General features: G+C 43.3%; 1 protein-coding gene across 1 annotated transcript; it reads right to left on the bottom strand.

Moving 5' to 3' along the window:
* Positions 1 to 16,586: 16,586 nt before the first annotated feature.
* Positions 16,587 to 131,871, bottom strand: LOC138674530 (leucine-rich repeat-containing protein 40-like). Its single transcript, XM_069762355.1, has 8 exons — positions 131,802 to 131,871; positions 129,559 to 130,063; positions 96,742 to 96,852; positions 86,720 to 86,909; positions 43,247 to 43,447; positions 42,036 to 42,310; positions 25,505 to 25,570; positions 16,587 to 16,770 (listed from the first exon to the last, which is right to left on the bottom strand). The coding sequence occupies exons 1-8, from the start codon at positions 131,869 to 131,871 to the stop codon at positions 16,587 to 16,589; spliced, it is 1,602 nt and encodes a 533-aa protein (XP_069618456.1).
* Positions 131,872 to 132,083: the final 212 nt, after the last annotated feature.

Here is a 132,083-nt window from a genome sequence, read left to right as displayed (position 1 = left end):
TTAGTTATTCTTATTGTAGGTACATTCAACTGTGAGAGACAGAATCTAAAATTCAAAAACAGAAAATTACATTGTATGATTTTTGCATAATTAAATAGCATTTTATTGCATGGAATAAGTATTTGATCACCTACCAACCAGCAAGAATTTTGGCTCTCACAGACATGTTAGTTTTTCTGTAAGAAGCCCTTTTACTCTGCACTCATTACCTGTATTAATTACACCTGTTTGAACTTGTTACCTGTATATAAGACACCTGTCCATACACTCAATCACTCTCCAAACTCTCCAACAACCTCCTTCCCTCAGTAACAGCATTGAAAATGGGTGATGGCGGGTCTTCCAGCATGACAATAACCCGAAACACAGGCAGAGAAGAGTGGCTCTGTAAGAAGCATTTCAAGGTCCTGGAGTGGCCTAGCCAGTCTCCAGACCTAAATCCAATAGAAAATCTTTGGAGGGAGCTAAAATTTAATGCTGCCCAGCGACAGCCCCGAAACCTGAATGATCTGGAGAAGATCTGTACCAAAATCCCTGCTGTAGTGTACAAACTTGGTCAAAAAATGCAGGAAACATCTGACCTCTGTAATTGCAAACAAAGGATTCTGCACCAAATATTAAGTTATATTTTCTATTGTATCAAATACTTATTTCATGTAATAAAATGCAAATTAATTATGTAAAAATCATACGACGTGATTTTCTGCATTTTTTTAATACATTCTGTCTTTCACAGTTAAACTGTACCTACGATAAAAATTACAGACCTCTTCCTTCTGTGACGCTAGTCACTTCTCACGGCCAAGCCGTGAGTCAGAATGGTCAAGGAGTTCAAGGTCAGAAACCAGGAGGGTACATCATAAACAGAAGGAAGAAACAAAACCGTGGTCAGGTAACGATCCGAGGTCAGAGTACCTTGAGGATAACGGATCAGAGCTGAAGAGGTTAAACAGGAGGCTGGTCAGAGCAAAGTCCAAGGTAAAGCTACAGATCAAGCATACAGAACTCAAGGCACAGGAAAGTACAAACTTAACAACCTGAATGTACGTCTGGCAGATTTCTGGGAGATACAGCTCAGTTAAGAAGCATGGCAATTACCTGGAATAATGAAAACCTGGAGACAGCCGACACCTCACAGTCTCAAATTGGATAGTTGAGCTGCCAATCAACATACTGACAGCTCAGCATGCCCCAGTACCATATTGGATGGCCAAACTATCAATCAAAGTACTGACAGCTTCAGCACACCTCTCTATCAGATTGGACGGCCAAGCTGTCAGTAACTGCATCCCAGACACACTGAGGGGTGGAACTGTGACACATTCTTTGTAGCTGGTAAAGCTAGCAAGGCCGAAAAAGACATTTGTCCATCCAGTTCAGCCTATATTCCATCAGAATAAATCCCCAGATCTACGTCCTTCTAAAGAACCTAATAACTGTAAGATACAATATTGCTATGCTCTAGGAAAACATCTAGGAACCCCCTCGACTAAGTTCAGCATCACCACCTCCTCAGGCAAGGAATTCCAGATTCTCACTGCCCTAACAGTTACAAATCCTGTATACCCTGATGAAGAAGGACTGCGTTCCTTCGAAACGCGTCAGTTGTCTGCTTGGTCCCATTGTTGCTCCACACTGTTTGTGACGTCACACAGTGAGTGCTTCCGTCAGCCATTTTTTTTTCTCTTTTCCTTCACTGTCTCCAGGGACGCCACCGGCCGGGGGTTCCTGGTTTCCACGCCGGCTCACCGCCTTCCTGTTTGGCTGCTGCCACCTGGCGCTGGCTTCCTCGCCCAGCACCTGTTCCTCAGGATCAGCGTCTCATGTGCTGGACTCACTTTCCAGGCGCTCGGATCCTTGGTCCCTCTGGCACTACGTCTATCATCAGACCTCGGTGAGTCAGACTCGTATTGGTTAGTGCCAACACCTCTGGTACCAAGTTGTGCTCAGCATAGTATTTATCACAGTGCACTTATCCTTCCACTTTTTCCCATCACATGTAGCAGGGACTCAGCGGGGAGTTTATTAATAGGGGCAACATTTGTATACGCCACCTATTGGTATATAGATTCCTCAGCACAGACATTTCCCTTTAGCGCGGTATCATCCTGTTTTACTAATATTAATTACAAATCCTCTTCTATGTCTATGACGCAGAGAATGCCCCCTTGTGACCGTCACCTTCCTTGGTCTAAACAGATCCTCGGAGAGATATTTGTATTGTCCCCTTATATACCTATACGTGGTTATTAGATCGCCCCTCAGTCGTCTTTTTTCTAGACTAAATAATCCTAATTTTGCTAATCTCACTGGGTATTGCAGTTCCCCCATCCCCTTTATTAATTTTGTTGCCCTCCTTTGTACTCATTCTAGTTTCATTATATCCTTCCTGAGCACCAGTGCCCAAAACTGTACACAGTACTCCATGTGCGGTCTAACCAGGGATTTGTACAGAGGCAGTATAATGCTCTCATCATGTGTATCCAGACCTCTTTTAATGCACCCCATGATCTTGTTTGCCTTGGCAGCTGCTGCCTGGCACTGGCTGCCCCAGGTAAGTTTATCATTAACTAGGATCCCCAAGTCCTTCTCCATGTCAGATTTACCCAGTGGTTTCCTGTTCAGTGTGTAATGGTGATATTGATTCCTTCTTCCCATGTGTATAACCTTATATTTATCATTGTTAAACCGCATCTTGCCACCTTTCGGCCCAAGTTTCCAAGTTATCCAGATCCAGCTGTAGCAGAATACTATCTTCTCTTGTATTGACTGCTTTACATAGTTTTGTATCATCTGCAAATATCGATATTTTACTGTGCAAACCTTCTACCAGATCATTAATAAATATGTTGAAGAGAATAGGTCCCAACACTGACCCTTGCGGTACCCCACTGGTCACAGCGACCCAGTTAGAGAATATACCATTTATAACCACTCTCTGCTTTCTATCACTAAGCCAGTTACTTACCCATTTACACACATTTCCCCCCAGACCCTGCATTCTCATTTTGTGTACCAACCTCTTTTGTGGTACGGTATCAAACACTTTAAAAAAAATCAAGATATAACTGTCACGCCGTTTATGGCGATAAAGGGGCAGGACGGCATACTGGGACCCGCACCTGTCCCTGCCACTATAAAAGGGCCCTGGCTTTCCCTTATCTCAGGGGTACCTATAATGGTTAGGAGACCTGAGCCGCCAGCGTATCCCTGTCTCCTGTGCAGGCCCTATCAGTGGCCCCCTCTCCCCCCCAGGGAGGAGGACTGCACCAGTGTTTAAATATGACAAGTAAACAGGGTATGCAGACAAGGTAACTAAAATCTCAAACTCACCAAATGCTCACACTGCCACAGAGGAAACACAGAGAAGGGAAGAGGGGGGGGAAACTAGGAAGGAAAACAGGTTTAACATGCAACCAAAACAGCAGACAACAATCTCTGTAGATATTCCTCCAAGCTCCAACACCACGCTCCTAACCACTTCAAGCCAGGCAGCAGAACTGATCACTGACAGCAGTTGTAGTCAAAGCTGAGTTTATATAGGAGAGGAGATTACAAAAACCAATTCAGCTGAGAGACCAAGCTCTCAGCAACTTCAGCAACTAGGTTTAACTCCTGCCCTGCTGGCACAAGACAGCCAGGTCAGAATTCAGGATAAGAGCTTCTGTTCATCGTGTGTGAATGAGGCCCAGAGCGCTGCAGTTCTCTGGAACCTCTCTGTCGCGGTAGCCCCATGACAGTATCCCCCCTTCTACGAGGGACCTCTGGAACCTCAGGACCAGGTTTCTCAGGATGAGCTGTATGAAATGCCCATTAACCGCATGGACATCGGCTGCAGGTACCCACATCCTCTCCTCAGGACCGTACCCTTTCGAATGTACTAGATACTGTGGAGACCGGCGAACAAATCTAGAATCCATGACCCTGGCTATCTGGAACTCAAGATTTCCATCAACCAGGACCGGAGAGGGAGGTTAAGGTGATGGATTAGGTGACGCCACAAACCTCTTGAGTAATGAGCGATGAAAAACATTATGGATTCTAAACGACTGAGGTAAAGCCAGCCGAAATGCAACAGGATTGACGACGGCCACAATCCTATAAGGGCCAATAAACCTAGGGCCCAATTTCCATGAGGGAACTCTCAGTTTAATATTCTTTGAGGACAACCAAACCCAATCACCTACACATAGGTCTGGACCTTTCATACATCTCCGATCAGCCGCATTCTTATATCTGGAACTAATCCTCTTTAAATTATCAAGAACCCCTTGCCATACGGACATGATGGACGAAGAAAACCTCTCCTCTTCAGGCACCCCTGAGGAATCCTTCCTATTAAACGAACTGAATTGATGATGAAAACCATATGCCATGAGAAACGGGGACTTACCAGCAGACTCATGAGTACGGTTGTTTATTGCAAACTCTGCCAACGGTATGTACTTAACCCAGTCCTCCTGATTTTCTGAAATGAAACACCTGAGATAAGTCTCCAGATTTTGATTTACACGTTCTGTCTGACCATTGGATTGAGGATGAAAAGCTGAAAAAAACGACAAATGAATCCCCAGCCGGCTGCAAAAAGCCCTCCAAAACTAAGAAATAAACTGCACCCCACGGTCTGACACAATATCTGAAGGAACACCATGCAATCTCACAACCTCCTTGATAAAGATCTGTGCCAGAGTCTTGGCATTAGGTAAAGCGGGAAGAGCAATAAAATGCGACATCTTGCTAAATCTGTCAACTACGGCTAAAATAACTATTACCCTCAGAAACCGGTACGTCGGTGATGAAGTCTATTGACAAATGGGTCCAAGGTCTATTTGGAATCTCCAGAGGTTGGAGAGACCCAGACGGGCGAGTACAAGGGGTCTTGGAACGCGCACACACACTGCATGCAGCGACATATTCCTGTACATCATGATTTACCCCAGACCACCAAAAACGCCAAGTGAAAAGGTCCGTGGCAACTTTACTTCCAGGGTGTCCGCCAAAACCAAATCTTGTTGTTCATTGATGACCCTAAGACGAAGATTAGCAGGAACATAAAGTTTACCTAAAGGACAGGCTGCTGGGGCGTCCCCCTGCACCTCTAAAACCTATCTCTCAAGATCCAAATTAATTGCGGCGACAATTACACCCTTCTGCAGTATAGGACCTGGCTCACAATTATCCCCACCCCCTGGAAAATAATGGGATAACGCATCAGCCTTGACATTCTTGCTTCCTAGCCTATACGTAATGTAGAAATTGAACCTGGCGAAGAACAGAGACCACCTACCTTGCCTAGGAGTGAGACGCTTCACAGATTCTAAATACAACAGATTTTTGTGATCTGTGATTACCATGACAGGGTGAAGTGCTCCCTCCAAAAAATGGCGCCATTCTTCAAATGCCCATTTAATTGCCAACAGCTCCCTGTTACCAATAGGAGATAATTTTTTCGAGAAAAATGCACATGGACGCCACTTACTCGGAGAAATTCCCTGTGACAATACAGCTCCCACCCCCACCTCAGAGGCATCCACCTCTACCACAAATGGCTGCGTGATGTCAGGCTGTATTAGTATGGGTGCAGTGGAAAAACACTTCTTCAAAGTTCGAAAGCCTGGCAGGCCGCACTGGACCAGACAGAGAAGTCCGTGCCTCTTTTGGTCATGTCTGTTAAAGGTTTGGCTACTACTGAAAAGTCTTTAAGAAATTTGCAACAGTAGTTTGCAAAACCTAAAAACCTCTGTAAGACCTTAAGGTCCTCAGGACGCTCCCACTCCAAGACCACCTTGACCTTAGCCGGATCCATACGAAATCCTGTGGAGGATAAGAAATAACCCAAAAACAGAATCTCTTTGAAAGCGAACATGCATTTCTCAAGTTTGGCAAATAGTTTATTGTCCCGGAGTACCTGAAGGACCTGCCTTACATGAGCCTGATGAGACTCGAGGTCAGGAGAATAAATTAAGATGTCATCGAGATATACCACCACAAACCTACCAATCAGGTGACTAAGTATATCATTGACAAAGTGTTGAAACACAGCAGGAGCATTACATAACCCAAAAGGCATAACCATGTTCTCGTAATGTCCCTCTGGAGTATTGAACGCCGTCTTCCATTCATCCCCCTCCTTCATCCGAATGAGATTATATGTCCCCCTGAGGTCTAATTTGGAGAACCACTTAGCCCCCACAATTTGATTAAAGAGGTCTGGAATAAGAGGGAGCAGGAAAGAATCCCGGACCGTAATCTAATTTAATTCAATTCTAATTTTATGCACCAGTGTATAAATATGACAAGTAAACAGGGTATGCAGACAAGGTAACTAAAATCTCAAACTCACCAAATGCTGACACTGCCACAGAGGAAACACAGAGAAGGGAAGAGGGGGGAAAAACTAGGAAGGAAAACAGGTTTAACATGCAACCAAAACAGCAATCTCTGTAGATAAACCTCCAAGCTCCAACACCACACTCCTTCCCACTTCAAGCCAGGCAGCAGAACTGATCACTGACAACAGTTGTAGTCAAAGCTGAGTCTATATAGGAGAGGAGATTACAAAAACCAATTCAGCTGATAGACCAAGCTCTTAGCAACTTCAGCAACTAGGTTTAACTCCTGCCCTGCTGGCACAAGACAGGTCAGAATTCAGGAGAAGAGCTTCTGTTCATCGTGTGTGAATGAGGCCCAGAGCGCTGCGGTTTTCTGGAACCTCTCTGTCGCGGTAGCCCCGTGACAATACCACTTCCAGTGACTCACCTTGGTCTAGTCTATAGTTTATCTCTTCATAAAAACTAATTAGACTGTTTTGACAGGAGCAATTCCTCATAAACCCATGCTGATATAGAGTTAAACAGTTATTCTCATTGAGATAATCCAGAATAACATCCCACAGAAACCCTTCAAATATCTTATCAACAATAGAGGTTAGATTTACTGGCCTATAATTTCCAGGTTCACTTTTAGAGCCCTTTTTGAATATTGGTACCACATTTGCTATGCGCCAGTCCTGTGGAACAGACCCCATCACTATAGAGTTCCTAAATATAAGAAATTAGCTGAAGAGCCCGGCGGTGCCCGGGCACAGTAACGAACTGTGGTTAGTTATGACAAATTATAATGATTATACTCCATCCCATAGTCATGTGCCCATATACTCATCATATATATCCTTCATCCAGGGCCGGCTCCAGGTTTTTTAGGACCCCGGGCAAAAGAGTCTCAGTGGGCCCCCCTTTAACACATACCACGATTCATTATCGCATATAACACAGCCCACGTAGTATATAGCACAGTCCATGTAGCATATAACAGCCCATATAGTATATAGCACAGCCACATATTATATAACACAGCCCACGTAGTATATAGAACAGCCATGCGGTATATAGCACAGCCCACGTAGCATATAACAGCCCATATAGTATATAGCACAACCACATAGTATATAGCACGGCCCACGTAGTATATAGAACAGCCATGTAATATCTAGCACAGCCCATATAGCACATAACAGCCCACGTAGTATATAACACGGCCCACGTAGTATATAGCACAGCCATGTATTATATAGAACAGCCATGTATTATATAGAACAGCCGTGTAGTATATAGCACAGACATGTAGTATACAGCACAGGCCCCCTCCCCCCAAGAATGGCCCCATAGTCCAGTACTCACTTATAGTTAAAAAAAAAAAACTCCTCACCTCTCAACGTTCCCGCACTGCACTGCTCCCTCCCAGCTCCGGTCTCGGCGGCTGCCGCTGCACTGCCTGACACACAGCGAGTGCGTGATGATGTCATCGGGCACCGCCAACGGTAGTGTCAGAGGCAGAGTGGAGAATGATGGGAGAGGGAGCGTCAGGTGACGCTCTCTACTCCATCATTTGCTTTGAACTTTACCGGCAGACGGCGGTAATGTTCAAAGTGGCGGCGGGGGATTTGGTGCTTGCGACAGGCGGACCCCCCTTCCTCACAGGGGCCCCATAGCAGCTGCGTGATGTGCCGCTAGCTGAGGGCCCCTGGGGGAGCGGGGCCTTAGGCACTGGCAGCTGCCTGCCCCTAACGCCGACCCTGAATGGGCCCCCCTGTCTCGCCAGGGCCCCGGCACTTGCCCGGGTATGCCGGGTGCTGACGCCGGCCCTGGCTTCATCTCATAGTCCCGTGCCCATATACCCATCACACAAATCCTCCATCCCATAGTCCTGTTCCCATATACCATCACACATCCTCCATCCCATAGTCCAGTGCCCATATTCTCATCATACAAATCCTCCATCCCATAGTCCTGTTCCCATATACCCATCATACATATCTTTCATCCCATAGTCCCGTGCCCATATACCATCACACATCCTCCATCCCATAGTCCAGTGCCCATATTCTCATCATACAAATCCTCCATCCCATAGTCCTGTTCCCATATACCCATCATACATATCTTTCATCCCATAGTCCCGTGCCCATATACCATCACACATCCTCCATCCCATAGTCCCGTGCCAATATACCCATCATACCCTTCAGTTTTTGAATTTCCACAAAAATTTAAAATAACCAATAAATTTCATTCAACTTCACAATTGTGTTCCACTTGTTGTTGATTCTTCACCAAAAATTTACATTTGGTATATTTATGTTTGAAGCATGATATGTGGGAAAAGGTTGAAAAGTTCCAGGGAGCCGAATACATTCGCAAGGCACTGTATAGGGTTTTCTTTGTCTCTCGGCATTTCACCTAGCATTTTATTTGCCACGTTCCTAAATCACTCATCACTTCCACACCAGAGGCACCATGGTGAGTAGTCACACCACCCAAGTGTGTGATAGCTCCGCCCGCAGAATGGACAGACCGGAGTATCAGTCTGGAAACCGTAGGAGGACGATTGCATCCATGGCAGGTATTCCTAACAATATAATGATGATAATGGGTAACTTATCTATACATAATGCGCTAATAACATGCTTTGTCAGTGAGAGGTGCCACGGAGGGCTGTTGAATCCCACTTGCCCAGCCAGGATTTCTCAACCCAGAAGTTCAGACCCAACTTTTGCTAGAAAGTCATGGTAACCAATCGGTCCTCCATTATCGCATTGTGAGGGATTAGCGAGAGCACACAGTGATTGACAGAGGCATTTTAATTAGTAAATTGCTAGTGCCATTGCTGCTGTTATGGGCAGATGCCAGCTATGTATTACAGTCAGCATCTACTCTGCAAGCTTCTGACCATGATGCACATGTAGGGTGCACAAAGGGGTTAAAAAGCAGAGCTACTGATACAGTCAAACTATATCATATTATTTGAACAATAAAACGGAGTTACTTACCATAGGAAACCAGTAGATAAAAATATCATTACTTTTATTAATTATTTTTCGGAAATAAAATTACTTTACCTAAACATATTTTTAAACAAGGTATTATAGTAAGAGATGATTCCCATCAAACCGTGACTGTAAATATTTCCTATACATATTTGTCTTAAATGTAAAAGTAGCCCCTGAATGTGCTCCCTGTAAGAATTTATCTTCTGCATTCTCTTTGATCTTCCATGTGGCTCTAGACGTACAGTATATATGGTGCTCTTTGTTCCTGGAAAGGTATGGTTCAGATTTCCAGCAGCTGAGTATTCTTGCGTCAGATATTAACCCATTATCATAAACAAGTTCAGTAAGCAACACAATAAAAGATCAAGGATTGAATCCACAAAGTTTATACCTATGTCATTTTTTCGGCTACAAGAATACAGTATATAGCAATCCAGCTGAACTGCAGCAATAAGGCAGAGGCGTGCAGGCAGTGGGCTATGCTCATAAGTAGCTCAAAGAGGGAAAGTCCAGCAACCATAAGTAAAAATTAATTTGAAACTGTGTTTCAATCTTTTAAAATCCAAGAAGAAAAGCAGCACAGGAAACTTTGCTTATGTATTTCAAGCAGTGGTTGTTCCCTTGATCATTGCATGCATGCAGCCTTAACAGAGAAAAAAACACAAAAATTGAGCTTAACTTGAGTTGGTACACATGCAAACTCCTGATGTAACTAAGTAAAAAAGCAAAAGTGCATTTAAATAACACAGAGTTCCTACCCAACCAGTGAAGCACCAGACTGGGGTGTGGCCTCCCTGTTTCTGAGCTAGAGACTATATACTGTATAAGGCTTCCCCAGTCTGGTGTTTCACTGGTTGGGCCCAGTCCTTTTGTCTGCCCTTATCCACACTGAGGTCAACATTGACACATGGAAAGGTTTTAATATTAGACAGTGTAGGACTGTCCCTATCATAGTTACCTTGACGCGGTGGGATGGCTTTTGTGCTATTTTTTTTTATCAAAAAACAGTGTTGCTAGGATCTCTGTGTTATATAAATGCACTGAAAGCTGAAAGTCTGAACTTCAACTGCATCTGAATTGTTTTGTTTAAAATTCATTGTGGTAATGTCTATAACCAAAATTAGAAAAATGTTGTCTCTGTCCAAATATATATGGACCTAACTGTAACTGAACATGAGGTTCTTAGTTTTACCTTCTGATCAGCCTGTATGAAGCCCACTGCCTCTTCACAGCGAACCTCTTAGTGGGTCCCTATAGCCTTAACAGAGCAGAGCCATGCCCCGACCACCGCCACAGCAACAATGCACCTCATGACTCCCATGCTGCATGACGGAGTTCACATGACTCCACCATCCCACCAGCGCAAAACAACAGCAACAATGGCCACCACACAGCATCCACACCAAATGAAGGGAGCATTGAACTCACCTTCCTCAAGCTCTCCAGTGAGAGCAAAAATAGGCTTTTTTTTGGTGTATAGCATGTTCTTTCCCTTTTCTTGGACCAACACTCCTCCCATTTGCACAGGTGATTTTAATTAGCACAAGACTGCAAAGAAAAGGGTCTAGCCTATTTTTGTATTACTGGTATATATCCCAAAAATGTTACTAATAAAAACTCTAATTTATCCAGCACAGGACTCAGGTCCGTGATCTGTCACAGTAACTATAGGGGGTTCCCACATTACCAGTAGAACAAAGACTCTGGGAAAGCAATATGGCTCCTGCCTGCCAAATAAAATCCAGTGGATTCTGTGCTCCCAAGCCCAAATGCCCCCCCCCCCATCTCCACTGTGCCTAAATGGCCACATTATTTGGCATTGTTGTAGTGGGGCGACAGCAATTAACAATTTACGTGTGTGTCTCCAGAAGCACAAGCTGGACACAATGTATAGAGGCTCTACACTGTATGGGGGCACAATGTATGGGCACTAAACTGACATATTTACAATTCTCCAATAAAAAAGCATGGCATGGATGTTAGAAAATAGTCACTGCAGCCGTAGATGATTTCATTGATGTGCATTTTCTACAATGGGGTCACTTTTGGAGGTTTTCTGCTGTTCTGGCACCTTATGGGCTCCGCAAATGTCGCCAGAGAACTACTATAGCAAAATCAGACATGGCAGAGGAGTGGGTTTCCTTCTTTCCAAAAACTGCTCCTTAAGCCCTATCCAATCCCTACCCTCCCTTATCCTCCCTTCTTTTGAGGTTCACTCTGTCCGTATCTACTCTCCCTCTAATCTCCAAATGGTTGTCATATACCGACCACCAGGCTCAGCCAATGCCTTCATTGACCAATTCTCCTACTGGCTTCTTCATTTTCTCTCTTCTGACATCCCCACCATCATCATGGGCAACTTTATTATCCCTACTGGCACCTGCCAGCCAGCAGCCTTCAAACTCCTGTCCCTTATGTCATCCTTTGGACTTACTCAGTGGTCCTCCACAGCCACCCACAGAGACAGACATCCACTAGACCTCATCTTCACCTGCCTGTGTTCCATATCTAATCTCACAACCTCTCCCTTCCCCCTATCTGACCACCATCTACTCACCTTCTCATCCTTGTCCTCCTCACCCGCCCCCCATGTCCAGTCACTAGCACATCCTCGCAGAAACCTTGCACACCTAGACATTCACAGATTCTCACTCACTTCTACCTCTGTCCTTCATATCTTCACTCCACAACATGGACAGCACCACCGCTTTCTATAATGCTACCCTCACATCAGCCAGAGACTGAGTCGCCGCTCTCATGCAGAGCAAAGTGCACCAAATCAATAGGCAACCCTGGCATAACAATCTCACCAAAAAACTTCAACAAGCATCCACGCCTGCCAGATGACTTCACTGCCTTCAAACAAGCTACACTTGTTTTCAAGTTAGCCCTCACCTCTGCTAAACAGACCTATTTCACAAAACTTGTATCTTCATTATCCTACAACCCAAAACAACTGTTCAGCACATTCAACTCTCTCCTCTGCCCACCACTGCCACCTCCAACTCCCATCATCACTGCCGAGGACTTTGCCACCTAAAATCAAAAATAAGATTGACCAAACAAGGCAAACCTTTACTGTTCCATACCACAACCAATTCATATACCAGACTTCTGCCCTTCCCTAATAACCTCCCTCTCACACATCACTAAAGGAGAGCTTACTCATCTCCTTTCCAAATCACACCTCACCACCTGTGAACTCGACCCCATCCCTTCCCACCTGCTCTCCAAACTCACTAACCCACTCTTTCCAGCCCTAACCCATCTCTTCAACATATTGCTATCTTCTGTTACCTTCCCCTCTGCCTTCAAACATGCCACCATCACACCCATCCTCAAAAAACCTAACCTTGACCCAACTGCTATTCCCAGCTATCGCCCCATATCACTGCTCCCATTTGCTTCCAAACTCCTTGAGCAGCATGTACATGCTGAACTTTCCTCCCACCTCTCATCTAACTCTCTCCTTGAAAACCTCCAATCTGGCTTCCGCCCCCACCACTCCACCAAAACTGCCTTGACCAAAATTACTAATGACTTACTCACAGCCAAAGCTAACAGACAGTTCTCCATCCTCCTCCTTCTCGACCTCTCCTCTGCCTTCGACACAGTCGACCACTACGTACTGCTGCATATTCTTTCTTCTCTTGGCATCAAAGACCTTGCCCTGTCCTGGATTGCGTCATACCTTTCCAACCGCACATTTAGCATTTCCCACTCCCACACTATCTCCTCATCCCGCCCTCTCTCTGTTGGAGTCCCTCAAGGCTCTGTCCTGGGGACCCTACTTTTTTCCATCTATACCCTTGGCGTAGGACAACTCAAAGTTCCATGGTTTCCAGTACCACTTGTATGCAGACGACAAGCAGATCTACATCTCTGGCCCAGATGTCACCTCTCTGCTGTCCAGAATCCCAGAGTGTCTATCAGCCATATCCTCCTTCTTCACCTCTCGCTTCCTAAAACTTAATGTAGACAAAACCGAACTCATCATCTTTCCTCCATCTCACGTACCTCCCCCACCTGACCTATCTATTATGGTACACGGCATCACGCTCTCTCCTTCACCTGAAATCCGCTGCCTCAGAGTAACTCTCGATTCTGCCCTGTCCTTCAAAACGCACATCCAAACTCTTGCCACCTCCTGTTTCCTCCAACTCAAAAATATTTCCAGAATCCATCCCATCCTTAGCCCTCAATCTACTAAAACTCTTGTGCATGCCCTCATTATCTCCCGCCTCGATTACTGCAACACCCTCCTCTGTGGCCTCCCCGCTACCTTTCTTGCACCACTCCAGTCTGTCCTCAACTCTGCTGCCCGACTAATCCAGTCTCTCCTTGCTACTCCCCTGTTTCTCTCCACTGCAAATCCCTCCACTGGCTCCCTATTCCCCAACAGATCCAGTTCAAACTACTAACGCTGACCTACAAAGCCATCCACAACCTGTTACCTCCCTATATCTCTGAACTAATCTCCCAATATCTTCCCTCACGTAATCTTTGATCCTCACAAGACCTCCTACTCTCCTCCACATTTATTGGCTCCTCACACAACCGTCTCCAAGTTTTCTCCTGAATATTCCCCATCCTCTGGAATTCCACGCCTCAACACGTCCGATTATCCACCACCCTCGGATCATTTAGACGGAACCTGAAAACCCATCTCTTCAGGAAAGCTTACAGTCTACAATAACCATTCAGCCTCCTCACCACCACCCGAGCAGCCTCCTCACCACCACTGAAGCTGCTGCACCCCCGATCTTCTGTCTCTTCCCCATTATCCCGTAGAGTATAAGTCCGCAAGGACAGGGTCCTCTACTCTCTGTACCAGTCTGTCATGGTAAATTTGTTTACTGTAAATGATATCTACAACGTTGTATGTAACCCCTTCTCATGTACAGCACCATGAAATTAATGGTGCTATATTAATAAATAACAATAAATAATAAATAAATCTGTGCTCCAAAAGCCAAATAGTGCTCCTTCCTTCTCAACCCTGACAGTAATTTCTGATGACATGTGGGGCAGCACCAGGTTCAAGAGAAATTGCACAATACATTACGGGGTCCAGTTTCACCTATTAACCCTTGTGTACCTGACACATTTGCAGCAAATTAAAAAAATTATCTTTACCAATAAAATGTAATATTTCCACATCTCAAGGTTATAAAATTCTGTGAGGCACCTATGGGTTCAAAATACTCACTACACCCCTAGATGAATTCCTTAGGCAGTGACATTTACAATATGAGGTCACTTGAGAGGGTCTGCTGATCTGGCACCTCAGTGGCTCAACTAATGAAGTCCAAAATCTATTCAAATGAAATCTGCATTTTAAAAGCCAAGTAGCGCTCCTTCCTATCCAATCCTTACCGTGTGCTCAAACAATAGTGTACAACTACATATGGGGTACTGCCACATTTGGGAGAAATTGCATAACAAATGATTTGGTCCAATTTCTCCCATTACCTCTTGTATAAATTATAAATATGGTGTTGAAACAGTATTTTAGTGGAAAAAAATACATTTTTCCCACATTTAAATGTTATAAAGTTGAGTGAATCACCTGTAGGTTTAAAATGCTCAGTACACCCCTAGATGAATTCCTTGAGAGGTCTAATTTCCTAAATGGGTTCATTTGTGGGTTTCTGCAGTATTCACATGTCAGGTAGTTATTGACCACATATGGGCTACCATCGCAGTAGAAATGGAAAAAATTGAAAATTTTCAATATGACGACTTAATGTTATAAAATGCTGCATAGTACCTGTGGCTTCAAAATGCCCACTATACCCCTGGATAAAATCATTGAGAGGTGCAATTTTCAAAATGCAGTAACTTGTGGGGGGTTTACGCTGTTTAGGAACAACAGGAGCTCTCCAAACCTGACACAATGCCCTCAGACAATTACATCAAAGTTTGCCTTCCAAAACGTCCCTTCTTTTCCGAGCCCTGACATGCGCTCAAACAGTAGTTTTCCTCCACATGGGGTATCAGCGTATTCAGAAGAAATTGCACAACAAATTTTGGGGTCCATTTTCTCCTATTACTCTTGTTAAAATAAAAACTTTGGGACTAAAATTACATCTTTTGGAGAAGAATATGATTTTTTATTTTCACAGCTCCACATTATAAACTTCTTTGAAGCACCTGGGGGTTTGGGGTGGTCATCACACATCAAGGTACATTCTTTGAGAGGTGTAGTTTCCAAAATGAGGTCACTTGTGGGGGGTTCACTGTTTAGGCACATCAGTGGCTCTCCAAATACAGCATGTCATCCACTCTCAATTCCAGCCATTTTTGCGTTAAAAAAGTCAAAAATTGCTCCTTCCCTTCCGATCCTGCCGTGAGCCCGAACAGTAGTTTTTCCCCACATATGCGGTACCTGCCTATTGAGGAGATATTGCACAACAAATTTTGGGGTTCTTTTTCCTGTTACGCTTGAGAAATAAAAAAAATGGGGGCTAAAGTAAAACTTTGGTGAAAAAAAGGAAAATGTTCATGTTGTCCTTCCACATTGCTTTAGCTCCTGTTAAGCACCTGAAGTATTAATAAACTTCTTGTATGTGGTTTTGATAACTTTGAGGGGTGTAGTTTCAGAATGGTGTCACTTTTGGGTATTTTCTGTCATTTAGACCCCAAATTCAGTTCAAATGTGATTTGGTCTCTAAAAAAATTGTTTAGTACATTTTGTTAGAAAAATGAGAAATTGCTGATCAACTTCTAACCCTTCTAACTTCCTAACAAAAAAAAGATGTTTAAAAAATTCTGCAGATGTAAAGTAAGCATATGGGAAATATTATTTATTAACTATTTTCTGAATTTTTTCATAATTCAGACGTGTAATTACCCTTAAGATGAATTCAGATAACCGTGAAACTATGAAGTATGGATCACCAGTAGGTCTCCTGTTCTGAACTCAACAGGCTCCTATATGCCTTGGAGGCTGTTGAATTCAAGCCAGGAGATCCGCAGACAGTCCCGACATCATGGTCTATGCTAAAACCGGATCTCACAGATGATTAAATTTGGCCTAATGGTATATAATTACCCGCAACACATTTTTTGTTCAAAATTTTAACTAAAAATCAAAACCATGAGTTTATGCAAGTTACTTCAACAAATCTGCAGCTTTTGATTAGACCTTAAGCTCTCATTTATCTGCAGCTTGACTACATATTCAGATGTAAATTAGTCATTATATTTATATATCTCTGGTGTTAATATATCACCAATTTAAAAACACATTGTTATGCTAAGTATTACAGAATCCTACCTCCTCTGGTTTTTTTAGATACTTGAATGACACATTTCCAGGCTCTCTCTTCCAATTTTCCGACTTCTCCCAAAACTTGGTAAATAAATAATGTTCAGATGCCTTCTGAAGCTTGTATGGATCTAAACTGAGGAAATCGTCCTGTGGAATGGCATCAATATATCTACAGTATATTGAAGTCCAACAGCATAAAGAATTCAGTTATTTTCGACTCTTAAACTGAACTTGCATTAATTACACAGATATTTCCATCTCAGACATTTATAGCATATCCAGAGACATGTCATAAATATGTGATAGATATCGGTTCGATATATGGGACCCATACCTATCTCAATTCGCAGTGAATAGAGAGGTGACCCCATTTGCTTGGCTTCTTTGGAACTCTCAAGATAAGTGTGGATCCAAGCCATTAATTTGTCATCTATGTGATAATAACCTATATATAAACCATAAATATCTCAGATGGGAATACTCCCTAGAAATGTATAACTGCAACATGTTTAAGCAGGTAAGTAATAGCTTTTTTATGCACTCAGTCAGAACTTTTTAGGGGACCTATAAACTTTTGGTCTTGTGTGGCTGTTAGTAAAAAATCCTGAATCTCCTCTTGAAAGAAATGAACTCATTCCAAAGGCCTCATACACATGGCAGAGCCTCCGTTTTGTTTCATGGGCCTTATAGGTGTGTTCACCTCTAAACATCTGAATGGAAAAGCCCAAACTTCTCCTCCGGCCATTTATATTAATGGCCACAGACTCTGAAAGTCAGAACAAGTATCTCTGAAAATATTGGTGTGACCTCTTAGTTTTTTATTAATCAAAGTAATCACTACAAGGCCAAGTTATGTAACTATGGAAGTAAGGTACTGTACATGATCATAAAGGGGAGAGGGAAGTTAACTCTTTGTGTATACACGTAAAAAATATATAGATAAATTATCACCTGCGCTATAAAACTCTTGCACTATAAAAGTACGTTGGCGGATGGCAAAGAAAAGTGGCCACAGGAAGAAATAATGCCCACACTGGGAGGAAGGGAGAGGTATGTAATTCCAGTGATCAGGGAGCGATATAGTATCATTTATCGCAGTGAGATCCTTTGTTATGCTTTAGACAGAAGAACAGTTTGAAAACCAAACAAAAAACAAGGATCCCTAAAATATAACTTTTAATCAAATAGTTTAAAAAGACTCTATTTTTTAATATAGTAAAAAAGTACGTAATGTACCTAAAGAACACTATATTGGACTACCATGAATCCTGCCTGTCAGTGGAGGTTAGCAGAGAAAATTACCGCACACTCAATACTGGTATCGTGCTGAAAAAGGTATATGCCAATTTTATTTTAGAAAAAAATAATAATACAAAAAATGATAGTAGCCACATAAATTGAGGTAGACAATGAACCCGAACCCGACGTTTCGACCCTCCCGGGTCTTATTCATGGGGTTACTGGAAAGGCAAAGAAACCGTATAAATAACAGTGTCATATATACAAAGAGAACGGCATAACTGTACACATAGAATATATATATATATATATATATATATATATATACACAAAATAACCAACCAAAGGGAAAGGAGGGAGAGAAAAGGGGATATGTACACAGCAAATCACAAAATAAAATAGAGCGGTCATACAAAAAGAACGATGGCACCACAATGTCATATGGAAAGAAGATCATGGTTATTTGACCATAGAAGGTTTACCTCAAGTCCTTTGATATAAGAGCATATAGGTGGCAGTAGTGTGGGAAGAGCAAGTGATCCCTTTTGTTTAGGGCATAACCTGTCACAGTGACAAGATTACAATGTTATAATACACACTTGAACTAAGTGTACAGCTAAAAGCTCCATAAAAGGAAAGTAAGTACCAGACACGTGTGTGTTAGATAGTGTAGTTTCAGAGTCAAAATCGGTGATATAGGGTCATTACCGGCATAGTAATATGGAATAATAATAATAATATAAACAGGATATATATACCTCTCGGTGAAACCAGTGGGGGCTGCTGTCCCAGGTAGTAGAGAATTTAATACAGGAAGGGCCGTAACATGTCCAATGGGCCTGTAGGTTTACCAGAGTAGCTAGAATAGTCTCAGATCCGGATATACTTCCTACACGCTTAGAAGATATGTCCCAAAAATTCAGAGAGAGGAGGTACCCACAAGGTCTACTTGACCGAGAGAAAACACGAGCTTTACAACCACCACCTGTGTCACCTAGCAACACCAATGAAAACAGGGTCCCATTTGTCCACACGTTTCACCCGTTTATGCCCAAGGTTGAGAGAGTGATCAGTAAACATTGGCCCCTCCTAAGGAAGGCCTACCCTAACATCATGAGCTTTTCTGCACCACCTCTCATGTGCAACAGGAGAGCCCCCAACATCAGGGACAAATTGGTCCGGGCGGATGTAGGCAGTCTACGCCCCATTACAACTCAGACTACACTGACCCACATCGCTCAGGGACATTTCCATGCCTCAACTGCGCCTCTTGTTCGAATGTGATCAAGTTGGACAGTGTAACACATCCTAGGACAGGTAAAACCTACCCGATTCGTGGCTACTACACATGCAATTCAAATTTTGTTGTCTACGTTATAAAGTGCCCGTGCGGCCTTCTGTACGTAGGGGAGACAACTCAGCATGTGAAGGATCGCATAGCTAGCCACAAATCGACCATTCGTTGCAGTAAAACATGGCTACCAATCCCCGAGCATTTCATCAAATACAGACACACGGTGGCACAACTTAAATATCAGGTGATTGAACAGGTCCCCAGACCCAGAAGAGGAGGCAACCATATTAGACAACTCACAATGCGCGAGACGTATTGGATCCACAAGTTAGAGACCCTCAGCCCCAAGGGTCTCAACAGGGACATTGATTGGTTACTATAATGCTTTACTAATCTTCTAAATTCTTTACTTTCCAGACACGTTGAGTCTACTTCCCATTAGGTGAGTCTTCCGGCCCAATCACCATTTTTTATTTATATTTTTTATTTTTATTTTTTGATTTCTTTATTTATTTTCTCACTTGTATTATCTTTTTATTTTTTTTTCATTTTGTTTCATTTTTTTCACTATTTCTATTTCTTCTCATTTTCTTCATTTTTTCATGTTTTCATTTTTTTCATTATAATTTTTTTAATTTTTTTCATCTTTTTTTCATCTTTTTTTCATTTTTTTAATTTTTTTCATTTTTTTATTTTCTTTATTTTTTACATTTAATTTTCATATATTTTCATTTTCTCAGCTCTTTGGTCCCAATTCTACTATTTTATTATTTTTTGTTTTGTTTTCATTATTTCATTCTTAGATATATTGCTTTCCAAACATGTTCTATTATCTTTTACTCACTCCTCCTGCTGTCTTACTAGTTCTCCAGCAGTTCCCATTTTCCCATAGTCCTCCGTCATTTATTCCCATACACCCTCCATTTCTTATTAACAGGAGCCTCACTACATTACCCACTAGGCTGGCTCTGACTGGCCGTACACATAGGGGTTAACATCCTCCCTCCTGTGTCCCATTCATCGCTACTATCAGCGCTTGTTCACTCTCACTCCTGGGCAGTATCTTGCCCACACTAGCGTTAGGAGCTCATTGCGCATGCGCGGGTCTGTACCGCGTCACTTCCGGTCCGGGACTTCCGGTCCGGCGCTATTTTAGGGCGATACTTCCTCCCATGTTCACTCCTCCAGCCTCCCTGCGGGACGTTACAGCAAGGCGCGGGATGCGCCGCTGACCACACACAGGACCCCACACAGGCATAGTTGCGGCGATACCGTCTCCCCTCTCTGCCAGCCAGTTTTTTACCAGTAACCTCTGGGCACTCACCCTCTTTTACCTAAACCTACAGGCCCATTGGACATGTTACGGCCCTTCCTGTATTAAATTCTCTACTACCTGGGTCAGCAGCCCCCACTGGTTTCACCGAGAGGTATATATATCCTGTTTATTTGTACACTCATACAGGCTTTCTTATCATATTGGACTGAGTGGACAGACTCATTAGGAACCCCCATCTCAGCACCATATATGGTACCCGGGCCCTTATATATCCTGTTCGCATCCACTCATGTGAACACCGTATCATTCACCATTCCATATTACTATGCCGGTAATGACCCTATATCACCGATTTTGACTCCGAAACTACACTATCTAACACACACGTGTCTGGTACTTACTTTCCTTTTATGGAGCTTTAGCTGTACACTTAGTTCAAGTGTGTATTATAACATTGTAATCTTGTCACTGTGACAGGTTATGCCCTAAACAAAAGGGATCGCTTGCTCTTCCCACACTACTGCCACCTATATGCTCTTATATCAAAGGACTTGAGGTAAACCTTCTATGGTCAAATAACCATGATCTTCTTTCCATATGACATTGTGGTGCCGTCGTTCTTTTTTGTATGACCGCTCTATTTTATTTTGTGATTTGCTGTGTACATATCCCCTTTTCTCCCCCTCCTTTCCCTTTGGTTGGTTATTTTGTGTATATATATTCTATGTGTACAGTTATGCCTTTCTCTTTGTATATATGACACTGTTATTTATACGGTTTCTTAGCCTTTCCAGTAACCCCATGAATAAGACCCGGGAGGGTCGAAACGTCGGGTTCGGGTTCATTGTCTACCTCAATTTATGTGGCTACTATCATTTTTTGTATTATTATTTTTTCTAAAATAAAATTGGCATATACCTTTTTCAGCACGATACCAGTATTGAGTGTGCGGTAATTTTCTCTGCTATTGATTGGACCACATGGTCAGTTTACCAGCACCTCATTTGTCCTTGACCTGAGTGCACACCATTTTCTCTATTTATTTGTCAGTGGAGGTTGGCAACCTAATTTACCGCGGTAGGTGCCCCCACTCCTCGACGGCTCACCCTTTAAATCCCTAACTGAACCTGCAATGCAGGAAAACTAGTGAGCCCTAAAGTACAATCCTATACTGTTAACTGCCTGACAGTGGAGGTAGACACCCTAATTTACTGCGGTAGGCGCCCCCACTCCTCGGCGGCTGACCCTAGGGTCCCTTACAATCCCTACAGTAAGGATAAACAACAGATAATGTCCCAAATACACCTCCGATACCCGTGAAAAAAACAGATAAAAATGAAAAAATAAATATAAAAAATCAATAGAAAGAAAAAAATGATTATGAGTGCAGCTCTATATAGCGATACAGAGTGCAATGTAGTCTACCTCCACTGTCAGGCAGTTAACAGTATAGGATTGTACTTTAGGGCTCACTAGTTTTCCTGTATTGCAGGTTCAGTTAGGGATTTAAAGGGTGAGCCGTCGAGGAGTGGTGGCGCCTACCGCGGTAAATTAGGGTGCCAACCTCCACTGACAGGCATGATTCATGGTAGTCCAATATAGGGTTCTTTAGGTACATTACGTACTTTTTTACTATATTAAAAAATAGAGTCTTTTTAAACTGTTTGATTAAAAGTTATATTTTAGGGATCCTTGTTTTTTGTTTGGTTTTCTATCATTCTAGGGTTCCGATCTATTTATGTCGTCTTTGGTTTTCCCAGAAGAACAGTTTGCTCTCATGCACTTACTAAGTTAATCTGTAGTGGTGTAGTGGTGAAGCACCACTACAGATTAAATTAGTAAGTGCATGAGAGCAAACTGTTCTTCTGTCTAAAGCATAACGAAGGATCTCACTGCGATAAACGATACTATATCGCTCCCTGATCACTGGAATTACATACCTTCCTCCCAGTGCGGGCACTATTTCTTCCTGTGGCCACTTTTGTTCTCCATCCACAAACGTACTTTTATAGCGCAGGTGATATTTATCTATATATTTTTTACGTTTTACTATAAACAGGGCTTTACACAGACCCTGGTACATCACCAGCAGCTTTGTTTTTAGAGAAAACCTCCCCTCCCCTCTCTTTTATCTACTAGTGTAGCGCCAGTGTGCATCATTTTATACATTTCTTTGTGTATACAGTTGGGTAGCCAAGCAACTAATGAAAGGTCTCTGTAGCTTCCAAAATGGGTTACTGTGACTACTACAGGGGCATAAACTACTGCAGTAACAAATTATACAAGGGAGAAGAAACATTCAAGAGCACATGCTAAAATACATAAGGCCCAAGCTGTACTTTGTTGTATATGTAGTGTAGAAACTCCATGGAGTAATAGCCATTATTAAAAATGTTCAAAAACCGGACGTAAAAGTCATTCAAAAATTGCAAAATTTACTTACAAATACAAAGACAATTTAGATTTAACACCAGAGATGATCTAATCAATTCAATACAAAAAGAATTTGAGTTGCATTTTATGAAATTCGCTAGACTCAGAAAATTCAAACAGCTTGCTTGTGTGAAACAGTAAAAAGAAAGTCAATTTGTGTGAAACAGTAAAAGAATGCCTGCAGGGTTGTTTTTACATATTGTAGGATATGGCATCAGTCACAGAAGGCTGACATGACCTCTTGCACGACTGCACAAGCTTCCCCGTAATGCGTTGCAGTTATCATTTCACATGGTATAGTGTTGGCAATCAGGAAGGACTATCATAGCCTGTATAAAAGCCTAGATAGGGAATGCAGAAGCCAATTTATAGTGACTCTATTGTTGAGCTGTGGACTCTGACAAACTCTCACTATCCTAAAGACAGGAAGAGAAAGTAACAAATACGCTGGAAAGTAATATGTTAAACAACTGCAGCAATCAAGAAGATTAGAGCAGTAGTCTGAAAATAATAAAGATATTCAATTGATAAGGGGAGACAGAGATAGAAGTGGTGCCAGTAGCCATGTCAGTATGATTAATCATGATATAGTGCAGCTGGTGTCTTTCCTGCTGCATTTAAGTTACAATTACACACTTTTAGAATTTCTAATGCACTAGAAAAAAGCAGCAAAAAAGCACAATAGTTTTTTCAGAAAAAATCTTAAATCCATGTCAGACAGTGTCCTTGCTTGTCATATGTGACTATACTGGGTATTTGCATTTTTTGTGCAATAATTTGTGTGAAAGGGGGAAGGATAATTGCTTTTTAAAAATACAAACAACGATTCTCTAAAATTCAGACATATAAAGGAGTTGCCCGGTCCAAATCAATAAGTCTGTAGTCACTCTGTATGACTGCAGACTTATGAATACCCCAGGGCACGCACTGTGCACTGCGGGAATTCGCCGGTTTATGACCTGGGACAGGAAGGGTATGTATGCGTTATACATACTCTGGGTCACTTGTATTGAGGAAAACCACACCCTCTAGTTGACCATGCCCACCAGACAACCGTATCACTAGATGGGGTGTTGCCTCACTCCATACAAGTGTATGGAGTGGGGCCACGCGCACGAGACAGAACTTGACCGGGAGCATGTATAACGTATACATACCCTCCAGTCCCAGGACAGAAATGGGAGAATCCCCGCAGCCTACAGGTCGTGCGCTGGGGGAAATCTTAAGTCTGGAGTCACCCATTAACTGTGACTGCCTACCTCTCAAAGCGTGCAAGTTGCAAACAAATTTTTATTTTGCAAATCTATGTTACTAGTCATTTACCTAAGTGCCTCTCCAATACAGTGCTTTGTTGCAGTTGCTGTCTTTTTGGTCATGTTTCTACCTAGCATTTTTTTATTGAGCAATTTTTGGAGATAGGGGTTGAATTTTGCTAAAAGCGTTAAAAAATGTTTATATTGAACTGTGCATGTTGGTTTTAGCACACCTGTAGACCAATTCAACAACTATATATGTCATATCACATTTTGCTCATGTCACGTCATGTTTTTAGCCTGGGACGGGGCCAATATCCATGGCCCCTTCCTAGCCTATTAATATCAGCCTGCAGCTGTCTGCCTAGCCTTTTCTGGTTATTAATTATAGGGGGACACTGCGTAATTTTTGGGGGTCCTCCATTTTAATAACCAGTAAAGACTAAGCTTACAGCGGTGAGCTGATATTAATAGAATGGGAAGCTCCATGTGTATTACCCACTTCCCAGGCTATAAACATCTGCCTCCAGCTGTCCGCTTTCCCTCTGCTGGTTAATAAAATTTCAGGGGATAATATATCACAATCACATAATTATATTTATCTACCTATCTATATAATCCATATATAGAGAGAAATAAAGAATTACTCTCATTTTAGTTCATGCTAAAATCGCATTGCATACAGATTGCATTCACATGTCACTCAGATGCTAGGTGATAAAAATCGCATTGTACTCGCAAGACACTCATCTGACTTTTAAAAAATCAGACCGATGTTGTTCCTGAAATGTTGATGGGTATGACTCCTAATACTAATAAACGCAGGTCAGAATTGGCCTCAATTGCCCCAGCAAACATATTAGTGCAGGGTGTTCTGGAATGTATGCCACATCACTCATCTCAGTCACCGAAGAATGATGTTACCTCTAACGGAGACACCTTCAGTTTGAGTCATTGATTTGCACAAAATAGTCAGCCTGATCACAATGACTGAGGGGATAGTTTTTCCACTGTTTTTGTTTTATTTAAAAAACTGGGAAAAATCTATTAATGCACTATGTTATTAAGTGGGCTGTTGCATAACTACTGGTTTAACATCTGTTTTTATGGTGAAGTCACTTCAACATTACTAAGATGCTGTTTGTGGTAAGAAGGTTGAAAGGAATTGGATACAGTTTTCGGAGACCACAGAGTGTTATACACATATTTTTAGGGTAATTGGAATCACAGCGAATAAATTATTTCAATTTCAAAAGATTTGATTATCTCTATTTAATGACGATTCAATGTGAATTAAATTGGGGAAAAATTAAACAATTATTAACTTACAAACAAACTTATAAAATGTGTAGTTTGGAAGTTGCCATTTTTAATGACAGCATGTTTTCCTTTTGGATTGTGCACTTACCTAATACAGTTTTCCATTTCAAATTTCACTGTATCCTCAAATTCAATTAGCTCCTCTTGTAGATCCCTATAATTTATATAAAAAAACAGGTGATCAAAACATTGCATCTATCCCAAAATAATATCAATAAAAACGTCAGCACAGCGGGCAAAAAAAAGCCCTGATCCGGACCCACATCACGAAAAAATGGAGACGCTTGGGTCTCGGAATATGGCACCATTTTTTTTTTCTGGACAAAATTTGGAGTTTGGACTTTTTTTACCACTTAAATAAAAAAGAACCTATACATGTTTGGTATATACGAACTTGTAATTACCTGGAGAATCATAACGGCAAGTCAGTTTAAGCATTTAGTGAACATGGTTTGAAAAAAACAATCGTGGAATAGCACTTTTTTGCAATTTCACCGCACTTTTTTCACAGTTTGTAGTACACTATATGGTAAAATCAATGCGGTCTTCAATGATACAACTCATCCTGAAAAAAACAAACCCTCACATGACCATATTGACGGCAAAATTTAAAAAAGTTATGCCTCAGGTAAGAAGGGGAGCAAAAAATGAAAACGCAAAAATGGAAAACCCCAAGGTGGTAAACGGGGTAGTATTTAGCTATGCTCCTTACTTAATCCTTATTTGATCCCTCCCCCACCCGGGGAAGTGAGGAGCCAAAGTGCATAGGAAACACTAACCAGACAAACAGGGGTAAACAGACAGGGATAAAAGAAAACTACGATCATACACATACACTCATAAAAGAACAGAGTGGGAGACAGGGAAGGTATAGGAAAGACAAACCAAATGTGAGGTAAAAAGGATAAACACGCAAAACAACTCTAAGCAGCAATCTGCAGAAAACCTCTCAACCTCCAACTCCAAACACTGAACTTTCTCCTTCAACACCAAACCAGGAAGTAAAGCTAGCAGTGGCAACTCCCAAGTGCAGTATGGAGAGCTTCAGGAGATCAACTGAATTGATTAAACCTTGCCATGACAGAGTAATGAGAAACCTGAACTGTTTAATAGGATGGTGAAGCAGGAGTTCCTGTAACCATGTGATCTTCTGGCCCCTCTCTGCTGCCATGTCCCTGTGACAGTGTACCCCCTCATAAGAGGGACCACCAGAACCTGAGAACCAAGTTTATCTGGATGTGAAGCATGAAAAGACCAGACCAACCCGATCGCATGAACATCAGATGCTGGTACCAACATTCTCTTCTCAGGACCGTAACCCTTCCAATGAACAAAATATTGAAGAAACCAGCGTACCAAGCAAAAATCGATAATCTTTTTCTGTCTGGTATTCCAGATTCTCATCAACAAACTGGGGAAGGTGGTGGCGGAGATGGTTTAGAGGAAGCAATCAATTTTTTGATATTTGATCGGTGAAATATATTATGAATTTTAAAAGTAGGGGGCAAACCAAGTTGAAATGCTACTGGATAAATGATGGCAACTATCTTATAGGAACCAATGAACATGGGTCCCAGTTTCCAAGAAGGAACCTGTTATGAACTGGTCGTTTAGGAGCAACATGGGATGAGCTCTGAAGGAGGTGGTACCTGTACTGACCGCAGTCCCTAAGCTCAACACAACACTAGAAGTAGCCGTGGGATGCTCCTGTCACTCCCTAGGCACCTCTGTTGTGAATTCTGTGGCAGAGCTCCCTCCTGTGGTCACAAGTGGTACTTCGGCTGATTCTCTCTGTAAGCTTCCGTTGGTGGAGGGAAGTGGTACTGCGGCTTCTGAGTTTCCTCCCTCAGGTGATGTGGTGAGGTCGTTAGGTGCTGCTCTACTTAACTCCACCTAGTGCTTTGATCCTGGCTTCCTGTCAATGTTCCAGTATTGGACTTGTTTTCCTCCTGGATCGTTCCTGTGGCCTGCTGCTCTGCATAGCTAAGTTTTCCTTTGCTATTTTGTTTGCTTTTCTTCTGTCCAGCTTATCTATTTGTTTGCTGGAAGCTCTGGGACGCAGAGGGTGTACCTCTGTGCCGTTAGTTCGGTACGGAGGGTCTTTTTGCCCCCTTTGCGTGGTTTTTAGGGTTTTGTGTTGACCGCAAAGTTACCTTTCCTATCCTCGCTCTGTTCAGTAAGTCGGGCCTCACTTTGCTAAATCTATTTCATCTCTACGTTTGTCTTTTCATCTTACTCACAGTCATTATATGTGGGGGGCTGCCTTTTCCTTTGGGGTATTTCTCTGAGGCAAGGTAGGCTTATTTTCTATCTTCAGGCTAGCTAGTTTTTCAGGCTGTGCCGAGTTGCATAGGTAGCGTTAAGCGCAATCCACGGCTGCCTCTAGTGTTGTTGGATAGGATTAGGGATTGCGGTCAACAGAGTTACCACGTCTCAGAGCTCGTTCTATGTTTTTGGATTATTGTCAGATCACTGTATGTGCTCTGACCTCTATGTTCACTGTGGTACTGAATTGTCTAATCATAACAGTACAGGAAGCCAAAGTACTAATGATTCTCAATAGAGGGAAAAAAGAAGTTCTGAGACCATTTTTTTTTCTCTGCACTGTGTTTTGCCTTTTTTTCCCCCTAGACATTTGGGTGGTTCAGGACACAGGTGTAGCAATGGACATTAGAAGTCTGTCTTCATGTGTGGATCAGCTCTCGGCAAGAGTACAAAAGATTCAAGACACTATTGATCAGAAATCTATGTTAGAACCAAGAATTCCTATTCCTGATTTGGTTTTTGGTGATAGAACTAAGTTTCTGAGTTTCAAAAATAATTGTAAACTATTTCTGGCCTTGAAACCTCGCTCCTCTGGTGATCCAGTTCAACAGGTTCTGATCATTATTTCTTTTTTGCGTGGCGACCCTCAGGACTGGGCATTTTCTCTTGCGCCAGGAGATCCTGCATTAAGTAATATCGATGCGTTTTTCCTGGCGCTCGGATTGCTGTACGATGAGCCTAATTCTGTGGATCAGGCAGAAAAAAATTTGCTGGCTCTTTGTCAGGGTCAGGATGAGATAGAGTTATATTGTCAGAAATTTAGAAAGTGGTCCGTGCTCACTCAATGGAATGAATCTGCGCTGGCAGCTATGTTCAGAAAGGGTCTCTCTGAAGCCCTTAAGGATGTCATGGTGGGATTTCCTATGCCTGCTGGTTTGAATGAGTCTATGTCTTTGGCCATTCAGATTGGTCGATGCTTGCGTGAGCGTAAATCTGTGCACCATTTGGCGGTATTACCTGAGCTTAAACCTGAGCCTATGCAGTGCGATAGGACTTTGACCAGAGTTGAACGGCAAGAACACAGACGTCTGAATGGGCTGTGTTTCTACTGTGGTGATTCCACTTATGCTATCTCTGATTGTCCCAAGCGCACTAAGTGGTTCGCTAGGTCTGCCACCATTGGTACACTACAGTCAAAATTTCTTCTGTCCGTTACCTTGATCTGCTCTTTGTCATCGTATTCTGTCATGGCATTTGTGGATTCAGGCGCTGCCCTGAATTTGATGGACTTGGAGTATGCTAAGCATTGTGGGTTTTTCTTGGAGCCCTTGCAGTGTCCTATTCCATTGAGAGGAATTGATGCTACGCCTTTGGCCAAGAATAAGCCTCAGTACTGGACCCAGCTGACCATGTGCATGGCTCCTGCACATCAGGAGGTTATTCGCTTTCTGGTGTTGCATAATCTGCATGATGTGGTCGTGTTGGGGTTGCCATGGCTACAAGTCCATAATCCAGTATTAGATTGGAAATCCATGTCGGTGTCCAGCTGGGGTTGTCAGGGGGTACATGGTGATGTTCCATTTCTGTCAATTTCGTCATCCACCCCTTCTGAGGTTCCAGAGTTCTTGTCTGATTACCGGGATGTATTTGATGAGCCCAAGTCCGATGCCCTACCTCCGCATAGGGATTGTGATTGTGCTATCAATTTGATTCCTGGTAGTAAGTTCCCAAAAGGCCGATTGTTTAATTTATCTGTGCCTGAGCACGCCGCTATGCGCAGTTATGTGAAGGAGTCCCTGGAGAAGGGGCATATTCGCCCGTCATCGTCGCCATTAGGAGCAGGGTTCTTTTTTGTAGCCAAGAAGGATGGTTCGCTGAGACCTTGTATAGATTACCACCTTCTAAATAAGATCACAGTTAAATTTCAGTACCCCTTGCCGTTGTTATCTGATTTGTTTGCTCGGATTAAGGGGGCTAGTTGGTTCACCAAGATAGATCTTCGTGGTGCGTATAATCTTGTGCGAATTAAGCGAGGCAATGAATGGAAAACTGCATTTAATACGCCCGAGGGTCATTTTGAGTATCTAGTAATGCCATTCGGACTTGCCAATGCTCCATCAGTGTTTCAGTCTTTTATGCATGACATCTTCCGAGAGTACCTGGATAAATTCCTGATTGTGTACTTGGATGACATTTTGATCTTCTCGGATGATTGGGAGTCTCGTGAAGCAGGTCAGAACGGTTTTTCAGGTCCTGCGTGCTAATTCTTTGTTTGTGAAGGGATCAAAGTGTCTCTTTGGTGTTCAGAAGGTTTCATTTTTGGGGTTCATCTTTTCCCCTTCTACTATCGAGATGGATCCTGTTAAGGTCCAAGCCATCCATGATTGGACTCAGCCGACATCTCTGAAGAGTCTGCAAAAGTTCCTGGGCTTTGCTATTTTTTATCGTCGCTTCATCTGCAATTTTTCTAGTATTGCTAAACCATTGACCGATTTGACCAAGAAGGGTGCTGATGTGGTCAATTGGTCTTCTGCTGCTGTGGAAGCTTTTCAAGAGTTGAAGCGTCGTTTTTCTTCTGCCCCTGCGTTGTGTCAACCAGATGTTTTGCTTCCGTTCCAGGTCGAGGTTGATGCTTCTGAGATTGGAGCAGGGGCTGTTTTGTCGCAGAGAGGTTCTGATTGCTCAGTGATGAAACCGTGCGCCTTCTTTTCCAGGAAGTTTTTGCCTGCTGAGCGAAATTATGATGTGGGCAACCGAGAGTTGCTGGCCATGAAGTGGGCATTCGAGGAGTGGCGTCATTGGCTTGAAGGAGCTAAGCATCGCGTGGTGGTCTTGACTGATCATAAGAACTTGACTTATCTCGAGTCCGCCAAGCGGTTGAATCCTAGACAAGCTCGTTGGTCGTTGTTTTTTGCCCGTTTTGACTTTGTGATTTCATACCTTCCGGGCTCTAAAAATGTGAAGGTGGATGCTCTGTCTAGGAGTTTTGTGCCCGACTCTCCGGGTGTATCTGAGCCGGCGGGTGTCCTCAAAGAGGGAGTAATTGTGTCTGCCATCTCCCCTGATTTGCGGCGAGTGCTGCAAAAATTTCAGGCTAATAAACCTGATCATTGTCCAGCGGAGAAACTGTTTGTCCCTGATAGGTGGACGAATAAAGTTATCTCTGAGGTTCATTGTTCGGTCTTGGCTGGTCATCCTGGAATCTTTGGTACCAGAGAGTTAGTGGCTAGATCCTTTTGGTGGCCATCTCTGTCGCGGGATGTGCGTACTTTTGTGCAGTCCTGTGGGATTTGTGCTCGGGCTAAGCCCTGCTGTTCTCGTGCCAGTGGGTTGCTTTTGCCCTTGCCAGTCCCGAAGAGGCCTTGGACACATATCTCTATGGATTTTATTTCAGATCTTCCCGTTTCTCAAAAGATGTCAGTCATTTGGGTGGTCTGTGATCGCTTTTCTAAGATGGTCCATTTGGTACCCTTGTCTAAATTGCCTTCCTCCTCTGATTTGGTGCCATTGTTCTTCCAGCATGTGGTTCGTTTACATGGCATTCCAGAGAATATCGTTTCTGACAGAGGTTCCCAGTTTGTTTCGAGGTTTTGGCGAGCCTTTTGTGGTAGGATGGGCATTGACTTGTCTTTTTCCTCGGCTTTCCATCCTCAGACTAATGGCCAGACCGAACGAACCAATCAGACCTTGGAAACATATCTGAGATGTTTTGTTTCTGCTGATCAGGATGACTGGGTGTCCTTTTTGCCTTTGGCTGAGTTCGCCCTTAATAATCGGGCTAGCTCGGCTACCTTGGTTTCGCCATTTTTCTGCAAGTCTGGGTTCCATCCTCGTTTCTCGTCAGGACAGGTTGAGTCTTCGGACTGTTCTGGTGTGGATACTGTGGTGGACAGGTTGCAGCAGATTTGGACTCAGGTAGTGGACAATTTGACCTTGTCCCAGGAGAAGGCTCAACGTTTTGCTAATCGCAGACGCTGTGTGGGTCCCCGACTTCGTGTTGGGGATCTGGTTTGGTTATCTTCTCGTGATATTCCTATGAAGGTTTCCTCTCCTAAGTTTAAACCTCGTTTCATTTGTCCGTGTAGGATTTCTGATGTTCTTAATCCTGTGTCTTTTCGTCTGACCCTTCCAGATTCTTTTTCCATACATAACGTATTCCATAGGTCATTGTTGCGGAGATACGTGGCACCTATGGTTCCTTCTATTGACCCTCCTGCCCCGGTTTTGGTGGAGGGGGAGTTGGAGTATATTGTGGAGAAGATTTTGGATTCTCGTGTTTCAAGACGGAAACTCCAGTATCTGGTTAAGTGGAAGGGTTATGCTCAGGAAGATAATTCCTGGGTCTTTGCCTCTGATGTCCATGCTCCCGATCTTGTTCATGCCTTTCATGTGGCTCATCCTGGTCGGCCTGGGGGCTCTGGTGAGGGTTCGGTGACCCCTCCTCAAGGGGGGGGTACTGTTGTGAATTCTGTGGCAGAGCTCCCTCCTGTGGTCACAAGTGGTACTTCGGCTGATTCTCTCTGTGAGCTTCCGTTGGTGGAGGGAAGTGGTACTGCGGCTTCTGAGTTTCCTCCCTCAGGTGATGTGGTGAGGTCGTTAGGTGCTGCTCTACTTAACTCCACCTAGTGCTTTGATCCTGGCTTCCTGTCAATGTTCCAGTATTGGACTTGTTTTCCTCCTGGATCGTTCCTGTGGCCTGCTGCTCTGCATAGCTAAGTTTTCCTTTGCTATTTTGTTTGCTTTTCTTCTGTCCAGCTTATCTATTTGTTTGCTGGAAGCTCTGGGACGCAGAGGGTGTACCTCCGTGCCGTTAGTTCGGTACGGAGGGTCTTTTTGCCCCCTTTGCATGGTTTTTAGGGTTTTGTGTTGACCGCAAAGTTACCTTTCCTATCCTCGCTCTGTTCAGTAAGTCGGGCCTCACTTTGCTAAATCTATTTCATCTCTACGTTTGTCTTTTCATCTTACTCACAGTCATTATATGTGGGGGGCTGCCTTTTCCTTTGGGGTATTTCTCTGAGGCAAGGTAGGCTTATTTTCTATCTTCAGGCTAGCTAGTTTCTCAGGCTGTGCCGAGTTGCATAGGTAGCGTTAGGCGCAATCCACGGCTGCCTCTAGTGTTGTTGGATAGGATTAGGGATTGCGGTCAACAGAGTTCCCACGTCTCAGAGCTCGTTCTATGTTTTTGGATTATTGTTAGATCACTGTATGTGCTCTGACCTCTATGTTCACTGTGGTACTGAATTGTCTAATCATAACACACCTCGTCACAGCCTGAGAATTAACTACCCCTAAAGATAGAAACAGGAAAACTATCTTGCCTCAGAGAAAATCCCCAAAGGATAGATAGCCCCCCACAAGTAATGACTGTGAGTGGAGAGGGAAAAGACATACACAGAATGAAACCAGGATGTAGCACAGGAGGCCAGTCTAGCTAGATAGATAGGACAGGATAGAATACTGTGCGGTCAGTATTAAAAACTACAAAAATCCACACAGAGTTTACAAAAATCTCCACACCGGACTAAAGGTGTGGAGGGTAAATCTGCTTCCCAGAGCTTCTAGCTTAAATGAATTAATCCATACTGACAAGCTGGACAAAACATAGAATGCTCAGAACGAATAAGTCCACAACATGTGGACAGAAAAGAGCAAAGCAAGGACTTATCTTTGCTGAACTGGTCAGGATATCAGGGAAATCCAAGAGAGATGTGAATCCAACCAGGAACCATTGACAAGTGGCACTGGCTGAAGGGAAGAGCAGGCATAAATAGCCGAGCAGAAAGACAATCAGTGGAAGCAGCTGCAGACTGCTAAATCCAAGGAGCAGCCATTCCACTTAAAACCACCGGAGGGAGCCCAAGAGCAGAACTCACAAAAGTGCCACTTACAACCACCAGAGGGAGCCCAAGAGCGGAATTCACAACAGGAACCTTCAACTTAATGATCTTCGAGGACAACCACACCAAATCACCAACACACAGATCCGGACCTACCAAGCATCTCAGATCAGCCATACTCATATTTGAACCACATGTTTCTCAAATTATTAACCCCTTCATGACCTTGGGATTTTTCGTTTTTCCGTGTTCGTTTTTCTCTCCCCTCCTTCCCAGAGCCATAACTTTTTTATTTTTCCGTCAATTTGGCCATGTGAGGGCTTATTTTTTGCGGGACGAGTTGTACTTTTGAATGACATAATTGGTTTTAGCATGTCGTGTACTAGAAAACGGTAAAAAAATTCCAAGTGCGGTGAAATTGCAAAAAAAGTGCAATCCCACACTTGTTTTTTGTTTGGCTTTTTTGCTAGGTTCACTAAATGCTAAAACTGACCTGCCATTATGATTCTCCAGGTCAGTACGAGTTCATAGACACCTAACATGACTAGGTTATTTTTTATCTAAGTGGTGAAAAAAAATTCCAAACTTTGCTAAAAAAAAAAAATTTGCGCCATTTTCCGATACTTGTAGCGTCTCCATTTTTCGTGATCTGGGGTCGGTTGAGGGCTTATTTTTTGCGTGCCGAGCTGACGTTTTTAATAATAGCATTTTGGTGCAGATACGTTCTTTTGATCGCCCGTTATTGCATTTTAATGCAATGTCGCAGCGACCTAAAAAACGTAATTCTGGCGTTTCGAATTTTTTTCTCGCTACGCCGTTTAGCGATCAGGTTAATGCTTTTCTTTAATTGATATATCAGGCGATTTTGAGCGTGGCGATACCAAATATGTGTAGATTTGATTTTTTTTTATTGATTTATTTTGATTGGGGCGAAAGGGGGGTGATTTAAACTGTTATATTTTTTTTATTTTTTTCACATTTTTTTAACTTTTTTTTTTTACTTTTGCCATGCTTCAATAGCCTCCATGGGAGGCTAGAAGCAGGCACAGCACGATCGGCTCTGCTACATAGCAGCGATCTGCTGATCGCTGCTATGTAGCAGAAATGGAGGTGTGCTGTGAGCGCCGACCACAGGGTGGCGCTCACAGCCACCGGTCATCAGTAACCATAGATGTCTCTAGGACCTCTATGGTTACCATCCTGATGCATCGCCGACCCCCGATCATGTGACGGGGGTCGGCGATGACGTCATTTCCGGCCGCCCGGCCGGAAGCGGTAGTTAAATGCCGCTGTCTGCGTTTGACAGCGGCATTTAACTAGTTAATAGGTGCGGGCGGATCGCGATTCTGCCCGAGGCTATTACGGGCACATGTCAGCTGTTCAAAACAGCTGACATGTCCCAGCTTTGATGCGGGCTCACCGCGGAGCCCTGCATCAAAGCAGGGGATCTGACCTCGGACGTACTATCCCGTCCGAGGTCAGATAGGGGTTAAGAACAACTTGACGCACTGATGTAATGGATTAAGAAAACCGTTCCTCCTCAGAGACTCCTGGAGATGATTTCTATTAAAGGAGCAGAATTATAGATGAAAACCATATGCCCTGAAGAATGGGGACTTGCCAGTAGATTCAAGACAACGGTTATTTATAGCAAACTCATCAAAAGGTAAATAAGAAACCCAATCCTCCTGATTCTCGGACACAAAGCACCCAAGATATGTTTCAAGATTCTGGTTCACTCGTTCAGTTTGTCCATTAGACTGTGGATGAAAGATGGATGAAAATGAAAGATGAATCCCTAAGCACAAAAATGCACAAAATGTTTACCAAAATTTGGAAATTAATTGAACACCCAATCAGGAGCAAAATCAGATGGAATGCCATGTAACTTCACAATTTATATAATACAAATTTGTGCCAAAGACTTGGCATTCAGTAAAGCAGATAGCGAAATGAAATGAGCCATCTTGCTGAATTTATCCCCCACCACCAATATTACAGTGTCCCTGGCTGATATGGGTAGATCAGTGATGAAATCTACAGACAAATAAGTCCATGGTCTACAGGGAATCGTCAAAGGTTGAAGAGCCCCGGACGAACGAGTATGTGGAGTCTTAGAATGTGCAAAAGTACTGGAGGCAGCTACGCATTTCTAAACATCCTGGTGTACCCTAGACCACCAAAAGTGATGAGTAGAAGATCTGTAGTGGCTTGATTACCAAGAAGTCAAGCCAGGACCAAATCATGATGCTAACTCAAAATTTTAAGACAGAGGTTTACATGAAGGACAGGCAGCAGGGACATCCCCCTGAACCTCTACAACTGTCTTCTCCAGATGAAAACATATAGTAGCAATAACTACACCTTTCTGTAATACAGGAACCGGTTTGCAATTACTTCCTTCCCCTGGAAAACAATGAGTAAAAGCATCCGCCTTAACGTTCTTATCCTGTGGCCTATAAGGCACAAAAAAGTTGAATCTGGTAAAAAAACAATGATCAGCTTTGCCTGTCTAGGTATTAGACTTTTGTCAGATTCCAAATACAAAAGATTTTTATGATCGGTGATTTCCATGATCGGATGAACTGCCCCATAAAAAAGTGATGCTACTCCTCAATGGCCCACTTTATTGCCAAGAGATCCCTATTATCAATTTCATAGTTTCTATCGGCAGACAACAGTTTCTTGGAGAGGTATGCAACCCCAACCTCTGATGCGTCATCCTCTACAATGAATGTCTGAGTGACATCAGGCGGTATAAGAATCAGCACAGAAGCAAAACATCTCTTTAAAGTAGCAAAAGCCTCACTGGCCAGACTGGACCATTTAGAAAAGTCCATCCCTTTCCTGGTCATATCCGTCAGTGATTTGGCTACTACCAAAAAGTTCTTGATGAACTTACGGTAATAATTGGCGAACCCTAAAAACCTTTGTAAAGCTTTTACGTCTCCAATCCAAAAGCGCCCAAACGTTCGCCAAATCCATGCGAAAACTAATGGACGATAAGAAATATCCCAGAAAAGGGATCTTCTGAACTGAAAACATACACTTCTCTGGTTTGACAAATAATTGTCATGGGGAGCCTAGGGAGGCTAAGGCTGGTTACCTGGGCCCCTGTGTTATCCCTCAGACTAGGGGGAACCCTGTCTGTCCCTCTCCCAGAATTTACACTAAAGGTGTGCTTGTCTGAGCCACCAGGCCTGGCCCTGACTCCTGTTTCAGCCCTATGCTGAAACCACCACCCGCCACCCAGTGAAGAGACCACACACCAACCCCCACAGAAAGCACAGACAAGGAAAATTTAAAACGCACCACGCCGCAGACACACAGGAAAACACAATAATGTGCACAGGGCAAAACAAATACAAATATAGTAAGGAGAAATATAACAAAGGATCATACACCACCAGATATGATATTACTTCTCCAAGACCACCACTCCAGACCGGAATCACTAGGCATGAGGGACAAGCTATAATCGGCGACGCCCAAAGTCCAGCACGACTATTTAATGGCCGTGGGTGTGACCCAGCCTCCAACCCGAGTACCAGCTAGATTAACCCCGGGCAACCTGGATCAAGTCTAGCCGGCGCCACTGAGCGTATAGTGGACGTATGTGGAATTACCACTGTCTGTCGGACGCCCTGGTGTGAAATAGCGTCCGACATGACAATAATTTGTTGCCAAAATTTGTAAGACCTGCCTGACATGTGCTGTACCTGATGTGGCAAATAAATCAATATGTTGTCCAGATAGACTGCCAAAAATCTACGTGAACGAGAAAAAATGGCATTCACAAAGTGCTGAAAAACAGCAGAAGCATTAGTGAATCAAAATGGCATAATGAGGTTATAGCAGTTATTGTATAAAAAGCCGTCTTCCACTCATTCCCCCTCCTCCCCCTCCTTTATATGGATGAGACTATATGCGCCCAATGTCCAGTTTAGAAAACCACTTAGCTCCGATGATCTGGTTAAAGATGCCAGGAATGAGAAGGAGAGGATAAGGATCCCAAACCATGATCCGATTTAGTTCACAGAAATCTAGGCAAGGGCATAACCTCCGTCTTTCTTCTTATGAAAGAAAAACCCTGCTGCCTCGGGAGATGAAGAAGGTCTGATATGACCCTTAGCCAGACTTTCTGAGATATAGCCCTTCATGGTCTGCCTAGACACAGGATTGTGTCGGCCTCCTCCACTACGCCACCAACGCTTGCGCCCTGCCTGCACGATAACGGAAACGGACGAGATTCCTTCATCCACTGGCAGCATACCATATTTCCAAGGGGGGTCTCCTCTATGAATACTCGCCAGAACACATTGGGTCCCCTGCATACGTACTTAACATAGCACTATATCTCTATGTGACCTTAAGGACATATCAGAACATACGGGACGAACAGTACCTGATTTTTTTTTTTTTTGCTCACTGTACCCACAGGACAGCCACAAGGTTTGTTCCGGCCGCAAGATACGGCTTTTGTGCATGGGCACACGTTGTCTAGCGTTCCCGCTAGGTATATCTCCATACCATTTTTGTATGACTCAACATAAAGTAAAGGATCCTTCTTTATATGCAACAGAGTTCTAACAGGCGGTTTTGTGAACAAGGCCACGGGTTGGCCGAAACGTCAATTCGCCTAGTATCTCCTCTTCACCAATTTAAATAAACTTTTCAATTAATGAATTTGAAAACCATACGAGTGCAGTGATTTCTTCTGACTTTCTGTCTCACATTGAGTCTGCCAAGCAGTTAACTCCTAGGCAGGCAAGTGGTCAATTTTATTTTTCTCGTTTTCATTTTTCTATCATCTTTCGGCCTGGTTCCAAGAATGTAAAGGCGAATGCCTTATCTCACAGTTTTCATCCGATATCCCTTCCTGAACCACCTTCCTCCACTCTTCAGCACGGGGTGGTTGTTCATGGAGTATCCTCTGAATTGGAGCTTGAAATTCGGTAGGCTCAGTCTCTTGCTCCTCTGTCTTTACTTGACAATAAGCTCTTTGTCCCAGTTCAGTACCGTTTGAGGGTTCTTCGGGAGTTCCACGATTCTGCTCTCAGTGGACACCTGGGGATCTCAGCCACCCGGAAAATCATTGCTAGACTGTTTTGGTGGTCCTCCATGACCTCTGATGTCGCTGTGTTTGTGTCTGCTTGAGATACCTGTACCCGTGCTTAGAGCTCCCATAACCGGCCGACCGGGAATTGGTGCCAGTGCCAATTCTGGATAGACCTTGGACTCATTTGTCCATGGATTTTATCACTGATCTCCCTCCTTCCAATGGAAAAACTGTGATCTGGGTAGTGGTTGACAGATTCAGTAAACAGGCACATTTTGTACCTTTAGCAGGATTGCTTAATGTAGAAACACTATTTTTGTTGTTTTTTGAGCATGTTGTACGGTTGCATGGCATCCCTTTGAGTGTGGTTTCTGATAGAGGGTACAATTTGTTTTCATTTTGGAGAGCATTTTGTAAAAGATTGGGTATTTGCTTGACCTTCTCCTCGGCCTACCATCCCAAGACCAATGGTCAGACAGAGAGGACCAATCAGTCACTTGAACATATTTTGCGGTGTCTTGCTACATCTCAGCAGGGGGATTGGTGTTCTTCTTGCCTGTAGCTGAGTTTGCTTTTAATAATCAGATTAATCAGTTCACTGGCACCTCTCCGTTCTTCTGTAACTACGGTTTTCACCCCCATTTTGGTGACTTTTCCAGGCTGGATTCGGGGTGTCCAGGGGCTGATTTGGTGGTTCAATAGCTGGAGGAGTTGTGGAGGGAGGTTCAGAAGAACATTGGGGTGGCTCAGGGTAAACACAAATATTTTGCTGATAAGCGATGATCTGTGGGACCTAAGTTGCTGGTGGGAGACAAGGTGTAGTTGTCTACCAAGAACATATGTCTGAAAGATATCGCTTGAAGCTGGGTCCCAAGTTTATTGGTCCTTACGAGGTAATTGAGGTTGTCAACCCAGTTCCCTTCCGTTTAAGCTTACCTCCGTCACTTTGGGTCCCTAATATGTTCCATAAGTCCCCTCTTAAGCCACGTGTACCTTCCTCTGCTGGGTCGCCATCCTCTCCCCTCCCTGTCTCGATGAATGGTCAGACTGAGTATGAAGTTGAAAGGATTGTCGATTCTCGGAGTGTTCGCAATTCGCTTCAGTACTTGGTCCATTGGAGGGGTTACGGTCCTGAGGAGCGATCTTGGGTTCCGGTGCATTCCGTCCATGCTGATAGTCTAGTTCGGGCATTTCATGCATGTTATCCTGGTAAACCTGGGGGTCCGATGGCCCCCCTTGAGAGGAGGGTACGGTCATAATCCGCTCCGTGTATTAGTCCTGGCTGCCCTTTTCCGGTGTTGATCATGTCAAGGGTTAACTTTGCTCTGCCTCATTCTGGGTTCAGGTTTGCTATTTAGCTCCATTGCATCCCGCAGCCGGTGTCAGATATAGCTTCTGCCTACGGCGTGAGTAGATTACTCTGGTTATTTCCTGATCTGTCCTGCTGTGATCCCAGACTCTTCCCGTGTCTGTTTATTCCCCTTCTCCCCTTCCGACTCAGTGGTTTCCCTTTGTGTTTGGACTCTCTGGTACTTGACTCAGCTTTTGTCTCTGACCTGACTCTGTCTTTTGCTCCTGGTACTTCTGCTTCTGTCTGGTATTGATCCTCTGGCGCATCTCTGACCCAGAGTTGATTTTCCCCTTTGTACTTTGTTACTCTCCTGTTGCCACCTGGTGGCTGCCTCGCTGCAGCGCTGCAGGTCTGCTCTGGCAAGTATTGCAGTTTTCCCTCCACTCTACTGCCATCTAGTGGAGCGTCCATCTACCTGCATAGCAGCAGCATGACACATATCCCTCAAATGACCTGAGTAAAATAACCCTGGCTCAGGGGTGAAGAATCAATAGCGATTATAGGTATAGATCTTGACAATTTGTGAGGACTGAGACTCTGATCCTGGTTGAACCTGGAGTCAATCAAATTAAATCCCATCCCACTGTCCAGAAAGGCTGAAATAAACACCATACTTGATGGGACTCGGACGGTAAAACAAATTGTGACCTACCCACAGAGGTAATATATCTACACCCGAGTTGCTAACCGCCTCATAACCTGGGCTCCTTAGTTTTCCGGTGGCTGTTTGTTGTTTCATATAGATGGACAAGTACCAACAAAATTACCCTTCTTACCACAGAAAAAATACACTCCCTCTTTGCACAACATTGCAGGAGGACCGGTAAATTGACTTATCCAGCTGACTACATGGGTTCCTCGGTAGACTCAGCACTAGGTTCCATTGTCTCCTGAGCCCCTTGAAAATTGAGGTGTCTCTTTATGTCTCTGACATAGATGGTGGTCCACTCAGATTGCTAGAAACAGTGCCACCTCTAGGGAAACTGTGGTCTCATACAGAGCAAAGGTATTCTTTACCCTCTCAGAAAGTCCCTGACAGAACTGACTACAGAACGTGGGGTAATTCCATCTAGTATCTGTAGAACCCCTACGGAACTTGGAATAATTTTCCTCTGGCCGGTCTCCTTGCTGCTGCTGATGTAGATTGAACTCATCCAGAGAAACACGGTTAGGGTCATCATAGATAAGACACAGAGCCAGAAAAAAATTCTAAAGCAACTGGGAATCAGACAGGAGAGAAAATGCCCAGGCCTGAGGGTCAACCTGGAGAAGAGAGATTACGGTGCCCATGGGATGCTCATTGGTATCTGAGAATTAGGACGTCACGTAATCTAAAATAAAGTTTTCAGGCCTCCCTGAAAACCTCAAACTTATCCTGGCCCCCTGAGAACCTATCCAGCAAAGCGATCTTGGCATCCACCAGGGGATGCCCGGGAGCTGCGGTTCCTAAGCCTGGAGTCAATGGGCACTGTAAAGCCACGGAACACAAGTCTGCCACCTACAGGCAGAATAGTTGTAGCTGCCTTGCCAGAGCAGCCACTGGATCCATAATAGATCCAAAAATGTTGGCCCAGTAATAATTACATAGAAACAGGGGACTGTGGGCACTTTCTCTCTCTGGACTGATCATTCATTCTCAAATTCTCAATTCACAGGTAAAATCTGTATTCAATGAAGACAGAATGTTACATTACTGAGATAGGTGATGGCAGTTATTATTAATCTTATCCGTAGTAACTGCCAACTCCTATCATAGTAATGTCAAATCTGTCTTCACTGAATATAGATTTTACCTGTAAATTGAGAATTTTGAAAATCACTGATCAGTCCTGATAGAGAAAGAAGCAGATTTCTCCCACAAGACATATCACAAAGTGGCTTATTTTGAAGTATACTATTGATAAAAATTAAAGCAATGACTATTCTTTCATTTTTTTTTTCATTACAGAGAATGATGGCTTATTGCTACCAGCTGTTGACCCAGCAGGAATCTGTAGCATGCCCCCATTTACATAGATGGAACAGACCTTTAAACATCAAGACGGGTTGGGATCCAACCTATAGTGATATGCCAAATTGTCAAATATTAAAAATGTTGCATCCTCACCTTATCTTGCTATGGAAGTGATGGATAGTACTTTCTACTGTTTCTTGTTTGCTCCTAATTCTCTCCAGTTGGGATTTCTTAACTATATCCTTCAGTTTTTCTCTTGTGTAATCTCCTACATATAGACTATTCAGTGATTGGCTAAGCATTGATTGGTATGCTGGTAAAGTTTCAATATCAGAAGGGTCTCTCAGAACACAATCATCCAAGATCCGTATAGATGTTTGTCGCTTAAATGATGTTTTGTATCTATTACTTTCAGCCAAAGGATTGCCCTGTGAGAAAACAAAGAGACATTTGTAATAAAATGCATATCATGCTTCCTTGGTTGAAATAAACTAAAACCAATGCAATTAACATAATTTACATCACAAAAATGGCGTAAATGATGAAAGAAATAGTCCCTGACTAAGATTAAGTAAGTTCAAGTGTTTGCTTAAAGATTTGTTAAATTCAGTTAGAGGGACACACCTCTTAATGTATATGGTGCATCTTACTCCATGGAACTTTTCATCAAGAGTGGTGTACAAAACAACAAACTTGATGAATTGAGAACATAGCAAATAATTTATTCAGGTTCATGGTCAATTTCATTACACTGCACCAGAACTTTGAAGCTACTTTATAGTATAAAATAAATCCTTAAAATAGGTTGTCATGAGTACATTACATGATGCCAACATGGATGACAAATCATGGTGTCAGAATGGAAACATTAAAACACAAGGTAAAGATATTATATAATTTGTTATCTTGACGTAGGAAGGTGTTTTCTCTAAAAGAAAAACCCCATTAATAGAGCGTTTTACATTTTTTTTTAATACCTTATTACCTTTGGCTAAAGCTCAGATGATGAAGACTTTAAAGGGAGTCTGTAAGCACAGAATGACTGTTCAAACTAATGAACAGGTGCTCGGTGCACCCTTGGCGTAGACAAAAATTTAAGTGCACTTTCCTACCTACTTGTTTTCCATCTAGCTCTGCCATTCTCTGGTTCTATAAAGCCAGAGCTGTCAATTAAGGAAGAGAGTGGTGTGAAAATACAGGGAAAACAAGTGTTTGGTCAAGCCAAGGGGGCAGCGGGCACATGTACTTGGTTTGAATAGTCAATCTTTGCTGAAAGGCTGAAAACATAAAACAATAGCATATTGTGACAATCTATCGCAGTGTTGAACATTTGTCTATACAATAAAATATTGAAAAACACTTACTTTCAATTTCAATTCACTGAGACGCTTGAGTCCACCCAATATTTGCACATTTTCTAATAAGGAACTGATATTGTTATAAGAGGCATCAAGAACAATAAGTGTTAGTGAAGAAGTAAGAGGAAGAAGGCTGGTGATCTCATTGTGGTGGACAGATAGTTCATAAAGTTTAGGAAGATTCTGAATTCCATCAAGAGAATATAACTGTTAAAAAAAAACAGTATATGTTTATATAGTTTAATATACAGGAAAGTGTCAGTTTCCATCTCAGTTGTAAAGTGCTGCAGATTATATTTGCACTATAGAAATTACAATTAGTGTTATTAAAGTAAATCATGTACAAGACCAACATGCAATGGATCATGAATTCCTGGCATTGAATTCTGCATGTGAAATACAAAACAATGTGGTTCTTCTTTGCAGTAGACTAGTAGACTAGAAATAAATGTACAGCAATTATTCTACATTTCCAGGAATTTTTTAAAATGTTATTATCTTTGTTTAAAAATATGTAATTTCATCATGGTAGTCTAACCTGTTTGAACCAGGATGGAACCCTATTCTGTGGTTCTATAAACCATCATGCAAGACGTTCAATTCTCTCTCAGCCATGGGTTTCTCTACATTTTCTCAATCGGTAGCCAGGACAGTTTTGCATTTTTGACATTTACAAATGAAACCTTTCTTACAAAATAGAACGTTGATGCTAAACCCCCATATCTATGCATTTCCTAAAAGCAGACACCTGGTGTTAGGAGTCGAGTTTCCTCTGCTGCACAGGGGGAATCTTGATCCGTGTCACTGCGGCCATTCTGCATCGGCCGCAGTGGAGCCTGCTCAGCGGAGACGTCGCTCCCAGCGTCTCACTAAGACTGATTCTGTGCAAAGGGTTACTACTGCCTCTCCTGGCTCTGCTATTGTACCCTGCACTGATCTGCGGTGAGCAGGCTTTTCTGGGACTAAGTCCTACTTTGCACACACTGAGCATGCCCAGGGCAAGATCTCTGAGTGGAGATCTAGGGTCACATGCTCAGGTACTGCAGCGACTTCCATTGGTCCTTCTCACGGAAGGTCCTGTAGGTGCTATGACTAAGTTCTGCTTCGCACACTGAGCATGCCCAGGGCAAGAGCTCTCAGTGGCGATCTAGGGTCACATGCTCAGGTACTGCAGCAATTCCATTGGTCCTTCTTTGAAAGGTCCTATACGTGCTGCAGCTATTTAATTTCAAAAACCTGACCTGCACATCCAAACATAGACTAAGTGTGAACAGGTGCTGAACCCAGAGTCGCCAACTCGTATATAGTTAAGTAAATAGGGCAGCACACTGCAGCGCCAAAACATGCAAACTTGAAAACACGGAATTTGAACTGCATTACTGCACTAGAAATATGAAAAATGAGAGCTTTTAGCGCATAAAAATGGTCAATTTTATGTGTACCTCGTAGCCACTTTACGGCATCTCTCTTATACGAGGTCCTACGCTTGACCTACCTCGCTGAGAATAAACGTCTCCATCTGAATGGGTACATGTGAAACCTCTTCTTGGACTCAAATTCTCTCTCTCTGTGGAGGGGTATTGGACCTACTATAATTAAAACACCTGAAGCTAGGAGGCGGGGAGTGCACGATCAGAAGGCTAGAGAATACATTTCAAAAACCTGACCTGCACATCCAAACATAGACTAAGTGTGAACAGGTGCTGAACCCAGAGTCGCCAACTCGTATATAGTTAAGTAAATAGGGCAGCACACTGCAGCGCCAAAACATGCAAACTTGAAAACACGGAATTTGAACTGCATTACTGCACTAGAAATATGAAAAATGAGAGCTTTTAGCGCATAAAAATGGCCAATTTTATGTGTACCTCGTAGCCACTTTATGGCATCTCTCTTATACGAGGTCCTACGCTTGACCTACCTCGCTGAGAATAAACGTCTCCATCTGAATGGGTACATGTGAAACCTCTTCTTGGACTCAAATTCTCTCTCTCTGTGGAGGGGTATTGGACCTACTATAATTAAAACACCTGAAGCTAGGAGGCGGGGAGTGCACGATCAGAAGGCTAGAGAATACATTTCAAAAACCTGACCTGCACATCCAAACATAGACTAAGTGTGAACAGGTGCTGAACCCAGAGTCGCCAACTCGTATATAGTTAAGTAAATAGGGCAGCACACTGCAGCGCCAAAACATGCAAACTTGAAAACACGGAATTTGAACTGCATTACTGCACTAGAAATATGAAAAATGAGAGCTTTTAGCGCATAAAAATGGCCAATTTTATGTGTACCTCGTAGCCACTTTACGGCATCTCTCTTATACGAGGTCCTACGCTTGACCTACCTCGCTGAGAATAAACGTCTCCATCTGAATGGGTACATGTGAAACCTCTTCTTGGACTCAAATTCTCTCTCTCTGTGGAGGGGTATTGGACCTACTATAATTAAAACACCTGAAGCTAGGAGGCGGGGAGTGCACGATCAGAAGGCTAGAGAATACATTTCAAAAACCTGACCTGCACATCCAAACATAGACTAAGTGTGAACAGGTGCTGAACCCAGAGTCGCCAACTCGTATATAGTTAAGTAAATAGGGCAGCACACTGCAGCGCCAAAACATGCAAACTTGAAAACACGGAATTTGAACTGCATTACTGCACTAGAAATATGAAAAATGAGAGCTTTTAGCGCATAAAAATGGCCAATTTTATGTGTACCTCGTAGCCACTTTATGGCATCTCTCTTATACGAGGTCCTACGCTTGACCTACCTCGCTGAGAATAAACGTCTCCATCTGAATGGGTACATGTGAAACCTCTTCTTGGACTCAAATTCTCTCTCTCTGTGGAGGGGTATTGGACCTACTATAATTAAAACACCTGAAGCTAGGAGGCGGGGAGTGCACGATCAGAAGGCTAGAGAATACATTTCAAAAACCTGACCTGCACATCCAAACATAGACTAAGTGTGAACAGGTGCTGAACCCAGAGTCGCCAACTCGTATATAGTTAAGTAAATAGGGCAGCACACTGCAGCGCCAAAACATGCAAACTTGAAAACACGGAATTTGAACTGCATTACTGCACTAGAAATATGAAAAATGAGAGCTTTTAGCGCATAAAAATGGCCAATTTTATGTGTACCTCGTAGCCACTTTACGGCATCTCTCTTATACGAGGTCCTACGCTTGACCTACCTCGCTGAGAATAAACATCTCCATCTGAGACTTTGAGTCCAAGAAGAGGTTTCACATGTACCCATTCAGATGGAGACGTTTATTTTCAGCGAGGTAGGTCAAGCGTAGGACCTCGTATAAGAGAGATGCCGTAAAGTGGCTACGAGGTACACATAAAATTGGCCATTTTTATGCGCTAAAAGCTCTCATTTTTCATATTTCTAGTGCAGTAATGCAGTTCAAATTTCGTGTTTTCAAGTTTGCATGTTTTGGCGCTGCAGTGTGCTGCCCTATTTACTTAACTATATACGAGTTGGCGACTCTGGGTTCAGCACCTGTTCACACTTAGTCTATGTTTGGATGTGCAGGTCAGGTTTTTGAAATGTATTCTCTAGCCTTCTGATCGTGCACTCCCCGCCTCCTAGCTTCAGGTGTTTTAATTATAGTAGGTCCAATACCCCTCCACAGAGAGAGAGAATTTGAGTCCAAGAAGAGGTTTCACATGTACCCATTCAGATGGAGACGTTTATTCTCAGCGAGGTAGGTCAAGCGTAGGACCTCGTATAAGAGAGATGCCGTAAAGTGGCTACGAGGTACACATAAAATTGGCCATTTTTATGCGCTAAAAGCTCTCATTTTTCATATTTCTAGTGCAGTAATGCAGTTCAAATTCCGTGTTTTCAAGTTTGCATATTTTGGCGCTGCAGTGTGCTGCCCTATTTACTTAACTGCAGCTATTTAAGGCTCGCATGGCCGCACGGCCATGCGCTAGTATCCTCTTATGTTATGTGCTTTGCGCAAGTGTGGTCATGTGTTTGAATGTGTTCAGGGACCCGGCTGAAATAAGCCCCTAGAATGCTGGCACCTCCGGTGAGGAGATTGTGTTTAAGTGTGTTCAGGGACCTGGCTGAAATAAGCCCCTAGAATGTTGGCACCTCCGGCGAGGAGTTTTGTGTGCATGCATGACCACTTACTGCTCACATCTGGGTAGTTGGCCTGTGCCTCTGTGAAAGTCTAACAGGGCACAGAGCTTTGCCTTCTCGGCTGCTCTGTGAAGCTAACAGAGCTGGTTTATACCGCCATATAGTGCCGCCATTTATTTAGCAGCAGGTTCTTTCCTGCACGGTGGATCCCGGGTTGCGAACGCACCAATCCCACTTAATAAATATATTCAGTGCATTCCGCCAACCCTAACACCTTGTACATTTCAAAATGCCACTCAGCACTTTTTACACACAGGCAACTTTATGCTATTTTGCGTCAAAATGAATTTTTATTATATACAATTTGCATAAAAATTTATATCAATGGCTAAAAGTATAACCAAAATGGAAATCTCGATACATCACATCTCCTTAATGTAACAATGCCCCCCCCAAAAAAAGGAACCTGAGTGCCCCTATCAAAACTAATAATGTCCCCATTCATAACAAATAATGTCCTCTGAGTACCCACACAGCTCTGTGTATACAGAATGATGGTCCTACAGCCCCCAATACCCCTTTATTATACATTAAGGACCCCAAAACTCCCTATATATAGTAAAATGGATACATAGCCCCTATATACAATATGATGTGCCCACTGCCTCCTATATATAGTATGAGGCTTTACAGTTTTCTATATATAATAATACTCCTCACAAATAGTATGTCTCCAAAACCCCCTATATATTATATGATGGTCCCCTACAGCTCTCTATTTGCGATATTATGTACCTCACAGCTTCCTATATATAGTATGATGATCCTGCATCCCCTCTATATATAGTATCATGTCCCTACAGCCCCCTATATGGAATATGGTGGCCCCACAGCCCCCATATGATGGTCCCCAAAGTTTCTTTTATTTACTGTATATACTCGAGTATAAGACGAGATTTTTAGCCCATTTCTTTAGGCTAAAAGTACCCCTCTCAGCTTATACTCGAGTCAATGTTCCAGGGGGTCAGCAGGGGGGGGAGCGGCAGGAGTGGAGGCTGTCACTTCATACTCACCTGCTCCCAGCGCTGTCTCTGCACTTCCCTGCTTCTCTGATAGTCTCTGGCGCCCGCAGCTCTTCCTGTGTTCAGTGGTCACATGGTACCTCTCATTAAAGTAATTAATATGGATGCGACTCCACTCCCATAGGCGTGGAGCGCATATTCATTACTTTAATGAGCGGTACCATGTGACCACTGAACACAGGAACAAGTTGCCGGCCCCAGAGACCATCTGAGAAGCAGAGACCACACCAGGAGGGGGTGAGTATGACGGGGAGGGTGAGCCAAGTGATATTCACCTGTCCCCGTTCCACCGCCGGGCTGTGTTTTCTGCGTCCTCTGGCTTTGACGCTCAGGTCAGAGGGTGTGATGATGTGTTTAGTGTGCGCCCTCTGCCTGAACAGTCACTGCAGAGACCCGGAAGACAGAGCGGTGAGGGGCGGTGGGACGCAGACAGGAGAATATTGCAAGTGCTGGGGGCCAGAGCCAGGGGCGACTCCCGCACCTGGCCCCCATAGCACACCAGTGACCCTGCCTGCTCAGGACACTGGCACCAGACCTCCAGCTATGATAGGTGAGTATGTCACTTTTTTTTAATCGCAGCAGCAGCATATGGGGCATATTATTCTATGGAGCATCTTATGGGGCCATCAACCTTTGTGCAGCATTATATGGGGCATATTATTCTATGGAGCATCTTATGGGGCTATCAACCTTTGTGCAGCATTATATGGGGCATAAAATTCCATGGAGCATATTACGGGGCCATCATTAACCTTTTACGCAGCATTATATGGGGCATATTTTAATATGGAGCATCTTATGGGGCCCATCATAAACTTTATGGAGCATTATACGGGGCATATTTTGCATGGAGCATCTTATGGGGCCATCAATCTTTGTGCAGCATTATATGGGGCATAATATTCTATGGAGCATCTTATGGGGCCATCAACCTTTGTGCAGCATTATATGGGGCATAATATTCTATGGAGCATCTTATGGGGCCATCAACCTTTATGGAGCAGCATATGGGGCATATTATTCTATTGAGCATCTTACGGGGCCATCAACCTTTGTGCAGCATTATATGGGACATAAAATTCCATGGAGCATCTTATGGGGCTATCAACCTTTGTGCAGCATTATATGGGGCATAGTATTCTATGGGGCATCTTACGAGGCCATCATTAACCTTTTACGCAGCATTATATGGGGCATATTTTAATATGGAGCATCTTATGGGGCCCATCATAAACTTTATGGAGCATTATATGGGGCGTATTTTGAATGGAGCATCTTATGGGGCCCATCATAAACTGTATGGAGCATTATATGGGGCTCCTGATTCAATATGGATATTCAAAAACACTTAACCTACTGATGTCTCAATTAATTTTACTTTTATTGGTATCTATTTTTATTTTTGAAATTTACCGGTAGCTGCTGCATTTCCCACCCTACACTTATACTTATACTCGAGTCAATAAGTTCTCCCATTTTTTTGTGACAAAATTAGGGGTCTCAGCTTATACTCGGGCCAGCTTATACTCGAGAATATACGGTATATATACACTGCTCAAAAAAATAAAGGGAACACTTAAACAACAAAACATAACTCCAAGTAAATCAAACTTCTGTGAAATCAAACTGTCCACTTAGGAAGCAACACTGTTTGACAATCAATTTCACATGCTGTTGTGCAAATGGAATAGACAACAGATGGAAATTATTGGCAATTATCAAGACACACTCAATAAAGGAGTGGTTCTGCAGGTGGGGACCACAGACCACATCCCAATACCAATGCTTTCTGGCTGATGTTTTGGTCACTTTTAAATGTTGGTTGTGCTTTCACACTCGTGGTAGCATGAGACGGACTCTATAACCCACACAAGTGGCTCAGGTAGCAGCTTATCCAGGATGGCACATCAATGCGAGCTATGGCAAGAAGGTTTGCTGTGTCTGTCAGTTTAGTGTCCAGAGGCTGGAGGTGCTACCAGGAGACAGGCCAGTAAACCAGGAGACATGGAGGGGGCCGTAGGAGGGCAACAACCCAGTAGCAGGACCGCTACCTCAGCGTATATGCAAGGAGGAATAGGAGGAGCACTGCCAGAGCCCTGCAAAATGACCTCCAGAAGGCCACAAATGTGCATGTGTCTGCATAAACGGTTAGAAACCGACTTCATGAGGATGGTCTGAGTGCCCGACGTCCACAGATGGGGGTTGTGCTCATAGCCCAACACCGTGCAGGATGCTTGGATATTTGCCACAGAACACCAGGATTGGCAAATTCGCCACTGGTGCCCTGTGCTCTTCACAGATGAAAGCAGGTTCACAGTGAGCATATGTGACAGATGTGACAGAGTCTGGAGATGCCGTGGAGAGCGATCTGCTGCCTGCAACATCCTTCAGCATGACTGGTTTGGCAGTGGGTCAGTAATGGTGTGGGGAGGCATTTCTTTGGAGGGCATTAGAGCCCTCCATGTGCTCACCCGAGGTAGCCTGACTGCCATTAGGTACCGAGATCAGATCCTCAGACCCCTTGTGAGACCATATGCTGGTGCTGTTGGCCCTGGGTTCCTCCTAATGCAGGACAATGTCAGACCTCACATGGCTGGAGTGTGTCAGCAGTTCCTGCAATATGAAGGCATTGAAGCTAAGGACTGGCCTGCCCGTTCCCCAGACCTGAATCCGATTGAACAAATCTGGGACATTACGTCTCGCACCATCCACCAACGTTACGTTGCACCACAGACTGTCCAGGAGTTGGCGGATGCTTTAGTCCATGACAGGGAAGAGATCCCTCAGGAGACCATCCACCGCCTCATCAGGACCATGCCCAGGCATTGCATGGAGATCATACAGACATGTGGAGGCCACACACACACTACTGAGCATCATTTTCTTGTATTGAGGCATTTCCACTGAAGTTGGATCAGCCTGTAACTTCATTTTCCACTTTGATTTTGAGCATCATTCCAACTGCAGATCTCCGTGGGATATTAGTTGTAATTTACATTGATCATTTTTAGGTATAATTGCTCTCAACACATTCCACTATGTAATAACTAAAGATTTACAACTGGAATATTTCATTCAGTGATATCTAGGATGCAGGATTTTAGTGTTACTTTTATTTTTTTGAGCAGTGTAGTATGACGGCCCCAGTTATCCCCATATATATAGTATAATAGCCCCAGTTCTCCCATATATAGTAGGATTGCTCCAGTTCTCCCCATGTATGTAGTAAGATGGCCCCAGTTCGCCTATATATATACTGTATATATATACAGTATACACATTTATATAGTATGATGGCCCCAGTTCTCCGTATTAAAAATAATGAAATTCATACTCACCTCATCCTGATTCCTGACACTGCAGCCTCCATTTTCTCCTCCGTTATGCAGAGCGGCATGAGGCAAAAATGTCATCGCGCCACCTGCGTGAGTACACTGAAGTCTCAGGAAGCTGCATTCTGCAGCTTATGAGACAGACCAGGGCTTCCACAAGGAATTTTGGGGCCCCATAGTGGCAACATTTTCGGGTTCCCTTGAGACTCCGCCCAGGCTCCACACCAGCTCTGCCTCCACCATCCCACCGCTTACTCTTGGAAAAACTCAACTTCTCCACCACATCCTTACCGATCAGATATTAAAAGTTCCCATCAAACACCAGATCACATTCTTAACCAGCTACCACTAAACCTCTACCTCTCACTTCCTCCTTCGGCCTCACTCAATGGTCTTCTACAGCCACCCACAAAGATGGCTACACACTGGACCTCATCTTCACCCACCTCTGCTCCCTATCTAACCTCTCTAACTCCCCTCTTCCTCTCTCTGACCACAACCTTCTCACATTCTCTTCCCTCTCCACTCTATGTCTACAATCCCCACCCCACAAACTTTCACACCCTCGCAGAAATCTTAAACACCTTGACCTATACTCATTCTCTGAATCCCTCCTCCCTCTCACATATAAGTTCCTTACACAATGCGGATGATGCTGCCACTTTATATAACACCACAATAGCTGCAGCTTTGGAATCTCTTGCCCCTCTCACACATACCAAAGCTTGCAAAATCAACAGACAGCCCTGGCACACCAGCCTGACCAAAGAACTGAGGCGAGCTTCCAGGGCTGCTGAGTGCAGATGGAAAAGATCCCACTCCAATGAGCACTTCATCGCATTCAAACAGTCCCTCACTACTTTCAAGACCACACTCGCCACAGTTAAACAAACCTACTTCTCATCTCTCATATCCTCCCTGTCTCACAACCCTAAACAGTGATTCAACACCTTCAATTCTCTCCTCTGCCCCCAGCATCTCCTCCCTCCCCACTCATCTCAGCTGAAGACTGCTTCATTTTTTAAGCAGAAGATTGATAACATCAGAGACAGTTTTGGTCAACAACCCCCAGAGCCCTTCCTTCCAACTTCCCAGCCCTCCACCTCCAAAACCAACTTCTCCACCATTACAGAAGATCGACTCTCCACTCTACTCTCAAGATCACATCTCACCACCTGTGCACTTGACCCGATCCCATCCCACTTCATCCCAAACCTCACCACAGTCTTCATCCCAACCCTAACCCATCTCTTCAACCTATCACTAACAACTGGTGTTTTCCCCTCAAGCTTTAAACATGCCTCCATCACACCTATCCTCAAAAAGCCCTATCTTGACCCATCCTCTGTATCTAGCTATCGCCCTATATCACTTCTCCCCTATGCCTCCAAGCTACTGGAACAACACGTTTACCTTGAACTGTCCTCCCATCTCTCTTCTTGCTCCCTCTTCGACCGTTTACAATCTGGCTTCAGGTTACACCACTCCACTGAAACTGCCCTAACTAAGGTCACCAATGACCTCTTAACCGCCAAGAGCAAGCGACACTACTCTGTCCTCCTCCTGGACCTGTCGGCTGCCTTTGACACAGTGGATCATTCCCTATTATTACAGACCCTCTCATCCCTTGGCATCACTGTCTTGGCCCTATCTTGAATCTCATCATACCTAACAGACCAGTCATTCAGCGTCTCCCACTCACACACCACCTCCTCACCTCGCCCCCTATCTGTCGGAGTCCCACAAGGTTCAGTCCTCAGGCCCCTGCTCTTCTCCATTTACACCTTTGGCCTGGAACAGCTCATAGAATCTCATGGCTTTCAGTCTCATCTCTATGCTGATGACACACAGATCTACATCTCTGGACCAGATATCACCTCCCTACTAACCAGAATCCCTCAATGTCTGTCCACTATTTCATCCTTCTTCTCTGCTAGATTTCTGAAACTTAACATGGACAAAACAGAATTCATCATCTTTCCCCCATCCCACGTGACCCTATCCATTACAGTAAATGGCTGCCCACTCTCCCCAGTCCCACAAGCTCGCTGCCTCGGGGTAATCCTTGACGCTCATCTCTCCTTCAAACCACATATCCAAGCCCTTTCCACTTCCTGCTGACTTCAACTCAAAAATATTTCACGAATCCGTTCATTCGTCAACCAAGAATCTGAAAAAACCCAAGTCCATGCCCTCATCATCTCTCGCCTTGACTACTGCAACCTCCTGCTCTGTGGTCTCCCCTCGAACACTCTTGCATCCCTTCAATCTATTCTAAACTCTGCTGCCCGACTAATCCACCTGTTCCCCCGCTATTCCCCAGTTTCTCCCCTCTGTCAATCCCTTCACTGGCTCCCCATTGCCCAGAGACTCCAGTACAAAATCCTAACCATGACGTACAAAACCATCCACAACCTGTCTCCTCCATACATCTGTGACCTCGTCTCCCGGTACTTACTTACAAGCAACCTCCGATCCTCACAAGTCCTCCTTCTCTACTCTCCTCTTATCTCTTCTTCCCACAATCGTATACAAGATTTCTCTCGCGTATCACCCCTACTCTGGAACCCTCTACCACAACACATCAGACTCTCGCCTACCATCGAAACCTTCAAAAAGAGCCTGAAGACTCACCTCTTCCAACAAGCCTATAACCTGCAGTAACCACCGATCGACCAAACTGCTGTAATGACCAGCTCTACCCTCGCCTACTGTATTCTCACCCATCACTTGTAGATTGTTGTGAGCCTTCGTGGACAGGGTCCTCTCTCCTCCTGTACCAGTTATGACTTGTATTGTTTAAGATTATTGTACTTGTTTTTATTATGTATACCCCTCCTTACATGTAAAGCGCCATGGAATAAATGGCACTATAACAATAAATAAGCAGCTTTTGTTCTGGCCAAAATAATTTTTAGGCTGACAACCCGACATGGTAGACTCTTGTGGCCAGGCCCTACTCTACTCTAAATTATTAAAAATAAATATATTTTATGTATTTTTCTTTAAGGGAATGAGTGACATACATTTACATTTTTTTTAAACAACCATTGATACCACATACAAGGGACAAATATCGTCACACCATGGGCAGACCACATATTACCACCACATAGTGACCGAATAATACTACATACAAGGAACAAATACCACCACACCATAACTAGACCACATATTACCACCACATAGTGACTGAATACTACAATACTGATCACTAATTTAAAAAAAAATAACACAATACTAAGTGCCATTGTATACAGGAACTCTGTATTTACTGTCAGTGTACAGGTAATAGTGATCACTGGTGACATTATACACAGGAGCTCTGTACATAGTGTCAGTGTACAGGTAATACAGGGATCACCAGTGACATTACATACAGGAGCTCTGTATAAAGTATCAGTGTACAGGTAATATAGTGATCACCACTGCCAGTGACAGTGTATAGTGTCAGTGTACAGGTAACACACTGACTCACCAGTGACATCTCTAGCTGAAGTCCTTCATCTTTACTTTTCTTTTTCATCCAGCAAAGACCGCCATCACTTCTTCCAGCCAGGACTCGTCTCTGTATAAAATAATACAGTTACCTAGAGCACTGCCTCCAGAGCACATTCCCCACTTTTTCCTTTTCTTCTGCACTACACTTCTGAATACAGAGGTGTACCCACAATCAATATATAATTGGTTACTACTATGCAACCTCATAGAGTGTAAGCTTGCGAGCAGGGCCCCCATTCCTTTTGGTATCTGTTGATCTATGTGTTTATTGTTATGGTTAATGTCCATTGTCTGTACAAGTCCCCACTAAAATGTAAAATGTTGTGGAATATGTTGGCGCTATAGAAATAAAATTATTATTATTATTATTTTTAACCCACCATTCCAAATCAAAATTATAATCCACCACTGTGCACCCACTAACTATAAATAGCCACTTTCCCCATTTAATATATAAATTAATTTGCACCTAAACTCTTTCCCCCAATTCATTACCAGTCATTTCATCCTCAACGCCCCCCACTTTATACCTCCCGCTCTAACCCTAACCCTGATTCATTATATTTACATGCCAATCCCACCCCAATTTACTGTCATATCTTTCTCTCCCACCCTCTATTCATTATCAACTGCTCTACCCCACATTCAATATATCATTTACTCCCCCACCCTCAAAATTCATTATGTGCAGTCACCCTTACCCCCCACTTCATATGCAGTCCACCTTACCCCCCACTTCATCATGTGCAGTCCCCCTTACCCCACTTCATCATGTGCAGTCCCCCTGACCCCCCACTTCATCATGTGCAGTCCCCCTTAACCCCCAATTCATCACGTGCAGTCTGCTTAACCCTAAATCATGTGCAGTCCCCCTTACCCCCACTTTATGTGCAGTCCGCCTTACCCCCACTCCATCATGTGCAGTCCTACTCCCCCCACTTCATCATGTGTAGCCCCACTCCCCTTCATCATGTGCAGTCCCCCTTACCCCCCACTTCATGTGCAGCCCCACTCCCCCTTCATCATGTGCAATCCCCCTTACCCCATGTCATCATGTGCGGCCCCACTCCATCATGTACAGCTCCACTCCCCCCACTTCATTATGTGCAGTCTCCTTTAACCCACAAACTCCATCAAGTGCAGCCCCACTCCCCCTTCATCATGTACAGCCCTACTCCCCTCATTCCATCATGTGCAGTCTCCTTTAACCCCCAAACACCATCATGTGCAGCCCCACTCCCCCTTCATTATGTGCAAAACCAATTATCCCCCACTCCATCATGTGCAGTCTCCTTTAACCCCCAAATGCCATCATGTGCAGCCACACTCCCTCTTCGTCATGTGTAGCCCCACTTACCCCCACACTCCATCATGTGCAGTCTCCTTTAACCCCCAAACTCCGTCATGTGCAGCTCCACTTATCCCCCCACTCCATCATGTGCAGTCTTCTTTAACCCCCAAACTCCCCTTTAATCATGTGCAGCCCTACTTACCCCCCACACCATCATATGCACTCCCCTTTAATCATGTGCAGCCCTACTTACCCCCCACACCATCATGTGCAGCCCCACTCCCCGTTCGTCATGTGCAGCCCCACTTACCCCCACTCCATCATGTGCAGTCTTCTTTAACCCCCAAACTCTATCATGTGCAGCCCCACTCCCCCTTCATCATGTGCAGCCCCACTTACCCCCCACTCCATCATGTGCAGTCTCCTTTAACCCAACTCCATCATGTGCAGTCCTTCTAACATACCCGACTTCATCACTTGTAGTTACATACCATTGAATTAATTTTACAAAGAAAACAAAAAAGTTTTTCATACTTACCTCACCAGTCGCTCCCCTGCATCGCCTCTCTGCTTCCAGCGCTTGGGACATGTCAGCGCAAGCGCAATGACGTTATTGCGCACGCCCGACACTTGACTCGGAAGTACAAAGAACATGGAGGGAGAAGGAGCTTCGCAGCCATCAAGGTTAGACGGCCGTGCACAACTCCTGGCCCTGGTGCAGCTGTGGGTGCTGATAGACTGTGATGCGGCTGTGTCTGCTGCCGGCCACATCACAGTACAGCAGACACGGCCGCGCACAATTTGCTGTGCGGCTGTAGCCATCAGGCGGCCAGCCCTGAACAGCTGCTGGGGGAGCGGCCCAGGGTGCATTTGCCTCTCTGCCACCCAGCCCAGCTTGCCCCTGCATGTCTATCAGGGGCCAAAAGCTTACAAATATAAAGGGCAGATAGAATCCAGCACTAACTAAAAAGAGCCATAGGCCGTCAAACAGTCAAAACCTCCAACAGTATAAAACTAAAAAACAGAAAAGCACCTGCAAACAGAATAAAAGCAAGTGTGAACAGGTGCTATGCTATGACTGCATAATATACAAACAAAAGAATACAGCAGCACACTGTAAGTGCTAAGATATATACAAACAATGAATATATGAAATTTGAACTGCATTACAGTTATATAGAATATCCTTATAAAAATTAAGGTACTTAGTGCATAAATTGGCCAATTCATATTCGTCCACTAGCTGTGACAAGGCGATCTTTCTTTGATGAATAAATGCTGAAAGAAGTGACATGATGCAGTTTGCAAAAACGCAGCAGCTTTCCAATTCAGTAAAAAAAAAAAAAACAATGTGTGTGCATGAGATTTCTGAAATCTCATACACTTTGCTTGTACTGTAAAACACAGCTTGAAATTTGTATTAAGAAAAGCAGCAAAACGCAACGTGTGAACATAGCCTAAGGCCTGTCCCACACGTCCAGATAATTCCGATACCGGAAAAATCGGTACCGGAATTATCCGTGTCCGTGTGCTCACGTGGCACATCAGTGTGGCACACGTGCGGCATCCGTGTGCCGCCCGTGTGCCGACTGGGTACCACACGCACCGTGCAGGAGACAGTGCTACAGTTAAGCGCCATCCTGTGCATCTGGTGCTGAAGCCGCCATTCATTTCTTCTCTCCAGCAGCGTTCACTGGAGAGAAGATATGAAAAATCTTTTCTTTTTTTTGTTGTTTAAATGCGGCATATTCATCACTGTAATGGGCGGCAACACGTGACCGCTCATACAGGAGAAGCTGCGACGAAGAGAGGAAGCAGCGAGAGAGCCGGGTAAGTATTTTATTAACAGCGGGGGGGGCGCACAGGCGGTGGGAGGGGGTTGGGGACAGGGATCTTTTTTTTAAACACAAAAAAAAAAAGATTTTTTATATCTTCTCTCCAGCGAACGCTGCTGGAGAGAAGAAATGAATGGCGGCTTCAGCACCACACTGGGGGGACAGCGCTTACTGTAGCGCTGTCTCCTGCATGGCACACGGACTGCACACGGACAGCATCCGTGGGCGGTACGTGTTTTACACAGACCCATTGACTTTAATGGGTCCGTGTAATACGTGCGCTCCCACGAACACTGACATATCTCCGTGTTTTTCAAATGGACACACGGTCCGTGAAAACACGCTGACATGTGCAGAGACACATTGATTTTAATGTGTCTACGTGAGTCAGTGTCTCCGGTACGTGAGGAAACTGTCACCTCACGTACCGGAGCCACTGACGTGTGAAACCGGCCTAAGACTGTTTTAAATTAGTGCTGGATCCAACATGCTCTTTAAATTTCCAGGTTTTTTGCTCAGGAGAGGCATGATGCTACAGTGGGTATGGAAAATACTCATACCCCTTTACATTTTCACTCTTTGTTTCATTGCAGCCATTTTGTAAATTCAAAAGTTCATTTTTTTTACATTAATGTACACTCTGCACCCCATCTTCACTGAAAAAAACAGAAATGTAGAAATTTTTGCAAATGAAATAAAAGAAAAACTGAAATACCACATAGTCATAAGTAGGGTTGAGCGAAACGGATCAGACAAATTCAAAAATCACCGACTTTCGGCAAAGTCGAGTTTTGTGAAACCCGACCTGATCCTAGTGTAGGATCGGCCATGAGGTTGGCGATCAGCGCGCCAAAGTCGCATTTCGTATGACGTTTTCAGCGCCATTTCTCATCCAATGAAGGAGGACGCAGAGTGTGGGCAGCGTGATGACATAGGTCTCGGTCCCCACCATCTTAGAGAAGGGCATTACAGTGATTGGCTTGCTTTCTGCGACATCACAGGGGCTATAAAGGGACGTGCACGCCGACCGCCATCTTACTTCTGCCGATCTTAACATAGGGAGAGGTTGCTGCAGCTTCATCAGAAGAGGGGATATAGTTAGGGAGGGAAGATTAAGCCCCGAAACTGCTTGTGCTGTAGCGATTTCCACTGTCCAACACAACCTTTTCTTGGCAGGGACAGTGGAGTCTATATTTTTGTGCATCAGCTCTGTAGCTTATTAGGCTGCCTTATAAGGCTCCCTGATAGCTGCATTGCTGTTTGTACGCCGCTGTGCAAACCAACTGCTTTTTTTAAAGCAAAAATCCTGTTGTTCCTTTCTGCACAGTTCTCTTGTTTATTTGTCCACACTTTTGTGTGCAGCAGTCCTTTTTATTGCTGCCATACTTGTCCTGAGATCATTGTAGGGAGATTGAAATTGTACTACAGCCCTTGTATTTTTTGATATATCAGTCAGCCATGTTCTGCCACTTACATTGTGTAGTGTAATACACTGGGCCTGAGTTTTGTTGCAGTCTCCCCCCCAAAAAAGGGAGATTGAAATTGGCACTAAGTGGATTTACGTCAGTTCTGTTAGTTTGTCGTATATCTTCCAGCCACGTTCTGCCACTTAAATTGTGTAGTGTAATACACTGGGCCTGAGTTTTGTTGCAGTCTCCCCCCCAAAAAAGGGAGATTTAAATTGGCACTAAGTGGATCTACGTCACAGTTCTGTTAGTTTGTCGTACATCTTTCAGCCACGTTCTGCCACTTACATTGTGTAGTGTAATATACTGGGCCTGAGTTTTGTTGCAGTCTCCCCCCAAAAAAAAGGGAGATTGAAATTGGCACTAAGTGGATCTACGTCAGTTCTGTTAGTTTGTCGTATATCTTCCAGTCACGTTCTGCCACTTAAATTGTGTAGTGTAATATACTGGGCCTGAGTTTTGTTGCAGTCTCCCCCCCAAAAAAAGGGAGATTGAAATTGGCACTAAGTGGATCTAGGTCAGTTCTGTTAGTTTGTCGTATATCTTTCAGCCACGTTCTGCCACTTACATTGTGTAGTGTAATACACTGGGCCTGAGTTTTGTTGCAGTCTCCCCCCAAAAAAGGGAGATTTAAATTGGCACTAAGTGGAAAACCGCTTTTAAAGCCGGAGCAGCAGGAAAAAGTTTTAGCTTTCCTTGCTGACTCAGCCTCTAGCTCTTTCGCCTCCTCTTCAGAAGGTTCGAAATATAAAAGCAACGAGTCGTCAGTGGATGCTCCCAGTCAGGAACAAGCTTCCTTGTGTCCTTCACCCAAACCAAAAGTGAAGGATGCGGCAGGCGAAACTACAGTTTATTCCATGGAGCTCTTTACACATACCGTGCCTGGGTTAGAGAGGGAAATTGTTAAAAGCCCATTACAAGATGAATCGGACATGGAGTGCACAGATGCACAGCCACAGCTAGATTATTATGCTGTTCCATTGACTCAGATCACTACATTGCCCTTTCAGTGTACTGAGCCAGAATCTGACCCTGATGAGACTATGGTGCTCCGTCATGAACGCTATAGCACCTTACACGGTGACACAGAGGAAGGTGCACATGACATTGAAGAGGAGGTGATAGATGACCCAGTTGTTGACCCAGATTGACAGCCATTGGGGGAAGAGGGTGCCGCTGCCAGTAGCTCAGAAGCGGAGGAGGATGATCCGCAGCAGCCATCTACATCGCAACAACTTTCATCTGGCAGGCCTGTATCTGGCCAAAAATGTTTGTCAAAACCAAAAACAGTTTTAGGACAGCGTGGCCATCCGGTGAAAGTAGCATAGCATGCAATGCAATCATCAGTGCAAAGTTGTCTGTAAGAAGTGCTCAAAGACCTTTAGCAGAGGGAAGAATCTCCTAAATTTAAATACAACGTGCATGCGTAGACATTTAACCACCATGCACTTGCAAGCCTGGACTAACTACCAAACGTCCAGTACCGTTGGTGCACCTGCTCAGAATGAAGGTAGTCAGCAACGCTACATTGCTTCCTTCACATTAAGTCCACCGGTTAGGACACCACCAGCAGCAAATGTGGAGGTATCGTCGCAAGGCCAAAGCAGTCAGGGAATCACAAGGTTCTTGGTAGGAAACACTGTAGGTAGGCCAACATCAAGAATACCATCACCAACCCTCTCTCAATCTGCCATGTCTACCACCACCCCCGCTAGTTCCACCATATGCAGCTCTCCAGTCCAGCTCACCCTACAAGAGACTCTCTTTAGGAAAAGAAAGTACTCATCCTGTCATCCGAGTACACAGGGTTTGAACGCCCACATTGCTAGACTAATCTCGTTAGGTTAGAGAAGATGCCCTACCGTTTGGTTGAAAGCAAAGCTTTCAAAGCCCTGATGGCCTACGCAGTACCACACTATGACCTACCCAGTCGACACTTCTTTGCGAGAAAAGCCATCCCAGCCCTCCACCAGCATGTCAAAGACCCCATTGTCCATGCACTGAGGCAATCAGTCAGTAGAAAGGTGCACCTCACAACAGATGCATGGAACAGTAGGCATGGCCAAGGACGTTACTTGTCCATCCCGGCACACTGGGTTAATGTGGTGGATGCAGGGTCCACAGGGGACAGCCATAGTGGGACAGTTCTGCCTAGCCCATGGTCAAGGAAACAGTTTGCTGTAGGCGTTCGCCACCTTTCCTCCTCATCCAGATGTGAAAGCTTTTCACCAGAGTGCAGTCGCATGACCACTCCATCCGCAGCTGCCAGTGTTGCACTCGAGGTGTCCCATTATGGAACAGCTAGTGGCAAGTGTCAGCAGGCTGTGTTACAAATGAAGTGTTTGGGCGACAACAGACACAATGCGGAAGTACTGGCCGAGTACTTGCAGCAAGAAACTCAGTCATGGCTGGGCAGTGTACATCTTGAGGCAGGCAAGGTAGTCAGTGATAACGGAAGGAATTTTATGGCTGCCATAGCCCTTTCAGAACTGAAACACATTCCTTGCCTGGCACACACCTTGAACCTGGTGGTGCAGTTCTTCCTGAAAAATTATCCAGAGTTACCAGCCCTGCTCCTGAAGGTGCGAAGACTTTGCTCGCACATCCGCTGGTCGCCCGTATACTCCAGCCGTATGCAGAACCATCAGCGATCGCTGAATCTTCCCCAGCACCACCTAATAATCGACGTTGCAACAAGGTGGTACTTCACACTGCACATGCTTCAGAAGGCTGTGTGAACTGAGGCGTGCTGTCATTTATTTGTGGGAGGAGACACATATACGGGTAGGCAGTTAGATGGCAGACATGGAGTTGTCTGGTGTGCAGTGGTCGAAGCTCCAAGACCTCTGTCAAGTCCTTCAGTGTTTTGAGGAATGCACACGGCTGGTAAGTGCAGACAACACCATCATAAGCATGAGCATCCCACTAATGCGTCTGCTGATGCAAAGTTTGACGCACATCAAGGAGCAGGCATCGGCAGCCGAGGAGGAGGGAAGCCTTGATGACAGTCAGCCATTGTCTGGTCAGGAAATTCTCCTGGACGAGGTGGCGGATGAAGACGAGGAGGAGGATGATGATGGGGATGAATATTTATGGGAGGATGCTTCTCAGGGAGCAATAGAAACTGTTGGCGTTGCAAGGTCAGGTACAGGGTTTTTGCGGGCCACAAATGATGTTGATTTGCAAGAAAGTGCTCCTCAACCCAGCACAAGCAATGAATTGAAACCTGGAACATTGGCCCACATGGCAGAGTATGCCTTGCGTATCCTAAAAAAGGACCCCCGCATTATCAAAATGATGACCGATGACGATTACTGGTTGACCTGCCTCCTGGATCCACGATACAAAGGAAAATTACAAAATATCATGCCACATGAGAATCTTGAGCAACTATTGGCTACCAAACAAGCAACTCTTGTAGACCGTTTGGTTAAGGCATTCCCAGCACACAGCGGCGGTGATAGTTCTCACACGAGCTGTAGGGGGCAACATGGCAGAGGTGCACAAATCCGAAGTGGTGTTGGACAGAGGGGTTTTATGACCAGGTTGTGGAGTGATTTCGCAATGACCACAGACACGACAGGTACTGCTGCATCAATTCAAAGTTTACCAATTTTGAACTGCATTTAGCCTACTTACTTACTTGGGCCTAGTAACTGTGTGAGCCTCTCATTACAGTTGTCCTCCTCCGCTGAACAAAGCTATGCCACCTGTGTATTCCTCTTACCAATTTTTAACTGCATTTAGCCTACTTACTTACTTGCGCCTAGTAACTGTGTGAGCCTCTGATTACAGTTGTCCTCCTCCGCTGGACAAAGCTATGCCGCCTGTGTACTTTTACCAATTTTGAACTGCATTTAGCCTACTTTTTTATTTTAGGCCTACTAAGTCTGTCTGAGCCACTCATTACAATTGTCCTCTACTGAATAAAGCAATGCCGCCTGTTTAGTCCTCTTACCAATTTTGAACTGCTTTTAGCCTACTCTTTCATTTTGGGCCTATATCTGTGTTTCCTCCTCATCCTGCCCATTGCCCAGCTAGATGAGTCTGCTGGTACATTGACCCAGACCACTACATTCCCCTTGCACTCTACACAGCCAGAATCTGACCCTGATGAAAATCCGGTTCCCCTTCCCGCATACTATACCACCTTACACGGGGACAAAGAGGAAGGTACAGATGAAAGTGCAGGTTCCTGTTACCAATTTTGAACTGCATTTAGCCTACTTTTTTATTTTAGACCTACTAAGTCTGTGTGAGCCTCTCATAACAGTTGTCCTCCTCCGCTGAAAAAAGCTATGCCGCCTGTGTACTCCTTTTACCAATTTTGAACTGCATTTAGCCTACTTACTTACTTGGGCCTAGTAACTGTGTGAGCCTCTCATTACAGTTGTCCTCCTCCACTGAAAAAAGCTATGCCGCCTGTGTACTCCTCTTACCAATTTTGAACTGCATTTAGCCTACTTACCTGGGCCTAGTAACTGTGTGAGGCTCTCATTACAGTTGTCCTCCTCCGCTGAACAAAGCTATGCCGCCTGTGTACTCCTCTTACCAATTTTGAACTGCATTTAGCCTACTTACTTACTTGGGCCTAGTAACTGTGTCAGCCTCTCATTACAGTTGTCCTCCTCCGCTGGACACAGCTATGCCGCCTGTGTACTCCTCTTACCAATTTTGAACTGCATTTAGCCTACTTACTTACTCGGGCCTAGTAACTGTGCGAGCCTCTCATTACTGTTGCCCTCCTCCGCTGAAAAAAGCTATGCCGCCTGTGTACTCCTCTTACCAATTTTGAACTGCATTTAGCCTACTTACTTACTTGGTCATAAACCAACAATCCCCAAATAAATTATTTGGGGAAAAAAAGGCATGGACTAGATTTAAATTTTCTAAATTTTAAAACCAGTTTTAATCAATATATATCATAAAATACATAAAACTACAAAAACAAGGGTAAAGCTCACAGTACATATGGTTGGGAACAGTCAGTAAACAATACCGGGTAATGCAAAGTACCAATTTTGAACTGCATTTAGCCTACTTTTTTATTTTAGGCCTACTAAGTCTGTCTGAGCCACTCATTACAATTGTCCTCTACTGAATAAAGCAATGCCGCCTGTTTAGTCCTCTTACCAATTTTGAACTGCTTTTAGCCTACTCTTTCATTTTGGGCCTATATCTGTGTTTCCTCCTCATCCTGCCCATTGCCCAGCTAGATGAGTCTGCTGGTACATTGACCCAGACCACTACATTCCCCTTGCACTCTACACAGCCAGAATCTGACCCTGATGAAAATCAGGTTCCCCTTCCCGCATACTATACCACCTTACACGGGGACAAAGAGGAAGGTACAGATGAAAGTGCAGGTTCCTGTTACCAATTTTGAACTGCATTTAGCCTACTTTTTTATTTTAGACCTACTAAGTCTGTGTGAGCCTCTCATAACAGTTGTCCTCCTCTGCTGAAAAAAGCTATGCCGCCTGTGTACTCCTTTTACCAATTTTGAACTGCATTTAGCCTACTTACTTACTTGGGCCTAGTAACTGTGTGAGCCTCTCATTACAGTTGTCCTCCTCCGCTGAACAAAGCTATGCCGCCTGTGTACTCTTCTTACCAATTTTGAACTGCATTTAGCCTACTTACTTACTTGGGCCTAGTAACTGTGCGAGCCTCTCATTACAGTTGTCCTCCTCCACTGAAAAAAGCTATGCCGCCTGTGTACTCCTCTTACCAATTTTGAACTGCATTTAGCCTACTTACCTGGGCCTAGTAACTGTGTGAGGCTCTCATTACAGTTGTCCTCCTCCGCTGAACAAAGCTATGCCGCCTGTGTACTCCTCTTACCAATTTTGAACTGCATTTAGCCTACTTACTTACTTGGGCCTAGTAACTGTGTCAGCCTCTCATTACAGTTGTCCTCCTCCGCTGGACAGAGCTATGCCGCCTGTGTACTCCTCTTACCAATTTTGAACTGCATTTAGCCTACTTACTTACTCGGGCCTAGTAACTGTGCGAGCCTCTCATTACTGTTGCCCTCCTCCGCTGAAAAAAGCTATGCCGCCTGTGTACTCCTCTTACCAATTTTGAACTGCATTTAGCCTACTTACTTACTTGGTCATAAACCAACAATCCCCAAATAAATTATTTGGGGAAAAAAAGGCATGGACTAGATTTAAATTTTCTAAATTTTAAAACCAGTTTTAATCAATATATATCATAAAATACATAAAACTACAAAAACAAGGGTAAAGCTCACAGTACATATGGTTGGGAACAGTCAGTAAACAATACCGGGTAATGCAAAGTACCAATTTTGAACTGCATTTAGCCTACTTTTTTATTTTAGGCCTACTAAGTCTGTCTGAGCCACTCATTACAATTGTCCTCTACTGAATAAAGCAATGCCGCCTGTTTAGTCCTCTTACCAATTTTGAACTGCTTTTAGCCTACTCTTTCATTTTGGGCCTATATCTGTGTTTCCTCCTCATCCTGCCCATTGCCCAGCTAGATGAGTCTGCTGGTACATTGACCCAGACCACTACATTCCCCTTGCACTCTACACAGCCAGAATCTGACCCTGATGAAAATCCGGTTCCCCTTCCCGCATACTATACCACCTTACACGGGGACAAAGAGGAAGGTACAGATGAAAGTGCAGGTTCCTGTTACCAATTTTGAACTGCATTTAGCCTACTTTTTTATTTTAGACCTACTAAGTCTGTGTGAGCCTCTCATAACAGTTGTCCTCCTCCGCTGAAAAAAGCTATGCCGCCTGTGTACTCCTTTTACCAATTTTGAACTGCATTTAGCCTACTTACTTACTCGGGCCTAGTAACTGTGCGAGCCTCTCATTACTGTTGTCCTCCTCCGCTGAAAAAAGCTATGCCGCCTGTGTACTCCTCTTACCAATTTTGAACTGCATTTAGCCTACTTACTTACTTGGTCATAAACCAACAATCCCCAAAGAAATTATTTGGGAAAAAAAGGCATGGACTAGATTTAAATTTTCTAAATTTTAAAACCAGTTTTAATCAATATATATCATAAAATACATAAAACTACAAAAACAAGGGTAAAGCTCACAGTACATATGGTTGGGAACAGTCAGTAAACAATACCGGGTAATGCAAAGTACATGCAGCCATAGAAAGACTCATCAATTTTATCCTAAACTATGTCTATACATAACCAGTTTGTCTCATTATCTTCACTCACGGCTTATTCAAAAAATAAAGTGCAAAATTGCCTCTTATAGCATGTGTGTTGCTGGACTCCTGCATTAGTATAAAGCTGCACAGTGCATTAATCAAATAGGGCCCAAACACCCTTCATAGACAAATGCAGTTCTCCAGCACACAAAGCAACATTAGAAAGCTGTCATGTAAAGTGAAAATGTACGTAAACTTACAAGATCAGCTATCCCGATAAGTACTATTCCACAACGACCCCGACAGCGCCGTTTCGCCTGACTGGGTTCCTCAGATAGAGGCCTATATTTGTGTTTCCTCCTCATCCTGCCCATTGCCCAGCCACTGCTAGATGAGTCTGCTGGTACATTGACCCAGACCACTACATTCCCCTTGCACTTTACACAGCCAGAATCTGACCCTGATGAAAATTAGGTTCCCCTTCCTGCATACTATACCACCTTACACGGGGACAAAGAGGAAGGTATAGATGAAAGTGCAGGTTCCTTCATCAGGTAGGGGGGGCATACTCGTTGGCACTGGCACAGGGCCCCTCATAGTACGCAAAAGTGTCTCTGGCAGTGGGAGGCGCCGTCAAACACACCGCCGTACTATGAGGGGCCCTGTGCCAGTGCCAACTAGTGGGCCCCCCCTGCTTGCTCAGGATCACAGCACTTGCAAAGTTGAAATACTTACCTCTTCCTGCTCCACCGCCGTGACGTATTCCGCATTTCCTGGGCTCACGAAAATCTTGAGCCAGCCCTACCCCCCCCCCCTCCCCACAACTTTAGCCAAATGAGCCCCTGTTTTTCATGCCTAACTATTATTATAAAGTAAATTAAGACTGACAAGCATAAAAAATAAGAATTGATGTTTTTGGCATTAAAATGGACACTGTAGGTGTTTTTCTGTCCTCCACTCACTGCCAACTTTGATTCCCCATTGACTTGCATTGGGTTTCGTGTTTCGGACGGCCCCCGACTTTTCGCAATAATCGCAAAACCCGACTCGATGCTAAAAAAGTGAAAGTCACTCAACTCTTTTCATAAGTCTATAAGTGCTGCTGTGTTATTTTGTTTTAATATTATGCAGTCAAAGCAGCTTGCACCAGTTCACCCTTGTTTTATTCTTTCCGGAGGTATTGGTGATTTTTTTTTGTTTGTTTTATTTTAGTATTATTTAGAAGTCACCAACAAATTGTCTCTGCACTGTGATCCTAAAATTCACCCTCATATATCCTTTTACAAATACCCAGAAAGAAAAGGGAAAAGTGACATCAGACACATGGAGCAGATCCTGCCCACAATTACCGCAGTCGTAAGGCAAGCTAACAGTACACTGACTTTTCATGTCAAATTTTAGCAGCTTATCCCCCTAATGTTTAAAAGCGGAAAATATTACAACTTTTTACATTATTTTTCTAATTTTATACCAATAAAAAAAGTAATATATATTTTTTAATTAAAACATTAATACTTTACATTTGTTCAATTGTGGATTTTTTTATATACTGTAACTTCACTTAATTCACTTTAAGGTCTGTAAGCTTCCTTCCTATGACCCAAGCAATATTAAACAACAGCCATCAAATTGAATGTAGGATTATATATGACAACATTTGAAGATAAGTTATTTTAATGCAGTTAACAAAATGCAAGTTTAGACTAATTCCTAGCCATAGGGAAAGGAAAACTATCTGGGAAATACCAATGACATTATCTCATATGAGTGACATTTCAATGTTTTGTACATTTGGATACATTTTTAAAAAAGAGGTCTTTAATATGTGCGGTTGAGTAAATTTCTGAACAAATTGCATTTCTTAACATACAGAAACACAACGTATTAAAGTGAACCTATCAACTTTAAAAACACTACTTACCAGCAGATATAGGGTTAAACTGCAGATAAATAGCATTACAACGCTGCACAGCCACCTTAATAAAAGAGCAGCTACAGGGAGGAAATAAATTTATTTGTTTTATTTATTTTGCTTGCTTATATAGCGCCTTTCATTTCCACTGACTTTTACTGATATATTAATATCTAACTTAATTTCCTCTTCCATAAGCCGTTGACTTCAATCATAGAGAACTGCCGTCTGTAACGTGAGTGGCGGCTAACTGCGATGCAGCAGTAGGGGCTGCTGTTATCATCATACACAGGGGGCGGTGCTGTGATCTACATACATCAGAGTGGTGCTATTATCATCATACACGGGGCGTTGCTGTTATCATCATAAACAGGACAGTGCCGTTATCATCATACACGGGGTGGTGCTGTTATCATCATACATGGGGCGGTGCTGTTATCATCATACACGGGGCAGTGCTGTTATCATCATACACGGGGCTGTGCTGTTATCCTCATACATGAGGCAGTGCTGTTATTATAATACTCGGGACAGTGCTATTTTCTTCATACACGGGATGGTGCTGTTTTCTTCATACACAGGGCGATACTATTTTCTTCATACACTGGGGCGGTTCTGTTTTCTTCATACACAGGGGCAGTCCTGTTTTCTACATACATAGGGCGATGCTGTTATCTACATACATCAGAGTGGTGCTGTTATCATCATACACGGGGCGGTGCTGTTATCATCATACACGGGGCGGTGCTGTTATCATCATACATGGGGCAGTGCTCTTATCATACACGAGGCAGTGCTGTTATCATACACTGGGCCGTGCTGTTATCCTCATACACAAGGCAGTGCTGTTATTATCATACTCGGGACAGTGCTGTTTTCTTCATACACAGGGCAATACTATTTTCTCCATACACTGGGGCGGTTCTGTTTTCTTCATACACAGGGGCAGTGCTGTTTTCTACATACATAGGGGCGGTGCTGTTATCTACATACATCAGAGTGGTGCTGTTATCATACACAAGGGCGGTGCTATTTTCTTCATACACGGGACGGTGCTGTTTTCTTCATACACTGGGGTGGTGCTGTTTTACTCATACACAGGGGCAGTGCTGTTTTCTTCATACACAGGGGCAGAGCTGTTTTCTACATACACTGGGGCGGTGCTGTTATCTACATACATCAGAGTGGTGCTGTTATCATACACAAGGGCGGTGCTATTTTCTTCATACACGGGATGGTGCTGTTTTCTTCATACACGGGACAGTGCTGTTTTCTTCATACACTGGGGTGGTGCTGTTTTATTCATAGACAGTGGCATTGCTGTTTTCTTCATACACTGGGGTGGTGCTGTTTTCTTCATGTAGAAAAAGGAAATATGGATCCAGCTCCAGGAATAAAATGTAAAAACTTTATTAGTTCACATTAAAATGCTGCTGAGACATGACCGGCATAGTGGGTAAAGGAGAGCAACCAGCACGTCGACCAGTGTTGTGGCAGCAACACTTTGTTTCCGTGCTAGGATGGATACTTGCCACATCGGACAGATGAACTAAGGGTGAGCTGAAATAAACTTTTTTTTTGTGTTCTGTTTTCTTCATACACAGGGGCAGTGCTGTTTTCTTCATACCCAGGGCGATACTATTTTCTTCATACACTGGGGTGGTGCTGTTTTCTTCATACACGGGATGGTGCTGTTTTCTTCATACACTGGGGTGGTGCTGGTTTCTTCATACACAGGGCGGTGCTGGTTTCTTCATACATAGGGATGGTGCTGTTATCTACATACACTGGGGCGGTGCTGTTTTCTTAATACACAGAGGAGGTGCTGTTTTGTTCATACACATGGGCGGTGCTATTTTCTTCATACACTGGGGCAGTTCTGTCTTCTTCATACACAGGGGCAGTGCTGTTTTCTTTATACACAGGGGTAGTACTGTTTTCTTTATACACGGGGCAGTGCTGGTTTCTTCATACATAAGAAAAGTGCTGTTATCTACATACACCAGAGTGGTGCCATTATCCTCATATACAAGGGCAGTGCCGTTATCTTCATAAGCAGAGGCGGTGCTGCTATCCTCATACACATGGGCGGTGCTGTTTTCTTCATACACAGGGGCGGTGTTGTATTCTTCTTACACAAGGGTGGTGAAGTTATCTTCATACATAGGGGCGGTGCCGTTATCATCATACACAGGGGTGCTGCTGTTATCTTCATACACAAGGGCAGTGGTATAATCTTAATACACAGGGGCAGTGCAGTTATTTTCATACACATGGGAGGTGTTGTTATCTGCATACACTGGAGTGTTGCTTTTATGATCACACACATGGCAGGCAGGTGCTGTTATCTTCATACCTTTGTAGTTGGGTAAGAAGAGATATAAGATGAATGCCTGTGTTTTATGGTGCACCAGAAGGAAGAGAAGGCTGTATAGAGTATGGGAGAGACTCAAATTAACCCACTACAGGAAAGTGATTCATTTTTTGTTGTCTTTACATGGGGACATCTTATTACATGGATGATAAATTACAACAATTTAGAGGTACAGATTAGGCACATGGCTGGAGGTGAGATACATTTTGCTGGATTTGCGTTACCTGATTTATTTTTAGCAAATTTGTGAGAAAAATAGTTGAATCAATTCTCCAATTATATTCTATGCGCCAGCATGTTGACAAAACAGTGAACAGGCCAAATTCTGCCAGTCCAAGCACAAGGCTCCACTTCATCATTCACATGCAGTGTAGAATCCACTCCTCCCTTGCAATTGCATCCAAGAAAAAAGAATCTCAGTAGATTTGGGTCTCACTCTGGTAAAGTGAATGTAAGACTTATATTTTAGTCATTGAATATCTGGTGTCTGTATTTATATGACTCCAGTAGGAAGTGCTATTCAATGATTGGCAGTTATCACTGTATGCAAAGTCATCAGGGCTGCTAACATGACTTTTCATTTTGTCTGGACAGCTTACCAAAAAATCACAGATAGACAATATTTTTTACAGATACACTGGTAAACCATAATGAATCATTAAGATGTGATCCATGTCTACAGCGCAAAATTCTAATGTTAAGACTCCAGCTGCATTTCCAGTAAACTGCAAAATGAAGATATATACAATTAAAATAATCAGAATTTTTTTTTCAGCTTCAAAATTATTTCTGTTAAGGACAGGTGAAAAAAGGGTCCTATTTTTCTTCTGAGGAGTCAGCACAAAGAATGTGAGGTTACACGATCATCTAATCAGTTTCTGAATCACTTTTTTTAGAGCTAGTTGAGTGGTGGACAAAAAATTTACAAACAAAAAGATTTTGTTTTTGTCGCCATTTTTCCGACAGCACTGATGTTTTAATTTTTAAGTTAATGAAGATGTGTGAGGACTTGTAATTTTCATGCCAAGTTGACTCTTTTATCTATACCATTTTAGATACATTTTGATTTCTTCCTATTGCATTTTTTGGTGGGGTTTCAGTGACTGAAACAAGACAATTGTGGTATTTCTATTTTTATTTATTTTTCGACGTTTACCGGTACTTATAAGATTCATTAAATTTATATTTCCATAGATTAAGTTTATGGACACATTCTTATTTCTTTTTTTATTTCTTTTCTTTATTGTTAAAGTGTCCTTAGGGGACTTGAACCTTTGACTGCTTATACTAAATACTGCAATACCATAGTATTGCTTGCAGTATGTAGTAGGGGTGATCAAACTGTTTGAAATTAGAAGAGGCCCAAAAAATAGCTTGAGCTCTAATTTAAACAGCAGATAAAAAGTGTTTTTGGTGTTTTTTTTTAGTTATTTCCCTCTTACCAAAAAATGCAATGTACGTAACCTAAAAATACTATGTTACTAATAAGGTACAAGTATGTAAAATAATTTCCAGCATCAGCCAGCAGTATTGTTCTGGCATGTACAGTTGTTAAACTCGACTATTAACACAGTTGTAAAACATTAAAGAGGCACTTTCCCATCAAAGTTTTTATCCTTTTCATATATTGCAGTCACCATATTATATAGCACTGTGTACTTACAATTGCTCATTTTGCATTTGTACCCAGCTAATTCTTCTGATTTCTATGCTCTATGCAAAAACAGGAATTGTCTCTGCATTTATCATCCCATCTTCAACTCCTGACCCAGCTGCTCCGCTCCTCCTCCCTGCCAGGGACTTTTACAGTGACTTATAACTCATACCGGGAAAATTGACCTCCTGTTTCTACATAGAACTTAGAAGGATTCAGCTAGTCAGTTTTTAATCACATGATGTCATAGACCTAATGGAAAACAGAAGAATTAACTGTGTAGAAAGGCAAAATGAGCAATTGTAAGTATACAGTGTCCTATAATATGATGACTACAACATTTTAAGATGACAAAAACTGATGGGAGGAGTGCTTCTTTAAGTTGTAAAAAGTCTATCTATCTATACATTAGTATATAGGTAGATAAGTTTGAACTTCAACAAAATGTGTCAGTAGTGTGAATGATATACTGTGGAAGGAGCAGACATGATGATATGATTGGAATGTGTTGACTGTATAAATCTGCTTCTTCTTACTTAATAAAATATTTCAACTCATTCTGAAGTGGAAAAATGTGCAGCATATGGAAAAAAGTGGTTGATCTTTTAAACTTTGCTGTGCTTATTAACAAAAAAAATGTAGTAAGGTAAACAACTGCTATTTCAGTTAAAGAGGACCCCCCTAAAAAAACAAAATGTCTATACTTTTTTTAGCATTTCACTTTGGTCATTTTAAAATGTTCCCTCTATCTATCTATCTATCTATCTATCTATCTATATATTTTATTTTCGTTATTATTTTTGTTTTGGGGGGGGGGGCTCACTGCCACTAAAACAGCATCTGGAAGTGACGTTCCTTCATAAGTAGCCAAGTATGGGATTGACAAGACTACGGTTAGGTGGATTCATAACTGGCTCAGTGATCGTAGTCAAAAGATGACAATAGATGGTTGCACATCCAATTGGAAGAGTGTTTCAAGTGGAGTGTCACAAGCCTCTGTCCTGACCAAAGTGTTGTTCAACATTTTCATAAATGATCTAGTTAAGGAACTGAAGGTAAACTAATCAAATTTGCAGATGATGCAAAGCTAGAAGGAGTTGCTAACACTAAAGAAGACAGAGATACACCCTGTATTAGACATAAAGGAGGACATCATACACATTCTGTTCAAATTGCCATGTAGAGGTACTCATAGTCTCATAAAACCTATGCACTAAGTAAAATTACAAGCCGGGTCATCCATACACCCTTGAAGGCACCCACTGTAGTACCTCATTTCAGTGGTATATAACCGTCAAAACATGATGTCAATTTTTATTAAAATACAAAAGTGTTCAAAAATGTATCTGGATTAAATTAGTGAAAATTTTATGCGTATTATATTTCTAATTCATTCATAGAGTTTTACATATTCTTGGGTAGATCTTGGTGTTCTATAAGCTTCCAAAAATTGTTAAAAAATGTATCTACAGTGGGTACGGAAAGTATTCAGACCCCTTTAAATTTTTCACTCTTTGTTTCATTGCAGTCATTTGGTAAATTTAAAAAGTTCATTTTTTTCTGTTTAATGTACACTGGGAGGGGCTGGTGAGGACCCAGCGGTCATGGTGCACATAGGCACAAATGACAAAGTTAGAGGTAGGTGGAAGGCCCTTAAAGATGATTTCAGGGAATTAGGCTGCAAGCTGAAAGCCTCCAATGTGGTATTCTCCGAAATACTGCCTGTACCACGTGCCACGCCAGAGAGCCAACGGGAGATTAGGGAGGTTAATAAGTGGCTCAAGAATTGGTGTAGGAAGGAGGGGTTTGGGTTCCTGCAGAACTGGGCCGACTTCTCCGTTGGCTACAGGCTCTACGCTAGGGATGGACTGCACCTCAATGGGGAAGGTGCAGCTGTGCTGGGGGAGAAAATGGCTAGAAGGTTGGAGGATTGTTTAAACTAGGGATTGGGGGGAGGGTATTCATTTTATAGGAGGGCAAGATAGTGCAGACAGAGACCTGGGCACAAATAAGGAAGTTGGGGGTGGCGGTGGCATGGGGGGTGGGGTTAGAACAGTTAATAATTTAAGAAAGAGTAGAGGTACAGAGAGGAACATCAAGTGCATGTATACTAATGCCAGAAGCCTCGCCAACAAAATGGACGAATTAGAACTAATGTTGTTGGAGCATAATTATGACATGGTGGGGATATCTGAAATGTGGCTGGATGAGAGCCATGACTGGGCTGTTAACTTGCAGGGCTATAGTCTGTTCAGAAATGACCGTACAGATAAGCGAGGGGGTGGGGTGTGTCTATATGTAAAATCGTCCTTAAAACCCATCTGGCATGATAATATAGGTGAATTTAATGAAAATGTAGAATCCCTGTGGGTGGAGATAAGGGGAGGGGGAAAAAATAATAAATTACTGATAGGGGTTTGTTATAAATCTCCAAAAATAATGGAAGCAATGGAGAATATCCTCGTAAAGCAAATAGATGAAGCTGCGACTCAAGGAGAAGTCATTATTATGGGGGACTTCAACTACCCTGAAATAGATTGGGGAACAGAAACCTGCAGTTCCAGAAAAGGTAATCGGTTTTTGACAACTATGAGAGACAATTACCTTTCACAACTGGTTCAGGAACCAACAAGAAGGGGGGCACTGCTAGACCTAATATTAACCAACAGGCCAGACCGCATAGCAAATATAAGGGTTGGGGGTTACTTGGGAAATAGCGATCACAAAATAATAAGTTTTCATGTATCCTTTAAAAAGATGTGTAATAGAGGGGTTACAAGGACACTAAACTTCAGGAGGGCAAATTTCCAACGGATGAGAGAGGATCTTGGTGCAATTAAATGGGACGAAATCCTGAGACACAAAAATACACAAAGAAAATGGGAGACGTTTATTAACATCCTGGATAGGACCTGTGCACAGTATATACCGTATGGGAATAAACATACTAGGAATAGGAGGAAACCAATATGGCTAAATAGAGCTGTAAGGGGCGCAATAAGTGACAAAAAGAAAGCATTTAGAGAATTAAAGGAAGTAGGTAGTGAGGAGGCATTAAATAAATACAAAAAATTAAATAAATTCTGTAAAAAGCAAATCAAGGCAGCAAAGATTGAGACAGAAAGACTCATTGCCAGAGAGAGTAAAAATAATCCCAAAATATTCTTTAACTACATAAATAGTAAGAAACTAAAAAATGATAGTGTTGGCCCCCTTAAAAATAGTCTGGGTGAAATGGTGGATGAGGATGAGGAAAAAGCCAATATGCTAAATGAATTTTTTTCATCAGTATTTACACAAGAAAATCCCATGGCAGACAAAATGACTAGTGATAAAAATTCCCCATTAAATGTCACCTGCTTAACCCAGCAGGAAGTGCGGCGGCGTCTTAAAAAATCACTAAAATTGACAAATCTCCGGGCCCGGATGGGATGCACCCTCGAGTACTGCAGGAATTAAGTACAGTCATTGATAGACCATTATTTTTAATCTTTAAAGACTCCATAATAACAGGGTCTGTACCACAGGACTGGCGTATAGCAAATGTGGTGCCAATATTCAAAAAGGGGACAAAAACTGAACTCGGAAATTATAGGCCAGTAAGCTTAACCTCTACTGTGGGTAAAATCCTGGAGGGAATTCTAAGGGATGCTATACTGGAGTATCTGAAGAGGAATAACCTCATGACCCAGTATCAGCACGGGTTTACTAGGGACCGTTCATGTCAGACTAATTTGATCAGTTTCTATGAAGAGGTAAGTTCCGGACTGGACCAAAGGAACCCAGTAGATGTAGTGTACATGGACTTTTCAAAAGCTTTTGATACGGTGCCACACAAAAGGTTGATACATAAAATGAGAATAATGGGGATAGGGGAAAATATGTGTAAGTGGGTTGAGAGCTGGCTCAGGGATAGGAAACAAAGGGTGGTTATTAATGGAACACACTCGGACTGGGTAGCGGTTAGCAGTGGGATACCACAGGGGTCAGTATTGGGCCCTCTTCTTTTTAACATATTTATTAATGACCTTGTAGGGGGCATTCAGAGTAGAATCTCAATATTTGCAGATGACACTAAACTCTTCAGGGTAATCAATACAGAGGAGGACAATTTTATATTACAGGATGATTTATGTAAATTAGAAGCTTGGGCTGATAAATGGCAAATGAGCTTTAATGGGGATAAATGTAAGGTCATGCACTTGGGTAGAAGTAATAAGATGTATAATTATGTGCTTAATTCTAAAACTCTGGGCAAAACCGTCAATGAAAAAGACCTGGGTGTATGGGTGGATGACAAACTCATATTCAGTGGCCAGTGTCAGGCAGCTGCTACAAAGGCAAATAAAATAATGGGATGCATTAAAAGAGGCATAGATGCTCATGAGGAGAACATAATTTTACCTCTATACAAGTCACTTGTTCGACCACACTTAGAATACTGTGCACAGTTCTGGTCTCCGGTGTATAAGAAAGACATAGCTGAACTAGAGCGGGTGCAGAGAAGAGCGACCAAGGTTATTAGAGGACTGGGGGGTCTGCAATACCAAGATAGGTTATTACACTTGGGGCTATTTAGTTTGGAAAAACGAAGACTAAGGGGTGATCTTATGTTAATGTATAAATATATGAGGGGACAGTACAAAGACCTTTCTGATGATCTTTTTAATCATAGACCTGAAACAGGGACAAGGGGGCATCCTCTACGTTTGGAGGAAAAAAGGTTTAAACATAATAACAGATGCGGATTCTTTACTGTGAGAGCAGTGAGACTATGGAACTCTCTGCCGTATGATGTTGTAATGAGTGATTCATTACTTAAATTTAAGAGGGGACTGGATACATTTCTGGAAAAGTATAATGTTACAGGGTATATACACTAGATTCCTTGATAGGGCGTTGCTCCAGGGAACTAGTCTGATTGCCGTATGTGGAGTCGGGAAGGAATTTTATATAAATAGGCCACACAGGAATCTAACGATCCCTGTGTGGCCTATTTATATATAAAAAAAAAAAAAAAAAAAACAGGTTCCTCGCATCATGTTCTAATTCACTTTATGCAGTTAATAGCCCTCTGTGTCTGTACTGCTACATACTTAGGCAGTTAACTGGTTCATGCAGCTTTACATGAACACCCGAGCCTTACGCTATGGCCGGTCCGAATAACTAAAGCAATTGTTACCATCCACCTCTCGTGTCTCCCCTTTTCCTCATAGTCTGAAAGCTTGCGAGCAGGGCCCTCATTCCTCCTGGTATCTGTTTTGAACTGTATTTCTGTTATGCTGTAATGTCTATTGTCTGTACAAGTCCCCTCTATAATTTGTAAAGCGCTGCGGAATATGTTGGCGCTATATAAATAAAAATTATTATTATTATTATTATTATTATATTTTTTTCCCCAAGGTGGAGCTTACTCTTAGCCACATGGGTTTTTTTTGCCTTCCTCTGGATCAACATGTTAGGGCAAGTGAGGTTAGGCTATGGGTTGAACTAGATGGACTTAAAGTCTTCCTTCAACCTTAATAACTATGTAACTATGTAACTATGTAACTCTGCACCCCATCTTGACTGAAACCCCCCCCCACAAATGTAGAAATTTTTGCAAATTTATTAAAAAAGAAAAACTGAAATATCACATGGTCATAAGTATTCCGACCCTTTGCTCAGTATTGAGCAGAAGCACTATTTTGAGCTAGTACAGCCATGAGTCTTCTTGGGAATGATGCAACAAGTTTTTCACACCTGGATTTGGGGATCCTCTGCCACTTTTCCTTGCAGATCCTCTCCAATTATATCAGGTTGGATGGTGAAAGTTGGTGGACAGCCATTTTCAGGTCTCTCCAAAGATGATCAATTGGGTTTAGGTCAGGGCCAGTCAAGAATGGTCACAGAGTTGTTTTGAAGCCACTCCTTTGTTATTTTAGCTGTGTGCTTAGGGTCATTGTCTTGTTGGAAGGTGAACATTTGGCCAAATCTGAGGTCCAGAGAACTCAGGAAGAGGTTTTCATCCAGGATATCTCTGTACTTGGCCGCATTCATGTTTCCTTCAATTGCAACCAGTCATCCTGTTCCTGCAGCTGAAAAACACCCCCATAGCATGATGCTGCCACCACCATGTTTCACTGTTGGGATTGTATTGGACAGGTGATGAGCAGTGCCTGGTTTTCTCCACACATACCGCTTATAATTATCACCAAAAAGGTCTATCTTCATCTCATCAGACCAGAGAATCATATTTCTCATTGTCTGGGAGTCCTTCATGTGTTTTTTTTAGCAAACTCATATGCCTTGCACTGTGGAGAGACTTCCATTGGGCCACTCTGCCATAAAGGCCCGACTGGTGGAGGGCTGCAGTGATGGTTGACTTTGTGGAACTTTCTCCCATCTCCCTACTGCATCTCTGGAGCTCAGCCACAGTTATCTTGGGGTTCTTCTTTACCTCTCTCACCAAAGCTCTTCTCCCATGATTGCTCAGCTTGGCTGGACGGCCAGGTCTAGGAAGACTTCTTGTGGTCCCAAACTTCTTCCATTTAAGGATTAAGGAGGCCATTGTGCTCTTAGGAACCTTGAATACTGCAGAAATTCTTTTGTAAGTTTGGCCAGATCTGTGCCTTACAACAAATCTATCTCTGAGCTCCTTGGCAAGTTCGTTTGACCTCATGATTCTCATTTCGTCTGACATGCACTGTGAGCTGTGAGGTCTTATATAGACAGATGTGTGCCTTTCCAAATCAAGTCTTATCAGTTTAATTAAACACAGATGGACTCCATTGAAGGAGTTGAACCTGTTGTGAATTCTGTTGTCAAGCTCCCTCCTGTGGTCATGAATGGTACTTCGGTTGCGGCTTCTGAGTTTCCTTCCACAGGTGACGAGGTTAATTCGTTAGCTGGCTGCTCTATTTAACTCCACTTAGATCATTGCTCCATGCCACCTGTCAATGTTCCAGTATTGGTCTAGTTCTCTCCTGGATCATTCTTGTGACCTGTCTTCCCAGCAGAAGCTAAGTTCCTGCTTGTTTTTCTTTGTTTGCTATTTTTCTGTCCAGCTTGCTATTTTGATTTTTGTCTTGCTTGCTGGAAGCTCTGGGACGCAGAGGGAGCGCCTCCGCACCGTGAGTCGGTGCGGAGGGTCTTTGCGCCCTCTGCGTGGTCTTTTTGTAGTTTTTTGTGCTGACCGCAAAGTTACCTTTCCTATCCTCAGTCTGTTCGGTAAGTCGGGCCTCACTTTGCTAAATCTATTTCATCTCTGTGTTTGTATTTTCATCTTTACTCACAGTCATTATATGTGGGGGGCTGCCTTTTCCTTTGGGGAATTTCTCCGAGGCAAGGTAGGCTTTATTTTTCTATCTTCAGGGCTAGCTAGTTCCTTAGGCTGTGCCGAGCGTTAGGAGCAATCCACGGCTATTTCTAGTGTGTGTGATAGGATTAGGGATTGCGGTCAGCAGAGTTCTGAGAAGTTCTGAGACCATTTTTTTTTCTTTGTACTGTGTTTTGTCTCTCTTTTCCCCTTTACCTCTGGGTGGTTCAGGATACAGGTGTAGATATGGACATTCAAGGTCTGTCCTCTTGTATGGATAATCTCACTGCAAGGGTACAAAACATTCAAGATTTTGTGGTTCAGAATCCGATGTTAGAGCCTAGGATTCCTATTCCTGATTTGTTTTTTGGGGATAGATCTAAGTTTCTGAATTTCAAAAATAATTGTAAATTGTTTCTTGCTTTGAAACCTCGCTCCTCAGGTAACCCTGTTCAACAAGTGAAAATCATTATTTCTTTGTTACGTGGCGACCCTCAAGACTGGGCATTTTCCCTTGTGCCAGGAGATCCGGCATTGCGTGATGTTGATGCGTTTTTTCTGGCGCTCGGATTGCTTTATGATGAACCTAATTCAAGGAGGATCACATGGAAATGGACAACATGTGACTTAAATATGAGTGTCTGAGCAAAGGGTCTGAATATTTATGACCATGTGATATTTCAATTTTTCTTTAGTAAAAATTTCTACATTTCTGTTTGTTTTCAGTCAAGATGGGGTGCAGAGTGTACATTAGTGTGAAAAAATGAACTTTTTTTAATTCACCAAATGGCTGCAATGAAACAAAGAGTGAACAATTTAAAGGATTCTGAATACTTTCCGTACCCACTGTATATTATATTGCTCGTCCATAGAGTACTATGTCTTCTTGGGTAGATTTTTGTGGTATCTAACCCTCCCAAAAATTGTAAAAAAAAGTATCGGTATTATATTGCCCATCCATAGAGTATTATGTCTTCTTGGGTGCATTTTGGGGGTATATAACCTTCAAGAAAAGTGTTAAAAAATGTATCAGTATTCTATTGCTCATCCGCACAGTATTTCATGTTCTTGGGTACATTTCGGTGGTATCTAACGCTCTAAAAAATTGTTCATAAATTTATCGGTATCATATTGCTCATCCACACAGTATTACATCTTGATGGGTATAGTTCAGTTGTATTTAATCCTCCAAAAAATTGTTCCAGAATGTATTGGTATTATATTGCTCATCCATAGAATATTATATGTTTTTGGATACATTTCAGTGGTATCAAATATTCCCAAAAATTGTTCTAAAACTTATTGGTATTATATTGCACATCCACACAATATTATGTGCTCTTGGGTACATTTTGGTTGTATATAACCTGCAAAAAAGTTGTTCAAGCACTTATGAGTACTATAATGCTCATTCATACAATATTACTTGTTCTTGAGTACATTTCAGTGGTATCTAACCCTCCAAAAAATTGTTAAATATGTATGTGTATTATATTCTTCTTCCATGGAGTATTACATCTTCTTGGGTGCATTTTAGTGGTATATAGCCCTCAAAAAATTGTTCAAACATGGTATTATATTGCTTATCCACACAGTATTATGTGTTTTTGAGTACATTTTGGTGGTATATAACCTTCAAGAAAATTGTTCAAAAATGTATTGGTATATTGCTCATCCATAAAGTTAGATGATCTTCGGTACATTTCACTGATAGAAAACCCTCAAAACAAGTTGTCCATTTTTATTCAGCATTATATTGCTCATCCATACAGTACTACGTACTCTTGAGTACATTTCTGTGGCATATATAACACTACAAAAAAGCATTGAGAAATTTGTCTGGATTCAATTACTCATACCATACACTGTAACGTGGTTCTTGTTACATTTCGATGGTTTATTAAACATGTAATGCTCTATGGATTTTTTAACTTTTTTTAGAGCATTAGAGATCACTGAAATTTACCACAGACCACAGAATAGTGAGAAATGTAACCCAGCCAAATTTTTCAACTCTTTTTTTTGGAGCTTTACATACCACCAAAATGTATTATTAACTGCACTAAACTGTATGGATGACTGATTGAATCAAGAAATAAATTTGGAACGCAAATATTTTGAAAGTGTAGTTTATGTACTTCTACACTCATAAAAGCTTTGCAGAAAGTGCAAAACCAGCAAAGAATTATAAAGAGGGTCATCCATAGACCCCTGAAATGCAACAACTGGCATACCTCATTCAAATATTTTTAAAGTGTAGTTGCTGTACTCCTACACTCATAAAGACTTTGCACAATGTGCAAAGCCAGTAAAAAATTATATGGAGGTAAATACAGTAATCCTCTTCAGGTGTCCGTTTCTTTTTCTTCCTTGGCAGGCTGGGGGGACTGCCTCCACCTACTTCCTGGACCTCGATTCCCAGGTGACTAGGCTGTAAGTGACCTGACTTCTACTATTGCCGAAGCCCCCGACAAATAGAAATGAGTAACAGCCCTCTGTGTCACCTGCACCATCAGCTGCTCCCGCAAACAGGGCATCTTTATGGCTTTCCACTGTCTTGAGAGTTTTTGAGGCATGGGGTCCTTGAGTACGCTATATCTGCGGTATGAATGGTAATGTATTTTTGTTGGTGCATGACTAGCTTCATGGTTACCTTAGGAGGAATTGTTTTTCAGGGGTTGTGTAACGGATATTTTTCCAAATGGGCATTTAACCCATTATTGGTATGCTGCATATGATATATTTCCCCTGCTTAATAATTAATTAACAATTTATGGTTATAAATCTCTCTCTGATATTTGGTGCCAATCATCAACTATACTGCAATTGTTGTTGGAAAAATATATTTGAATTATTCTATTACTCTGTAATCAATCTTTTGTACCCCATTGCCCTTTATATATATATATATTTCTTTAAATATTTGGTATTATGTAGCTATATGATGTACCTGCTTGGTTATAATCACACTGAGCGGCGTTAATGTTTTTTAATTTTTTTTATATATCCATTTTGTAGGTTTTGATGTGCAATAAAAATATTTTGTTACTTTGTTACAAGGTGATCCCTGCTTCTGTGTTAGTCTTCTTGTTCTTGGATTAGTGCACGCATATGAGGTGGTGTAACCCCAAGGACAGTATGCTCTTTTGGGGGTGATAGTAACCCTGTCTCGAGCCACCTCAAGGAGCCTTTCCCAGGCCCGCTCATTAAGAGGGGTTCAAGCTGCTCCCTTCCTTCTGGGATCCCACACACTGCATACCAGCAATGTTGGCCCTCCATTTTGAGGAACATGACCCTGAGTCCAGCCATCAGATCTTGCAGCCTTGAAGCAAGTGTTCCGCCTCTACTGCCTGGTGGTTGAATGAGATGTCATGACAGGTCTCAAACTCTTCAAAGGACCCCCTTCTCCGTTGACAGTCGTAAGTCTCAACCACCCTCCAGGATGCTAACTTTTAGTACCTTGCGGACTTGGTCCTGGCTCGCCTCCTTGTCTTTTCCGACCAGCCTAGACCCTGCAGTTTGCTCACCAGTTCCTGGATCTGGGTTCTCCCATCTGTAGTCCCCAAGAACCCCAGCGATAAAGGAAGCGGCCTGGGGTCAGGCCTTGGTGGTTCTGGGTAATTGCCTGGATCCGGACCACAGGTTCCTGCCATTTCTACTGTTGCGCCAGCTTCCTCTGGCTCCAATATTCCTCCGGTCACTCTCTCGGGAATCTCGCATGGTTCTGCCATCTTTGTCACCCACTAAGCTTGTTATACTGTATGGATGTTTAATTGAATACACTTTTCTGCAGTGTTATATACCACAGAAATGTACCCCAGACCATGGAATAGTGTATAGCTGATAAATTTAACCCAGAAAACTTTTCAAATGCTTTTTTGGACTGTTATATATCACAAAAATGGACCCCAAACCAAGGAATACTGTACAGATGACAAATTTAACCCAACAAAAAATTTTAATGCTTTATTTGGACTGTTATATATCACAAAAATGTACACCAGATCACGGAATACTGTGTGGCTGAAAAATTTAACCCAACAAAACGTTTGAACGCTTTTCTAGAGTATTATATATCACAGTAATGTGCCCCAGTTCGCAGAATACTGTATGGGTGAGTAATTTAACCCAGAATATTTTTTAATACTTTTTGGAAGTGTTAGATATCACCGAAACGTACCCGACACCATGGAATACTTTATGGGTTAGTAACTGAATCCAGAAAAAAATTAAAATGCTTTTTTGTAGTGTTAGATATCACATAAATTTACCTGCTCCAGCAGCTCTCTCTCCCTCCCTAGACTAAATACAGAATGTATCTGATACAAACAGCAAAGCAAACAATTAGCCCTTACAAGGTCTGGTATGGTCAACTATGGTCAAGTATGATGGCTCAGCTTCAGCACTAGTATCAACACTACACACCTTGGATTCATTATACTATGCGCACAAAGGCCTAGACAAGCACTCTCTCCCTCCAATACGGAATGTCACAGAGCTGTGCAATGGCACCAGTGTGCCCAGCCAGGCAGTGCCTGTTCTTTTATAACCCCTGATGATGTCACATGGACAGCCATTCATAGTAATGCCACAACCAGGATGGTTACACATGACAATGACATGCAGGCAATCCCTGCATGCTTATTGGCTGTGCAACAAACACCAAACATGAGGGGCGGGGATTTGAGTTTTACATTGAGCAACTCCCAATGCTCACCGAGTAATGAGTACAATCAAGCACCAAGATAAATTCCCCTTAAAAGTACAGCCTTGGAATGGGGAGTAGTTGATCCTGTCATTTCCAATTCAGGAGGAATTCATGGCCATATATTTTTTCTCTTCAACTTTTTTTACTCTTTAACTTAACTTTTTAACCTCGCTTATAAGAGATTTATCTTTTTCACAACGTCAGACTAAGACTCTTTAGATGTGTACATATCAGATTCATGAGATATTTAATTTTATACCTGGACGAATAAAACACTCATTTTAATATCAGGATTACAAAGCCAATTTTAAATTAATTTTCAGAGGAAATGCGGTAGCCTCAACAGTTCTATGAGATTCATTTATTAAAAGAAGTCTAATAACTGTACGAACCAAGCACATGTGGCCAAACAGTTAAGTGACCTTACCACCTACTTGAGCATCTATCTCTCGGATGGTATTGCATGATGGATTAGTATCTCCCTGTATTTCTCAACATTGATAACAGGAAAACTGGGCAACATTGCATGTTTACTTCCCCTCAAAATCAGATGTCCAGCAGTGTCATCAGTTGAGAGCTGGCAAGTGGGACCCAGCTACATCCATCCACTGATCAGATAAGGAAGGCCAGAAGTGGTCACACAGTGGCTCAGCATTATAGTAGTTAGCACTATAGTCTGGCACTGCTGAGGGGGCTTGGGTTTAAATCCCACCAAGGACAATATCTCCAAGGAGTTTTTATTTTTTCCTGTGTTTGCATGGGATTCCTACAGGTACTCCGATTTCCTCCTAAACTCAAAAGACATGTTGATGGGAAATATAGGTTGTAAGCCCCAATTGGAACAATGATGATGTCTGTAAAGTGCTGAGGAAATTAATGGCACTATATAATCAAGTATAATAGATAAAAATAAATAACTGTTCTTCATGAAAGAATTGCAGCCAAAAACAATACTTTGGCACCTTGTGTTCTAGACTGAGTCAAAATGTGAAATATTTAACAGAAGGCAGTTTGTTTGCCTAAAGTAATGATAATGTCTGTAAAGCACTGCGGAATATGATAGCGCTATATAAGCAAAGCATAATAAATAAATAACAATAAATAAAAGTGTTGGAGTGTGGCACAATAATGAGTGTTTGCAGGCAACAGTGAATCATGGGTAAGGTTCCTTGCATACTTAGGGCTGCATTTCAGCAAATGGAGTTGCTGATTTAGTCAGGATTAAAGGTGTCCTCAATGCTGAGAAACATAGGTAGTTACCGTACTCATCTATCATTCAATACCATCAGGGAGGTGTCTGACTGGCACCAAATTTATTCTGCAACAGTACAATGACACAAAACACACAGTCAATGTCACTAAAACATATCTTCATCGTAAGGAGGAACAAGGAGTCCTGGCTGTGACCATATGGTCCTCACAGAGCCCTGATCTCAACATTGAGATTTAAAAAGATATGTTCAAGCTTACAATAACAGAAGATCTGGGGTTAGTTCTCTGAGATGTCTGGAACAACCTCCCTTCCGAGTTCCTTCAAAAATTGTGTGCAACTGTGCTTAGAAGAATATGTCACACCAAATATTGAATTGATTTAGATTTCTCTTCTGTTCATTGACTTTGAATTTTAATTGATAAAAATAAACTATTAACACACCAATATTTTGTAGCACTTACTTTGCAGCATTTTTTCCACACCTGCCTAAAACTTTTGCACAGTACCATACACATGTATTTAACTATTTATACATGATACATTTTTATTGAGACTTCTATATTACCTTATTTGAATTTAAGTGCAACTGGGTGAGGTTTGCAAGTGATGGTAGCTCCTTAATACTTTTAATTTTGTTGTGAGATGCATTCAGATGTGCAAGATTGGTACAGGCGTTAAATGGTTGCATTTCTGCAATTGCATTATAACTTATGTCCAGAGCAAGTAGATTAGGTAACATGGTAATCCCAGAAAGACTACAAAATATAAAACACAGGTAATTAGATAGACAATGCATGGACATTACTTATTTAAGTGTTTAAAAGCTACATAAATCACTCTGGTCATGGCTGCGTGTGACCAGCAGTGATGTCATTAAGGTTACTGCCGGTCACACGCAGCTGCGTTCTCATGCTCTTGCTGAGTGGTAACATTACTGATGGAACCGCAACCAGATGTAGCAGAGTTGGGGATTGTTATGGGATATCAACAATATGGATTATTAGCAGAGATGTGAGTATAGCTTTGATTTTTACATTAATCAATGGGTAAAATAGGGTCAGGGAGTGTTTATTTCAATTAAAGGACTTTTTTCTGTGTGTGTCTTTCTTACTTTTGATTATGTGATTAGTAATGTGGGTGTCTTATAGATGTGTCTCCATTACTAACCCCTGGGCTTGACGTCAGCTGACATTACAAAGCTGACATCAACCCCAAAGCTATTATCCCACTGGCCAATGCATCAGGGCAAGTGGGAAGAGCCGGGCCAAGTGCCATAATTGGCGCATCTAATGGATGCGCCTTTTTGGGGGCAGCTTCGGGCTGCTACTTGTAGGCTGTGGGATTACCAATATCCAAGGCCCCTTCCCAGCCTGAGAATTCCAGCTCCCAGCTGTCTCCTTTAGTTTGGCTGGCTATCAAAAATGGGAGAGACCTCACACCATTTTTTCTTACTTATCTACTTAAATAATTTTAAAAAATGAAGTGGGGACCGCTCTATATTTTATAACCAGCCACGATAAAGCTGGCAGTTGAGGGCTGTCCGATACAGACCCCGAACTTTACAGTTAGGGTTCGCCCATCTCTATACATGGTTTATAGTTCAACAGACTATATAAAATCTGCTATTATTTTTATAATATTTGAAGAAATGAATGAAAGCAGCACTCACCCGTTATCTTCAATGATAATATAGTCCTTTATTGACCGTGGCTCAACATTCCCAGCTAGGGACAAGGCAGGCTACAACATGAGGAGGGAGCGGTGAGGGAGGGTGCAGAGACGAGACAGACGACGGCCGTTTCGCGAACAATCGCTTCAACGGGTCCAGCTCCCTCCTCATGTTGTAGCCTGCCTTGTCCCTAGCTGGGAATGTTGAGCCACGGTCAATAAAGGACTATATTATCATTGAAGATAACGGGTGAGTGCTGCTTTCATTCATTTCTTCATGTATTGGTGATTCAGCTGCTCCTAGTGCATGCACCTCCCCGTCTTCAGAAGAAGCTTACTTCATCTGGTCTCCAAGGAGAAATTATTGGGGTCTAAGTGAAGGAGAGCTCTTTCAGTGCCGGTCGACTGACCTCTTGTTACTGTGTATTTTTATAATATTTCACACATTTTTTGCATGTCTAAAGTTATTATTTTGCTATGAAATGGCCATACATTCAAATACAGGAAAGATATATCTTTGTACCATGTTAGCCAGTAGTACTGGCATACATTCAAAATCATAAAACATATGACAAATTTGAGTGTATAAAATGTATACATTAGTGGGGAAGATGATCGATGTGCTGGAGTTATCCTTTAAAGCCTCTCACTATACACCATTAAAAGGGAGAGGTCAGATTGAAATGTATAAATATCATATTTAAATGTATAAATAAGCATAGAAAACATATATTTACAAATAGTCTTTCTTAGTCTTAAAGGTTAAGAAACCATAGCTTTAAATATAACTATAGGCCATTGTACTGACATTTTTATTTCTCATAAAACATTTGCTTTAGCTTTTCTGGATAGGTTCAAATGGTTTTCATGATTTTTTAGAACATTACATCTGCTAATTATATATGAATACATGCAATTTATATGACATAAAGTGCCCAAAGAGAAAATAGAAGTAGATGCAACTTTACTAAAATCTAGTAAATCTTTATTGAAAATTAAATATTTATAAAATCAGTAATAAGGATTTTTTATCATGAAGGAAAAGTGACAAAAAGTGCCACACCAGTCCAGAAAGCATACAAGATACAAAAATAGGTATTAGTCCAGATGCCAAGTAAATCAGACAATAATGGTAGACTATGTAGAAGCAAAGAAGGGTTAACAAACAACCAATAGAGTATATACCCTTAAAAATGTTATTTTATTTAGCATAATTAAAAAAATAAATAGAGAAATCAGATAGTATCATAGAGGCTACTGAGCAAAAATGCAGGGAGATGTCGTGAAATACAAGTTGCATTGAACAATTTGTGCTACATAAAAAGTCCAGACATCAATCCTGAAGTAATGAAATACTAAGGCTATGTTCACACGCTGCGGATTTTGCTGCGGATCCTCAGCGCTTCCGCAGCTGCGGGTCCGCAGCAGTTTCCCATGCATTTACAGTACAATGTAAACCTATGGGCAACACAATCCGCAGTGCACATGCTGCAGAAAAATGCGCGGAAGCGCAGCGGTTTACATTCCGCAGCATGTCAATTCTTTGAGCGGAATCTGCAGCAGTTTTACACCAGCTCCATAATAGAAAACCGCAGGTGTAAAACCGCAGTGGAATCCGCACAAAAACGGCGGTAAATTCGCGGTAATTCTGCAAGAAATCCGCAGGTAAAACGCAGTGCCTTTTACCTGCGTTTTCGCAAATCCGCTGCGGAAAAATCCACAGGCAAATCTGCAATGTGTGCACATACCCTAAAAGTTAAACTTCCTTAATAGGTTTAAACAGGAGATACTTTTTTTTTTTAAATCAAATGGTTTTTATTGAAGAATATAAGAAGGATAACAATACATTCATAGGCATGTATAAATGTACTAAATGGTGGCCCGATTCTAACGCATCGGGTATTCTAGAATATGTATAGTAGTATATAGCATAGCCCACGTAGTATATAACACACCGCACGTAGTATATAGCACAGGTCACGTAGTATATAGCACAGCCCGCGCAGTATATAACTCAGCCCACGTAGTATATAACACAGCCCACGCAGTATATAACACAGACCACGTAGTATATAACACAGCTGACGTAGTATATAACACAGCCCACGTAGCAGATAACAGAGCCACGTAGTATATTGCCCAACCACGTAGTATGTTGCACAACCACGCAGTATATAGCGCAGCCCATGTAGTATATAGCACAGCCCATGCAGTATATAACACAGCCACATAGTATATTGCCCAGCCACGTAATATATTGCACAGCCATGTAATATATTGCACAGCCCACGTAGTATATAGCACAGAGACATAGTATATAACACAGGCCACACAGTATATAACACAGGCCATGCAGTATATAACGCAGTCCACACAGTATATTACACAACCCATGTAGTATATAGCAATGTGGGCACCATATCCATGTTAAAACAATAATTAAAATAAAAAATAGTTATATACTCACCTTCCGTCAGCCCCCGAATCCAGGCCGGGCAGTTTGCGATGCTCCTCACGACGCTCCGGTCCCAAGAATGCATTGCGGCAATAACACATGACCATGTAGCGGTCTCGCGAGACCGCTACGTCATCATCTCGCGAGACCGCTACATGATCTCGAGTCATTGCTGCAATGCATTCTTGGGACCGGAGCGTCATGAGGAGCGGGAAAGGCGTCGGAAGGTGAGAATATAATGATGTTTTATTTTTGTATTATTTTTAACATTAGATCTTTTTACTATTGATGCTGCATAGGCAGCATTAATAGTAAAAAGTTGGTCACACAGGGTTAATAGCAGCGTTAATGGAGTGCGTTACACCATGGCATAACGGACTGCTAAAACCCTATGTGGCCCCTGACTGGAGGCGAGTATGGAGGGGGCACTGACTGGAGGGGAGTAGGGAGGGGACAATTCGCGGCCGATCAGCGACCTGGGATTTCCGCGACAGACAGACAGAAGTTAGAAACAAACGGAAGTACCCCTTAGGCAATTATATATATATATATATATATATATATATATATATACAGTTAGGTCCATATATATTTGGACAGAGACAACATTTTTCTAATTTTGGTTATAGACATTACCACAATGAATTTTAAACAAAACAATTCCGGTGCAGTTGAAGTTCAGACTTTCAGCTTTCATTTGAGGGTATCCACATTAAAATTGGATGGGATAAGAAAAATGTCCAAAATATCAACATAAACTTGTGCATTTATTGAAGATGTAATGACAGCCATCTCCCCAGTGCCTTTACCTGACATGCAGCCCCATATCATCAATGACTGTGGAAATTTGCATGTTCTCTTCAGGCATTCATCTTTATAAATTTCATTGGAACAGCAACAAACAAAAGTTCCAGCATCATCACCTTGCCCACTGCAGATTCAAGATTCATCACTGACTTTCATCCAGTCATCCACAGTCCACGATTGCTTTTCCTTAGCCCATTGTAACCTTGTTTTTTCCTGTTTAGGTGTTAATGATGGCTTTAATTTAGTTTTTCTGTATGTAAATCCCATTACCTTTAGGCGGTTTCTTACAGTTCGGTCACAGACATTGACTCCAGTTTCCACCCATTCATTCCTCATTTGCTTTGTTGTGCATTTCCTGTTTTGGAGACATGTTGCTTTAAGTTTCTGCTCTTGACGCTTTGATGTCTTCCTTGGTCTACCAGCATGTTTGCCTTTAACCCCTTAATCCCATTTGACGTACTATCCTGTCAAGGTGCCTGGTACTTAATTCCAAGGGATGGAATAGTACATCATAGCGATCAGCCACACTCACGGAGGGAGCGCAGCCGATCGCGGCCGGGTGTCAGCTGACTATCGCAGCTGACATCCGGCACTATGTGCCAGGAGCAGTCACGGACCACCCCGGCACATTAACCCCCGGCACACTGCGATCAAACATGATCACAGTGTTCCGACGGTATAGGGAAGCATCACACAGGGCTCCCTGCGTGCTTCCCTGAGACCCTTGGAGCCACGCGATGTGATCGCATTGCTCCGAGGGTCTCCTACCTTCTTCTCCCTGCAGGCCACGGATCCAAAATGGCTGAGGGGCTGCATCCGGGTCCTGCAGGGAGGTGGCTTACCAGCCAGGAGCCCTGCATGTCAGATCGCTGATCTAACACAGTGCTCTGCAAAGTGTCAGATCAGCGATCTGACATTATAACATGATGCCCCTCCTGGGGCAATGTTATAAAGTAACAAAAAAAAATATTTAGTTGTGTAAAAAAAATAAAAAAATCCTAAATAAAGAAACAAAATATATTATTCCCATAAATACATTTCTTTATCTAAATAAAAAAACAATAAAAGTACACATATTTAGTATCGCCGCGTCCGTAACAACCCGACCTATAAAACTGTTCCACTAGTTAACCCCTTCAGTGAACACCGTAAAAAAAAAAAGCGAGGCAAAAAACAACGCTTTATTATCATACCGCCGAACAAAAAGTGGAATAGCACGCGATCAAGAAGACGGATATAAATAACCATGGTACCCCTGAAAACTTCATCTTGTCCTGCAAAAAACGAGCCACCATGCAGCGTCATCAGCAAAAAAATAAAAAAGTTATAGTCCTCAAAATAAAGCGATGCGAAACTAATTATTTATTCTATAAAATAGTTTTTATCGTATAAAAGCGCCAAAACATAAAAGAATCATATAAATGAGGTATCGCTGTAATCATACTGACCCAAAGAATAAAACTGCTTAATCCATTTTACCAAACATGGAATGGTATAAACGGCCCCCCCAAAAGAATTTCACGAATAGCTGGTTTTTGGTCATACTGCCTCACAAAAATCGGAATAAAAAGCGATCAAAAAATGTCACGTGCCGGAAAATGTTACCAATAAAAACGTCAACTCGTCCCACAAAAAACAAGACCTCACATGACTCTGTGGACCAAAATATGGAAAGATTATAGCTCTCAAAATTTGTGTGTGACGGCTGCCAGTAATAAAAATCTGCTAAAAAACCAGCTATAAAAGTAAATCAAACCCCCCTTCATCACCCCTTTAGTTAGGGAAAAATAAAAAAATTAAAAATATGTATATATTTCAATTTTCCCATTAGGGTTAGGGCTAGGGTTAGGGCTGGGGTTAGGGCTAGGGTTAGGGTTGGGGCTTGGGTTAGGGTTTGGATTACATTTTCGGTTGGGATTAGGGTTAGGGGTGTGTCAGGGTTAGGTGTTTGGTTAGGGTTATGGCTGGGATTAGGGTTAGGGGTGTGTTGGAGCTGGGGTTAGGGGTGTGATTGGGATTAGGGTTAAGGGTGTGTTTGGGTTAGGGTTTCAGTTAGAATTGGGGGTTTCCACTGTTTAGGCACATCAGGGCTCTCAAAACGCGACATGGCGTCCGATCTCAATTCCAGCCAATTTTGCGTTGAAAAAGTAAAACAGTGCTCCTTCCCCTCCGAGCTCTCCTGTGCGCCCAAACAGGGGTTTACCCCAACATATGGGGTATCAGCATACTCAGGACAAATTGGACAACAACTTCTGGGCTCCAATTTCTCTTGTTACCCTTGGAAACATAAAAATTTGGGGGGTTAAAAAACCATTTTTGTAGGGAAAAAATGATTTTTTTATTTTCACGGCTCTGCGTTATAAACTGTAGTGAAACACTTGGGGGTTCAAAGTTCTCACAACACATCTAGATAAGTTCCTTGGGGGGTCTAATTTCCAATATGGGGTCACTTTTGGGGGTTTCTACTGTTTAGGTACATTAGGGGCTCTGCAAACGCAATGTGATGCCTGCAGACCATTCCGTCTGAATTCCAAATGGTGCTCCTTCCCTTCAGAGCTCTGCCATGCTCCCAAACGGTGGTTACCTTCCACATATGGGGTATCAGCGTACTCAGAATAAATTGCACAACAACTTTTGGGGTCTAATTTCTTCTGTTACCCTTGGGAAAATACAAAACTGGAGGCTAAAAAAATAATTTTTGTGGAAAAATTTTTTTTTTTATTTTCATGGCTCTGCGTCATAAACTGTAGTGAAACACTTAGGGGTTCTAAGCTCTCACAACACATCTAGATAAGTTCCTTAGGGAGTCTACTTTCCAAAATAGTGTCACTTGTGGGGGGTTTTTATGTTTAGGCACATCAGTGGCTGTTTAAACGCAACATGGCCTCCCATCTCAATTCCAGTCAATTTTGCATCAAATGGTGCTCCTTCCCTTCCGAGCTCTGCCATGCGCCCAAACAGTGGTTTACTCCCACATATTGGGTATCAGCGTACTCAGGACAAATTGCACAACAACTTTTGGGGTCCATTTTCTCCTGTTACCCTTGGAAAAATAAAACAAAATGGAGCTGGAGTAAATTTTTTCTGAAAAAAAGTTAAATATTCATTTTTTTTAAACATTCCAAAAATTCCTGTAAAACACCTTGAAGGTTAATAAACTTCTTGAATGTGGATTTGAGCACCTTGAGGGGTGCAGTTTTTAGAATGGTGTCACACTTGGTTATTTTCTATCATATAGACCCCTCAAAATGACTTCAAATGTGATGTGGTCCCTAAAAAAATGGTGTTCTAAAAATGAGAAATTGCTTGTCAACTTTTAACCCTTATAACTCCCTAACAAAAAAAAAATTTGGTTCCAAAATTATGCTGATGTAAAGTAGACGTGTGAAATGTTACTTATTAAGTATTTTGTGTGACATATCTCTGTGATTTAAGGGCATAAAAATTCAAAGTTGGAAAATTGCTAAATTTTCGCGAAATTTCCATTTTTTTCACAAATAAAAGCAGGTAATATCAAAGAAATTTTACCACCATCATGAAGTACAATATGTCACGAGAAAACATGTCAGAATCACCGGAATCTGTGAAAGCGTTCCAGAGTTATAACCTCATAAAGGGACAGTGGTCAGAATGGTAAAAATTGGCCCGGTCATTAACGTGCAAACCACCCTTGGGGCTTAAGGGGTTAACAACCTTCTCATGCTGTTTGTATTTGGTCCAGATTTTAGACACAGCTGCCTGTGAACAACCAACATCTTTTGCCACATTGTGTGATGATTTACCCTCTTTTAAAAGTTTAATAATCCTCTCCTTTGTTTCAATTGACATCTCTCATGTTGGAGCCATGATTGATGTCAGTCCACTTGGTGCAACAGCTCTCCAAGGTGTGATCATTCCTTTTTAGATGCAGAGTAACGAGCAGATCTAATTTGATGCAGGTGTTATTTTTGGGTATGAAAATTTACAGGGTGATTTCATCATTTTTTCCTCAGAATTGAGTGATTCCATAATTTTTCCCCTATGCTTGGTTAAAAAAAGTAACCATAACTGACTACCACATTTTTTGTTCTTGATTTCTTTTAGTGTTTCTTAAAGCCAGAAAGTTGCCATTTGAAATGACTTTAGTTTTGTGCCATGTCTGTGATCTGCTTTTTTTCTACAAAATTAAACAACTGAATGAACATCCTCCAAGGCCGATGATTCCATCATTTTTGCCAGGGGTTGTAGTAGGAGGATCTTCATCCAACCAATGTAATGTAATAGTCTTACTTGCAATATATAGCATTTAGGCTATCGCCAGTTTGACCCATTTGTCCGTCGCCACCCTGTCTACATGCCCTAAAATACACGTCAATGGTTCTTGAGTAATATTTATTTCCATCACTCTCTCTATCAAATTCAAGACCACTATCCAGAATGCCTGCAATGCGCCTCATGCATTGTACACCTTGGGCAATCCATTTTCACACCAGCCTTTTTCATCCACACAGGAGTCCTATATACCCTACGTATGGTGAATAACTGCGACACCCTCCCAGACTCACTTATAGAAATTTTAGGAACGTATTGCAAGACTGACTTCCATTGAACATCTGACATGTCTCCCAAGTCAGCAATCCACCTAACTTTGGTCGTCAACAGATGTCTGTCCAAAAACGTGTCTAGCAATCCCATGTAAAAAAAAAGTTATAAAACCCCTAGTACTCCTCTGTGTCCCAAGTATACCCCACAAACTGTCCCTCTGTATCATTATCGACGATCTTCTCCACTGCTTTTAGTATAGAGAGTGTACATACATATGTGTAAATCTGCTTGCTATAGCGTCCCCACCGCCGCAATGCATGTTTCGTTTATAACTCCACCGGGAGTGGTGTTTTTGGGAGCGAATAGATATCATTATATAGTACTAGTCAGTGAATCATAGTATTCAACTAAGGGTCATGTAAAACAGACATGTGATCCTGGACCAAAATGCATGCGCCATAGACCAGGCTGGGTGCGTCTTTGATCTGATCACGTTATTCATGTGATCGGCCACTCCCCCCTAATCCATCAGTATCATTGGCCCATCAGTATTATGCATCACTGACTAGATCACATGTCTGTTTTACAAGCCTCCTTAGTCGTATACTATGATTCATTATATGATCCTTTTTGTACTGGCACTTTAAACTTCATAAAGGTTGCATTATATTTGTTTACTTTGCACATGACACTTTATACCCACTGAAGGGCTTTTATTATACGGTATTTGTGTGCATTTGTGCAAATCCTGAATGTAGTTTGTCTAATTGGATTGTTACACCTATTTTTGAATCTTGTATGCTTTCTGGATTAGTGTGGCACCTTTTGTCACTTTTCCTTCATGATAAAAATTCCATGTTACGATTTTATAAAAAAAATAATTTCCAATGAAGATTTACTATATTTTAGTGAAGTTGCATCTGCTTCCATTTTCTCTTTGGGCATTATATTAATTTGATTGTTTTTTCTTGAGTACATTTATGTGACATAGGTAGAGAATTCTTCTTGCCACTAAAAATTTGCATAATGTTACTTTCCTCGTGCATGTAAATGTGTTAAACATTTTATTACATAGGACTGCAAAGATAAATTGTATGTACAGAGCAATCATGTAATATAGAATAAGTTCACACCTGTGGAGGACATTACAGGATGCATTGAGTTCCAGGAGGTTGTGAAAGTGATGAAAACTGGTAGCCTTCAATTCAGTCAATTCATTGAGAGATAAGTCCAACTGAAGAATTCTAAAGATGTAACAAAAATTATTTCACTGGAAAGTCCCACTATTAAAGTAGATCAATATTAATGAGAAGCTGAATCTGTTGTCAGGACTCAGAGAACACGGGTGAATTTAGAGCAAGATATTGAATCAAAAGAGTTGAGGGAAATATATTTCAGGCATAGTAACTTCTCTTTCATTTGCTCATCAAAATGTGATGTATGTTGTTTGAAGTTATCTTTGGAATTGTAGTGACAGAGAGGAAAGAATCCAAAACAGTGAAGATAATGGAGGGGTTGCACAAGTTTAAACAAACAGGCAACTCATGTTCTGCAGACATATGAGAAGAATAGACGTGCCAATACAATTATATTAATTTGTATTTTTTTAACATCAAGCAGGCAGAACATTTTCCAGACAAAGCAGAGAAATCAAAATATGTTCCTTTCAGTTAGAAAATGGTACAGGGTTTATATCATCATTATTACTTGGTCTGAAACCAGGAAATGTTTTTACTTCTGATGTCTACTGAAGGTGAGTGGTCTTTTATTATCTGATCAAACATTTTGTCGTAGTTAAAGGGAACCTGTCGTGTTGAAATAATGGTATCTGATCTGCAGGCAGGATGTTATAGCGCAGGGTCAGATAGTTGTACATTTTTGTGAGAAAGATTTAGCAAAACTTACATTTTATCCATTTAAATTCATGGTGTTTGCATCCATATGAGTCCAGTGTGTGGTTCTCAATGATTGCCAGTCTCCCCTGTTTGATTGTTCATGCAGAGATAACTTTTAATCATTAGTAGGACTGCTCACCGGACTCATATAGTGTCATGAGGGTGTCATGTCCCCCTAGAGTTAGACTGGTCAGGTCGGGTAATGAATCGCAGGTCTTCTTTAGAGATGGCGTCATTTGTGTCCCATATTAAATGGATTTAGTTTCCTCTGGTGCTGAAGAGGTTAACGACCCTTTCTATCCTGGTCAGAAACAAGCAGCTCCATTTCAGATTCTTTTGATATGGTCACAATGACCATAATTTCTTTAAAACCGTTCAGACATTCTTGTCCCTGCCAGTGAAAGATTTGTCTTCCTGACATTGATGTAGTAGTGCTCTATGGCTTGCTGTAGTACGCATGTCTTTATCTCTTGGTCCCTGTTCCCATTTAGTTTATTCCTCCCTGTCCCTTTCCTCCTCCCTACATTTCTGTCCCATGCAAAAACAATAATCAAAAAGCACAATTTATGTTTTAAGGCTGGGAGCATATTAAAATAAAGCTCTCCCAGTATGTAATGATCATACAGTTACTAAGGTGGAGTACTCCAGACAATATATCCAAGACAGAAGAAAAAGAGAAAGTAGCAAAAAGACCACCAAATAATAAAATAAATACGGTAAATAACTTTTACTGAATAATAAGACAATCAAACTAAACATAATACAGATACAAATAAGGGAGCTGGAGGTAGACAAGAGAGAGACTGTAAGTCAAAATAGGACTTAGGCAAGCAGAAAAAAGAAATAGTCACAATATAATACTCAAACATGCACAAAAATAACACAGACTGGAAGATGCGTAATGTCCCTATCCTGGTCCCATCTGATAGTAATGTCATCATCCTGGTCCCATCTTATAGTTACCATATTTTCGGACTAAAAGATGCATTTTTCCCCAAATTTATTTTTGTGGAAATGGGGGTGCATCTTATAGTTGAAATATACTTACAAGTAGTGTGGCGGCAGCAGGAGTGGGGTGTTTCTGCGGCGGTCCAACGCTGCAGGGTGATGATCACACTCCCTTTGCAGGTTTGGCAGTGCTTTGTAATGCGGGGGCTGCACTGGCATTTTGTGAAAGCCCTGAGGCCCCGCACATCCATTGGTGCGATGCAGTGGCCTCTGAGAAAATGACCGCCGGGGGAGGCGCATACTCAGATTGAGATCTCGGCGACGAGATCTAGTCCCGAAATCTCATAAGTGAGAGCACGAACTCCGGTGAACTCTCAGTGATACACAGCAAGAGTGATTAACTCCTGTCAGTGTATCACTGGAGGCCAGGTAGAGCGGTCACACCTCGCGATGTGACTGTTCTACACGTGAGATTGTCGTTGGACAATCGGTAAATGGACTACGTCGGACAGGGAGTATTTATGTTGGTTTATTATTGGTCTTTGTTACAGGAGATCCAGGGATTCAGGGATTAGGCAATGCAGTATGGTAAATTAAGATTCAATAAAGGAGTCTGTGTGATTATTTCAATTAAAGGACTTTATTCTGGCTTTGTCTTTACTGACCATATAACTAGAGGATTAGTAATGGATAGGTGTCTTATTTATGCTTCTCCATTACTAAGCCATGGGCTTGATGTCACCTGACAATACAAAGGTGACATCAACCCCATCAAATATGAACCCCACTTGCCACTGCTACAGGGCAAGTGGGAAGAGCAGGACTAGGTGTCAGAATTGGCGCATCTTATAGATGCGCCATTTCTGGGGAAGCTGAGAGCTGAAAGTTTTAGCCTGGGGGGTGCCAATATACATGGCCCCTTCCCAGGCTATTAATATCAGCTCGCAGCTGTCTGCCTAGCCTTTGCTGGTTTGATTTTATAGGGGGACCTCATGTCAATTTTTTTCTGGGGTTCCCCTGTAAACTAGTCAGCAAAGGCTAGGCAAACAGCTGTGGGATGAGACTAATAGCCTGGGACAATTCTGGCTATTGGCTCCTTCCCAGAATATTAAAATCAGCTCTCAGCCATCGGCTTTCCCTCTGCTGGTTATTAAAATTACACGGGAGCCCACGCAAATTTTTTAAATAAAAAAAAAATAGATATTGCATTTCACGCAGATTTCTGAGGGTATGTTCCCACAGTCAGTAAACGTTGCGGGTTGGATGCTGTGTACATCCACAGCGTCCAACCCGCAGCGGCCAGATGTTACAGCATAGTGGATGGGATTTCAAGAAATCCCATGTTCACTATGCATGCACCGGTGCCCGCGGCTTCCCTGTGGAGACAGACATGCATCGCATCTTTCCAGACCACAGCATGTCAATTTATCTTGTGGAGACACTCAGTCTCCGCAAGATAAATATCACCTGTTCAATGTATAGGTGATTCCGCATGATTCAATGAGCACCTGCGTTCAAAAGCCAGCAGCGCTTTGGACATATGAGACATGTGCTGCATCCAAAGCGCTGCCAATTACTGACCATGGGGAAGTAGCCTAATAACAGTTGCTGTTTTGTTACAGCATATGTAGGGTAATTAAGTTAAGGCTCCTACAAATGGAAACAGAGGGCTAGCACTCAACTAAGGGAGTTGGACGGTGCTTGTAAGAAGGGATAGATTGTCCAATAGTCAATGATTCCGAAAAGCAAGAGTTAAGCATAAAACTTAATTTTGACGAGTGCAGTATTTTTCGGAATCAATGCTCCTACATAGGCTCGTGACTTTGTGTGTGTCTGTTTATTTAATTGTGCGTGTGTATGTGTGTGTGTGTCTTTATATAATATTAATGAGGGTATCTGGCTGAAGAAGTTGAACAAGGAAATTACATCACATTTTTTTAATAACATATTTTTATTTAGCTTACAAATCCGTATGAAAATTCGCATCAAATCCGCACGGAATTTCAACTGCGTTTTCAGCCAAGAGAGACAGAATCCACGCAGAATTATACAGAAGCAAATCTGCAACGTGTGCACATAACCCTAGAGTCTCTGAAGTTTTCCTACTTGGATGATCTCAGCTGCTCAGTATTGGCCACTCCCCTCTCCTATATACTTGCCTCTGGCAATCTGGATTGCCAGTGTTAGTCTTAAACTGCCTGGTATGGAGTGGAGGTATCAGTTGCTAGTAGAGGCGTTTGGAGTGTTGATCTGTGACTGTTGCTTGGTGTTTCGGCTGTGTGCAAAATACTCATTCTCTCCTATTTGGTTATTCTTCCTATTCCCCCCAGTGTTCCTCTCTTTTGTCTATGAGTGGATATTTGCATGTTTGGTATTTTGTTCTATACCTGTATGTCCTCCCTTGTTAGTCTGGTTTCTGTATATACACACGCAATTATTCCCCACTTCCCTGGGTGGGGGAAGGGGACAGATATAGGGCTGATTCAAGAGTTCAGTAAGGTTTTTGGCCCGGCGTCTTCACCATCAGAAGTAATCCAGGGAGCAGGGATATCTAGGCTGCCCCCTAGCGTTTTGGACAGGGGAGGAGCCCCTGGCTCCAGGTATTCTGACAACAGAGTTGTGACAGTATAACAGATTAGAAAATTTTACATAATGTGAAGTATTTAAATGAAATGAATTCATGCAACCTAAAAGTTGATTGTAAGAATGTGTACCAGTCTATATAAGTACATATACATACTTGTGACAGGTTAGAGGATTAGCTTGCAGAATCACCATCTCCTGGATTAAACAAGCACTTTCAGGCCGGTAAAACACAGTCCACACCATTCACGTTTGATGCAACTGATTACAACCAGTTTTGTTTTAGTGGCTCAGTATACAATTCAATAAAGGCAAAACGCAAATGATAATATAAAGGTGCTTCTCACAAAATTAGAATATCATAAAAAAGTTAATTTATTTCAGTTCTTCAATACAAAAAGTGAAACTCATATATTAGATACAGTCATTACAAACAGAGTGATCTATTTCAAGTGTTTATTTCTGTTAATGTTGATGATTATGGCTTACAGACAATGAAAACCCAAAAGTCATTATCTCAGTATATTAGAATACTTTATAACACCAGCTTGAAAAATGATTTTAGCCCCTTAATGACCGCCAATACGTCTTTTAACTGACCTGAGAGATAAGAGAATAGTATCCCCATACAGGTGACAATCCTGCAGCTGTCGGTTGTGCACAATAGCTGACAACTTGCTGTATAAGCCATGATCAGTATTTGCTCTTTCCAAATCTGTTTAACCCCTTAGATGCTGCTGTCAATAGTGACTACATCATTATAACCGGTTAACAGAGTGTGGGGGCTTCCTCTTTATCCAAACTGGTGGACTCAGATCACGATTTTGTGGTCCTGATGCTTGCCATGGGAATTCACGACCAAATAGCGGCCTTAGGCTATATTCACACTTAGCGGTTTTTACCGCGGAACCGCCGCGATTTTGATGCTGCGGGTCCGCAGCAGTTTCCATAGCGTTTACAGTAACATGTAAACCCTATGGAAACCGCAAACCGCTGTGCACATGCTGCGGGAAAAACCGCGCGGGAACGCAGCGGTTTACAACCCGCAGCATGTCACTTCTTTGTGCAGAATCGCAGCGATTCTGCACCCATAGGAATACATTGAACCGCTTACTTCCCGCATGGGGCTTTGCCCACGTTGCGGGAAGTAAGCGGATAATGTGCGGGTGGTACCCGGGGTGGAGGAGAGGAGACTCTCCTCCAGGCCCTGGGAACCATATTTGGGGTTAAAAAATAAAAACTCTGGTTATACTCACCCTCTGATGTCCGGAGCTCCTGGGCGCTGCACGCGGCTGTCCGGTCAGAGTTGCTGTGCGACCAGGACCTGCGGTGACGTCGCGGTCACATGACCGTGACGTCACGAAGGGTCCTTCTCCCACAGCATCTTAGGAACCGGACCGCCGGGTGCAGCGCCCAGGAGCTCCGGACATCAGAGGGTGAGTATAACCAGATTTTATTATTTTTAACATTACTATTGATGCTGCATATTGCTCATATGCAGCATCAATAGTATAGGCGGAAACCCGCAGCGGAAAACGCGGAACAAACCGCGATAAATCTGCAGGGAGAACCGCAGTTGTTTTGCCCTGCAGATTTATCAAATCCGCTGCGGGAGAACCCGCAGGGACCCGACGCAAGGTGTGAACATAGCCTTAGAGTCTGACAGCTGTAGTAATCTATTCAGAAGTTAGAGGCATTTAGGTGGTAAAAATACACATTTTCATTTCTGTCATACCACTTTGCATTAATTCCTGTAAAGCACCTGAAGGGTTAATAAACTTCCTGACAGCAGTTTTCAAGATGTCTAGGGGTGCTGTTTTTAAAATGGTATCACGTTTGGGGGTTTCCCAATATATGGAACCCCTAAAGTCACTTCAAACATGGATAAGTCCCTAAAAAAATAAACTTTGTAAATTTCCTTGAAAAAAATGAAAAATTGCTGCTACATTTTTAAACCTCCTAAAATGCTAACAAAATAAAATAACATTTTACAAATGGTGCTGATGTAAAGCCGACATGTGGGAAATGTTATTTATTAATGGTTTGCTGTGGTATGACCATCTGGATTAAAGGGATAATCATTCAAAATTAGAAAATAGCAAATTTTTTTAACATTTTTCTCAAATTTTTGATATTTTTTATAAATAAACACAAAACATATTGACCTAAATTTACCATTATCATAAAGTATAATGTGTCACGAAAAAACAATCTCAAAATCAGTGGGATTTGTTGAAGCATTCCATAGTTATTACCACATAAAGTGACACTCGTCAGATTTCAAAAATTTGGCTCCGTCACTAAGGGGTTAAAATCTGAAATGTTAGCCTACTGAAATGTATGTTCAGTAAATGCACTCAATATTTGGTTGGGGCTCCTTTTGCATCAATTACTGCATCAATGCAGGGTGGCATGGAGGAGAACAGCCTGTGGCACTGCTGCGGTGTTATGGAAGCCCAGGTTGCTTTGATAGCAGCCTTCAGCTCGTCCGCATGGTTGGTTCTGGTGTGTCTCATCTTTCTCTTGACAATAGCCCATAGATTCTCTATGGGGTTAAGGTCAGGCGAGAATGAAATTTCCATCTCCAAAAAACTTGTCGGCAGAAGGAAGCAAGAAGTGCTCTAAAATTTCCTGGTAGACGGCAGCACCAACTTTGGTCTTGTTAAACACAGTGGACCTACACCAGCAGACAACATGGCTCCCCAAACCATCACTGATTGTGGAAACTTCACACTAGACCTCAAGCAGCTTGGAATGTGTGCCTCCCTGCTCTTCCTCCAGACTCTGGGACCTTGATTTTCACATGAAATGCAAAATGTATTTTCATCTGAAAACAACACCTTGGAGCACTGAGCAACAGTCCAGTTCTTTTTCTCCTTGGCCCAGGTAAGACGCTTCTGCTTGGTATATTAATCATGAGTGGCTTGACACAAGGAATGCGAGACTTGAAGCCCATGTCCTGGATATGTCTGTGTGTGGTAGCACTTGAAGCAATGACTCCAGCAGCAGTCCACTCCCTGTGAATGTCCACCAAAATTTTCAACAGCCTTTTCTTAACAATGCTTTCAAGGCTGTGGTTATCCCAGTTGCTTGCACACATTTTTCTACCACACTTTTGCCTTCCACTCAACTTTCCTTTAATATGCTTAGATACAGCAGTCTGTGAACAGCCAGCTTCTTTAGCAATGACCTTTTTTGTCTTACCCTCCTTGTAGAGTGTGTCAATGACTGCCTTCTGGAAACATGTCAAGTCAGCAGTCTTCCCCATGATTGTGGAGTCTACTGAAACAGACTATGTGTTAGGGTTGGTGGACTTCGCTAAATAAAATAAACAAAGAAGCACAATCGCAATCCAGGGTCCACCGTGCAGAGATGGAAAACTGCTGCTAGTGTACAATGATGGAATACACGGCAAGCGATTACCTGTACACACTGAGTTGAATGTCACACAGTGTGAACAGCACATGAACTGAACTCGCACACAGAAACTAAACCAATGCTCTGCAATGAGCTGTGTCACTCGCACACAGAAATGAAAGAGGTGCTCTGCAACTTAGCTGTGTCATTCGCACACAGAAATGAAAGATGCTCTGCAACTGAGCTATGTCACTTGCACACTGAAACAGAACAGATGCTCTGCATAATACACTGACTAGGGTTGTGCTTGCTCTGGAACTCTACTGTGCTAACCACACACATGTAGGAACCTGATGCTAAGTCAAAGGCTAATTGCCCGCACTGATGCTAGTTTTCTGCCAATGTCTACAGTCCCAAGGCTAGACAGACACACAACACATGCAGACAGAGTGGTAGAGTATCCACTGGCAACTGCCACACAAAAATTATACTAGCTCCCTGGTGTGCACCTCTGAGAGCCTTTTATACACAAGGCTCATGTCCAATCGGACAGGACCTTGCCCGTGGATCAATCCGGCACTGCCAGGTCACCAGAGCAGCTGACGTCCGACCACCAATGAGAAGATACTGCGTTTGAATACCACTGGCTAGCAGTAACCAAGTGTACATCATGAGCCTGAGCAAGACGCTGTCTATGCTTAGCAGCACCTGCAGCGGCCGAACCTGAATAGGAGACCGGCGAGGCAGACAAGGCTTGGAATCTACCCTGTGTAGCGGGAGAATCCTGGTGCCTAACACTAAGGGACCTTTTTAAATGCTTTGAAGGTGTTTTTTGTTAATAATTCTAATTTATTGAGATAACGACTTTTGCGTTTTCATTGTCTGTAAGCCATAATCATCAACATTAACAGAAACAAACACTTGAAATAGATCACTCTGTTTGTAATGACTGTATCTAATACAGTACATGAGTTTTACTTTTTGTATTGAATAAATTAACTTTTTGATGACATTCTAATTTTGTGAGAAGCACCTGAATATACATGTATACACACACACTTAACATTGCAATTGCAACACCAAGAAAGAAAGAAAAGTCATGGAATTCCAAAAAGTGAAAGATAAGTAGACATGTTAATAGTATTGAGGTTATTAATTATTGTCTAAGGAATATTCTGCACGCTGAGTGCACTTGGGCATGCAAATTTGCTGCTGGCAGCTAACTTTACAACACTGTAGCTATACCTCTCTAGTCTTCATTCCACTTAAAGGGAACCTGTCATCTGTTTTCGCCGCTATAAGATGCAGCCACCGCCTTTCAGGGCTCATCTACAGCATTCTATAATGCTGTAAGTAAGCCCCCAATCTGACCTGCAAGAGAAGAAACATAAGTTTTATTATACTCACCCAGAGGGCGGTCCGGTCCAATGGGTGTCAAAGGTCCGGGTCCGGCACCTCCCATCTTCTTGTGACGCCGCCCTCCTGCTTCTTCATTGCTCCCCGGCATCGCGCTCCTGCGCACGCATACTTCTCTGCACTGTTGAAGGCAGAGCAAATTCCTGCAGTGCGCAGGTGTTGGGCCTCTCTGACCTTTCTTGGCGCCTGCGCACTGCAGTACTTTGCTCTGCCCTCAACAGGACAGATAAGTAAGCCTGCACAGGAGCGCAATGCCTGGAAGCAATGAAGAAGCAAGAGGACTGCATCGCAAGAAGATGGGAGGCGCCAGACCCGGGTCCTGTGACACCCATCGAACTGGACCACTCCCCCGGGTGAGTATAATAAAACGTATTTTTCTTCTCTTGTGGGTCAGATCGGGGGCTTATCTACAGCAATATAGAATGCTGAAGATAAGCCCTGAAAGGTGGTGGCAGCAGCTAATATCGGCAAAAACAGCTGACAGGTTCCCTTTAAACTAACAGCTCTGTATTACATTGATTTGGTGTTACAACCAGTGGTATGTCCATTTTACCAAAGTCTCCCAGGAGCCGTTTTTCAACATGACCACACCAGGCCAATTGAACACATCTGGGACATCATTGGCTAGAAATTTCAGGATAAAACAGAGTATCTTTAAGAAAAAAGGCCAAATTGATTGCAAATATACCGTATTTTTTGGACTATAAGACGCACTTTTTTTCAAAATTTTTTTTGGGGAAAATGGGGTTGCATCTTATAGTCAGTATATACTTACAAGTAGTGTGGTGGCAGCAAGAGTTGGGCGATTATGCGGCGGTCCGACGCTGCAAGGTGATAATCACACTACCTTCCCAGGCTGGTGTGGCAAGTTCGGCGGTGCTCTGTGGTGCAGGGGCTGCACCAGCATTTTGTGCTGCGCTGGCATTTTTTGGCACGAGATCTCGTTGTCGAGATCTCAATCTGAGCATGCGCCGCCACCGGCGGCCATTTTCCCGAAGGCCACCGCATCCCAACAATGGATGTGCGGGGCCTTCGGGCTTTCACAAAATGCTGGCACATCCCCTGCACCACAAAGCACCGCCGAACCTGCCGCACCAGCCGGGGATGGGATTTCCCAGAGGCTACCGCATCACAGCAATGGATGTACGGGGCTCCAGGCTTTCAGAAAATGTCAGCGGAGCACCCGCACCTTTAGCACTGCCAAACTTGCCGCACCAGTCTGGGATGGGAGTCATATTGCCAGACCACCGAACACCCCTGTGACTATGCTCCACCAGCGCTGCCGATCCCCCCAGGTAAACTGAATTACCACTGTAAGACGGACCCCCATGTGACACATTAATTTTTTTCACTATTTTCCTTCTGAAAATTTGGGGTGCGTCTTATGGTCCGGTGTGTGTTATAGTCCGAAAAATACGGTAATTCATTCTAATGATCTATGGCAAGGGGGCATCCTCTGCATCTAAACAAAAGAAAGTTAAATCATCATCACAGATAGTGATTCTTTGTTGAACAAGAAAAGAGACTATGTTATTCTCTGCCACAACATGGTGTAATGAATTTAAGGAGGGCCTGGATGTTTTTCTTGAAAAATATAATATTACAGATTATGCCTACTAGATCTTGGAGATCAGATGCTGATCCAGGGAACTAGTCTGATTGCCATGTTTTGAGTTGGAAAGGAATGTTTCTCTAAAATGGGGCAATTAGCATTTGTCTCTTGGGGTTCTTGCCTTCATCTGGATCAACATGTTATGTTATAGGTTAAATTAGATAGACTTGTGTGTTCTTTCAAACTTAAAACTATGAATAACATGCCTGTTGAATTGTACTTGGTCAAAAATACAAAATGTCCCACATTATGCCTTGTTCAATTACAGAATAATACTTGCATCCAGTGTCGGACTGGGGTGACAAGGGCCCACCAATAACATTGACTTTGGGGGGCCCACTTTTCACCTGCATGCAAATATTATACTACCTTTGTTCACAAATTTACCTATATCTCTATATAAGAATAAACTGGGTAGCGTTAATGAATGATGAGATGCTGCTTTTTTCTGTACAGAGTGAATCAAGTGAATTATGCCAAGTACTGCCCATGCAGTGGGGTTGGGGGCCCAGATCTACACAGGGGCCCACCGGGGAATTCCCTTGTTACACGTGGAGGAAAGACAATTATGGCAGCTAAATAGGAAAGGGTTCTTTACAGTAAGAGCAATCAGACTGGCATGCCGACCATAAGAGCTAGTAATGGCAGTTACTATAGCAACATTTAACAAGGTCTGGATGCTTTAACAAAACATGACATTGTGAGTCCAGAGTTGGATTGGGACTAAAATTCAGCCCTGGCATTTGAAGTTACACAGGCCCACTTGTCACATGGTGACTGTATAATATCTTTGTACACTTGTAGGCAGGGCCGGTTTTAGGCAAAGTGGGGCCCTACGCCTAGGCAAAGTTTAAAATGGGGCCCCAAATGCTAACATATTGCACATCACACAAAAGCATTTCAGTTGTATTTACATGCGCTGAGTTCAGGCCGCTAAATGAGTTTGATCGACAATACTGAAGTTGTTCAACGCTTGTTTCCCGGGCTCTTTCCACCAGCTGAGGAATAATGATGGGACAGAACGATCACTAATAGATCACTAACAGAGTATCAAGTTATCAGCAGCACATCTACAGTTTACGCTGGGGATGCGCTGCTGAGAACAATGATTTTTGTTCCAGCAAAAACAATCTGAATATGCAGCATTTTATTTGTTTAGTAAAATACACCCCATAGGCCTTCATATATTATAATGTGCACCTCAGTCCTCCATATAGTATAATACACTCCCTATAGTCCTCCATATATTAAAAAACACTGCTCAGTCCTCCATATAGTATAATACACTCCTCATAGTGCTCCATATAGCATAATACACTCCTCATAGTGCTCCATATAGTATAATGCACCGCCATAGTCATCCATGTAAAACAATTCACTTTCCATAGTATAATGCACCCCATAGTTCTTCACATAGTATAACATATTCCCCATAATCCTCGATACAGTATAATGCAGCCCACATATAGTATACTGCAGCCACCACCCTACAGAATATAATGCAGCCACCCCAGAGTATAATGCAGCCACCACATAGAATATAATACAGCCCACCTCCTCATAATATATAATGTAGCCCCCACAGAATATAATGCAGCCCCCATAGTATAACAGAGCCTCCCCCATAGAATATAATATACGCCCACGATAGTATATAACAGCCACATAGTATATAACACGGCCTCCACATAGAATATAATATACCCCCCATAGTATATAGCACAACCCGCATAGCATATAACACAGCCCACGTAGCAGTATACAGCACAGCCCATGTAGCAGTATACAGCACAGCCCACAAAGTAGTATATAGCACTGCCCACATAGTAGTATACAGCACTGCCCACATAGTAGTATACAGCACTGCCCACATAGTAGTATACAGCACAGCCCACATAGTAGTATACAGCAGAGCCCACACAGTAGTATGCAGCACAGCCCACACAGTAGTGTATAGCACAGCCCACATAGTAGTATACAGCAGAGCCCACACAGAATTATATAGCAGAGCCCACATAGTGTAAAACCTACAAGAGAAAAAAGTAAATGAAAACCCTGATATAACTAATTAAAAAAAGCAAAAATGCATTTAAATAACACAGAGTTTTTAGTAATACTGTTTTTTGATTAAAAAAATAGCACAAAAGCCATCCCACCTCGTCACGGTAACTCTGATCGGGACAGTCCTAAACTATCTAATATTAAAACCTTACCATGTGTCAATGTTGACCTCAGTGTGAATAAGGGCAGATGAAAGGACTGAGCCCAAACAGTGAAACACTAGACTAGGGAAGCCTTATATAGTTTCTAGCTCAGAAACAGGGAGGCCACACCCCGGATTGCACAGAATGCAAAAAAAACACAAAATTGAGCTTAACTTAAGTTGGTATACATGCAGAGGTAAAACGCATGTTAAAAATGGCCACAAAACATAAAACCTACAAGAGAAAAAAGTAAATGAAAACCCAGATATAACTAAGTAAAAAAAGCAAAAATGCATTTAAATAACACAGAGTTTTTAGTAATACTGTTTTTTGATCAAAAAATAGCACAAAAGCCATCCCACCTCGTCACGGTAACTCTGATCGGGACAGTCCTAAACTATCTAATATTAAAACCTTACCATGTGTCAATGTTGACCTCAGTGTGAATAAAGGCAGATGAAAGGACTGAGCCCAAACAGTGAAACACTAGACTAGGAGAGCCCACATAGTAGTAGTAGTATACAGCATAGCACACATAGTAGTATACAGTAGAGCCCACACAGTAGTATACAGCACAGCCCACACAGTAGTATACAGCACAGCCCACACAGCAGTGTATAGCACAGCCCACATAGTAGTGTACAGCACAGCCAACATAGTAGTATACAGCACAGCCCACATAGTAGTATACAGCACAGCCCACACAGTAGTGTATAGCACAACCCACACAGTAGTATACAATACTGCCCACATAGTAATATAAAGCACTGCCCACACAGTAGTATACAATACTGCCCACATAGTAATATAAAGCACTGCCCACACAGTAGTATACAGAACAGCCCACACAGTAGTGTATAGCACAGCCCACGTAGTAGTATACAGCAGAGTCCACATAGTAGTGTATAGCACAGCCCACATAGTAGTATACAGCAGAGCCCACACAGAAGTGTATAGCAGAGCCCACATAGTAGTATACAGCACAGCCCACATAGTAGTATACAGTAGAGTCCACACAGTAGTATACAGCACAGCCCACACAGTAGTATACAGCACAGCCCACACAGTAGTGTATAGCACACATAGTAGTATACAGCACAGCCCACATAGTAGTATACAGCACAGCCCACACAGTAGTATACAGCACAGCCCACACAGAAGTGTATAGCACAGCCCACATAGTAGTATACAGCACAGCCCACATAGTAGTATACAGCACAGCCCACACAGTAGTATACAGAACAGCCCACACAGTAGTGTATAGCACAGCCCACGTAGTAGTATACAGCAGAGTCCACATAGTAGTGTATAGCACAGCCCAGATAGTAGTATACAGCAGAGCCCACACAGAAGTGTATAGCAGAGCCCACATAGTAGTATACAGCACAGCCCACATAGTAGTATACAGTAGAGTCCACACAGTAGTACACAGCACAGCCCACACAGTAGTATACAGCACAGCCCACACAGTAGTGTATAGCACAGCCCACATAGTAGTATACAGCACAGCCCACATAGTAGTATACAGCACAGCTCACACAGTAGTATACAGCACAGCCCACACAGTAGTGTATAGCACAGCCCACATAGTAGTATACAGCACAGCCCACATAGTAGTATACAGCACAGCCCACACAGTAGTATACAGCACAGCCCACACAGTAGTGTATAGCACAGTCCACACAGTAGTATACAATACAGCCCACATAGTAGTATACAGCACTGCCCACACAGTAGTATACAGAACAGCCCACACAGTAGTGTATAGCACAGCCCACATAGTAGTATACAGCAGAGACCACATAGTAGTGTATAGCACAGCCCACATAGTAGTATGCAGCACAGCCCACATCTCTCCTCCCCCCCTAGAATGGCCCCACAGTCCAGTAAAAAAAACACTTCTCACCTCCCCTCGTGCCTGCAGTGCTCCCTGCTCCTGTCTCGGTGGCTGCCGCTGCACTGTCTGGAACACAGTGAGTGCACGTGCACCCGCAGTGTCAGAGGCAGAGCGGGGAATGATGGGAGAGGGAGCGACAGGTGATGCTCTCTCCTCCATCATTGCATTCAACTGTACCGGCATCATAGACGCCGGCCTAGTTGAATGCGGCAGTGGCGGCGCTGGGGGGGTGAGTCGGCGTGCAGCGGCCCACTACTGGCACCGGCCCTTCTGACATTTGCCAGAACTGCCCGATGGCCAGTCCAGCCCTGTTGTGAGTTATAAATAATCTAGCACCGTAAAATATATAACTTTGAAGATAGGTTGAAAAAAGACCTAGGACCATCAAGTTCAACCTATGTAATTATGTGAACTGTACATTAGGAAAATGCTTGAAAGGTAATTCCCTACAATATTATTTTACAAGTAATTTCCCCTTATTTTTTTCTGTGTGAAGTGCCAGCTATAAATCCAGTCTCTGGACTTAAAAAGTGCAAAACACTCCTGAAACACTTGCACAGTTTAATTTGTATTTCTTATTGTGCCTAGGGGAAGCCATAATGATAGGCGCCTGCTTGGTAATAAGTGCAGTTATTTGCCTCTATAATGAAGTGAATTACCAATGATGAAAGAGTGGGGCCTGTCATCAGTAATAGCCCCTGCAGTAACCATGACAACTTTTATGAGGTCATAAATAAGTGTGATAAAGAAGATTCCATAATAGAGGCCACGCTGCCACGATCAGTGCCATTAGTGAGATTGACCACCCCACGTAATGTGCCGGCCTTGGTGAAATTTGGAGGTTCTAGCAGGGAAAGGGTTTGTCTGCTTTAGACACCCCCAGGGCATGGGAATGTAACCTAGGGGGGTCCCCAGCACAGGATCCCTTTCTGTTAACCTCTACAAAGAGCTGCTCTCCTTTGGGAGTTCATGGAAGCACCTATGACTTTAATGGGTGATAAATTTGGATGGGAGAAGGGGGAGGGGGTATTTCTCCTATTAGGCGTTATCCATTATGAACACTCCCTGTAACCAAAAGTCTAAATTTATGAGAGGTGTGTTGTGGATTCTGTTTTTGGGCTCCCTCTGGTGGTTACAGATGGTACTGGGTGACTTGTGTTCTCTGCGGTCTCTGGTGTCCACCTGTTCTATCAGGATATGGGAGTTTCCTATTTAACCTGGCTTTCTTGTCATTTCCTCGCCGGCGATCAATGTAATCAGTGTGTCTTGTTACCTCTGCTTTCCGCTTCTGTAATCATCAGGACAAGCTAAGTTTTTGATTTTCCTGTTCCACGTTTTGCTTTATTTTTGTTTTAGTCCAGCTTGCAGTTATGTGATTCCTTGTTGCTGGTTGCTCTAGTGGGCTGATATTACTCCTCATGTTCCATGAGTTGGCACATGAGTTCAGGTAATTTCAGGATGGTTTTTTGTAGGGTTTTTCGCTGACCGCGCAGTTCACTTTTGTATCCTCTGCTATCTAGTTTTAGCGGGCCTCATTTTGCTGAATCTGTTTTCATTACTACGTATGTGCTTTCCTCTCATTTCACCGTCATTACATGTGGGGGGCTGCTATTTCTGTGGGGTGTTTCTCTGGAGGCAAGAGAGGTCTTTGTTTCTTCTAATAGGGGAAGCTAGTCCTTCGGCTGGCGCGAGACGTCTAGAATCATCGTAGGCACGTTCCCCGGCTACTGCTAGTGTTGTGAATTAGGTTCAGGATCGCGGTCAGCTCAGTTTCCATCACCCTAGAGCTTGTTCTGTTTTTTGTGTGCTTGTCCTTTTGTGATCCCCTGCCATTGGGATCATGACAGTATCGACGGCCCGAAAAGTGGTAATCATATTGGCTGAAGTAGGAGGAAAAGTAGTCTGAGGAAGTTTTTTTTTTTTTTTCCTTCCCTCAGAGTTTGCTGCCTAGCCTTAATTGCAGCCTGGCTGCGTCTTACCTCCTCTTAATCCTTGAATGGCTCTGACCTCAGCTGTTTATCATGGACGTCCAGAGTTTGGCTTCCAGCCTGAATAATCTTGCTGCTAAGGTTCAAAATATACAAGATTTTGTTGTACATGCTCCTATGTCTGAACCTAGAATTCCTATCCCAGAGTTTTTTTCTGGAGATAGATCTAGTTTTCTGAATTTCAGGAACAATTGCAAGTTGTTTCTTTCTTTGAAATCTCGCTCCTCTGGAGACCCTGCTCAGCAAGTCAAAATTGTAATATCTTTCCTGCGGGGTGACCCTCAGAATTGGGCATTTGCATTGGCACCAGGGGATCCTGCGTTGCTCAATGTGGATGCGTTTATTCTGGCATTGGGTTTGCTCTATGAGGAACCTAACCTAGAGATTCAGGCTGAAAAAGCTTTATTGGCTCTCTCTCAGGGGCAAGATGAAGCAGAAATATATTGTCAGAAATTTCGGAAATGGTCGGTGCTTACTCAGTGGAATGAGGGCGCTCTGGCTGCAAAATTCAGAGATGGCCTTTCTGAGGCCATTAAAGATGTTATGGTGGGGTTCCCGGCGCCTACAGGTCTGAATGAGTCTATGACTATGGCTATTCAGATTGATCGGCGTTTACGGGAGCGCAAACCTGTGCACCATTTGGCGGTGTCTTCTGAACAGGCACCTGAGACAATGCAATGTGATAGAATTCAGTCCAGAAGTGAACGGCAAAACTATAGGCGGAAAAATGGGTTGTGTTTTTATTGTGGTGATTCAGCTCATGTTATATCAGCATGCTCTAAACGCACAAAAAAGGTTGATAAGTCTGTTGCCATTAGTACTTTACAGTCTAAGTTCATTCTGTCTGTGACTCTGATTTGTTCATTATCAGCCATTTCCGTCGATGTCTATGTGGATTCAGGCGCTGCCCTGAGTCTTATGGATTGGTCATTTGCCAACCGCTGTGGGTTTAGTCTGGAGCCTCTGGAAGTCCCTATTCCTTTGAAAGGAATTGACTCTGCACCTTTGGCTATGAATAAACCTCAGTACTGGACACACGTGACCATGCGTATGACTCCCGTTCATCAGGAGGTGATTCGCTTCCTGGTACTGTATAATTTACATGATGTCTTAGTGCTTGGTCTGCCATGGTTACAAACTCATAACCCAGTCTTGGACTGGAAAACGATGTCTGTGTTAAGCTGGGGATGTCAGGGGGTTCATGATGATGCACCTCCGATTCCTATCGCTTCATCTACTCCTTCTGAGGTTCCTGTATTTTTGTCTGATTATCGGGATGTTTTTGAGGAGCCTAAGCTCAATTCGCTTCCTCCTCACAGGGATTGCGATTGTGCTATACATTTGATTCCTGGCAGTAAATTCCCTAAAGGTCGTTTGTTCAATCTGTCAGTGCCAGAGCATACTGCTATGCGGGATTATGTTAAGGAGTCCTTGGAAAAGGGACATATCCGTCCATCTTCATCTCCTTTGGGAGCAGGTTTTTTTTTCGTGGCCAAAAAAGATGGTTCCTTGAGGCCTTGTATAGATTACCGTCTTTTGAATAAGATTACGGTCAAATATCAGTATCCTTTGCCATTGTTGACTGATTTGTTCGCTCGCATTAAGGGGGCTAAATGGTTCACTAAGATTGATCTTCGGGGTGCGTATAATCTTGTGCGGATTAAGCAGGGTGATGAGTGGAAAACCGCATTTAATACGCCTGAGGGCCATTTTGAGTATTTGGTGATGCCTTTTGGACTTTCTAATGCTCCTTCTGTCTTCCAGTCCTTTATGCAAGATATTTTCCGTGAATATCTGGATAAATTTATGATTGTGTATTTGGATGATGTTTTGGTTTTTTCTGATGACTGGGAGTCCCATGTTCAGCAGGTCAGGAAGGTGTTTCAGGTCCTGCGGGCCAATTCTTTGTTTGTAAAAGGTTCAAAGTGTCTCTTTGGAGTCCAGAAGATTTTTTTGGGGGGGTATATTTTTTCCCCTTCTACTATTGAGATGGATCCCGTCAAGGTTCAAGCTATTTGTGACTGGACGCAGCCTACATCTCTTAAGAGTCTACAGAAGTTCTTGGGCTTTGCTAATTTTTATCGTCGTTTCATAACTAATTTTTCTAGTGTTGTTAAGCCTTTGACGGATCTGACTAAGAAGGGTGCTGATGTTGCTGATTGGTCTCCTGCGGCTGTGGAGGCCTTTCAGGAACTTAAGCGCCGGTTTTCTTCTGCTCCTGTGTTGCGTCAGCCAGATGTTTCGCTTCCTTTTCAGGTTGAGGTTGATGCTTCTGAGATTGGAGCGGGGGCGGTTTTGTCACAGAGAAGCTCCGATTGCTCGGTGATGAAGCCATGTGCGTTCTTTTCTAGAAAGTTTTCGCCCACTGAGCGGAATTATGATGTTGGTAATCGGGAGCTTTTGGCCATGAAGTGGGCATTTGAGGAGTGTCGTCATTGGCTTGAGGGTGCTAGACATCGTGTGGTGGTCTTGACTGATCACAAAAATCTGATTTACCTTGAGTCTGCCAAGCGTTTGAATCCTAGACAGGCTCGTTGGTCACTGTTTTTCTCCCGTTTCGATTTTGTGGTTTCATATCTGCCAGGTTCAAAGAATGTGAAGGCGGATGCTCTTTCTAGGAGTTTTGTGCCTGATTCCCCTGGAAATTCTGAGCCCACTGGTATCCTTAGGGATGGGGTGATTTTGTCGGCTGTCTTCCCAGACTTGCGACATGCTTTGCAGGAGTTTCAGGCGGATAAACCTGATCGTTGTCCGCCTGAAAGACTGTTTGTTCCGGATAATTGGACCAGTAGAGTCATCTCCGAGGTCCATTCTTCTGCGTTGGCAGGTCATCCTGGAATATTTGGTACTAGAGACTTGGTGGCCAGGTCTTTTTGGTGGTCTTCCTTGTCGAGGGATGTGCGTTCTTTTGTGCAGTCTTGTGAAGTTTGCGCTCAGGCTAAGCCTTGCTGTTCTCGGGCCAGTGGATTGTTGTCACCTTTGCCTATCCCGAAGAGGCCTTGGACGCACATTTCCATGGACTTTATTTCGGATCTCCCTGTCTCTCAAAAAATGTCCGTCATCTGGGTTGTGTGTGACCGCTTTTCTAAGATGGTTCATCTGGTCCCCTTGCCTAAGTTACCTTCCTCCTCTGAGTTGGTCCCTCTGTTTTTTCAGAACGTGGTTCGTTTGCATGGGATTCCGGAGAACATTGTTTCTGACAGGGGATCCCAGTTTGTGTCTAGATTTTGGCGGACGTTCTGTGCTAAGATGGGCATTGATTTGTCCTTTTCGTCTGCATTCCATCCTCAGACGAATGGCCAGACGGAACGAACTAATCAGACCTTGGAAACTTATTTAAGGTGTTTTGTTTCTGCTGATCAAGATGACTGGGTTACCTTTTTGCCGCTTGCCGAATTTGCCCTTAATAATCGGGCTAGTTCTGCTACCTTGGTTTCTCCTTTCTTTTGTAATTCGGGGTTTCATCCTCGTTTTTCCTCTGGTCAGGTGGAGCCTTCTGATTGTCCTGGAGTGGACATGGTGGTGGATAGGTTGCATCAGATTTGGAGTCATGTGGTGGACAATTTGAAGTTATCCCAGGAGAGGGCTCAGCAGTTTGCTAATCGCCGTCACCGCGTGGGTCCTCGACTTCGTGTTGGGGACTTGGTGTGGTTGTCTTCTCGTTTTGTTCCTATGAAGGTCTCTTCTCCTAAGTTCAAGCCTCGGTTTATCGGTCCCTATAGGATCTTGGAAATTCTTAACCCTGTGTCGTTTCGTATGGATCTCTCGGCATCGTTTGCTATTCATAATGTGTTCCATCGGTCGTTGTTGCGGAAGTATGAGGTACCTGTTGTTCCTTCGCTTGAGCCTCCTGCTCCGGTGCTGGTGGAGGGAGAATTGGAGTATGTTGTAGAGAAGATCTTGGATTCTCGTGTTTCCAGACGGAAACTTCAGTATTTGGTCAAGTGGAAGGGTTATGGTCAGGAGGATAATTCTTGGGTGGTTGCCTCTGATGTTCATGCTGCTGATTTGGTCCGTGCATTTCATAGGGCTCATCCTGGTCGCCCTGGTGGTTCTCGTGAGGGTTCGGTGACCCCTCCTCAAGGGGGGGGTACTGTAGTGGATTCTGTTTTTGGGTTCCCTCTGGTGGTTACAGATGGTACTGGGTGACTTGTGTTCTCTGCGGTCTCTGGTGTCCACCTGTTCTATCAGGATATGGGAGTTTCCTATTTAACCTGGCTTTCTTGTCATTTCCTCGCCGGCGATCAATGTAATCAGTGTGTCTTGTTACCTCTGCTTTCCGCTTCTGTAATCATCAGGACAAGCTAAGTTTTTGATTTTCCTGTTCCACGTTTTGCTTTATTTTTGTTTTAGTCCAGCTTGCAGTTATGTGATTCCTTGTTGCTGGTTGCTCTAGTGGGCTGATATTACTCCTCATGTTCCATGAGTTGGCACATGAGTTCAGGTAATTTCAGGATGGTTTTTTGTAGGGTTTTTCGCTGACCGCGCAGTTCACTTTTGTATCCTCTGCTATCTAGTTTTAGCGGGCCTCATTTTGCTGAATCTGTTTTCATTACTACGTATGTGCTTTCCTCTCATTTCACCGTCATTACATCTGGGGGGCTGCTATTTCTGTGGGGTGTTTCTCTGGAGGCAAGAGAGGTCTTTGTTTCTTCTAATAGGGGAAGCTAGTCCTTCGGCTGGCGCGAGACGTCTAGAATCATCGTAGGCACGTTCCCCGGCTACTGCTAGTGTTGTGAATTAGGTTCAGGTTCGCGGTCAGCTCAGTTTCCATCACCCTAGAGCTTGTTCTGTTTTTTGTGTGCTTGTCCTTTTGTGATCCCCTGCCATTGGGATCATGACAGAGGTGGACCTGGATCTGTAAGGAAGAAATGGTTCATCCAACTGGGCAATCAGATCAACTAAATTGGGTCTAACAACCAATGTGATGACCGATATCGCAGCCAGATCTCTCCCACATCCGGTTTATCACATTTATAATCTATATTTGTTATGTTGTTCTCTATAAATTTGTTAAAATGTACAAATGTTAAAACTTGTTACATCTGTTATATATCGGCACTAACTCTCTAAGCCCAAGGGAAGGGTGATCTTCCAGCCATGGTTTCCTAGAGGTTTCCACCACAGGGGTTTTTCCCTCTCTTGAGTGCTGGAGGGTGACTTTTTGTGAGTCGGGGGTTGTGCTATTTTTGGTGTCATGTGAATATGAATAAAATTGAGAACGTTTGACACCTAATTACAATGCTTCGTGTATTTATTTTGTGCGCATCTGTGTGATTCATTTTGTTTGGGAGTCGGGGTCCATCACATGTCACTGTGTCATAGGGCCGGACATCTGCCAGCCACAGTTTTGCCCCAGGTGTTGCTACTGCTCTGCTGAATATCATGGAACAGAGAAGACATTGGAATAAGGACTTATATATTACAGCAGGATAACAAGCAGCTTCCTCGCCTCATTCACACAGTGAGTATTTTGGCCATTATTTTACATCAGTATTTGTCAGCTAAAAAAACAGACAGGAGCAAACACTGAGAAAAATAATAACTGAATGATTTTCACCTCTTCTGTGTTTTCGATCCACTCCTGGAGTCTGTTAACAAATACTGCTGTAAAATATTGCCATGTGAAAGTGCTGTAAATCCTTACTGACTTCATCATTACATCGATGACAGCGCTGCAGTCAGTAACTTAGCTCAGTTACTTTGCTTGAGATGACATCATAAGCTGCGGAGCTCACTAATTGTCTGCAGTGCTGTCGATGTGAAGTCAGCGCTGCAGACAATAACAGATACCATGGGTGGCACCAGAGATTCAGCCTTGGAGCAGGGGAGAGTGTGTAAAGTACAGGGGAACAGAGATTTCACTTTCTGAATACCCTTCACAAAAACCGACGCATTTTGAACCAGGACTAAGAACGTTGTAACGTTTGAAACACATTGGTTCTTATATAAAAAGTGTTCACTTCCACCTTTTGCAAAGTTTGTATATTTTTTCACTTCTTTAATGGATTAAATTAAAAAATTATATTCTGGAAGCTGGATCCTTTACCATTCTTGGACTTGTTTACTTTTTTAATACTCCAAAAATTGAGGTGTGTTGAATTTTGGAAATCTTGCGAATTATATGTGTTTTATTTGTGAGATTTCCCCATAATTAATTTAACCCCTTCATGACCTTGGGATTTTTCGTTTTTCCGTGTTCGTTTTTCACTCCCCCTCCTTCCCAGAGCCATAACTTTTTTATTTTTCCGTCAATTTGGCCATGTGAGGGCTTATTTTTTACGGGACGAGTTGTACTTTTGAACGACATCATTGGTTTTAGCATGTCGTGTACTAGAAAACGGGAAAAAAAATCCAAGTGCGGTGAAATTGCAAAAATTGGCTTTTTTGCTAGGTTCACTAAATGCTAAAACTGACCTGCCATTATGATTCTCCAGGTCAGTACGAGTTCATAGACACCTAACATGACTAGGTTAGTTTTTTATCTAAGTGGTGAAAAAAAATTCCAAACTTTGCTAAAAAAAAAAAAAAAAAAAAAAAAAAAATTGCGCCATTTTCCGATACTCGTAGCGTCTCCATTTTTCGTGATCTGGGGTCCGTTGAGGACTTATTTTTTGCGTGCCGAGCTGGCGTTTTTAATGATAGCATTTTGGTGCAGATATGTTCTTTTGATCGCCCGTTATTGCATTTTAATGCAATGTCGCGGCGACCTAAAAAACGTAATTCTGGCATTTCGAATTTTTTTCTCGCTACGCCGTTTAGCGATCAGGTTAATGCTTTTTTTTAATTGATAGATCGGGCGATTCTGAGCGCGGCGATACCAAATATGTGTAGATTTGATTTTTTTTTTATTGATTTATTTTGATTGGGGCGAAAGGGGGGTGATTTAAACTTTTATATTTTTTTTATTTTTTTCACATTTTTTTTAACTTTTTTTTTTTACTTTTGCCATGCTTCAATAGCCTCCATGGGAGGCTAGAAGCAGGCACAACTCGATCGCCTCTGCTACATAGCAGCGATCTGCTGATCGCTGCTATGTAGCAGAAATGGAGGTGTGCTGTGAGCGCCGACCACAGGGTGGCGATCACAGCCACCGGCGATCAGTAACCATAGAGGTCTCAAGGACCTCTATGGTTACAATGGAGATGCATCGCCGACCCCCGATCATGTGACGGGGGTCAGCGATGACGTCATTTCCGGCCGCCCGGCCGGAAGCGGTAGTTAAATGCCGCTGTCTGCGTTTGACAGCGGCATTTAACTAGTTAATAGGTGCGGGCAGATCGCGATTCTGCCCGCGCCTATTACGGGCACATGTCAGCTGTTCAAAACAGCTGACATGTCCCGGCTTTGATGCGGGCTCACCGCCGGAGCCTGCATCAAAGCAGGGGATCTGACCTCGGACGTACTATCCCGTCCGAGGTCAGATAGGGGTTAATGAGATACCAAATATTCACATATGAAAAAATTCATATGGGTTTTTATTACATTTCAGCAGCAAAAAAATGGATGTAATCCACATGCACACGTAACATTATCAATAAAGCATTATCAAAGCTCACAGCAAACATGAAGTTTACAAAACAAAGTAATTTTAATTAAAAAATTATATTAAAAAAGAACCAAGAGCGAAAATGAAAAAAATGCAATAAAAACATGTAAAAAACACTCAAAAGGCAATGAAGAAACACAAATAACCTAATTTGGCAAGTTGAAGAATGAAATTCTGCAGGAAATCTACAGCATCAAAATCTCACCAAATACTCATCGTAGAAACATAGCACTAGAGGGTAATTTCACTGATTGTGAGACGGGAAATGAGAGACAAGTCTGCTGCCAATGGGAGAGAATTTATTGTCTAAATTATGAGATTGACCAGCTAAGAAAAAAGTGCACAAAAAACGCCCAAAACAACGCATTTTGATATGGTATCTTGAAGAATACTAAGGAATATAGGGGTGTCCTTTGTCAGTGATCCTCATGGTCAATGTGGTTGTGGCACCCCAGGAGTTCAGGTTCCACAGTGGTATTGCCTTCCTCTCGGGGAGGGTGATGCCATGCTTGGAAACGAGGAGGATCCCTTTAACAGGTAGCACATACATGCAACATGTTCTGACTCCAGTCCAGAAGGGGGAGCTCTAGACCTGGTTTCAGCGGAGCTTCCCTAGATATATGCTCTGGCTTGGAGGAGGAGTTGGTTAGTCTGTAGATAGTCTCAAGGAGGCAGGAGCACAGGAGAAGTAAGGAGCTGGAGGGGAGCTAAGACTGGGCTCCCTCCACGCTGAAGCGCAGGAACCGGACACCGGGAGTCTGAGGCTGTGTGGGACTGTATGCCCCACAGCAGAAACCGGAGGGCAGGAGATTGAAAGTTATTTGCCCACACCTACACCCGAAAGCACAGCAGCATACCGAGCATGGAGTCCAAGTACATAGAGACACCTGTAAAAAGTCTTGTGCTGCCTGCCATGTGGGTACTGTCCTAGGACACATAGAGAGAAAGAGAGAGGACCTTGTGTGAAGCCATAGGCAGCAAGGGATGCATCTTACAGCGTAGGGTGATGGGCTCCCAATCACACCTGGCTGAGGGGATTCCTAATCATTTCAAGGCTGTCTGGACCTCAGCATCACCTGTCGTAGATCAATCCGAGGACTACACAAGTAGTGCAAACAAAATAAATTTATTAATTGAAGTCACAACCAGTCATACAAAATACCGCCAACGTTTCGGCCAAAGCCTTTATCAAGGCATTTATCTACAAAATAATAAACCAAAATGAGTACACATAATTGCATATGTATATATATACATCCATAAACATAAAAAATAAAGAATAAAGACAGGTTGTGCACATAACAGAAAAGGAATCCATAGCCGAATAGACATTTCAGTCGCATAAGTCCTATGTAACCGTGGAATAAGAGCATGTCCTAAATAAAAAGAAAAAGGGGGGGGATAGGGGAAAAAAAGGGGGAAAAAAATATATATAAACTTCACAAAGGATTATAAATGTAGCACAACGTCACTGCAGTGATCCCAAAGGGAAAAAAGGAAAAGAAAAAGGAAGAAAACGAAAATGCCAGAAGATCCAACACCCCTAGTGATCGCATCAGTATATAGCATAGAAAATGGAGTCCCATCTACCCATGAAGGTAGAGAAAAGGAAATTACCTGTATGATGGTAAAGGTCAAAGCTATGAGAGATACAATAAACAAAAAGGAGCCATGAACCAAACGCCAGGAGTAAAGTACAAGGAAGAGAACCAAGGGACCACATATACATACCATATGGAGTGAGGTACACAGGAAAAAGGACGCTATGCGCTGCCACTGAGGAGGTAAGGTAGAGAAGAGGGGAAGCGGCGCTCTATTTAAGTGTAAACTAACCTCTGTCCCGGAACTAGAAGAGCCAAGTGGACCTCAGCATCACCTGTCACTGGTACCCTGGGCTTTTCACCACCAGTAAAAGGTAAAGAGACTGCAACCTTGTGTCCTCTGATTCTTTCTGGCACCACACCATCTTTGCCTACTACACTGGGAGCCCTGGGGATCCAGCTTCACCTGTAGGAAGCCATATTATCCCTGCTGCAGTACCATCACCCTTAGTGGACCCCTTTAAGCAGCGTCGTCATCCCTGAACGAATACCACAGGTGGCGTCACGAACACTCTTTATTCCAAATAAACCCTTTAAAGACCTTTCCTTTAATTTGGACTCCCAGGCCCACAGACCGGGTCACTGTCACCGTGACCACCCCTTTAATGATGACCGGACCCAGTACAGAGTACCCCAAGGCCCTGGCAGGCACTCCATGGTTACAGAGAACATGTCTTGCTCTTGCCTCCGGATGGCTGTTATACCCTGCAGTAACTAACAACCTACAAATATAAATAAGAGCTGCATTGTGAGCGGCAGCCAGGGACGTAGTCGTAGCTCACATAGGTGTCTGTTTTAGTGTGCCCTGACCACCCACATCACATACAGTATATACAGTCACACTGTCTCACTTGCCTGGTTCTCAGAGGCCTCCCTTAGACGCAGGAATACTTCTTCACATAAAGAGACAGAGCCCAATTCCAACTTAAATCGTAGAACTTTGCTTTTTACCGATCACAGCATGTCCACATCAGTTACAGCATCAACACAGAGTTCTACACAGTTCACATCTTTCGCTTTCCCTGTGCTCTTCCCTATGTACTTTAGGTTGTACCTGGTTTATTCCGTCTCGACCAGTACTTGAGAGACCTCCCTGTTCAGCTTCGCTACGTTCAGGTGTTCGCTTATCTGTTTCGCAAAGACATAAGGGCATCTGCCCAAGTAGAAAGCTGCCACATTTTGGAGCGACCTTCGTTTCTGTTCTGCGGTGACTTCTGCTATCACCTCTGCTCTCACTTCTGCTGTTTCTTCTGCTCTCACTTCTGCTGTCCTGCTGCTCTCACTTCTGCTGTCCTACTGTTCTCACTTCTGCGCATCCTGGACGACTGGGCTTCACACTTAACGTTACGTGGTCCACTGCTTAGGCTACTTTCACACTTGCGTCGGTACGGCACCTTCGTTAAGCGTCAGCATGACGTAGCAACGCACGTTGTGAAAATTTGGCACATTGTGGGCAGCGGATGCAGTTTTTCAACGCATCCGCTGCCCATTGTAAAGTCCCGGGGAGGAGGGGGCGGAGTTCCGGCCGCGCATGTGCGGTAGGAAATGGCGGACCCGACTTACGAAAAAACATTACATTGAATGTTTTTTCGTGCCGACGGTCCGCCAAAACACGATGCATCCAGTTCACGACGGACACGACGGATGGCCATCCATCACAATCCGTCGCTAATACAAGTCTATGGGAAAATGCAGGATCCTGCATTCTCAAAAAATGACGGATTGTGACGGAAGCTGAAAAACGCAAGTGTGAAAGTAGCCTTAGGCTACTTTCACACTAGCGTTAACTGCAATATGTTAAAATGCGTCGTTTTGCAGAAAAAACGCATCCAGCAAAATATTTTGCTGGATGCGTTTTTTCCCCATAGACTTGTATTGGCGACGCATTGTGACGGATTTGCATACGTCGGTATACGTCTTTCGACGGATGCGTCGAAATTAGGCGACACGTCGTCTGGAAAAACGTAGATTGCAACGTTTTTTGGCTCCGACAAAAAAACGTGTCTCGGCGCATCCATCGGCATGCGTCTTTGGCTACAATGAAAGTCTATGAGCGTCGGATGCGTCGAGACACGTCGTACGACGCAATGCAGCGCTGCAATATGTTTTTTTCTACTGAGCATGCTCAGAAACAGGATTTTTTTAGCTAATTGGCCAGACATCCCCAAATAGACGGATCCGTCGAAATGCTGTGTGCGTTGCATACATTTTGCAGTTTTTTGACGCATCAGTTTTTTCGGCAAAAAGACGTTTTTGTGACGGTTTGCAGTTAACGCTAGTGTGAAAGTAGCCTTAGGCTTCTTTCACATTTCCGTCTTCCTCCACACGTCGAAATACGTTGGTTTGTGAAAAAACAGGATCCTGCAAATTTGTATGCAGGATCCTGTTTTTTCCCATTGACTTGTATTAGCGACGCATGTGCACACGTTATGTCCGTCGTGCACTGGATCCTGTGCATTTTGGCGGACCGTCGTCTGCTAAAAACATTCAAGGGAACGCTTTTCTGTATGTTGCATCCTGTGTTTCCTACTGTGCATGCCCAGCAGGAAATCTCTCTCTCCTCCCCGGGATTTTAGACTTTGGCATTCCGGATAGCGGAACGTTGAAACACTGCATCCGCTGCCGCTATTTCCCAAACGTCCGACGGTACATCGCGCAGACGTTTTGTGACGGCCGACTACCAACGGAAATGTGAAAGAAGCCTTAGCTGGGTGCCCCCAGGCCCAGCTGACCTGCCGGGGCTCCCTAGCCTGACTGACCCAAAACCAGGAAATCCTCCTGTCTTACCCACAGTTGGCCCCTCCTAAGTTAACTGTTACTATCTCTAATCTCAGAGTGCTATAATGCCCCCCTCTAGTGGCTAACCCAGACTCTGCTTAAAATGTACAGAAACTGGCCAATACCCCACCACCATTTTTTTTTCTATCAAAATTTAGAAAATTTAAGGGAAGCGACAGTTTAATAAAGAGACACAAGTCTCCTTTAGGAGCCTCTAAAAGCCAGCAATGGTCTTTGTCCAGCACCGGACAATGTAAAGTGCTTACGAATATATATGCCCTATCTAACTAACAATTTGTGAACAGACATATATGCTGACAAGGGACTACTGAACGCTGGACTGGACGTGGTTGCTGACTATTGTGTCTGTGCAACTGCAGGTTGTGGGCAAGAGGCATCAGCGCCTCCTTCCTGGACAGCCAATTGGGAAGGGTGTAACACAGGGGAATTGAATTACTCCATGCATTTAAGTCAGGTACATGAAGCACCCATCTGGAGTTACTTCATTGATGCAAGAAATGCAATTTGTAAAATAGTAACAGACCTACATAGTGTCCTGTTGGCACCGAAAAATGCTATCTTGACAGCATGGAATCACATTAATTCAGGAAACTTTTATGAAACTTTTTTTCCTCTTAATACAGTATATTGCAATCATCATACTGTATATCACTGTGTACTTACAAGTGATCATTTTGCTTTTCTACCCAAGAAGAGGATTCTCCACTGTGGAGCGCAGCATGACTTCACTCTTGACAACGGGTATCCGTGACTCCTGTGAGCTCTCATATAAAACCATTTACCTTACCTTATGACACCCCGGAGTAACGGCCACCTCCCCCTTTCCTGCGACAGAGGATTACCCCCTATTAAACACACGACAATTAAATTGGATTAATTGGCCACAGCAGCCGTTTATTAAAATTTAACATACAACAATATAATAACAGTAAACCCCGGAAGTGGATGGTCCTCGAAGCCCGAAACCAGTATTATCGTTTTTCAGCCAACCGTCCCACCTATTTTGGCCTTATAACCGCCTTACCCCCAGCCGCTAAGCACCAGCTCGGAGGCAAACTCCACCCGCCAGGCCAAAACCGCACACCAGTTTGTGGGTCCCCCAATAATCCCCTCCACGGGATTATCCATACCCCTTTTACCATTTCAAATTACCCCGGGGAGTCCAGGACCTATTGAGATCCCCCCCCCCCCGGCAATCCGCCATTTTCCACTTCCACCAACTTCGAGGACCACCACCCCAGCCATGCTGCCGCGACATAAGATCATCCATACTTAAATTTACATAAGTACCTTCATAATGTTAAGCATCCTAGCTCTAACCTCATACTAACAACAGTTGCTTCTACCCTTGAACCTTACCTACAAAAGGGAGGGTGGGTGGGAGCTTCTCTTCTGTGGCTGGTGAGTACCCAAATGGTTGCCCCCTCCACGTGGCCACCACCTTTTATATAGCCCCCCCCCCCCTGCCCTGCCTCCGACCCCTCCTTCCTTTTTCAAATTCAAAAAACTCCGTCCCTCCTCTTAGCTTCTGTTAACCCTATACCCCCAAACTTCCTACGAGCTCCCTATTGTCCCACGTCACCCTGTCATGGCGGCCTCCCCCAAGGGCCGGAGGCCCAGTACGGCCTTTCTTGACAACGGGTATCCGTGACTCCTGTGAGCTCTCATATAAAACCATTTACCTTACCTTATGACACCCCGGAGTAACGGCCACCTCCCCCTTTCCTGCGACAGAGGATTACCCCCTATTAAACACACGACAATTAAATTGGATTAATTGGCCACAGCAGCCGTTTATTAAAATTTAACATACAACAATATAATAACAATAAACCCCGGAAGTGGATGGTCCTCGAAGCCCGAAACCAGTATTATCGTTTGTCAGCCAACCGTCCCACCTATTTTGGCCTTATAACCGCCTTACCCCCAGCCGCTAAGCACCAGCTCGGAGGCAAACTCCACCCGCCAGGCCAAAACCGCACACCAGTTTGTGGGTCCCCCAATAATCCCCTCCACGGGATTATCCATACCCCTTTTACCATTTCAAATTACCTCGGGGAGTCCAGGACCTATTGAGATCCCCCCCCCCCCCCGGCAATCCGCCATTTTCCACTTCCACCAACTTCGAGGACCACCACCCCAGCCACAAACATAAATGTACTAACCCCTTAGCCATTTATGTCCCTCCACACCTTCAAAGCTGTTTCGATGCCCTCCTGGATCGCCAGACACCACATGTCGGTACCAACTGCATTCAAGTGCACCCCATCCAACCTCCAATAACCTCCCGTACCGGACTCCAAATTTATATGACGCACCACCACCGCTCCGTTCCTTGCCATGAACCTCGAAACAGCTTTGTTTACCTTAATCCTTGCCCTGTTCACCCCTTCTGGTGACCTAGCACCCCGCCAGACCTTCCGCGGTACGATGTCCGACCACACTACCAAGACCTTTGGAAACATCGCCCATAACCTCAATACGTCGAACTTAATATCTTTTATAAGTTCCCTTATCATTACCCCCCAGGTGAATAACTAAATTTTGTGGGACCTGGTCCCAACGCACGAAACGATGGAAGTCTGGTAAAAATTGACTCCATGTCATCCCCCTTTTCCCGATCCATCTCAGCGTTGCGACATCCCGCGAAAACCCCAATTGGCGGCCATCCGGGCGAACCGCTGCCCTCTCCGCCGCCCAGAACACGAACGAGTGTCCCATTATCCACACCAGCCTTCTATCGTGTTCTGTAAGAGAATAAACATTGACACCGATCATTTGGAGAAAACCCACCGAATACGTGACCATGTAAAATTAAACCAGATCCGGGCGAACATAAGACCGGAACCTTTCCGATTCCCACCGCCCAATTCTTTTAACCACTTCATCCCCCAACCCTCTCCTAGCTGCTTCCGTTGCAGCCCCTATCCGGAATGAATGGCCGCTATACTTCGCTGGCGAAATCCCCCCTGTCTCCAAACACTTCCGAAAAACTGAAACAAATTGGTAGCGCGACAAGAACGAACCATCTGCATGAACCAACAGTGGATCGGATAACACACCCCCTCTTCTCATCAACCTATTCACGCAGATTACCGGGCACAATGGACAATTTGGAACTTGAAATAACACTAATTTGCACCCTTTGCCAGTTACATCCGTTTTTGACGACCTAATAAACAACACTACCTTGTCAGACGTAACATCCACGTCTTCTCTCCGTAAACCTCCTCCCTTAAATCTTGAAGGGCTAACCAACTCCCCCAAGCGAAATGCCCCAAAAAACGCCAACACAAAAGACGCTTGGAATAAAATTACTTCCCAATCCGAAAAACAAACCGCTCGTAATTGCCTTCCGATTGTCAACAGCACCTCAAAGGAGACCGGTCGTCTACCATCGAACGACTTCTGCCCTTTTTTCAAACCTTTTACCACTTGCATTACCATAAATGATTTCGTCTCATCGTTTAAACCTCTAGCCCTGAAACCAAATGCTAAACCAGCTAGAAACTTACTCACTTTGGACACCGACCAACCCGATTCCCACACATGCCCTACTAGCAACAGCAGCTTGCTCTCGTCGTCCATAACGGACCCGTAAGACACCTTCCAACTTTCCCATGTACTCCAGGCCTGCTCGTAATGCAGCCAAGACCTTTCTGACAGTGATCTAGCAAATAGCTCCTTCACGGCCCTAAAGGCAGGTTCCACAGCTCCGCTGGACATTCCCGGCACAATGAATCCAAGTAAGGCCTCGGCCCTTGAGACTGATGCCACTGTGAATGGAAAAGAACATCATCAGCATTAGTAGGCTCAATTGCCTTGCAATCTGCTACAATCCACAAGTTGAGCTTTAGCCCCACAAAAACCAAGTGCTGCAGTACCCTAACTACTTCTTGAGACGCTGCAGACAACGAATTGATGGCTTCCACGACAGTCACATTTTCGCAAGAAAAACAGATCTTTTTATTCATCACTAACTCGCCCCACACTGACAACGCCACTACTCGAGGAAATAACTGCAATAGGACCCGGTTTTGTAATAAACCTCGTTCGCGCCAATCGAGTGGCCACTCCGCCACCAACACCTGACCGCGATACCTCAAATTGAAACCACGCTTTTCAATCACGTTAATGCTAAAACCTAGATCTACTGCATTTTCCACTGTTTGAATCCAAATGGATTTGCCATTGTATTCCTCTAAGAAAAGAGCCCACACCTTCAAATCCTGTTTCAACTCCTTAGTCAATCTGATGAAATGCAGGGGAGACTTTACCCCCACAGTCGCCAGAGACAAACGGCGACAAAATGCGCGGCCCATTGGCATAATTCTGCAAGCAAAGTTCAGCTTGCCCAATAAAGATTGCAAATCGTGCAGCGTTATCTTGCGCCGGGTACACGCTTTTCTCACTTCTTCCCGAAAATCGACTAATTTGTCATCAGGCAATCTACATTCCATTGCAACGGTATCAATTTCTATGCCTAGAAAACTTAGTGTCGTCACCGGCCCAACCGTTTTATCAGCCGCTAATGGAACTCCGAAACCTTTTGCTACCCTCTCCATTGTGTGCAGTAGAATCGAGCAAGCTGCGGACTGTGGCGGGCCTACAAACAAGAAATCGTCAAGATAATGCAAACACGAATTCAAACCAGATACATCCTTAACAACCCATTCCAAGAATGTACTAAACGTTTCAAAATAGGCGCATGATAGCGAACAGCCCATGGGAAGACAACGATCAATGAAAAAACCTCCGTCCCAAAAACAGCCCAACAGGTGCATGCTCTCCGGATGCACTGGTAACAGACGAAACGCCGCCTCGATATCCGTTTTTGCCATCACAGCACCCCTACCACACAACCGTACCAGATTAATCGCTGCATCGAAAGACATGTAAGAAACTGCACACAGTTGAGGATCAATACCGTCGTTTACTGACAGACCTTTTGGGAAGGATAAATGGTGAATAAGCCTAAATTTGTTAGGCTCCTTCTTCGGAACTACTCCTAGCGGTGACACCCTTAAATTACTGATTGGAGCCGTTGGAAAAGGACCGGCCATCCTACCCAAATCAACCTCTTTTTTCAATTTTTCAGAAACAACGCTAGGAAACTGCAGTGCCGACTTTAGATTCTTTCTTGACAAACAAACATCCTGCTCAATAAACGGAATCTTAAAACCGTAACCAAAACCTTCCCTCAAAAGTGACGCTGCTGCCACATCTGGGTATCTATTTAGATACGCTTCCATCGCGTCCAGCCGCACCGGTGTCTCCCCTTTTTTCAGCACCGTCTGCCCCTCTTGTTTTTCCCCCTCTGAAACATCTAGCCGCCCCGTGTGTGCCCCCACAACTTGAGCATTCGTGCTTGTACTTGCACTTGCTCCCAAATCTACATGTCCCCTCATTAAATGAGAAACACAGTCCCTTCTGCATTGCGACCGAGTGTCCTGACTGCCCTGAACCCCCGGCGCCCCCCTGAAATGGCTGGGTTCCCTGATTCGCTCTAACCGGTGCCATAACTCTCATCCACAACGCTATATCCTTATGATCCCAACGTATACCTGGTCGTACCGCTTTGCGCTGCCTGAACTGCTCGTCGTACCTTAACCATCCCAAACCGCCATATACCCTGTAAGCCTCCCCAATCGCGTCCATATAGCAAAAAAGTCCCGAACAATTTTCGGGTGCCTTTTCGCCTATCACGCTTGCCAATATAGCAAACGCCTGCAACCAGTTTGAAAAAGAACGAGGGATTAGGCGGTACCGCCTCCTTTCCTCATCATCTTTCTTGGAATCGTCTCTTCTTAACCTATCCAGATTAAATCTTTCCAACGGCAGTAATGAAAAAATATCTACGTAGTCCCCCTTCCAGATCTTTTCCTTCACCTCCTCCCGCAAATGTGACCCCAGCGGTCCCTCAAAACAAACGTATACTTCGCTCCTAGCGGAATCATCCAGACGCACCGTGTCCTCATTTTCCTTATCTTTGCTAGCCCCTTCGTTTTGGCCTCCCGCGTCTGCTGACCCCGTCCCCCTTACTGCTTTACTGCCGCCCCCCCCTGATGTAGCTGCGACCGCTGTACCCTGGCCCCCACACTGCGACATTACCTCAGGGCTTGTTAACCCCCCAGTCCCCACTGGCCCTTCCGCGATTCCTAACCACGCCGCTGCAGGTGACCCCCCCCCCCCCTTGAGGGCCCCCGTACCATATTCTGGTTAAATCTCTAAGGCCATGTAATATAAGGCCCATCCCCCCGCTAGCCCCCCCATAAATAACTCCCGTTCCCTACTCTCACTGGGAGCTACGGAGGGGTTAAAATTAGTAAATTGCTGGCTCTCACCTGGCTGCCTGGGCGCTGTGAACCTAGCAGCCGAAGGTCCTGGGTCCTGATGAAGGCGTGCTGGTCCCATGCTGGCTCCGTCTGCTGGTGGCTCCGCAGCTCCCGGGTCAACCTGCCTCACCGGCCGCCCACCGCCAGAAGCAGGCGAACCGGCAAGCATTGCAGGGCCCCTCGGAGCTGCCGCCGTGATCTGCAGGGCGCCGCCATCTTGGGGAGGTCTCCACAGGGCGCCGCCATCTTGCTGTAGTCCCTGTTGCTGGTGCGCAGGCGCCGGGCTCCCTG

The sequence above is a fragment of the Ranitomeya imitator genome, chromosome 4 (genome assembly GCF_032444005.1).
Source record: "Ranitomeya imitator isolate aRanImi1 chromosome 4, aRanImi1.pri, whole genome shotgun sequence".
NCBI lineage: Eukaryota > Metazoa > Chordata > Amphibia > Anura > Dendrobatidae > Ranitomeya > Ranitomeya imitator.
This window is presented reverse-complemented; position numbering and strand designations above follow the sequence as displayed.

Bases quoted from the DNA above. Each gene is read 5' to 3' on its own strand.
- LOC138674530 (XM_069762355.1), bottom strand. From the start codon at position 131,871: ATGGGACCAGCACGCCTTCATCAGGACCCAGGACCTTCGGCTGCTAGG. The intron at 96,853-129,558 runs GTATCGCGGTCA...TTACATCTTTAG, and splicing joins AAGCGTGGTTTCAATTTGAG to AATTCTTCAGTTGGACTTAT. The intron at 86,910-96,741 runs GTGTGAACTTAT...TATATTTTGTAG, and splicing joins TCCTGTAATGTCCTCCACAG to TCTTTCTGGGATTACCATGT.